This window comes from Notolepis coatsorum (assembly GCF_963971535.1).
Source record: "Notolepis coatsorum genome assembly, chromosome: 19".
In the NCBI taxonomy this organism is placed as follows: Eukaryota; Metazoa; Chordata; class Actinopteri; order Aulopiformes; family Paralepididae; genus Notolepis; species Notolepis coatsorum.
The window spans coordinates 77738443-77882621 of record NC_140183.1 but is presented as its reverse complement, the minus strand read 5'-3'; the positions used below and the strand labels follow the sequence as shown (position 1 = coordinate 77882621).

At 44.1% G+C, this 144179-nt stretch overlaps 3 protein-coding genes across 7 annotated transcripts in view; 2 read left to right on the top strand and 1 right to left on the bottom strand.

Annotated features, from left to right (window-relative positions):
- Positions 1 to 19270, top strand: part of nphs1 (NPHS1 adhesion molecule, nephrin) — a gene marked incomplete at its 3' end in the record, with an annotated part of 212975 nt that extends 193705 nt beyond the window's left edge. Inside the window, exon 24 of the mRNA XM_084336716.1 lies at positions 18261 to 19270. Within this exon, the coding sequence (XP_084192842.1) occupies positions 18261 to 19270 (1010 nt within the window). The remainder of the gene's footprint in view (positions 1 to 18260) is intronic.
- A 21334-nt stretch (positions 19271 to 40604) lies between these two features.
- On the top strand, positions 40605 to 98182 carry fxyd5 (FXYD domain containing ion transport regulator 5). Of its 2 annotated transcripts, XM_084336035.1 has the most exons (10): positions 40612 to 40744; positions 72097 to 72142; positions 74078 to 74203; positions 75723 to 75860; positions 76595 to 76648; positions 93496 to 93558; positions 93944 to 93973; positions 94063 to 94137; positions 96977 to 97022; positions 97585 to 98182. In XM_084336035.1, the coding sequence occupies exons 1-10, from the start codon at positions 40691 to 40693 to the stop codon at positions 97607 to 97609; spliced, it is 657 nt and encodes a 218-aa protein (XP_084192161.1). In that variant the 5' UTR covers positions 40612 to 40690; the 3' UTR covers positions 97610 to 98182. The 2 variants fall into 2 exon arrangements, with proteins under 2 accessions (XP_084192162.1, XP_084192161.1); XM_084336036.1 differs by lacking the exon at positions 72097 to 72142 and having other exon boundaries at positions 40605 to 40744.
- Positions 98183 to 101155: 2973 nt separating this feature from the next.
- LOC311245990 (uncharacterized protein) lies at positions 101156 to 120228 on the bottom strand. Of its 4 annotated transcripts, none has more exons than XM_084336038.1 (9): positions 119995 to 120228; positions 118327 to 118437; positions 109777 to 109831; positions 108354 to 108389; positions 107149 to 107175; positions 105105 to 105173; positions 104023 to 104091; positions 103348 to 103390; positions 101156 to 101430 (listed from the first exon to the last, which is right to left on the bottom strand). In XM_084336038.1, the coding sequence occupies exons 1-9, from the start codon at positions 120079 to 120081 to the stop codon at positions 101385 to 101387; spliced, it is 543 nt and encodes a 180-aa protein (XP_084192164.1). In that variant the 5' UTR covers positions 120082 to 120228; the 3' UTR covers positions 101156 to 101384. The 4 variants fall into 4 exon arrangements, with proteins under 4 accessions (XP_084192164.1, XP_084192163.1, XP_084192166.1 ...); XM_084336037.1 differs by having other exon boundaries at positions 105105 to 105179; positions 119995 to 120177; XM_084336040.1 differs by lacking the exon at positions 118327 to 118437 and having other exon boundaries at positions 119995 to 120218.
- Between the last annotated feature and the right edge of the window lie 23951 nt (positions 120229 to 144179).

The following is a 144179-nucleotide window of genomic DNA, read 5'->3' as shown; positions in this document are numbered from 1 at the left end:
TGCTGAAAATATACACTTTGACTGCTGTTTTGATAGGGTTAGGGCAGGGGTGTCAAACTATATTTCACAGAGGGCCACATCAGCATGGTAGCCCTCAAAGGGCCAAAGTATAAATGTAAATATAATGTAATGTAAAATAAATGCAACTACTCCTTTACATATTGTTAAATAACTGTTTCTGTATTCATTACTTCTATTCTATTACTTCAAGTTACAAATATTACATATTGTGATAGGAAAAAATTGTATTTGCTCTTTAACCCTGCTCAGAAAATGTCTACAATGCACTTCTGTGGAAATTGCCTACGTTTTTCTGCTCTATATTTCTTCGTAAAGATGCAAGGAGATACACAGGTGTTACTTCCAGTCCCCTACACATCCTGCTACGTCAAATATAATGATAAAACTGCCCGTTGCCAGGGCAACACAGGAAGCTTGTTTCCAGTTAGAAATGGCAGGTTTGCATTTTTGCCCCCCACCCCCGGTATGCGGTATCCTGTCTCTGCATTTAAACTCTTTTCAGCTACACCTTGTAAACTGAAGTGAGACTCTGTACACAGATAATACATTTAGCTTATCAGCTTCTATCCTTGATTCAAGTAAGCATTCGTTCACAGTTCCAACTGGGTAATTTTTTGCTAAAATTCCACCACAATATGCATTTGCATAGATGTAAAAATATACGTTATTTTAAGATAAATCCTTTTGATTTATCAGGTTAAGAACCCCATATTACTCCATCAATCAATGATCAAGCTATTTTTCATTTTCATTTAATTTTTATTTATTTGTACATGGAATTGTTACAGTCCAACAGTGTCTTCAGTACATATTGACTTAATATGATCCACTAAACTCCATGGCCGAAAGGAACAGGAAGAAGAAGGCTCAATATTGTACCTGCCCCTACACACATACAGTACACTGATAGACTGTTCATAGCGCAATGTTTACCAAACCAAACAAAATGTACATACTTATTTTGCAGAAATTAAAACATAAACACAATTAAATTAACATAAATAAATAAATGTTGTGTATATCAGTTAAATTACATATTTACTGAGGTTCATTCATTTATACACACAGACACACACACATGTATCTATATATTTATAGTACACTGTTCTATTATATCATGTATTATTCTATATAATTGTATTATTTTTATTTTATTATACTATAACTAAATTATACTATATTATACTAAAGTAACTAGACTATATTATATTGGTATACAGTAATATACAATATTATTTTATATACTGTTATTTTAATATATTATTATTCTATAATATATATAAATCAAATCAAATCAAATTTATTTGTAAGGCCCGACAACACACGTTAATGTCCCCATGGGCCGTACATGTCTTCTTTAAACAAGTCAAGAAGAAACATAACAATAAGTCAAGAACAGAACAAGAACACCATAAAGTCCAACAAATTTAAAATAAATGCAAATAAATGAAAGAATATATATATATATATATATATATATATATATATATATATATATATATATATATATATATATATATATATATACTACTATATTACTATACTGTAATGCTTTGCTATATTCTGTTATGATAAACTGCAATACTATACTAAATGTGCTACTCGTAGTTAAACAAATGTGATTGCATATAACAGCTAACTGCTACAGCTAAGTTGGTAGTTACTTAGCCTATTCCATTAATGTTGAATGTATTTATGAAGGTTGTTGATGGTGGTTGGCGCTGATTAGCAGACATGATTCCGTCAGTCTGCCACAGGGCAGCTGTGTTTGCTGATGCTGCTCACAACCACCAGTAGTGTATGACTGTGTGAGTGTGAATGCTTGATGGTTTCTGTGAAGCGCTTTGTGGAACAATGCTGATATACAGTTCTGTATCGTTAGTGGCTTAGCTTGGCATCACACTGCACTATCTCGCGTACGTGCACGCGTACTGAATAAACCACAAATGTACCTCTAATACCAGTATTAGTCTGACCACACCCCTCATCAGCTTACCTTCATAAGCAGGTGTGTGGTCACCTGCTCTCCTCCTTCTCGCTTTCACCACAAGGAAGAAGTGCCTCGGTAGATCCCCACACTTGACACCATGATGGAAGAAATTGGATTAGGAACAGCTTTGGGAAACAAGGATACGTTGACATCATATCTTTATTTTCTCTCTCACTATTTTCGAGAAAATACGGCGATATTGTCTTCGTACTGGAGTGTCTGGAAGATGATGATCATTCTAAAAACCCTCCACCGGTTTTCGTATTGGGAGCACGCCGCTGCATGCTTCTCAACTGCAGTTCCTTGCTGTGTTTGTTGGGGTGAAACCTGTCAGGCCACAGCTGAACTGTCGGACATGCCGCTGTTGTGAGAAGCGGTGCGTTCCAGGTTGGGTGAGTAGTGTTTGCTGGCGGGCTCCACTTGTCTGTTAGTGCTATGGGGGCTACTTGACAAAGTTTATGGAAACCGGCCCCAGACTAGGGTCCTTTGTTCAGCCACCTAGGCGACAGAAGGCCTTGGTCTGGAGACCATTATAGTTTTAACTAGTGGGCTGCGACCATTGACACTGGTGATCCCTGTGTGTTCTGGACGAGTGGATTCTCTCTGTCACCGTGTTAAGGCCCCATCTTTCATATCCAAATGAGAGTATTCCTTCACGAGGGGATATGTGCATGTAATGTGCGATAGCGGCAGATTCATGTTCAAAGTCAGCTACACAGGCCAGTTGGTACTGTGCTGACTCCGTCGGATGTGGTAATGTCACCGTTGTGAAGCGGTGTTGACATCTTGTTTTCTCTTTTCTCTTAAAAAGTGAGGAGAGGTTCAGAACGGCGGCCTGTCTGGGTGAGTGTTATGTCATTGTTTACATGTTCATAGCTTACGGTTAGCCGGTCAGCTGTTAACTGCTGCGTTAGCCTGCTGGATCGCTGCATGGCCTGCTTAAGGCCTACTATTAGCCAGTCAGCTGTTAGCTGCGGGGCTAGCATGTCGTGGTCGCTAGGTAACGTTAGCTTGCTGCTATGGCCATGGCCTGGCGCGGGGTAGCTTAGCTTCTCGCGCGCCGCCGGGAGCTCGCTTCTGATCGCGTGCGTCGTTAGATCGGCGTCTCGCGAGCAGAAGCAATAGCACCCGAACGGTTGGAGCAGCCGTTAGCTTGATGCTATTCTGTTGAACGTGCTTTGATTTTAACATGTTTTACACTCTTGACCACGACGTCATCCTTGACAGGGGATGTTCGTCGACCCTGTCCTGAGCCTGGACGGGGATTGCGTCAACAAAGAGGACTGTAGCGACTGGTTGGAGCGGCGACGCTGCCCGGATCGAACAACACAGGATGGCTGTGTTCTACGGTGTCTTGTGACTGCACTTCGCTGATCTGCGTTCCGGGTAGGAACGGGGTTGACCAGACCTCATAACACGTCTTCTGGTTTTACTTTGCTAAATGTATTGTGAATAACGGTGTTTTTCCCAAAACGTGTGTTGCTACAATGCATTTAGGATACGTTGCGGGTTATGTGTGAGCTGTTTTTGTCACTGGCAGTTAGCTTCTCCGTGCAAACGGGATGTAATGATCTGGTTGTTGTGTGAGTAACACGGCCGTGTACTCACAACTAAGGTAACTAACCTATGAAGCTATGCTTGGTGACAAGTGAGTAAAAGAATGTTCTTTCTCAGACTGTAATGACAATGAACAGTGTGTTCACACATTAACAGGTTTTCCTGTTTTAACTGGCCGTATTGAGGGTAAAATAGGAGGATTGTGTTTTCCCCCCCGGTTCCCTGGGGACTTTATCACCTCCTATCAGACATGTTGTGCATTAATTGTGTCTTTTGTGTGGTAGGGATACGATGTAACTCTTAGCTTGATTGCTGAGGTTGTGCTAAATCTGCTGGAGAAACTTATTTCCTAAAGGGAAATTGGTTTGGTTGCTGTCATGTGTGCTTAGCAAGGCCTGTGGTCGATACTAATCAAGAATGATGTATTCTCTCATTGTGAAAAAAACAGCGTTCCTCTGTTGAGTGTTTTTGCCATTTTTTGTAGGTGATGATGGGTTGTGTGTGTCATGTGACCTACAACTGGGTTGTACTGGCCACAGAAGCACATGTGTATGTTGGACCGGGGTTCTTAGAGCCCTCTCTATTCTGTGTTTTTCCTTAGTAAAAATCAGATAGCAGGTTAGCTCATGCGCTGTGTGGAGCTGTGAAACGCTTCATAGAGCTGACTATGACTGTGTCATATTCTCTTTTTGTCGTTACGTCGTATCATGGGTGTGGGGTCGTAAAGGGGTGAACTGGTAACCTTTCCTCTCCCCATTGTTCTGTCGGTCAGGGGTACACCCCCTGTCCTTCAAGGTTCCCGTCACGTGGCGGTTCGGCACGTTACGAGGGGGGGGGGGGGGGGGGGAGGGAGTTCCTGGTCCCACGGCCTGGTATATTGGGCGTGTGCACCGCAGGAATTCCCCCGCCATAGAGTACGTCACCGTGCGCGTCTCTGTTGGTAGGACTTCCGTGTGCTGTTCAGGTCCATGTGATGGATCTGTTTTCAGGGGGGGTGGTCAGGGCTCCTCCTCACCAAGCGCCTATTCAGGCCTTCTGTGAGTTCGGACTCCTTCTTCCATGTGAGGAAGCCTCCATCAGAGTACAGAGCCTTCCTCCTCAGATTGTCAAAGTGAGTGGACCCTCTAGAAGGGTCCTTTTCTATTGTATGTATATTCGATTCAATTCGTTTATTGAGTGTGTATGGGTTCAGTGCCTCTTCCCCGGAGGCCCTAAAACCAGTTTTTTTACATGGCTCAAGGTGCAATATATTCTTTTCAATCTGTACAGCTCGCGTGGGAAGTCTCTCTGGGGATCCCCGTCTCTTTCCTATGGGAGGGTGGTGGGATGTAAAAATGTGAACATTTTTTACCCCGGCTGTGTAGACTGGGATACATACTGTTGATGCTTCCTTCTTTCTATTCCAGAAGTGTTGGAGTTAGGGAGTGTCACACCCCTCTTGTCGTTCCCCTGGGCGCCTTGGGGATTCAATGACAGGTCTAAATAGCCTGTTCATTGATGGGGGTGTGTCCCGACGCACGTATAGTGCTAGCTCGCTGTAAACAGGCGATTGACTGGCACGCCTTGGTTGCTTGTGGTTGAAACAGCGTTTTTATAAAGCAACTGAGATGGGGGTTTTTCCTCTTCCGACGACCACATCCCATGACCTGGGTGGGTTGTCGACGGATTCTCGTTCATTTCTGGGGGATGATGACGGGATGGATCTGAACATATGTAGTGGGGTCTCACGCCCTTGGGGTGGGCCACCAGGCGCGGTTCGTCCGGACGTCTGGGTGGCGCCTTCTTTTCATGTTAAGATCAACACGCATATCTGCCCTTCTCCTGGAGTAGGCATATCGGCGTGGTTAGGGCACGGGACTGGTTCTGGTCACGCTGGTCCAGATCAGTTGAACCCGTTGTCCGCCGGGGATGCAGATCTGCTGTTCTGGTACCCTGAGGGACTTGGGCTTTTTTCAGGGGGAAAAATGCCAGGTCGGTCTGGGTGTCACAGGGTTAAGCGCTATGGAGACCCTGGTTGGGTATGTTTTTACTCAGCACTGTCGTCATGGCTTACAGCCATGCCATTCTGTACGCGCTCGATCTCGTCGGATCTCGGCCGCTACACAGGTTGGTCCTGGTTAGTACTTGGTTGGGAGACCGCCTGGGAATACCAAGTACGGTGTGCTTAGGGGCTGGTTCTCCATTATTTTTCGCTCCTCTCTCACGCATGGCGAAGAGGGGCCTGTGGGGGTGGTTTTTTGACCTCCTCTGGTGACCCTGTGCTTCCCGTACCGCCAGGCCCGGTCCGAAGTGATGTTTGCGACCCGTAGGCCTGGGTTAACCCTTTTTTGAAAACTGAAACACTTGTACTGCGGTATAGCCGGTGTATACCCGCAGGTGTGTTTTGGAGTTTTTTCTTGAGGGGTTATAGGAACAACCACCGCATTGGGTAACACTGAGGTGGTTGGTTCCCTGGTGTGTTGGTGCAGTGTCAACTCCCGGGTTCACCGTTTGAGGGTGCCCCTGCACGTTCATGACGTCTGCCAATCGTGTCAGCCTTCTCTGCCTCGACCCCTCTGGGTGGGGGTTTTTAAATGGAGGCTTGGTCATGCAACAACGCCAGCATACGCCCCTTCCGCCGGGGCAGCTGTGTTCAGCTGTCCCCTCTGGCGCCTGTCTCGTCCGCAGTCTCCAGGCTAGGGTTAACAGCCTGTTGCCTGGTTTTTCCCCGGTGCGCTGCCTGCTTCCGTTGGTTAACCTTTTTTGTGTGCTTACGGCCATGCTGACTGTCTGTTCTGCAGGGTTAGTGTGCCAGGCGGTGTACTGTTGGGGGGACGGGGCCCGCTCGGCTTACGGCCATACCGACCTGAACACGCCCGATCTCGTCCGATCTCGGAAGCTGAGCAGGTTCTGGCCTGGTTAGTACTTGGTGGGATACCGCCTGGGATTACCAGGTGCAGTAACTGGGGGGCCTTTGTCCGAATACGCTGGCGATGTGGGGGGCGGGGCACTACGTGCCCACCTGGTGGGGTCTTGATGCTGGCATCATGGACTTCTCCGGGCCCCCATTCCAGGGAGTCCAGTCCTTTTGGTGGGTCTGGGTCTTCCTTCGCGCTCCGCTGCTACGGCCTTGCCACGGGGTTGGGTTTGCCCTTGACCCCGTGATTCTGGGGGCAGTGACGAGGTTGTTCCTCCGTTCGTTCCCGGGTGGCATGCGGGTTGTGCGTGTGTGTAGTCGTGGGGTCAAGCCACGGTCTGCTCACCCTGTGCGTTAAGTTGCTTGAGTGCCTCTTCGCACGGTCGGGTCCGTCGCCTTCCCGTGAAGCCTCTAATAGGGGGGATACCCTCCATTAGGGGGGGTCGGGGGGGCTCGGCCCTCCCTGTTCTGATGGTTTTGGGGGGCTGTCAGCGGGGTGTATTTGTCAGCCAAGTGGCTCCGCTTGGCCTCCCTTGTGCAGTGTGATGCCAAGCTAAGCCACTAACGATACAGAACGATAGGTTATGACTATAACCAAGTTCTGTTAGTTAGGGGCGATGCTTGGCATCAGACGGCCGCTGCAGCCCTTGTCCTCACCTTGTGGTGAAAGCTTGGGAAGGAGGAGAGCAGGTGACCACACACCTGCTTATGAAGGTAAGCTGATGAGGGGTGTGGTCAGACTAATACTGGTATTAGAGGTACATTTGTGGTTTATTCAGTACGCGTGCACGTACGCGAGATAGTGCAGTGTGATGCCAAGCATCGCCCCTAACTAACAGAACTTGGTTATAGTCATAACCTATCGTTAAGAATGAGTAATTCGCTTTTGGTTTTTAAGAAAATGGTTTGTAAAGCTATTTTTGAAAACTACAAGGGTGAATAATACTGTTTTCTTTTGCTATTTTCTTTTAGAATACTGTTTTGGAGTCTTAATTTTTTTAATTTGTTTTTTTTTATCCACTTTTTCTCCCATTTTCTACATTTTCTCCCATCCCAATTTCGTATCATCCAATTCAACCCTCCCCTGTCACGAACGCTGTTTCTTGCCTCCCACAAGCCGGCTGCAATGTGGACTAAGTCATACATAGCACAAGTCCCCTCCGGTACTTGAGGTAACAGCAGTCGCATCTTTTCACCTGCGCAGCTCGATCTCTCAGTGGCGAGGAGTAACGCGTGGGAGGCTCACGCTGCCCCCGACACTTCCTGATTCTACTGCGCAGGCGCACCAACCGACCTGTAGGAGTCGCTGTCCACAACGCCCGATCCCCACCCATCAGTTTCCCACCCCCTAATACGGCCAATGTGTATTAGTATGAACGACCAGCTAAACTGAAAGCAATGTGGAGCGCTGGGCTCGAACAGGCGAGCCCAGCGTCTCCAGTATTTGTGGCGAGCGCCTTGCCCACTACGCCACGTAGCCGCCAATTTTTTTTAATTTTTGTTAATAATATAGGACAGGCATATATAAGCATTATGCTTCAGTCTGTACCTTTTCAGTCACTGTAAAATCAAATATTGTTAAATGATGGGGTATATTGTATTGTGTGAGATGATGACTGAATAAACTACTACTACTACTACTACTACTACTACTACTTTGGGTGTTTTCAAAAGGCTGAAAAACGCTGTATGAATTCAAGCCATTATTATTGATTGCTGATGTTCTTCTTATGCAGTTGACTCTGAGGAAAGAGAGAGCGCCCAGTCCAGCACAGCTGACCCTGAGGGGAGAGAGAGCGCCCAGTCCAGCACAGCTGACCCTGAGGGGAGAGAGAGCGCCCAGTCCAGCACAGCTGACCCTGAGGGGAGAGAGAGAGCCCAGTCCAGACAGACAGACAGACAGACAGACAGACAGACAGACAGACAGAGAGAGAGACAGAGAGACAGACACACAGAGAGAGAGACAGAGAGAGAGAGACACAGAGAGAGAGACACAGAGAGAGAGACACAGAGAGAAAGACACAGAGAGAGACACAGAGAGAGAGACACAGAGAGAGACACACAGAGAGAGAGACACACAGAGAGAGACACAGAGAGAGAGACACAGAGAGAGACACACAGAGAGAGGGAGAAACAGAGAGAGAGAGACACACACACAGAGAGACACATACACAGAGAGAGAGAGAGAGAGAGAGAGAGAGAGAGAGAGAGAGAGAGAGAGAGAGAGAGAGAGAGAGAGAGAGAGAGAGAGAGAGAGAGAGAGAGAGAGATAGAGAGAGAGAGAAAACAGGCTCTTGGAATGGGTGTCTGGGAGGAAGTGGGGGGTCTTTCAATGTTGATTAAACGGCAAGCAACTAATGTCATGAGTGCCAAATTAAAGGACAATAAATCCAATCTAACTGAAATTGTGTAGCACAGACCTTTCTATTAGGGATGCTCGATATTGGCTTTTTTACCGATACCGATATACCGATATTGTCCAACTCTTAATTTCCGATACCGATATCAACCGATACCGATATATGCAGGGTTTCCCGCCCCAAGAAATGGAATAATTTCAGGTAATTAACATTACATATCTCTTGTTGTGGAATTAACACAACATTATGCATACTTTTGACAATAAATAAAATCAGAATTGGTTCTTACTTGCTTGCCTGGGTAAATAAAGTTTATAGAAATGTAAATAAAATATTATTTTTTAAAAACCAATACCGATATTTTTCGATATCACATTTTAATGCCGATATCGGCCGATAATATCGGTAGGCCGATAATATCGGACATCCCTACTTTCTATGGATCAAAACCTCAATATTATTATGGTGTAGTTAATACTTCATGTATCCTTAATCCCTAGGCTAATGAGGCACTAAGATGTTAGTAAAAAAAAAAACATATGCCAATGACGGGAAGTAACGGTATATGTATGTGTGTGTCTGTGTGTGTGTGTGTGTGTGTGTGCACTGTGCATGAGTGCACATCTAGGGGCGGTGTGTAGATTTGGTCTCCCTGATGTTGACTCCTTAGCCACAGCCTTGGGTTGTTTAATACTGGACAAGTGTTTCATAACGCCCGTTGTGTGGGCCCGGTTTTGGGGCCGGTGCGTGGGCCGGTGTGTGGGCTGGTGTGTCTGAATGTCCCGGGCTGAATTTGTGTCCCAGTCCGCCACTGGCTACAACTGTGGTTGGAGGATCAAGGAAAGGAGGTGGGGCTTGAGATGGTCAATTGTGACACATGAGTTAAAGCATGTCTACATCGCATGACGTGACAATTCAGCGCCAGCAGCCATTTTGCGGTGACCCTTTCCCTGTTATTAGCATATACAATATAACTGTTTTGCAATGCTAACTTAAAAGTTTATTTATTCAACATATCCTGTGTAACATAGCTCAAATTAATGCTACCTACCATATCTCTTAGCAGGGAAGCGGGAGGCTGATGGATCCCGTGGTCAGAGGACACCCACAGAGAGGTGACTATGACCTGCCTTTTGAACTACGTGGAGAGTTAGTCTAGAGAGTAGGAAGGTCAAAGGTCAACTATTGGTTTGGATAGAAATGCATGTGATTGGTTCCAAGATTATCTGTCAGGGAGACATCAGTGTGTAAAGTCGAGTTATGCCCAATCTGGATTTTTACAATAACTAGAGGTTAGTTCAAGGGTTCAATTCTAGGTCCTGACCTCTTCACTATTTATATTAATGATATTGTGTCTTCGCTGAATGGTTGTCAAGTCTGTATGCAGATGATACTATTGTGTATTGTATTGCTGACTCTCTGTACAGTTGGCCTCAGAGAACTTACAATGTTCCTTTATTACCCTCCAGGAAGATCTGAAGAACTTAAATTGGTTCTTAATGCTAGTAAAACAAAATTGATGCTGTTTTCTAGGGCCAGAAATATTGAATATGATGGTGTACACATATATCTACCATAAGTCGTTCTAGCATTGAGAGAGTCACTGAATATAAATATCTTGGTGTGTGGCTCGATGAGAAATGTACATTTAAATTCCGTGTGGACAACCTTGCCTCCAAGTTGCGACAGAAAATTGGCTTCCTATACAGAAACAGAACCAGCTTTCTTTCATTTGATTAGTAGGAAGAGCTTAGTTGTCAAAGCAAGTTTTTTTTTATCAGTCTTGGACTATGGTGATGTAATTTATAGGCATGCTGCGGCATAAACCCTTAAATCCTTGGACTCCGTCTATCACTCTGCCGTCAGATTCTTCACTAATGATAGATACGACACTCATCACTGTGTCCTTTATGAGAAGGGTGGTTGGCCCTCTCTGACGTAGAGGCTCAACAAACACTGTTATTTGTTCATTTGTAAGGCCTGTATTGGTAAGCTACCTCCTTATACTACATCATTATTGGAATGGAATTTTGCAACCTATGGAACCCGTTTTAGTGACTGGCTGGTCCTTAAGGTCCCTCGAGGTTGCTCGGAACAGGATACATCTGTATTTCGCTATGATGCCGCTAGCGCATGGAATGACGTCCTTAAAGCTTGAGATTCTCCTCTCTGTTGCAGAGTATAAAACCTTGATCTCTAACCTTTGTCAATCAAGTTGTTTTAGTTGATTTGTTATCCTTGCTTTTTGCTTCATCTTGTTGTCTTATTGTTATGATTTTATATGTTGTTTTTTTGCTCATTTCTGTATGTACACTTGATGTGACTGTAAATGAGGGAAACCTCAGTTGCCTTTCGAGTTTAAATAAAGGTTTGAAATCAAATAAAATTATACAGAAGCACAGCAGCACTCACTCATAATGTGTCTCACTCTGAAAAAAACAGACATTCAGTGCAATTGTATAACACTTTCTTCTAGAAACTATTTCAACAGTGTCTTCCTTTAAGCTGGACACCTTGAGTGTGCCAAAATGGCGCGGCAAGGTTTTACACTTATTATGACACTTGGAGTGCTATTAAATGATGTCCTCACACTGAAAAACAATTTGCGTCACAAATTATTGGTCTTAGCAATTATCATCACCTTTTGAAAAAAAAAACTCCCCTCCCTGACATTTTATAACCTTGCTGCAATCTTTTATTTTTATATAATTTTCTTTTCTTTTCTTTTACCTACAGTATCATGGTTATTTTCTTTCAGAGTGTTCAATATACCTTAAGAAAGGGAGCAGCATACGGCGGCTGGGTGGCGCAGCGGACTAAGCGCTCGTCACCAACGCAAGAGACACTGGTATCGAATCCGGCTGTCAGATTCAGATTCAGACAACTTTATTGATCCCGTGTGGGGCAATTCATATTTGCAGCTTCACCAACAAGCAACAAAGACAAACAAACAACAAAACATCTCAACGACAGCACGGCAAAAAAAAGAGAGAAACACTCCATGTGATACACAATCCAGCAAAGTAAAAGTAAAAACAGACAACCAAGTCTAAAAACGACTTAAAATGACTACTGTCCGTGTTTAAAAGTCTGATAGCCGAGGGGACAAAAGATTTGGCGTAGCAGTTGGTCCTACTTGGTGGGACGTCATAACGGCGGCCAGAAGGCAACAGTGAAAACCGCTGAGACGGAGCATGAAGAGAACATAGGTCTCTCTGTTTTACTCCAATTATTTTGGAGCACACTTTCACTATGTACTGTAGGCAGTTCCTATCTTTAATAGACAGGCCACTGAACCAGCAGATAAAAGAAAAAGTTAGGAGGCTTTCAATAAAAGAACTATAAAAAGTGCTCAGGATCTTCGCACTAACATTAAAAGAGTTCAGCTTTCTCAGCAGGTAGATCCTCTGCTGACCTTTTTTAACAATAGACTCTGTATTTAAGTTGAACTTCAGTTTACAGTCAAACACAGTTCCCAGGTATTTGTACGATTCAACAATCTGGACGTCCTCATCGTGAATTACACTAGCTACACTGGCTTGATGATCGGGGTTGTGTCTGAAGTCAATTATCCGGCTTGGCCGGCCGTCATACTGGCTTAATTGGCAGAGTCAGCGGGAGGGAAGCCGGTGGGTGGGTCTGGGTCGTTGTAAACAGCGACTCCTACAGTTCGGTCGGGGCGCCTGCACAGCGAGGGAAGGATCTGGAGGGAGGTAGTGTGACCTTCCACACGTTACACTCTCCCAGTGAGAGTCCGCGCTGCCAGGTGAAAAGAAGTGGTGGGCTGGGTACACATGTGTCGGAGGAAGCATGTGATAGTCTCCGCCCTCCCAGACCGACGGTAGGGGGTAAAGTGCGCAACGACCAGGAAAGGGATTGGGAGGGGAGAAAAACAGAAAAAAGAAGGGGGGAAAAGATAATAAAAAAAAAGTGTGATGGAGGCATCTGTGCGCCGCACCCACACATGTTAACACTTTGACTGCCGGGAACCGTCTTTAGACGTCTTTGCTGGCCATGCTAAAGTTGCCGGAGGACGCGTTACGTCGTCCTTATATCAATATTTCAAAAATCTGCGATCGGATTCATATGTCCCCTCCGCTGGCCTGAGATCCACCAGCAGGACCCACTGAGCTCTCTGGCGGTTCAGGAGCGCCATCTGGTGGCCGATCGTCGCAATCGCCAAACAGGATGTTGCATAGAGGTTGTCCTAGACGTCCGTAGTACTTCCGGGCGCTCGCTATAGGTCATGGGACTCTGGCTCGTCACGCTACACGGTGATCGATTGGCAATAACTCGATAAACAACATGATTTGGACGTATATACCATTATACAAGCTGGAGATGGACCGGGTAAAAATATATCCCATAATGATAAGATTTCTACTCTACGATGATCGCCCAACGGCGCGCGGAGACTGGGGTGAGTTTCAGCGTGTAACGTTACCGTCTTCGATACTAACTGCTATTATCAACATTTGACCCACATTAGATGATTGGTATAACGCTGCCCACGGAATTATAAACGCCCCCTCGCCCATCCGGTCAACATCAGATGACGTGTAGTAACTTCTAGAAGTACGTCTAGTTGGAATTTTTTATATCGCGCTGATTGCCATCAAACTGTATTTCATCATCAATATAATGCATGGGGCTATATATCACGTTCTGGAGAAAGCTGCAGAAAGAGATGAAAACATACTTATACATTAGACCATACTTTACTATGAATATGTGAATGAAAAAGTTTAACGTTGCTACACAATGAGCAATACATATAGGACTTTGAATGGGCCCTAATAATGGCAATGTAGCAATAGAATTTAAAAAGTTATAGCCCTGCAAAGAAGGGGACTTTCTCCATAGACAAATAGCGCTGGCAATCTATGGTATATCATGAATTTAACCTTAGGCAGCCAAAGTGTTAATGGTTCCCTCACCCTTAGGCCATGTCCACACGTATCTGGATATTTTGCTAAACGGATATTTTCAGGCTCCGTTTAAAAAAGAAAATCCTCGTCCACATGACAGAGTTAAAAAAAAAAATCTATCCAGACACAAACACAAACGCATATAAATTGCTCCAACAAGCATGCCAGGCCAGTAGGTGGCGATACGCGATATCTGAAATACCATAGCGGTACCGAGCGGACAGGACGATTGACAGATACAATGTCAATGTTGAGATCACAATCTCCCGATTCTGAAACAAAATATGGCGAGAGTTTATCACAAACTGTTCCAAAGTTATTTAATGTTTTGCTAAACATGTCTAGTGTTGCGCCCGGCTTTAGACCAAATAGCAAATTCTAAATAGACGCCAGACAGAGAGTGTCTGCACCTGAGGCGCTCTGATGTTGCGGATAGTTGAGGATGTCGGCATTACGCGTGAGTGGTCCCAGGATGACCTAATAACATTATTAGTTGAATGGTTACTGTACAGGAATTACAGGAATCATTTGAATATATGCGAGTTACGTGAATATGTGAATATAGCTTGCCCGTGGACACAAACCTTCATACGCATTAACAGCTCCGTCTTTTAATACACACTTGTTATATCATACAGTAACGTCAAATAAGATATTGAAAGATAAAGGATGAAGTTACAAAGGGAAAAGGGCAAACGCAATTACTCCTTGACAATGCTACAGTGCACAATAAAAAGAAAAGATCCAGGCGGAATTAAATACGCCTAGGAGTATAAAGGGTTTTAAACTGACTTCAAATCGGAGCAAAACAAGCTGAATCCGCTTCGAGAAGACGCATGACATTGGGTATATACTAATTACAACAAGACATTAATTAATTTCATTGTTACTGTTCACATGTGTGGTGCCGTCTTCGCCCGTCACAGTCATAAGTAAGGATACAGTTTGAATGACATTTCAGCACCAAGGCGCTGTCCACCGAAGTTATTATACCTAATGTAGTGAGTCTTCTTGAAGCGGATTCAGCTTTTTTTGCTCCGATTTGACATCACTTTAAAACCCATTGTGCGCTGTAGAATTGTCAGAGTAAGTGCTTTTGCCCCTTTTCATTTGTAACTTCATCCTTCATCTTTCAATATCTTATTTGACGTTACTGTATGATATAAGTGTGTATTAAAAGACGGAGCTGTTAATGCGTGCATGTCTGTGTCCACTCCACGGGCAAGCTATATTCACGTAACTCATATTCAAATGATTCCTGTAATTCCTGTACAGTAACTATTCAACTAATAATGTTAAGTTATTAGGTCATCCTGGGACGCGTAATGCCAACATCCTCAACTATCCACAACATCGTGGCGGCTAGGTGGTGTAGTGGGCAAGGCGCTCGCCATCAACGCTGGAGATGCTGGGTTCGAATCCAGCTCTCGGCGTTGCTTGGCTGGTCGTTCATACTAACACAATTGGCAGTTGTTAGGGGTGGGAAAGCTGATGGGTGGGTCCTGGGCGTTGTGGACAGCGACCCCTACAGTTCGGTCGGGGCGCCTGCACAGCGAGGGTAGGATCTGGAGGGAGGTAGTGTGACCTTCTACACGTTACACTCTCCCGGTGAGAATCTGCGCTGCCAGGCTGGCTGCCGGCTGGCTGCACATGCGTTGGAGGAAAGCATGTGACAGTCTCCGGCCTCTCGGACCAACAGTAGGGGGGAGTGCACAACAACCAGGAAGGGGGTTGGGAATTGGCATAACAACTAACAGTGGGATGGGAGAAAAATCGGAAAAAAGGAGGGGGGAAAAAGATAAAAATAAATAATAATAATAATAATAATAATAATAATAATAATAATAATAATAATAATAATAATAATAATAATAATAATAATAATAATAATAATAATAATAATAATAATAATAATAATAATAATAATAATAATAATAATTATTATTATTATTATTATTATTATTATTATTATTATCCACAACATCAGAGCGCATCTTCTGTCTGGCGTCTATTAAAGGGGAACTATTTTACTATTTCTTTCACTATTTGGGCACTTTTACACAATTCCTGTGAGTCTATGGAACACCTCTGTAATATATATATATTTTTTATTCATTGTTTTGTATTTCTAATCAAGTCCTCAAAAACAGCATTTTTCTACCTCAAGATCTCGAGCTGTTTTGAGCCTGGGCTCCTAAACCACTGCGCAGCGTCGTCTTCGCCTGAACATTAACATGCAGCAGTGTCTTTATGACATCACATATCGCGCACATTTTCAAATGACTCAGTTCAGTGAGGGTGAATATTGTGAGAGGAGAATTGGAAGAATGCGCCAATATGAGAATTTTGAGACATAGATCATATTAATATAAGTTCACATAGCTAGGAAACAATGCTAAACACTCAAAAAGGCCATTTATAAGATAGTTCCCCTTTAACTAAATTTAGAATGCAATTTGGCTTTTAACTGAAGCCGGGCACAACAGACATGTTTAGCGAAACATTAAATATCTTTGGAACAGTTTGTGATAAGGACTCGCCTTATTTTGTTTCGGAATTGGGATATTGTGATCGCAACATTGCATTGTATCTCTCTGGCGGGAAATAAGCGGACAACAAATAAAACGTCACTCGCCACTTAAAGAAATCAAAAGCATGTATTTAACAACCTCAAACTTTAGAAACACGGTTTATATTAACTTAATAAATAAACAAAAACTAAAAGTCTACTTATGTCAACGAAAATGTGCAGTAGGCCTAACTAAATAACAGATACATCTGCTTTACACGCAAGCAGCGTCTGATGGCCGAATCTGTCAGACGTCACTGGAGTAGATATATACAGTACTGTTACATCCAGACATTTATGATACAAGATATACAAATATACAGTACTGCTTAATAGGCAGAGATCAATAAAAGAAAATGTATACATTCGAGGGGGAAGAAACTGTATACTTCTGTCTGCCATTTCAGCACCAGGCGCTGTCTATTGTTATTACCTTCATGCGCTTCAAGGCTATGGGCGCCTATTGCCATAGAACAACAGTTTGAGCATGCGTAGTGAGCTGTGACGTCATCGTTTATCATTCTAGACTATGCGTTTACAGTGGCTACACAGATCCACTGAACGGATATTTTGGAAAATCTTCACTTTAAAATGCGTTTTCGAAAATCTCCGTTTATGTTTCTGAAAACACCGTTTACGTGTGGATGAAAGGCCCAAAACGTGGAAGAAAATGTGCGTTTTGCAAAAGATCTGGATTCGTGTGGACATGGCCTTAGTTTGGTTTAAGTTAAATCTCCCATAGTTAGTTAATGTTTGTAATGTTTATACAGGTTTACATTCATGATGCACATACACTATTTATAATAATTTCACATAATGACACATGACACAGACTTGCGTACTGATATCATATACATTCTTTATTTAACTGACTTACATGTTTTGTTAGTGCACGCATGTACATTTGTTTGTTCAAATCTGCACTCTGCAGCCAGCCGTCCTTGCTCTGGGCAAACAGAGCAGCTGCGACTGATCGGTCCTAAATGGCCGGATGGGGGTGGTGGACCGAACCAAGTCGTGGGAGATGTCAGGGGGGGTTCCTTGTATTGTGATTTAGTTTATTATATATATTTTCCTTATTACTTAAGATTATTGGTTGTTTAGTTTGGTAGATATGTTATATGTTGTATGTTTATTGTTTATTTGATTTTTGTATGTGCATTTTTAAGATAGTAGAGTAAAATATGAATTAATCAATTAGCCTGCCTATGTTTATGTGTCTGGCCAGGATATATAGTTTGAGTTCTCGTTTGTGTGTTATCTTCCGTTCAGGTCTGTTTTTACCTTTTATTATTTGGACCACTTATGTTATGTTTGTAAATTATGTATTTTGTATGGGTAAATAAGACCCTTATTTTTTTGGCTGTATTTTCATCGGTAAATAAAACCCTTATTTTTGCCTACACCACTGTGTCCTCCTCATCTGGCTGCTTGGTCCCTTACAGGGAGAAAGCGCTGAATGTAAATGGGTCATAATAATAATAAAAGACTTGAGAAATTATTTGAGAGCTTCGGTAACCTTCTATAATCAGAGTGGGTCAGAATGTGAAGGCGTGTTTTCTCCACAACCATCGCAGTTCAGCCTTTACCTCACACTATTTATTCTCTCTCTCTCTCTCTCACGCACACTGTTTACTCAACTCACATCCTTGTCACCAGCTCATCTTCCTCCTCCCTCGCTCTCTCTCTTTTTTCCCTCGCCTTTTTATCAATGTCACCACGTATTGTACGCCATCGAAACGTCAACAACATCCTTCAATAGCCAACATCAACAATGGATATAGAGAATCACCTGCTCAACCTGTGTAAAAAAAATTAAATAAAAACACACAAACGTGCACAATGTGTATGATGGTGAATAAAGGGTCACCATTATTACAATTATATTTTATAATCTACATTTTACATCAATTTTATAATTATAAAATTCTCCCCCTAGCCTCCTCCCTAGTTCCACCTCCTACATGCGTCTCCTCGCTCCCTCTCCCTGCGGACCGCTCACGCTACCCCTCACTCCTCCATGCGCCTCCTCGCTCCCTCTCCCTGCGGACCGCTCACGCTACCCCTCACTCCTCCATGCGTCTCCTCGCTCCGTCTCCCCGCGGACCACTCACGCTACCCCTCACTCCTCCATGCGCCTCCTCGCTCCCTCTCCCTGCGGACCGCTCACGCTACCCCTCACTCCTCCATGCGTCTCCTCGCTCCGTCTCCCCGCGGACCAGTCACGCTACCCCTCACTCCTCCATGCGTCTCCTCGCTCCGTCTCCCCGCGGACTGGTCACGCTACCCCTCACTCCTCCATGCGCCTCCTCGCTCCCTCTCCCTGCGGACCGCTCACGCTACCCCTCACTCCTCCATGCGTCTCCTCGCTCCGTCTCCCCACGGACCGGTCACCCCTCACTCCTCCATGCGTCTCCTCACTCCCTCTCCCCGCGGACCGCTCACGCTACCCCTCACTCCTCCATGCGCGTCCTCACTCCCTCTCCCCGCGGACCGGTCACGCCTCACTCCTCCATGCGTCTCCTCGCTCCCTCTCCCCGCGGACCGGTCACGCTACCCCTCACTCCTCCATGCGCGTCCTCACTCCCTCTCCCCGCGGACCAGTCACGCTACCCCTCACTCCTCCATGCGCCTCCTCGCTCCCTCTCCCCGCGGACCACTCACGCTACCCCTCACTCCTCCATGCGCCTCCTCGCTCCCTCTCCCCCCGCGGACCGGTCACGCTACCCCTCACTCCTCCATGCGCCTCCTCGCTCCCTCTCCCCGCGGACCGGTCACGCTACCCCTCACTCCTCCATGCGTCTCCTCGCTCCCTCTCCCCACGGACCGCTCACGCTACCCCTCACTCCTCCATGCGCCTCCTCGCTCCCTCTCCCCACGGACCGCTCACGCTACCCCTCACTCCTGCCTTGCTTTGGCCTGCAGATACAGACAGACAGACAGACGTGAGTCAGTCAGATAGAGAGACAGCGCTTAAAGTTGTATATCACGCAACCTGCCGCTGGGGCCGAGCAGAGTCACTTGCTGAACAGAGCATATTTTTATATTCAGAGATAATTATATTGTTTACACTGTTTATATTTAATTTCCTACATTTATGTCTTTCTACTATTACCTTTCCCCCTCCCCCATGCTGAAATGTACCCAAGGGGATCAATAAAGGAATAATCTTATCTTATCTTATGTGTTGCTCTGGGCATCCAACTGAGCTGGAGAGAGATGGGGACTTATGGACAGTGGCCTCCCTCCCCCACCCTCTTTTCCATCAGATCAGACACCCATCCAGCTCCCCCTCCTCCAGCCTAGGCCCCACAGTGAGGGCTAATGTAGCGTGGTAATGTAGCGCCGAGAAGGTAGAGCCATGTCTGAGGCCAGACTCTAATCCTGTTTTCTCTCAGATTGAACCTCACCTCAAAAACATCGGAGAGAGGGGGAAAAAAACATGCAGGCGATTAGTCACAGAGAGAGAGAGAGAGAGAGAGGAGGGAGGGAGGAAGAGGGGGAGAGAGGGTGAAAGAGACAAAGAAAAAAAGGCAAGACAGCAGCTGTAACTACTATGGTAAGTCTATCCTTGTTCTTTAGTGTGCTTTTTCATTATGGTGCAAGTGAGAAGTACAAGGTAGAGCAGTTGAAGTTTGTTGCAGGAATCAGCTCCCTTGTCTACACATACTATATATCTGACTGATATACAGTAGATCTGTTTACCGTGTACATTTCCGATTACCAACACATATGTTGTTATTGACGTGCAATATCATCGCAAGAACAGCAAACAACAGGGATGCGTTCTTGTATTCCAATAATGTATATTGTGATGAGCCTTGTGGTGTTCAGGCTCGACGCGGACCAAAACAAACAATTCCAATGTCTACACAAGCACAATTTCAATAAACAGTGATATTTATTGATCAACAGTACAGATCCGATGGGCAATAGAGTAGTCAAATTACAGTCCAGGGTCTAAACACGTTCCAGGCTCTCGTACAAAAAGGGAATGTTTAATACTCAGGGTTTGTCGTCTGGTCCAGGGTCAGTTTCACAAGGGGGGTATCTCAGCCAGTCCAGGGTCCAGTAACACGAACACCTTCTCGCTCTAACCTCTCCTTGTCTCTCACAAACTCCGTATATCACACTCTCTCCACAATCTCTGCTCCTTCCTCACCTCCACTCAACCTTTCTCTGTCTCTCCTAGGGTTTTATGCTATGTGTGTGTGTCTCTGTGTGTGTGTGGGATGTGGGTGATCACGTGGTGCACAGGTGTATTCAATCAGTCTCAATCAACTCCTCCATTCTCTCCTCTGCCCGTGGCAGTAGTATCTTCCTTCCTTCACGTAGCCATGTGACGGGGGATGATATACTAGTATATATATATGTGTGTGTCTGTGCCTGTGTGTCTACCATGGGTTGGCGTGTGTCGAGACTTCCTGATACTCCAAGTTCCCTCTGCCTCATGGTATACACCAGCGGTTCTCAAACTATGGGTCGCAAACTAAAGTGGGGTCGTGGGTAGGTGACAGCTGCATTGGCAAAAAAATTAAATCTATCTATACATATAATTTTTTTAATATTCTGGCAACATATTTTGGCTAAATATGCCTCCTTTTATAAATGTGTATTGATAACATAGTGCCGTAATAAAAATGTCTAATAAATATGCATGCTCAAGTTCAACAACGTGTGCTTTTATTTTGATATTCCTTAATTCCACATTGAAATTACGCTATACATTAAGTGTGGGGTCGCCAAAATAAATTCCTAAATATAAAGGGGTCGTTTCATTGATTGATTGAAAACTTTATTAACATATTGCAGAATGGGTACAATACAGTACAGCTCAATACACACAATTGTTAAGGGGATGCAGACCAGAGAAAGACTTTCGTCTTGTTTACATCAGGGTCCCCCATTTTCAATTCATAATGACATTAATGACATACGCAACATACAGATATATATCTTGACATTTGTGACATACAGGTATACAGTACTGTGACATTTGTGACATACAAGATATGCAAATATACATTACTGTTATCCTAACAGAAAATCCTAACAGAAAATATATTCATACGAGGGGGAGGAAACTGTACATTAGGAGGGGGGTTTGTACATTTACGGGGGCCATACAGATATACATATATAACGTTATATCATGACATTTATGACAATACATGACATGATACAGGTATATAGTACTGTTACATTTGTGACATACAAGATATGCAAATATACAGTATTGTTAACCAGAGATCATAACAGATAATATATACATACGAGGGGGAGGAAACTGTACATTAGGAGAGGGTGGGTGGGTGGGAAGGGGGGTTTGGACATTTACGGGGGCCATAAAAGTCGTGGTATATAAAAGTTTGAGAACCCCTGGCTATACACAACACCACACTCCCAATAACACTACCTTAGGCATACTGCACCTTATGTGGATACTGTGATACTGTGAATAATGTATATTTCAGTGGATACTGTGATACTGTGAATAATGTATATTTCAGTAGATAGTAAATTATAACACTACCTTATGCATACTGCACCTTATGTGACACTGTGAATACTGTGAATATATTTTTCAGCTAGTTAGATAGTAAATTATATTGACCTATTTGTTTACACTGCTTGTGTTGTTTTTACTACCTGTACCCCCCCCCCCTTCCCCCATGCTGCTATGATGCCTGAATTTCCCCAAGGGGATCAATAAAGGAATATCTTATATTATCTTATATCCGAAGGATGACACACAGACGGACACACACACACACACCCTGTCTCTGCTTCCTCCTTCTCCCTCAAGCTTGATTTGTCATATCAGTCTCATGAGCACACATACAGCACGGAGAGTGAGAGGGAGGTGGGGGGAGGGGCGGCAGGATCTTTATTTACTCATTCCGAGGAGGGAAATAATAAGCCACTGGTTTTTTACATTTTAATGAGTGTTCCTTGGGCCGCTGCAGGAGTACAGCACAGTACTGTGGTTATATTTTTGGGACAAGGTTCCCCTGAGATCCCACTGTGTATTATTACTGTTCTACAATGGAATCCGCTCATCAAATCATCCCCGAACGCATAATTGCTATGGAAATATACCCATTTGAAAGACGACGTTATCGAGCGCCCTTGTTACATCGCCACTGTCGGCGTCTTTTCTGTACTACGACCGCAAAGATGTCCCGTCTCATTTTCCTCCGTGAGGCCTGATTGCCGGGAGATTCGTTTGGATGATTCGCCAGAGCCGGAGCTCAATTAGGCGTCGCCTATTCTCCATCACAGGGCTGTCAAGGCCCGTTTGTCTCATTACTGAACAATTGTTTAAGTTCCTGTCAAAGCCGACTGCCGTATTCATACCGGGAATCCCGCACACTCGCGATGCGCCGACGCTTTGCGCTGTAGGGGGGAACTGTAATCTGCTAAATTGAAGGTTTGACAGCTCAATACCGCGCATCAATGTCCATTTTTCTTCTCGCATGTCACAGGCGTTTTGATGTATTATGTACAGAGGAAGGGTCCCAGGAGAGCGGGAGCGCAGAGCCAGCTGGAGAGAGTGCGTTGCGCACAATTAAGTAAAAAAAGAGAAACAAATGAGAAGGTTTAATTAGCTCTGTAGGACTGCTTTTCACTTTCACCCTCTCTGGGATGCTTTTTATTTGACTTGTTTGAAAATAAGTCGGAATAATAATGCCTTAACGCACGTGGGTGAGTTAAGTAGGTACGGCGGGAATCTACCGGAGTTTGTTACTCCTGTCCCATGCTCTGACGATGATCAGGATGTTTCCATCTGGGTTAGCTAGGAATCAAACGGAAACAACCCCAGGTCTCGTGAAAATATAACACAAGTTTAGTGGCCAATATTTTTACACAGTTCTGCTCTCCCGTTGTCAGCAAAGAGAATGTAAATTGTCTCCAAAAACATGGATTCAAACAGACCTGACAGAATACAACAGTAGGCTGGTCCATGAAAGACAATTGTTTTGAAATGAAAACAGAATGGATTATTACTTTTTGATGAGGGCTGATTTTAATGCATGCTGAAGCTAAAAGAGCTCTTTTAAATATGGATGTTGGTTAATGGCTTTGATGGTCTGGCATGAATACCTAGGCCATGGGGAAAGAGAGCACCACAAAACAAAGGCTAATTAAACCTACAGTTCAAACTGTGCCATGGAGGACTAAGATAAGATATTCCTGGGGAAATGCGGGTGTCATAGCAGTGGGGAGGGGAGGTACAGGTATGAGCAGGGTATTAGAAGAAAGACTAATCAGAATAATATACTGAGTAAACAGTACACACAAGGTGCAGATGAGGGTCTGTACCTTATTGGTCATAATATACATTATAGTCCGTGCAGGTTTTGGTGGCCCTTGTCCTCCGACTCCCTGCGGGGGCGCTTGAGAGGCGCTGTTGTCATGCAGATTAGGCTCGCTCTTGAATTTTTCGTCGGAGGGACGAAATTTCAACAGATTCTTGAAGATAAGGACTTCCCCTTTAATCTTTCCGGAAGTCCCAAAGACGGCTGCCTGGGATTGGTCGGAAAGTCAGTGTTGACATTTGGAAGACAGCTGTGAAAATCCTGAATTCATGCCAGCAATAGAACGTGATGCGTCCATTTTGAGACGACTGATTTAATCAATTGTATGTAGCTATCGTATATACTGTACAGTATAATAGTGTTAGTTTAGTTTGTGACAGTTTCTAGTGTTTGTGAGATGTTTTTGCGTGAGATTTTGGTAATATGTTTAGCTCCAAAAGCATGTTTCTAAAGCAGCAAGGCGACCGAAATAATAGCCAGGAAACAGGGCTGCGTGCACGGTGCGCGTTCCTGTCCCCGCTCGTCTCAGAGGGTCCATTGACGGAGAGTAACAGGGCCTCTGTGTTGTCCTGCTCTGTCCCTTCCTGTAGAGGGCCTCTGTGTTGTCCTGCTCTGACCCTTCCTGTAGAGCCTCTGTGTTGTCCTGCTCTGTCCCTTCCTGTAGAGCCTCTGTGTTGTCCTGCTCTGACCCTTCCTGTAGAGCCTCTGTGTTGTCCTGCTCTGACCCTTCCTGTAGAGGGCCTCTGTGTTGTCCTGCTCTGTCCCTTCCTGTAGAGCCTCTGTGTTGTCCTGCTCTGACCCTTCCTGTAGATGGCCTCTGTGTTGTCCTGCTCTGACCCTTCCTGTAGAGCCTCTGTGTTGTCCTGCTCTGACCCTTCCTGTAGAGCCTCTGTGTTGTCCTGCTCTGTCCCTTCCTGTAGAGCCTCTGTGTTGTCCTGCTCTGTCCCTTCCTGTAGAGCCTCTGTGTTGTCCTGCTCTGTCCCTTCCTGTAGAGCCTCTGTGTTGTCCTGCTCTGTCCCTTCCTTTAGAGGGCCTCTGTGTTGTCCTGCTCTGTCCCTTCCTGTAGAGCCTCTGTGTTGTCCTGCTCTGTCCCTTCCTGTAGAGCCTCTGTGTTGTCCTGCTCTGTCCCTTCCTGTAGAGCCTCTGTGTTGTCCTGCTCTGTCCCTTCCTTTAGAAGGCCTCTGTGTTGTCCTGCTCTGTCCCTTCCTGTAGAGGGCCTCTGTGTTGTCCTGTTCTGTCCCTTCCTGTAGAGCCTCTGTGTTGTCCTGCTCTGTCCCTTCCTGTAGTGGGCCTCTGTATTGTCCGACCAGACTAGTTTGGGGTTCAAGTGTATTCCAAGGAACTTGTAGGTCTCTACCATCTCCAGTTGGGGGGCCTCTTCTTGCCTCTCCGGTAGTCCACCACCAGCTCCTTGATCTTGCTGAGGTTGAATTGGTTGCTGTCACTCCACCCTACAATGCTCTCCACCAGGGCTCTGTACTGATCCTCGTTGTTGTCTGTGATGTAGCTTGCGATGGAGGAGTTGTCCGAGAACTTCTGTAGGTGGTACACCCACTTGGGTTATAGTGTCCGTTGAAGTCAGAGGTATAGAGGGTGAACAGGAAGGGTGACAGCAGAGTTCCTTGGGGGACACGAAGCACTGATCCACTGCCCTGCATACTGCGGTCTGTTGGTGAGGTAGTCAGTGATCCAGGCCACCAGGCCATGCTCCAGCTGCATCATCATGAGCTTCTCCACTAGCCGCAAAGTCTGGATGGTGGTGCAGGCACTGGAGAAGTCAAAGAACATGATTCTCACTGCTGTCTGCTACATGCTAATGACATTTGCATGTAAGGTCTAATGGCCCAGGGGGTGTTGGAAGCTAAATTAAATAACAATGAACTGAGTTACGTTAATCTATGATCCAGTAACATTAATATTAAAAAAACCTCTGCACCCTTCTACTTTGCATTGCTCTCTGTAGTATGAAGATATGTACCGTACGGGGCACAAGGCAGATAAAATGATGGGGGTGGGGGGTGGTCTAATGGAAATTGGAACCGATGAATCAAGCCATTCTGAGTATCAGTAGGATGGATTGCAATGGAGGCCATAAGCCTCCCAGAAGCTGGCGGGGTGGGTCCGGGTCGTTGTAAACAGCGACTCCTACAGTTCGGTCGGGGCGCCTGCTAAGCGCGGATGGGACCTGAGTGGGATAGTGTGATCCTTCCACACGCTACGCCCTCTCGGAGAATATCCGCGCTGCCAGGTGAAAAGAAGCGGTTGATTGGCTGGACGTGTGTCGGAGGAAGCACGTGATAGCCTCCACTCTCCCAGATGATCTGACTGTGGGGGGTAAGTGCGCAGCGACCAGGAAGGGGATTGGGAATTGGCATAACGACTAACATTGGGATGGGAGAAAATCGGAGGAAAATGGAGGGGGAAAAAGATCAAAAAAAAAAAAAAAGTGGAGAACGTGACGGGGAACCAGCTGTTCCTGAAGCGCCCCCGACTCCCGTGGTCAAGACAGTCCTCTCTGTTCGACAGTCTGAATTGCAGTCTTTGTCCATTGTAATAGTCTGGAATGGTGCTCCTCTGTTGGGCAATGTTGTGGGGCCACAGTCATACACACTCTGGTCCTGTTGTCATGAAGCTATGCTTGGACAATTTGCAAAAATCCCATTCATCAAATGGCTTTGCCATGCTACCATTTTGCTGTATTTCAATGTGATGAATGTTTAGACATAAGGTACATATCAGATCAGATAAAATAACCATAATTAAATATAATAATAGTAATTATAACTATTATTATTATTATTATTACAGAGTACAAACAAATAGCAATAGTCCAGTCAAACTTTTCCACGTCGCTAAGGAATAAAAAATACTGGAATACTGGAAAAAGCATGACTGGACTTACTTGCACTTCAAAGCTTAAGAAGTCGCAGTCAAAGAAAAGGTTTCCGGAACAGAACCTTATATGAGGACAAATTGCTATGCAGCAGGTCCACTGAGCTTGGTTGGCCAAATATTACTTTCAGATTTACCCTCAAGAACACTTTCGTTCGAGTTGGCAATGCTGCTGGGATCACACGGTTTTGAATGCAAGTTTAACTGTGTGTCATCCACATGGCAGTGGAAGGGCCTCCTGATGATATGGAGAGGAAGCATATACCCACATGCAGGGTGTGAATTGTGTGTGTGTGTGTGTGTCTGTGTGTGTGTGTGTGTGTGTGTGTGTGTGTGTGTGTGTGTGTGTGTGTGTGTGTGTGTGTGTGTGTGTGTGTGTGTGTGTGTGTGTGTGTGTGTGTGTGTGTGTGTGTGTGTGTGTGACTGTGTGTGTGTGTGTGTGTGTGTGTGTGTGTGTGTGTGTGTGTGTGTGTGTGTGTGTGTGTGTGTGTGTGTGTGTGTGTGTGTGTGTGTGTGTGTGTGTGTGTGTGTGTGTGTGTGTGTGTGTGTGTGTGTGTGTGTGTGTGTTTGGGAGCAGTACAGTACAACGGAAAGAAGTTTGGCATCCAACCAGAGTCCAAATGTAACAGTGAAGTGCAATAGTAATATACAATGTACAGGGGTCAATATCACCATAGAGTGCCTTTCAACCCTCACAATACTCAGAAATGTTTATCTTAATTTCCCATTCCCTTTATGTCTTATCATAAATAGTAGATACTCAAGTTGTAGAAATATATATAAGCTGAGCTCCCACACATATTTTCAGATAATTATGGGCATATATTCGCAGAATAAACCATGAGATATGTCCACCCTGTCATGGACATAATACATTACTGTTAAATATGTTTTCATTGCAATATTAAGATGAAAATTACTTTTTCAGAAAGGTATGATGTCCCTTTCCTGAACAGGGTTATTTGTTTGCTTTAAATTATAAATAAATAAAAGATTTTATGTAAACCATCTGTTTTTAAAAGACACACATACAATTCGCACATATATATTTTATAATTAGGAGAAAACTGTGATATTTGGATGCAGTTTTTTATTTGCATATTATTGCCCCCCACTTAGCTATTGAACACACTAGATTATTTAAACATATCTCACAGTATGATTGAATTATTATAAAAAAATATCAAGATGACAGGGTGGACCAGTGCATGACAGGGTGGACCAGCACATGACGGGGTGGACACATAAAGCAGAACACACAAAGCATCACAAAATATGAAAATGAAACATTTATTCAACTTTGAAAATGGGTACATTCTCAATCTATTTGAAATAAATAATTTACCATAGAACATACCACACACCATAGAACATACCATAGAACATATCACATACCATAGAACATACCACACACCATAGAACATACCACATACCATAGAACATAGCACATACCATAGAACATACCACACACCATAGAACATACCATAGAACATATCACATACCATAGAACATACCACACACCATAGAACATACCATAGAACATAGCACATACCATAGAACATACCACACACCATAGAACATACCATAGAACATATCACATACCATAGAACATACCACATACCAGTGGCGGACTGGGACACAAATTCAGCCCGGGACATTCAGACACACCAGCCCACACACCGGCCCACGCACCGGCCCCGAAACCGGGCCCACACAACGGGCGTTATGAAACACTTGTCCAGTATTAAACAACCCAAGGCTGTGGCTAAGGAGTCAACATCAGGGAGACCAAATCTACACACCGCCCCTAGATGTGCACTCATGCACAGTGCACACACACACACACACAGACACACACATACATATACCGTTACTTCCCGTCATTGGCATATGTTTTTTTTTTTACTAACATCTTAGTGCCTCATTAGCCTAGGGATTAAGGATACATGAAGTATTAACTACACCATAATAATATTGAGGTTTTGATCCATAGAAAGTAGGGATGTCCGATATTATCGGCCTACCGATATTATCGGCCGATATCGGCATTAAAATGTGATATCGAAAAATATCGGTATTGGTTTTTAAAAAATAATATTTTATTTACATTTCTATAACCTTTATTTACCCAGGCAAGCAAGTAAGAACCAATTCTGATTTTATTTATTGTCAAAAGTATGCATAATGTTGTGTTAATTCCACAACAAGAGATATGTAATGTTAATTACCTGAAATTATTCCATTTCTTGGGGCGGGAAACCCTGCATATATCGGTATCGGTTGATATCGGTATCGGAAATTAAGAGTTGGACAATATCGGTATATCGGTATCGGTAAAAAAGCCAATATCGAGCATCCCTAATAGAAAGGTCTGTGCTACACAATTTCAGTTAGATTGGATTGATTGTCCTTTAATTTGGCACTCATGACATTAGTTGCTTGCTGTTTAATCAACATTGAAAGACCCCCCACTTCCTCCCAGACACCCATTCCAAGAGCCTGTTTTCTCTCTCTCTCTCTCTCTCTCTCTCTCTCTCTCTCTCTCTCTCTCTCTCTCTCTCTCTCTCTCTCTCTCTCTCTCTCTCTCTCTCTCTCTCTCTCTCTCTCTCTCTCTCTCTGTGTATGTGTCTCTCTGTGTGTGTGTCTCTCTCTCTCTGTTTCTCCCTCTCTCTGTGTGTCTCTCTCTGTGTCTCTCTCTCTGTGTCTCTCTCTGTGTGTCTCTCTCTGTGTCTCTCTCTCTGTGTCTCTCTCTGTGTCTTTCTCTCTGTGTCTCTCTCTCTCTCTCTATCTCTGTGTCTCTCTCTCTCTGTCTCTCTCTCTGTGTGTCTGTCTCTCTGTCTCTCTCTCTGTCTGTCTGTCTGTCTGTCTGGACTGGGCTCTCTCTCTCCCCTCAGGGTCAGCTGTGCTGGACTGGGCGCTCTCTCTCCCCTCAGGGTCAGCTGTGCTGGACTGGGCGCTCTCTCTCCCCTCAGGGTCAGCTGTGCTGGACTGGGCGCTCTCTCTTTCCTCAGAGTCAACTGCATAAGAAGAACATCAGCAATCAATAATAATGGCTTGAATTCATACAGCGTTTTTCAGCCTTTTGAAAACACCCAAAGTAGTAGTAGTAGTAGTAGTAGTAGTAGTAGTAGTAGTAGTAGTAGTAGTAGTAGTAGTAGTAGTTTATTCAGTCATCATCTCACACAATACAATATACCCCATCATTTAACAATATTTGATTTTACAGTGACTGAAAAGGTACAGACTGAAGCATAATGCTTATATATGCCTGTCCTATATTATTAACAAAAATTAAAAAAAAATGGCGGCTACGTGGCGTAGTGGGCAAGGCGCTCGCCACAAATACTGGAGACGCTGGGCTCGCCTGTTCGAGCCCAGCGCTCCACATTGCTTTCAGTTTAGCTGGTCGTTCATACTAATACACATTGGCCGTATTAGGGGGTGGGAAACTGATGGGTGGGGATCGGGCGTTGTGGACAGCGACTCCTACAGGTCGGTTGGTGCGCCTGCGCAGTAGAATCAGGAAGTGTCGGGGGCAGCGTGAGCCTCCCACGCGTTACTCCTCGCCACTGAGAGATCGAGCTGCGCAGGTGAAAAGATGCGACTGCTGTTACCTCAAGTACCGGAGGGGACTTGTGCTATGTATGACTTAGTCCACATTGCAGCCGGCTTGTGGGAGGCAAGAAACAGCGTTCGTGACAGGGGAGGGTTGAATTGGATGATACGAAATTGGGATGGGAGAAAATGTAGAAAATGGGAGAAAAAGTGGATAAAAAAAAACAAATTAAAAAAATTAAGACTCCAAAACAGTATTCTAAAAGAAAATAGCAAAAGAAAACAGTATTATTCACCCTTGTAGTTTTCAAAAATAGCTTTACAAACCATTTTCTTAAAAACCAAAAGCGAATTACTCATTCTTAACTGTATATCAGCATTGTTCCACAAAGCGCTTCACAGAAACCATCAAGCATTCACACTCACACAGTCATACACTACTGGTGGTTGTGAGCAGCATCAGCAAACACAGCTGCCCTGTGGCAGACTGACGGAATCATGTCTGCTAATCAGCGCCAACCACCATCAACAACCTTCATAAATACATTCAACATTAATGGAATAGGCTAACTACCAACTTAGCTGTAGCAGTTAGCTGTTATATGCAATCACATTTGTTTAACTACGAGTAGCACATTTAGTATAGTATTGCAGTTTATCATAACAGAATATAGCAAAGCATTACAGTATAGTAATATATATATATATATATATATATATATATATATATATATATATATATATATATATATATATATATATATATATATATTCTTTCATTTATTTGCATTTATTTTAAATTTGTTGGACCTTATGGTGTTCTTGTTCTGTTCTTGACTTATTGTTATGTTTCTTCTTGACTTGTTTAAAGAAGACATGTACGGCCCATGGGGACATTAACGTGTGTTGTCGGGCCTTACAAATAAATTTGATTTGATTTGATTTATATATATTATAGAATAATAATATATTAAAATAACAGTATATAAAATAATATTGTATATTACTGTATACCAATATAATATAGTCTAGTTACTTTAGTATAATATAGTATAATTTAGTTATAGTATAATAAAATAAAAATAATACAATTATATAGAATAATACATGATATAATAGAACAGTGTACTATAAATATATAGATACATGTGTGTGTGTCTGTGTGTATAAATTAATGAACCTCAGTAAATATGTAATTTAACTGATATACACAACATTTATTTATTTATGTTAATTTAATTGTGTTTATGTTTTAATTTCTGCAAAATAAGTATGTACATTTTGTTTGGTTTGGTAAACATTGCGCTATGAACAGTCTATCAGTGTACTGTATGTGTGTAGGGGCAGGTACAATATTGAGCCTTCTTCTTCCTGTTCCTTTCGGCCATGGAGTTTAGTGGATCATATTAAGTCAATATGTACTGAAGACACTGTTGGACTGTAACAATTCCATGTACAAATAAATAAAAATTAAATGAAAATGAAAAATAGCTTGATCATTGATTGATGGAGTAATATGGGGTTCTTAACCTGATAAATCAAAAGGATTTATCTTAAAATAACGTATATTTTTACATCTATGCAAATGCATATTGTGGTGGAATTTTAGCAAAAAATTACCCAGTTGGAACTGTGAACGAATGCTTACTTGAATCAAGGATAGAAGCTGATAAGCTAAATGTATTATCTGTGTACAGAGTCTCACTTCAGTTTACAAGGTGTAGCTGAAAAGAGTTTAAATGCAGAGACAGGATACCGCATACCGGGGGTGGGGGGCAAAAATGCAAACCTGCCATTTCTAACTGGAAACAAGCTTCCTGTGTTGCCCTGGCAACGGGCAGTTTTATCATTATATTTGACGTAGCAGGATGTGTAGGGGACTGGAAGTAACACCTGTGTATCTCCTTGCATCTTTACGAAGAAATATAGAGCAGAAAAACGTAGGCAATTTCCACAGAAGTGCATTGTAGACATTTTCTGAGCAGGGTTAAAGAGCAAATACAATTTTTTCCTATCACAATATGTAATATTTGTAACTTGAAGTAATAGAATAGAAGTAATGAATACAGAAACAGTTATTTAACAATATGTAAAGGAGTAGTTGCATTTATTTTACATTACATTATATTTACATTTATACTTTGGCCCTTTGAGGGCTACCATGCTGATGTGGCCCTCTGTGAAATATAGTTTGACACCCCTGCCCTAACCCTATCAAAACAGCAGTCAAAGTGTATATTTTCAGCACTGTTTGTTTACCAATGGATTTTAAAATCTTCACGCGATGTACCGGTAAACGGACGTTTTAGACGTGAGGACAGGAAGCCGCCATGAAATCACTGTAGTCGTATTAACGTATTAACTAAATCATTTGAACAAAATAAAAAGCAGCAGCACTATTGCATAACTGAGTCATGTGTGCTATGGGGGGGGGGGGGCGGCAGTATCGGATGGGTATCGCGGTATCGTGCCATCCCTGGAACTGATACAACTGTGTTGTAGTTGTTTATTGTTGGATTGTTTCATCCATGCAACTATGTTGGTGGTTATAGTCAACGGGGTAGTAGTTGACCTAGTTGTTAGCTTAAGCTAGTTAGCTGTGGTTATTTACAAACATGTAGATGAGACTAATCATATACAAATCGAGAACATGGCTAACAGTTGGGAATTCTAAGGTACATCTTATTTAAGCATGTAAAATGGCAACTAATCAATTCAATCAATTAGATTACCAATATTATATCAACATGAAAATTTGGAAGGGAACATAATAGTATTTTATTTTAGTATTTACTATTATAATATTAGTAGCCGATTAATTTGCAGCCCGTCCTAGGTTCTGATTGGCTCTCTAGGTTAGCACTTTAGCTTCTGATGCTGTGGTGGGCACTAGTCCTAACATTGCTAACTAAACTTTTAGTCAGAGAAAAAACGTCACGACGAGTCACAACTATTTACGTCCACGTGCTGTAAGGAATCAGGAATACGGAAAGCACATTGTCTTGTAATAGAATGACTGAAATCACTGCAAGAGAGCTAGGCTAGCTAGCCCTCATGAACCGGCAGACACCAACAGTAGAATATGCACTAGGCTACTGCATGCACCTGTCATGTTACTGTTGGTTCCTTCCACTTGAACTTCATCATCATTAGCAGCAGCAGCGGGTAAACATGTCTGTAATTTTAGAACATTGTTCTGCGTCTTTTACTAGCAATTTTAGTTTTTTAATTCTAGCTTTTTCAGCTCCACCCTTTCTTTTTTTGCATTCTCCATTTCTGCGCTTCTAGGCCTACTCGCGGTTGGGAGGAAACGTGAATCTCATTCACTGATGTCTCATGTCTCATTCAAGACTGGCTAACAAAAGCATGTCTTTCACTTAACACCAAGAAACAGTGTGTATGATGTTCACAAAGTCACCAGTAGAGGTCACTCACTCTAATGTGTTTCTGGGAGAGGCGGAGCTGGACATTGTACATTAATTCAAGTATCTTGGGGTCACATTGGACTCTACATTGACCTTCAAAAAGTCATGTGAAGAAAGTGACAAACACAGTCAAGTTTAACATCGAAAACTTCAGGCAGATCAGGCCCTGCCTGCCAGTTAATGCTGCAAGGATGTTTCTGCATTCAATGATTTTATCACACATCGAGTAGGCCTATTGTTTTATCAACTGGTCTCTTTTATATGTCACTACTCTTACACCAATATAATTACTCTACAAAAAAGCCATAAAAGTATTTGATAGGAAACCAATTTCATTTCATCACTGTAATGTTTTAGAAAAACATAACATGCTAAGTTTCGAGAATTTCCAAGTTTTCAAATATACTTGCTTCATGTACAAGGTTCTGCATGGACTTGCCCCTCCCCCATTGAATGAGTTCATCCAACAGAAAGCAGACACTGGCATTACCACCAGGGCCATCAGTAGAGGGGACTGTAAGGTGCCTTTTCGGTATACTACCATTGCAAAAACTGTGTTCTCTGTTAAAAGTGGTAACTACTGGAATAGCCTACCAGTTGTGATTAGAGAGTGACCTACATACTCCAATGTTCAAGACCCATCTTAAACTGCATCTTAAGGCAAACCAGAACTGTGATCATTTTTAATCTGATTTAGTTTATGCAACTTGTTTATTGTTTTATTGCCGGCCCACACACTGGCCCACACACCGGCCCACATAATGGAGGATTTGCACTTCAACTCGTACACCTACTGTGAATTGTACCTAAATTACACCTCGTCCCATTTCTCCATTCCTGCCTTGCACTATATAGTATTGTATATTAGTACACTGCACAGTATTGTATATTGTATGGTAACTACGTCTATTCTGCATCGAACATTGTACATATGTCTAAACTGAACACTGTGACCTAATTTTTTACTTCTAATTTTACTATGTTATTTTACTATGTTATTTTATTTCATACTTATCTTGTCTTGCACAGTCTCTGGAGCGCAACAGTAAGAAGCATTTTGTATAAAAGTATTCTGTACTTCTGTATGACAACTATTAAAGAAACTTGAATGGCCCACACACCGGCCCACACACTGGCCCACACACTACACCGGCCCACACACTACACCGGCCCACATTAGTGGCCCACACACTGGCCCACACACTGGCCCACACACTGGCCCACACACTGGCCCACATACTGGCCCACACACCGGCCCACACACTGGCCCACACACCGGCCCACATACTGGCCCACACACCGGCCCACACACTGGCCCACATTAGTGGCCCACACACCGACTCACACACTGGCCCACACACCGGCCCACACACTGGCCCACATTACTGACTTTGCTTGATGGAGCACTTTTCTCGATTCAGCTTCAGCCGTCTCTATGCGCTGCATCACCTCCAGGCGACTGTCATGCTCCTTTTCTGTGGCCCCATAGACGAGAATGTCTCCCATAAAGATCTCGACGCCCTCTAACCCGTCCAGGGTCTCCATCTTCCTCTGGAAGATTTCAGGCGCGCTTGTGATCCCGAATGGCAGTCGCTTGAAGTTGAACCTGCCAAACGGCGTGATGAAGGTGGTGAGCTTACAGCTGTCTGGGTGCAACGGGATTTGGAAGAATCCACTGGCGGCATCGAGTGACGTGAAGACTGTGGCCCCGCTTAGCTTTGCTGTGATCTCGTCGGTAGTGGGCAGGGTGTACTGTTCTCTTTTAACAGCCTCGTTCAGCCTCTTGAGATCCACACAGATGCGGGCTTTGCCTGTGCTCTTCAGGACCGGCACCATGGGTGCACACCAATCGGTAGGCTGTGTCACCCTCTCGATGATGTCGTTCCCCTCCATCCTCTGGAGCTCCTCCATGACCTTCTGCAGCATAGGGAGAGGTACACGTTGCGCTGTGTATACAGCGTACGGCTGGGCGCCACCTTTCATCAGTATTCTTACTGGTTCAGTTTGTAATGTCCCATGCCTGCCTGCAAATGTAAATTTTTCCCGCTGCTGCTCACCATTTCCTCCACTCTTCTCACTAGATTCATTTTCACTGATATTGGCCTGCTGAGTAGGTTGTTTACTGTAGGCCCCCGGATGACATAAGCTGTAAGTGGGTGTGTCTTACCCTTGTAGGTCACAGTGCTCTGGATCTGTCCTATGCACTGCAGCTCGCCACCTGGGCTGTCCAGTGGTATTTCCGCAGGCTCCAGCGGTCTGTTTGGCATGAGTGAGTGGTAGGTCTCCTCACGAATGATGCTCACATCCGCCCCAGTGTCGATTTTGAACTTGACCGGTGTGGAACCCATCAACACCTTGACGGCCCACTTCTTTGGTGACCCACCTGCTTTACTCACTTCCCACATGTAGTACCCATCTTCTGACCCGGAGTCCTGCTGTTGTTGCTGCACTTCTTTTTGTTCTCTGACCTTACGTACTGCTTTCCTATTCCTACACACTTTGCTCCAGTGCCCTACTTTGTCGCAGGTATTACATGTGGACTTTTTAGCTGGACAGTTCTCATCTCTACTGTGCCACGCTTTCCCACATTGTCTACCTTGTCCTCTGTCGCCCCCTTGTGGCTTACCCTGGCTGCCATTGCCTTTGTAGCGCTTGTTGTGAGTGACCTTGTGTATCGACCGGCCTCCAGCTGTCTCTCCTTGCATGCTGATCTGCGAAGCAACCTCTTCAGACTGCCTGACCGTCTCAATGGTCAGCGCGAGTGTCAAGTCCCTTGTCAGCTGCAACTTACGGGAGACTTATTCTCCGACTCGCTTCCCATAGCATATATCAGACTGCTAACCTGCACGGCACCATCTTTCTTATCCAACTTGGTAGCCGTTCTGAATCTCACAAAACGTTGCTTCCAATCGGGCCATTCTCCTGGTTTGTCGAAAGGAAAACTCGCCGTTGGGTGAAATTTTGCCATTTCTGTCTACTTTACTTCTGACACCATTTATTGTCGATTAATCGTCTGGAGGCTTTGACTTGGTGCGAGCTCTGCTAATTTATTGACAACTTCCGTATGCAGTAACCCACTGACTCATTCACGTTCAGTGTAACAATATAACTCCAGATCAATGCGCAGGCCTTAGAACTACCCACGTATATCTTATATACTTCCATATATGACAGTATGCTTAATAACATTAGAGTTAGAGCGTTAGAGAGAAAATAGTTATTTCATGTTTATTAAGGCTTTATTAATGCATAATGATGCTACACTTAATATACAACTTGACCCAACAAGGAATAAGCAATAATATAGACTAATATGACCTAGTGTGTGTGTGTGGTTGAGTCCATTATCAAAGGGATGATAAATTAACATCCATCTACAAATTACAAATTAACTATATGTCCACCCTGTCATGTGTATGTCCACCCTGTCGGGTCTAAGTGGTCGACAGGGTGGACATTTTGGGACAACGATAGGGTGGACATTTTGAGCTTCAGTTAGCATATTAGCTTACAACAAACTGTGACTAGCTAACTAGCTAGTCTGGTTGTTGAAGAGAATTTGGTATAGTTAAACTTACATATTTTGAAAATATTGTATTCTAATCACTTCCAGCATATTTTATGCTGACAGGGTGGACATGTTAAGCTTGGTCAGAGCAAGTAAGCAAACTTATAGAAAGAAAATGTGTCAATAGGAAAGTCAGCTACTCATTCACCTCAGCCATTGAATTTCCCGCCACTGAAGAGAGGAAAAAACTGTCGTTGTGATGTCACTAGAGTGGATAGCCTTTTCTTAAAGGGGCGGATTCCCCAATATGACAGGGTGGACAATCATTTAAAGGACACACACAAACTCTTATTTTTTTAGTATAAATACAAATATTAATTTTGTTAAATAAGATAATACACTTAAGTTGAGTAATATCTTATTTAACTAAATAATATTATGAAAACAAAATAATAATTTTTTTGGATTTGACAATTTTTTACACACATTGAAATTGAATGAGCAGTGCATGGGACATAGCAAAACAAAACAGCATGCATCCTCTCATACAAAACTGAAAAAAAATCTGGAAAATGTATTTAAAGAGCCAGGTAATGCTTTTTTATTAATATAAAGACTTAGCCCAATATACCAAACCCTTTCATAATAATCTTTATGTTAAATTGACATGACAAATGTATTATTTATGTACAGGACACCAAAAGGCACCCTACAGCGATATTGACCCACAGGTGATTAAACTGGGTAAAAAAAAAATTGTACTACATGGGTAATAGTGCTAATCAGATGTATGTACAGAGTTGTAGAAGTGTAAGTTTAAGTTGATTAATTAATTTATTACCCACAGACAATGCACATCAATCAACACTTTCAGTTTCCACATCAATGTAAATGTGCCAGAGTTAGCTAATGAGCTTGTCCGTAGTCCAACATGCATGTCTTCATGGTGTGGGAGGAAACCGCAGTCCCCAGAGGAAACCCACACAAACACAGGAAGAACATGCAAACTCCACACAGAAAGGCCTCCCGCCAGGGTTCGAACCCAGGTCCTTCGTGCTGTGAGGCAGCGGTGCTGACCACTGTGCCACCGTGCTGCCAAAGCAATGTGTACAGTGATACAGGTATAAAGACACTATGGTAGTAAGTCATACTGGCCAGCAGCATAACTGGTATGACTAGGTAAGGGATATGTAGTACTACAGATATAAATATAGTATCTACAGATATGTAAAAAGGATTATATGCAGATGTATGTACTGACAGATGTGGATATATATAGACTATGCGGTAAGAATAAATATGTATACGTATATACGGTATATACAGCATTATTGTACATGCTGTCATAGAGTTATATGGATATTAGGGCTGTCCCCGACTAAGGATTTGGATAGTCGACTATGATTGGACGAAATTTGCCGTTAGTCGACCAAAAAAAAAAAAAAAAAAAAAGTATAATATATATATATATATATATTTTTTTTATCATTCCATTTGGGCTGTGGGAGGTGCTTAATGTCTGAAGGAGTCGACTGAAGGCTTCTTGTCCTCTGCAAATGCATGCAATTGGTCCACTGATGGATACATCTTGATATTTGTCTAGTCTAGTGTGTAACATTAGACGGGTGAAATCCTCTTTCAGTGCCTCTGTGCCTGTTTTCTTAGGAAGTTAGCCTCTGGTTCCATTAGCGTTAGCCACGCTTCTAGGCCTCTTTTCTTTTGGAAAGAATGATAAAACAATTTAAAATTATACATTTTTGTTTTGTTTTTGTTTTTTGTATTCGACTAAGAGGTTGGCAGTCGACTACGGCTCCTTTCGACCGATAATAGGGGTCAGCCCTAATGGATATATATATATATATATATATATATATATATATATATATATATATATATATATATATATATATATATATATATATATATATATATATATATATATATATATATATATATATATATATATATATATATATGCTGTAAATATATACTATAATAGACTATCATTCATACTTGCATTGAATTAAATATATGCATTTCTCAAAACTGTCAGCAGCTACACACCTGCTCTGAGCTTTGTTGTTGCTTGCAGTTTTTTTCTCTGGCCTCTGCGCTGCGGCGGAAGATGCTGCTCTCCCTCATGACGGTAGGTGAACAGACCAGAGAAACCGATGCACCGTGAATCTCTTGGAAGAGCGAGATTCAAGTCGAAGCTAATTTCTCTCTGGCCAAGAGAGTTTTATAAACATTCTCTTCGCCAGAAGACACTAAGCAGCGAGGTCCAGCAAGACATACAATACCTCAAAAGGCCTATATGGCGCACCAAAATCATTGGGCAACAGTGGCCCAACTGTGATTTTTGTGTTGCTCATAGTGACTCAGATCTGACAGTGTGAACAAGCACAAATCACATGGAATCTAATCTTTTCAATTCAAATGTGGTCCTAAATCAGATACAGGTCAGATTTTTTTTTTTTTTTATGCTTTTTTTTTTATTTTTTTTCAGTCAGAACAGTCATGCGACACTCCAGACATTTGTAAAAAAAAAAAAAAAGAAAAAAAAAAAAAACTAATTTAAAACTAATTTAAAAGAAGAATTTACATCCATCTCCTCTATTGTTAATTTGTGAATGCGGGTCAGTTCAGGAGCGTGACCAGTTCACACTGGAATCTGATATTGGCCACATAAAAAAAAAATTATAATAATAATATGAATAGCCAAACAAAAGTAAATCAGATCTGAGCAATAAATTAGAATTGGGGAATAATGCTTGCAGTGTGAACGTAGCCTATGGATATGAAAATGTTGTCTCGGATTTACCAAATGTGTGTTGTGGCAGCGGTGAGCGGTGAGCGCCCAGTGACAACTATGAAGACATCGCTTCTATCTTCTGTTCTGCAGTGTTTCTGCTGCTTAGTTAATTGGTCTATTTGACCTACTTAGCCTACTTGAATTAGTTAATTAATCTAAATGCTTAACTTACTCACATCACAATACATTATACCATATTCTTACATACTGTAGGCTATTCAGTGTCACTTTACTGTAACGCAAAATAGACATGCTGTCCGGCTTTTTCGGTCACAAGATAAAAAGGTTTATTTATTATTAATTATTGAATGGTGAATAAATCCCAAACATTTCCAATGACCTCGGGGTCATTCAATTGCTCTATTCATATGAATATTCTACATTTCTAAATTTGTTGTGATGGTAAAATGTTGAAAGAGTGGACAGATGGACTGCGAGGGAGACAAACATTAGGAGAGAGACCTTCAAACAGACTGATACACAGGCAAAGGCCAAAACAAAGGTAAACACACACAATGGTAGAAAGACAGATGCACAAACAGGAAGACTAACACCACCACGCTGGGAGATGGTTTGCTGCAAACACAGACAAGCTGATCATACCGGAGTAAGTGGGATGGAAAGAAAGACTTCTAGAGTTCACAAGGGAAGTGAACAAGGGAAGAACAGAGGAGAAGGCTATACTGTATGTCATTAGAGAGAGAGAGAAAGAGAGGGAGAGAGAGAGGGTGGGTTGGCAAGAGATTGAAAGAGAGTTTGCACATGAGGAAGTGGTAATGGTGAGCACATGGGTGTGGTTTACTAACGGTTGCTCCATCACATCGTCTATGAGTGACACAAAGGAAAGCACCGTGTGCGATGAGGCTCTGGACACAACGTTTTAACCAAAGACAACACAGGATGGATCCTAAGGTGAGCATATTGCAATGGCTTCGAGGGGATGGACCGACATATCAGAGAATAACTGGGAGCAGGGGTTGTTTGGTTGAACTGGACTAAGATGAGATTGATGGAGGGTGACAGACAGAGAGATGAACAGACAAACAGAGAGGGCGAGCGCAAGATGTGACAAAACAGATGGATGGACGGTTTGACAGACGGATGGGTCAGGGTAGGTGGGGGGAGGGAGAGGTAAGGCTACTTGTATAGCCTCAGGGCACACAGGCCTTGTCCTGACATATGCTCTGGAGTGAAATGAAGATTGACGTGAGCTGCTAATCTGAGATGTCACAGCTCATGACGGCCACGGACATTCACCTGTCACAGTGTCCCCAGCCTCGAGGACCAGGTCAGAGACCCAGACTTGTGTCTTCTGGGGATAGATTCCTACCAAACCACCGTCTTTTAGTCCTCCATCCCCCACCCCTCATCCATCCTCCACGCACGTGGAGAACATAATGCTCAGGCGATACAGGTGTTCATGGTGTTCTTTGTGTTAACCCATTGTATTTTGTTTGACTTTAAAGATTAGATTGAAATGTATTGTCATTATACAGCACAAGTACAGTACAGCAAAAATAATTACTTAGTACAACGGAGTATAGTGCTAATCATATGTATGTACAGAGTTGTAGAAGTAATATGTACAGTGATACAGGTATAAAGACAGTATGGTAGTAAGTCATACTGGCCAGCAGCGTAACTAGTAAGAGTAGGTAAGGGATATGTACATATATAGATATAGTATCTACAGATATGTAAAAAGGATTATATACAGATATCTACTGACGGATGTGGATAGATATATATACCGGTATACAGATTTAAAGGAGAACAAAGGACATTAAAAAAATAATATATATAATAATAATATTATTTACAACGTGCCATTCACAACCTTGTGGGGAGAGAGTGCGTCATCACCAGAATCTCACCAGGAAGCTCAATGAGGAAGTAAGTTTGTTCCATTTTCTGTAAGCTAGGACCGTATAGCTCTGAGTTTGGTCATTTTCCTGTAGCAATTGATTTGGCAAGCTTACTCTCTGGAAAGTGTCGTATATATTGATGGATTTAATGAAGAAAAGAGAAAATGTTCTTTCAGGGTATTTATTATAAAAGTGAATAAGCAGAGTACAGGTTACAGACTGTGGGTACAGCTAGCTGAGTCCATGAAGTCAGAGAGCATAGTACAAGCAAGTACGAGCATAAGAGTAAAGAGAAGTGAGCTGCCGCATTGTCTGTCACTGAGTTATACTCTGTCGTGAAGGCATGACAGACAATGGGGGTTCAAAAGTTTGATTATTGAATAATGGTTTAGCTATTGAGTAAATCTGCCTTGGCAGTTTGATGGGAGACTATGTGTGGTTGGTTTCCTGCATGGTCTGGGCCTAGCAGAGGCCTCTTGAGATTGGGGAACTGGGGTGATGTTTTGAGACAATGGGAACTGAAAGTAGTTGTAAGAGGTGTGTGTGTGGGTACGGGTTAACAGAAGTGTCTGCCTTCTTAGCAATGATTTCGTGTTTTTTGCCCTTTTTTGTGTTTCTGTGTACAACGGTGGCTGTGTTGATGATTATGTCATGAAATTGGGTCCGTTTGGTTATTTTCCATAGATATACAATATGTGAAATGGTCATCATTAGAATGGCTCTAAAAAAAAGTTATACACTTTAGCTTGGGAATAGCCACAACACTGGTAAACAAACTACCCTCCCACTCAGGGCATTATGGGGTAGAACACATAGTAGCTTACTACAAAAACCTAGGGGTCCGCAAAGACGACTTCAAACTGGAAATGGTAACAACAGATGAGGTACTCAAAAAACTGAGCGCCCTCCAACCTAACAAGGCCACTGGCCATGACAACATCCCCTCCAAATTCCTCAGAGACTCAGCAGCCGCCATCACCCCAGTCATCACACACATAATAAACCTCTCCATAAAACAGGGACACGTCCCCAAGGACTTCAAAATTGCGAGAGTGACCCCTCTGCACAAAAAGGGCAGTAAATTAGACCCAGGCAACTACCACCCTGTTTCTATGCTTACCTCCATCTCGAAAGTCATGGAAAAAATAGTCTACGAACAGGTTGAAAAGTACCTAGCGGAAAAAAATATAATCTACGAATTCCAATCTGGCTTCAGAACATCCCACTCCACTGACACATGCCTTCTCTATTTGAACGACCACATCAAACAAGAGGTGGACGCGGGCAAATACTGCGGCATGGTCATGCTGGACCTACAAAAAGCCTTCGACACTGTCAATCACTCATTCTGATTGACAAGCTAAAAGCAATGGGTTTTGATAGTCTATCAGTGAGCTGGATGCAATCCTACCTGGAGGGGAGAGAACAGATGGTGGAGGTAAACGGTACCCTATCCCCCCCCCCCTCACAGTGAGCTGTAGTGTTCCACAAGGAAGCATACTAGGACCGCTACTGTTCCTAATTTATGCAAATGGCTGTCGTCAGCTTGTCACTGCAACTTGTTCTTGTTCGCAGACGACTCAGCCCTGCTGGTCTCTGACAAGAACAAGTTACAGGTTGAAAAAACCCTCAGCTCGGAACTAGGCAAAATCTGCATATGGCTCGCTGATAACAAACTATCATTACACATGGGCAAAACGGAGTCCATTCTCTTCGGTTCAAATAACAAACTCAGCAAGACCGACGGCTTCTCAGTTACAGTGGGTGACAATATTGTCACAAGGAAAGATGAAATTACCTACCTAGGTTCCATCCTAGAGGCTAATCTTTCCTGTGACAAAATGGCATCCAATGTAATAAAAAAAAGTCAACCAACGAACTCGATTCTTGTACCGGATCTCCTCTCTGGTAAACAAGAATACCCTGAAGACTCTGGCAGGAGCACTCATTCAAGGGTACTACGACTATGCTTGCACCTCATGGTACCAAAGCACCTCAAAGGCGCTAAAAACAAAATTACAAACATCTCAAAACAAACTGGTCAGACTACTGCTTGACCTTACTCCTAGAACCCACCTCACCCCTGCCCACTTTGACAACCTAGGATGGCTTAGAGTAGACAACAGAGTACAGCAACTTGCAATGGGCCTGGTCTACAAGATATACTACACGACCAAGGTACCCATGTACATGTCAAAATACTTCCCAAAGGTCAGTGAATACCACGATCACAACACCAGAGGGAGCTCCACAAATCATGTTAAACCCAGATTCGGCTCAAACAAGGGACTAAACACGTTTCGCAATTATGCCACATCAATGTGGAACGCCCTACCCAAAGCTGTAAAGGAATGTGAATCACTACCCACTTTCAAAACCACTCTCAAAGAACACCTACGGGAGACTGCAATTCGAAACTGGCCCATGTAAATGTCCTAACCCAACCCCCTCCAATGTACAGTAAATGACCAAGTATGGTTTTGTCAATATTCCAATGTACAGTGTGTACTGCCTAATATCTGTGTTGGTATAATTATATATATTTTTTATCGACTAGCCGACTAGCGTGAACGGCCTCCTTCCCTCAGAGCAAGCCCACTTGTAATCACCGGCAGGCAGCTGGACAGCAACACCGGAGCACTGTACTTGGTCCCGCCCCTCTCTGCTCCCGGCTGCTCACTGGTGAGAAAAGAGGGCTCGCTCTGTGCGGGAGGGGCTCTGTGTTGAGATTATACCCGGAAAAGGTGTACTGTATCCCCGCTGGAAATATTACCAATAACTAGTGCTTACTAACGTTACTAGCGTTTCGGCAATTTCTGACCAAATGAATCAATAATTTTTCGAACTCAGGACATGAGGTAAATCACAACAATTTGGCAGATTTGCCTTTTTTACAAGTCAGATTCAGAGGTCATGCTTACCAGTGCTGTGTAGGGTTGAGTGAGAGTAGCAATGGTGATATCTTACCAGTGCTGTGTAGGGTTGAGTGAGAGTAGCAATGGTGATATATTACCAGTGCTGTGTAGGGTTGAGTGAGAGTAGAAATGGTGATATCTTACCAGTGCTGTGTAGGGTTGAGTGAGAGTAGCAATGGTGATATAATACCAGTGCTGTGTAGGATTGAGTGAGAGTAGCAATGGTGATATCTTACCAGTGCTGTGTAGGGTTGAGTGAGAGTAGCAATGGTGATATATTACCAGTGCTGTGTAGGGTTGAGTGAGAGTAGCAATGGTGATATAATACCAGTGCTGTGTAGGGTTGAGTGAGAGTAGCAATGGTGATATATTACCAGTGCTGTGTAGGGTTGAGTGACAGTAGAAATGGTGATATATTACCAGTGCTGTGTAGGGTTGAGTGAGAGTAGAAATGGTGATATAATACCAGTGCTGTGTAGGGTTGAGTGAGAGTAGCAATGGTGATATAATACCAGTGCTGTGTAGGGTTGAGTGAGAGTAGCAATGGTGATATCGGTGTAGCAGGTAAGGTATAAAGGTAAGTATAGGTTACATTATTTTACCAATAGCAGATCAGACTCTTTTCAGCCATTGGGGTTCATAGAAAATATTTTATTGGCACCACTGCTGTACAAGACACAACAACACAATAATAATAATAATAATAATAATAATAATAATAATAATAATAATAATAATAATAATAATAATAATAATAATAATAATAATAATAATAATAATAATAATAATAATAATAATAATAATAATAATAATAATAATAATAATACATAAGACATCACAGGACAGAAACGTATTGCAATAATGACAAGATAATAGAGAAGAGATTAAATAGAGATTAAAACAGAAATTGTAATTGTATTATATTGATAGACATTACAAAAGAGATTCCTAATTACAACAATAATTGTTCACCCAAGGGCTGTCTACTATTAACAAACCTAAAACATGTTAGCCATTGTAGGTCATTCACCAGGTCAGAGCGAAATAGTAAATTATAGGCACAACTCCCAATATCAGTAACGGGTCTATTGTTCTAAGAATAACATTAGTCTAAGAGCCCAATAGCCAGCAAGGCCACTGGACTGGAGACCAGAAGCAGAGCAGCCATTGTAGTGCTGTACAAGTATTTTAAAGTGTTTTATCACTCAATAAATTCAATTAATAATAAACTAAATTAGTTGTATCACTCTATCAAGTTGCCCCATGGCATGAAATTATTCATTCATATTAATTCAAGTATTTGCATGTGAGTGAAAGGTACATGCATCGTTTCAAATATTGTATTACCACCAGTGCTGTGCTTATTTACATTTATACAACTGGTTACAAATCTAAAAGTATTTTAAACAAGTGTTTTCTCACTCAATTATCAAGTTGCCCCATGACATGAAAGGGATTCAAGTATTTCATGAATGCAAGGTACATATTGTATTGCCTCAACTGCTGTCAGACAACTATTTACTTCTCCAAGTAGTAACATAAATGACCACTCATTAGCAGATCAGACTTTTCTCTTGTAGTACTTTTACCACTGGCACTATCACTAAATACCACCTCTGCTTGTAAATGCTGTATGGTGCAACAAGCTCTGGTAAATATACAACAGGTTATGGGCCAAGATCGACGCTAAGAAGCTACACAGAGTTTTGTGTGAGATGAACAGTAATGTCGGATTTCACAATGGATGACAAGCTGTTTATTGACCGGCTGAGCGGACCAGAGAACTGGGCAACTGGAAGTTTCAGATGGAGCACTTGCTAAAAGCTAAAGGACTATGGGGTATGCTAATGGGACAGATACATTAGCTGCAGATGCTAATGCTCAAGCACGGGCTGAGTTTGATAATGGAGAGATATATACAATATACAGTAAATAAATACAAATATACTGAGGTCTACAGTAGGTGTAATATTGCACAGTGCTGTTTCAAAACTAAGAGTCCAGGAAGATGGTAACTGTCACTCTGTGCTCAGTGATGCAGTGAGGCACAGTGATGCATTGTATAGTCTGATGGCTGTTGGAATGAAGGACTTCCTGTGCCGTTCAGTGCTGCATTTGGGTAGTGTGAGCCTGGCACTGAACCTGCTCCTCCTGTCCGCCAAGTCTGTGTATAGTGGGTGGGAGGGGTTTTCCCTGATGGCCTGGAGCTTAGCAAGGCTCCTCCTCTCCGCCACCCTCGCTAGGGAGTCCAGCTCCACCCCAACCACGCTACTGGCCTTCCTGACCAGCTTATCCAGCCTGTTTGTGTCCCCTTCTCTCAGTCCGCTGCCCCAGCAGGTCACAGCATACAAGAAGGCGCCCGCCACCACCGACTCATAGAACATCCTCAACATCTTTGTACAGACATTGAAGGATCTCAGCCTTCTGAGGAAGTAGAGTTGGCTCTGGCCCTTCTTGTACAGTGCCTCTGCGTTTTGACCCGTTCAGTTTGTTGTCGATGTGCACACCGAGATATTTGTACACCTCAACCATGTCCACATCAACTCCCCTGATGGAAACGGGGGTCACAGGTGCACTCCTCCTCCTCCCCAGCTCCACAACTAGTTCCTTGGTCTTCGCCACATTTAGCTGCAGGTGGTTTTTATTGCAACATGTGACGAAGTCCACTACCAGTTCCCGGTATTCCCTCTCGTCACCGTCCTTTATACATCCCACTATCGCAGAGTCATCAGAAAACTTATGAAGGTGGCAGGACTCTGACTGATAGTTGAAGTCGTTGGTGTAGACAGTGAAGAGGAAGGGAGAGAGGACTGTCCCCTGCGGGGCCCCGGTGTTGCTGACCAGTATGTCTGACACACAGCTCCGTAGGCGCATGTACTGTGGTCTGCCCGTCAGATAGTCAACAACCCAGGACACCAGGGGGGCCTCTACCTGCATCGCATCCAACTTCTCACCCAGCAGCCCAGGCCTTATGGTATCAAAAGCACTGGAGAAGTCAAAGAACATGACTCTCACAGTGCTCCCCGGCTTGTCTAGGTGAGTGTAGGCTCGGTTCAGCAGGTAGATGACAGCATCCTCTACCCCCAGTCGGGGCTGGTAGGCGAACTGGAGTGGGGTCTAGGTGGGGTTTGGTCACCGGGCGGAGTTGCTCCAGGACTAACCTCTCCATGGTCTTCATTATGTGAGAGGTTAGAGCCACCGGCCTGTAGTCCTTGGACGTGCTGGGACGCGGGCACTTAGGGACAGGGACCACACAGGAGGTTTTCCACAGTGTCGGGACTCTCTGCAGCCTCAGTCTCATATTGAATATGAGCTGGAGCACATCACACAGCTGAGAGGCACAGGTTTTGAGTACCTTTGGGCTCACCCCATCAGGACCCGCAGCCTTGCCTGCATGTAACTTGCTCAGCTGTGTACTCACCTGGTCTGCAGAGAGCCACACTGTGGGGGTCTCAGGTGTTGGGGGGAGGAGCGGGTCTTCGAGCCGCGGGGGGCAGACAGGCTGCACCAGAGATGAGGGGGCATGGGCAGTTGGGGGGAGGGAGGGGGTTGCTCGAGTTGAAGGGCTGAGAGGTGTGGGGGTGGGCAGGGCAACTGGAGTAGTGTCGGGGGGGAGGGGGGGCAGACTGGCCGGGCCGCTGTATCAAACCTATTGTAAAACAGGTGAATGAATGAATGAAAACTTTATTTAACAGATTGCAGAATGGGTACAATACAGTACGGCTCAATACACAATTGTTAAGGGGATGCAGACCAGAGAAAGACATTTGTCTTGTTTACATCAGGGTCCCCCATTTTCAATTCATATTGACATTTATGACATACACAACATACATGACATTTATGGCATAGGGACATACAGGTATTTAGTACTGATACATTTGTGACATAAACGGTATTCAAATATACAGTACTGTTACCCATAGATCCTGACAGAGTATATACATATGATGGGGAGGGAACTGTACATTAGGAGGGGGTGGGTGGGTGGGAGAGAAATATACATACGGTGGGGAGGAGACTGTACATTTAGAGGGGGTGGGTGGGTGGGAGAGAAATATACATACGGCGGGGAGAGAATATATACATGCGGTGGGGAGGAGACTGTCTATTAGGAGGGGGTGGGGGGTTTGGACATTTACGGTGGCCAGTTTCGAATTGCAGCCTCCCGTAGGTGCTCTTTGAGAGCGGTTTTGAATGTGGGTAGGGATTCACATTCCTTTACAGCTTTGGGTAGGGCGTTCCACATTGATGTGGCATAATTGCGAAACGTGTTTAGTCCCTTGTTTGAGCCGAATCTGGGTTTAACATGATTTGTTGAGCTTCCTCTGGTGTTGTGGTCGTGCTCATTAGCCCGGTTTACGTCTCCATCTACTCCCCTTCCCCCCGCCGGTTTAATGCCGGTTATGTTTGATGTTTGACCTTGAGAGGTTATGTATCCTTTATTCCTTCCGCGCCGGCAAATTATAGTCCCCTGTGTAACTACTGTAACCAGAGTGCTACGGACTGGTTTAAATTTGCAATGGGGGCACATACATTTAGTCATTTAGGGCAGGAGCACAATGGGGGCACATACATTTATCATTTAGCTGACGCTTTTATCCAAAGCAACAAGTCATCAGGAAGGGCACAACTCTATCAGCTGAGTAACAATGTTCATCAAAGTGTTGAGTGCTACAGTGTAGGTTAGTATATTAGGACAAGTGCTGCACTTGAAGTGCATGATGACAGTAAGGTTAGTTAGTGTAACTGAGGGGTACAATTCCCTGACTGTATTGAGAGTATGGTATCATTAAACCACTACTGAGTTATGTACTTTAATTAAGTACAGTACACGGTATATATGATGAACACCCACACAATAACACGGCTTAACAAAGAAAGTCCTGTTTAGAATATTTATTAGAAGAGCAGCAATAGTAGATTACAGTATTGAGAATTAGAGTCGCGCTTGTATGGCGAAGAATATCATCAGCTCTCGTACAATCATCTTTGCCCTGGTGGTGTAAGGTAGAATACATCCCAACGGGTCATATTGTCTGGCGAGTGTTCTGTATACACTCCGTCTTGTGGTCGGTAGTGAAATCGACCTTCCCTGCTCCTTGGTCAGGGGTGTGTGTCTATAATGGAGCGAGTCTGTTTTGAAGCGCCAGACTAGTCCTAATGTCATTTCCTCTCCGCTGGGGAGAGGCTGCGCAGTACTTGAGGGTCGCTGCTGGCCCACTACCGGAGATCAAAGCCGCCTTTGATCAGGGAGGCGCGGAGCTTGAGTAGGAGGGCCTCTGCCTCTTCTGGCGCCGAGACGCTTTGCAGACAGTTGTCCACGTAGAAACTCTTTTCTACACTTTGTCGGACCTCCTCGTCAGCTGCTGGGTCCTCTGCGACATGTTTTTGCAGTGCGAACGTAGCACAGCATGGGCTGCATGTGGTTCCGAAAGGGAGGCCTTCCCATTGATAGATGGATGGTTGCTCATCCCCGATCCTCTCTCTCCATAAGAACCGCAGCAGGGGCTTGTCCTCTTCCACTAGTCGCACCTGCAGGAACATCCCTTTGATGTCGCCGCTGATGGCCACCTTGTTCTGGCGGAAACGTAGCAACACGCCTAGTAGAGAGGGGCCGAGTGTTGGGCCGGGCAAGAGCTCTTTATTCAGATTTTGTGATCCGATCTGGTAGCTGCAGTTAAACACAATACGATCCTTGCCGTTGTGGTGGACCTTGTGGTGGGGCACATACCATGATTCGGTCGTCTGATCGGCCTCTTGAATGTCAATTCTCTTTATGTGTCCCGCTGTGATTAGCTTGTCAATCTCAGCGCGGTACACAGTGGCTTGAGCGGGGTCTCTGGCTAGGCGCCGCTCGGTGTTCAGTAGATATCGCTCCGTCGCTTCTTTTGAGGCGTGGAAGGTAGGCATACCCTCTCGCCTCAGGAGTGGAGTTGCGTATCTCATCACTCCATTGACTTTGACTCTCTTTGTCCCCTGCTCGAGGAGGGCTATGGCATAAATGTCTTCCTTGGAACGAATGTGTTTCTTTTCGTTCTTAAAGGGCATTGTCTCTAGTGTCCATAGCCTCTCGACGTGCTGTAAGAGGGTGGTGTCTTCTTCTGTCACTCTGGAGTGGAGGCAGCGAGTGGCTGCTGTTCGGTTGGGAGACCTGGCGAGGGGGCCTTGTAGTGTCCATCCTAGGCGGGTCTCGACGGCTGCTGGACAGCCTCTGGGCCCAATGTGGACCCGGTCCGTCGGGACGATGAGGTGTGCGTGGTCGGATCCTATGAGCAGGGTCGGGGTGGCGCCGTCGATGAGCGGTATAGGTAGTTGACGCAGGTGCACGCATTTATCCATCAGCTTGGCGATGGGGTAGGTGTACCGCGACAGGCCTATGTCTTGGCTGGTGAAAGCGTTAGTGATCCTATACCGCCTCTCTGGCTGCCCGCTTGCTGCGATAGTGAAGGAGACGTGCTCACCCTTTATCGTCTTCAGGTCTCTTCTTATAGTACGAATCGTCATCGTTTCTTCGCTCCCCCGCAGACCCAGCTGGGCTGCAGCGGATGCGAGGAGGAGAGTCTTTTCTGACCCGTCGTCAAGGACGGCGTAAGTGTCCATGACCTTGTCCTCGTAGCTTAATGTCACTCGGACCACCTTCAAGAGCACCCGGGAGCCCCCGCTGCTGGCGGGGTCAATATACATGACGCTTACTCTGGTGCTGCTTGAGGGTGCGGGTTTCTTCCTGTTGCTGTCATGCAAGACGTCCAAGTGGGCTCCGTCACACCGACTACACCTCTTCTTCAAGCGGCACTCGGCTGCCATATGGCTGCGCGCACAGCGGTAACAGCGGCGGTTGGACTTTATCCATTGACTCACCTCGTCGGCGGTCATCTTCTTGAACGTGTCACAGTGTGACAGCCAATGTTCTTTCTCGCAGTACTGGCATACAATCTTCCACTTCTCTTTCGTCGAGGGGGTGCTGTGGTTCTTGTTACGCGGTACTGATTCGGCTTGGTGCATGACGGTCACCAGCCTGCGGTTATCGTTGGATCTCCGAGGTCCCTCTCTGGGGCATGGTCCATTCTAGCTTAGGAGAGCCGTTTGTGGAGTGTTCACCGCTGGCCATGGTTAATATCAATATTATATTTAGATATTACACTGATATTCCTCCGGCTCGAAGGACCAATTGTAACTGAGGGGTACAATTCCCTGACTGTATTGAGAGTATGGTATCATTAAACCACTACTGAGTTATGTACTTTAATTACTGGCCATACAGTACACGGTATATATGATGAACACCCACACAATAACACGGCTTAACAAAGAAAGTCCTGTTTAGAATATTTATTAGAAGAGCAGCAATAGTAGATTACAGTATTGAGAATTAGAGTCGCGCTTGTATGGCGAAGAATATGCATATATAGGTCAAGAGCGTAAATCCATGAGCATATTACGATGGGGATAATTAATACCACCTGTAGCATAAGAATTATATAAGGCACACTCGTAGGTCAGCTGGAGATACTAAGGGGGTTCCCTCCGGTTGTAAGCCAGCAGGGGAGAGGAATTGTCGGGAGCAAAAGTCTGGATCAACGAGGAATAAAGAGACTCCAGGTACAGGAGACGGTGCAATAATCCCTTGGTCCTTAGACAAAGCAACAGCTATACTCCGGTATGCATTGCAGCATGGATGAAAGCTAGCCAGCCTCTGGGTCCTAGAGGCGGGCTCGACGGGGCTCCTCACAGGGTAGATCCCACACGGTAGTGGGGTAGACGGTTCTCTGCTCCAGCAGCCACAGTACCAAAGCAATATAATCCAGCCGAAAAGGGCTCTGCATTCGTCGGTGTAGGTTATCCAGTGTACATATCCACACGGTTCTCGTCTAGGACTCCTCGGATGGCGGCACAAGGTTAGGCCGCCCAGCCTGGATGAGCACACTAGCTCGGTACGATGAAACGGTGGTAATGCTGGTCACTGTAGAACGGTAGCCGCACGATACACTATACATAATAGACTATTACTTTATAATAGAATAAGTCGAACTCGACGATACAGCGTTAAACTCTGACACTTTAGCTATCAATTCGCACGCGGTCTCAAGGCTCTATTTAGGGGCAAAAAGGGCCCACTTCACAGCACGTTGTATCGTGGTGAAGGCTTCAACTTGTTGGGTTACGTGCCCCTGGTGCCCCAGTGGTAAAATCGCCACTGATTGAGGGTAACTGCTAAATGTATCAAGCAGCTGCCTTGGTCGTAAAACCAGCCCTGCTGCCCTGCTGCACTGATACCCTGACCTCCCTTTGGTGGTGAGCTTCCAAAATCAGTGGACACTGTAAAATGAACAAACTCAGAAATGTAAGATATACCTGCCCTAGTTTAAACGCTTTTCATCTTCCAGAAAATCGTACTCTGCCTAGTATTGAATATGTATTTTAAGTTTTACTTTCACTATAATTTTGCGCTCAATTCATTTCCTCGTTGAGCTGCCTGGCGATATTACTTTGATGACGCTCTCCCCAAAAGGTTTCCGAAGTGTGTTCTCGAGTACAGTGTGGGCTTTCTCTAACATGGCGCATTATCCGCCAAAACAATATAAATGTTCATTTTAATTTGATAGCATTGTGTTGTATATGTATACATATCGATGGGAAGGGAACATAATTTCGCTTCTTTTCGCTTTCAGAATGCTTTGACACGTAGAACATCTTTCTAGGTATGATTACTGTAAAGGTTTATTGTTGCACATCCTCATACAGCAATTGTTGTTTTTAATTGATGACAGTGGTGAGCTCATATGAACAGTTTGACTGCTGGATGCGAGACAGTAGAAAGACAAGGCACACTGTGTGGAAGGATTCCATTTATAGTCTCCATGTGCAGTGCCGTCTGGGAGAAATGCGAGGCCCTGTGCAAGATTTAAACGCGAGGCCCCCCCTTAAAGGTTAAAAAAAAAATTTAATATAAATTATTATTATTATTATATTTTTTTTTAATACATTTTTATTTAAAAAAAAATTGCATACAGTCAACGTATTCTTAAATAATAGCGCTGCCTGAGGCTGGGCATACAGTCAACATATTCTTAAATAATAGCGCTGCCCGAGGCTGGGCATATGATACAGTCAACGTATTCTTAAATAATAGCGCTGCCCGAGGCTGGGCATATGATACAGTCAACGTATTCTTAAATAATAGCGCTGCCCGAGGCTTAGTGGCAATGCACCTGTACAGTCGTACACCTGGCAGTAACAGGGAAAATGCATAAAACACCCCTGTAACCTGATAAACAAGCTTAAAGGAAAACTCCAACATTTTGGGAAATTAGCTTATTTAACATCTTCCCTGGAGTTAGACAAGAAGATACATACCTTTTTTGTCTCTGTGCATGCAGTAGGCTTAGGGAACGCCTGCACCGTTAGCGTAGCTTAGCTTCATCACTGGAAGTGGGGCAGTCCTTTACCCTGAAGTTCCCTACAGTCCCCTACAGTCACGAAATACACTCCAAATACAACTCCAAAACGTTCCTGTAAACATGTTGTGACCTGTGTATTTACCACATGGAGAAATAAAAAATAATTGAATTAGACATTTACGTTTTCTAAGCAAATATACTTGAATTTTTTTTTGCCGAACCACTCCTCTCGGGGCGCAGTGATTTCACGCAACGCAGTGCTACTTTCTAACGTGATGCCAGTGTTTGTTTACATTTTCATTTCATTCAAAGGATCCGAACCGATTGAAGTTTAAGGATACCATTAGGGATGGGAATTGATAGGATTTTATCGATACGATTCCATTATCGATTCTGCTTATCGATTCGATTCTTTATCGATTCCCTTATCGATACCTGATCAATTTATAATTTAAATAAATAAATTGAAAATGCAACAGAACTACATTTAGTCATTTAGCTGACGCTTTTATCCAAAGCGACTTACAAGTTCTGTACGACAAGCCATCAGGAAGGGCACAACTCTATCAGCTGAGCAACAATGTTCATCAAAGTGTTGAGTGCTAAAGTGTAGGTTAGTTTATTAGGACAAGTGCATGACAGTACGGTTAGTTAGGGTTAGATATATTTTTTTTTATTCAGATAATGGTTGAAGAAGTGCGTCTTTAGTCGACGGCGAAAGATTGGATGGGTTTCGGCTGTCCTAACTGGGGTGGGTAGTTCATTCCACCATTGTGGGGCAAGGACTGAGAATAGGCGACTTCTCTTTGATGACCCTCCCGGAGCTCGGATAGGAGTAGGTCTGAGGCGGCCAGAAGATGCAGAGCGTAGGGGTCTAAGCTGGTTAGAATAACATGCAACTTGACATTTCTGATTGTCATTTATTGTTGAGCCCCCATGTCAGAAAAATACAAAAACTGTAAAAAATAAAACATTAACTATAGCCTACACTTAAATAAAATAATGTATTTGAGATTCTCTTAAAATGTATTTATTTTTTTATTCTTAAACTAATTTAATCTATTGAATAACAGGTTGTTATTCCTCTGACTTCTGTCTCTCACTCACACACTCTCTCTCTCACACACACACACACACACACACACACACACAGAGAGAGAGAGCTCCCCGGGCCCCTGTCCTATAAGGTATTGGCTTGTGTTGCTACACGGACACATTTGTATGTTGCACCACTGTACTTCCTGGCTTACAGTCTTGTAAACAAACATTCCGTCTCTCATTATATGTGAACTAAAGAGTACAAGGTTTACACAACAGCCCCCACCTGCTGTTTTATTGTATTTGTACCTGTACTATCCGCTGTCAGCTGTTTATCTCTCTTTGTGAGCTTGATTAAATAGCGTTAGCTCACGTTAGCTCCGCGGCTAATTTTAGCTCAGCCTGATCTAAATCAATGACTAGGTTCTAAAGCATTCAAGTAGTTTTCACTGCACATAGAAGTAGCCAAACAGCAGGAGCATTTCGGGAGCATATTACCAAAACCCAGGCAATTTCGAGCCATTAAGGAATCAAATAGAGTCTGCCATGGCTACATGCTAACGGCTAACATTATTGCGCAACTGTAGGCAGCGATAAGGGAATCGAAAGTCACGGGAGCCACACGGTTCCAGGCATCGGCCAATTAGGAACCGGTTCCCAACGGGAACCGGTTTTCGATTCCCATCCCTAGATACCATGCCTTCAAATCCTCTTACCTTGACGATTAAAAGCCTCCACAATTTAGAAAACAGTATTCCCATGGCTGGTGTTGATATGCTGCTAGCTAACGAAAACCAACAAACACAGAACCGGACACTAAAGCAGATAATGAAGCATCTACTATACTTCCGGTCGGGGGGTTTTTCAAAATAAAAGAGCGACATCTAAAGCACCGGAAATACGTTTATTTTGTACATTATCTAACGTTAACATTTTTATTTATCTTTTATTTAACCTTTATTTAACCAGGAAGTCCCATTGAGATACAAGATCTCTTTTGCAAGGGAGACCTGGCCAAGATGACAGCAATAACACCCGAAAACATCAGACAGCAATAAAATGTGCGGTACATCACACAAGAACATAATAAAAGTGCATGTACACAATACACAATACATCACACGTAAACATAAAAACACAAAACAGAACAGTCTACATAACAGTAAAAGTGTACGACAGTAAAATAGGTTGCTAGGTACTTTGAAGAAAATGTTTTTGCATAATTGGCAGAAATGTATGAAGATTATGTACTTTCCAATTTGAAGCCTATGCCAACTTCAAGGGGACATAAACAGAGCAGCATAACTGGACCACATACCACTTTAACATAAACTTTAGAGGTCAATTTGAGGACTGAATACTCCCAAGCACTGGAATATAGAAACATAATGTAGAATGCATACTTTTACTTTTGATACTTAAGTACATCCAATATCAAATACTTCTCTGCTTTTAGGTAGAGTTTTAGACTTTTACAAGCATACTACTACTACTACTACTACTACTACTACTACTACTACTACTACTACTACTACTACTACTACTACTACTACTACTACTACTACTACTACTATTACTACTACTACTACTACTACTACTACTACTACTACTACTACTACTACTACTACTACTATTACTACTGCTACTGCTACTACTATTACTACTACTACTACTACTACTACTACTACTACTACTACTACTACTACTACTACTACTACTACTACTACTACTACTACTGCTACTGCTACTGCTACTACTATTACTACTACTACTACTACTACTACTACTACTACTACTACTACTACTACTACTACTACTACTACTACTACTACTATTACTATTACTACTACCAGTGGTGCAGCGTGCAGTCGTAATATGGGAACTGGTTACACGCCACGTGCACGCGCGCTCCCGCGCACGCGCATACAGTACATGTTCCCTCAGTTGCGCACAGAACAGATGATTATTATGCATAACAATGGAGATCAAGCAGCCCCCCACCTTCTCGTAGGTTCCTATTATTATGCAAAGTCTAGGTGAGAAGTGCCGGCCGCCGGCCGGGTAGCGTGCTTTCTACAACGGCCGGGTACTTATCATTGCGCGCACTTCTGCCCTGAGTGACCTACTAATGACACGCCGTGTAACCGCGTGTGTGCACGACTGCACCCCTGACTATTACTACTACTACTATGTATCTGGGTAGTTCTACTTATTTCTGCTAGTAGATAGTAGTATCTACTAGTAGTATCCTAGTAGATAGTAGTAGAATACTAAAATATAATAGAAATCCTTTAATAGTCCTGAGGGAAATTCGGCACTACAGATCGCTCACATTGAACAACAACAGGTAGTTGACAGGTAGTCAATATGACTAAAATAAGAATAAGAATATAGTCATATAAAAAATAAGAATAAAATAGAATAAAGAATAAGATACAGTCCGGGATATACAGTACATTCTGGTATGTATATACATTCTAAAATCTTAAATATACAACTATCCAGCCAAAAATACACAGTAAAATATACAGTAATAAGTGTAAAGTGTCCAGGAAGATTTCGCCAGGCTGTAGGCCTACTGTCACCCTGTGCTCAGTGATGCAGTGAGGCACAATAATGCATTATAGAGTCTAATGGCTGTCGGAATGAAGGACTTCCTGTGCCGTTCAGTGTTTCATCTAGGGAGTAAGTAAGAAGGTTTGTTTTCTTAGTCGATGGTGGAATATTAGGCAGGATGTGTATGACTGAGTGAGGGGAAGTGACTCAGTCCAAAAATATTAAAACAAACCTTCTTACTTCCCTTTACTATTATGTACTATCTACTGTGTATTATGCTACTACCTACCATGTGAATTATGTATACTACTATGCACTCAGAGTGTCACACTGTTTTACAAACAATACCACCCTTAGCCGCCCTTCCTGCTGACTTGTTGTTCACACTTTGCAAGTCGCCTTGGATAAAAAATGTCAGCTAAATGACTAAATGTAAATGTAAGTGGCCTGACCTCAATGGGAACCACTTCCTCTGATTCATAACATAAACGGAACCCTAGTAACTGAAAAAGGAAGAAGGGATGTTTTTTGTACAGAATGTTCCAGAGTGTTCAGTCCTTGCGGTTGCAGCCCCCAAACTGTGGAACAAGTTGCCCCCCCACATTAAGCTGGCCCCAACGCTCCCAGTGTTTAAGTCCCATCTTAAAATACATTTGTTCTCCCTAGCTTTAAAACAAATGTTGTTTGCTGCTGTAATTTTGTTTGTAGTTCTGTGTACTTTGTATTGTGTTTATGTGTTCTTTTTACTATATTATGGTTTTTACGGTGAAGAACTTTGGTCAACCATGTTGTTTTTAAATGTGCTATACAAATAAAGTTGGATTGGATTGGATTGGATAATCCTATCACCACCCTATCACCGTTACCCTGATGTCTGTGTTGGGAAAAGTACTCTAAAACTGCAGTTTACTAGTTTACTAGTCTACTACTTCAAAGTTTAAAGTTTAGCCTTAAAGTTAAACTAAATATGAACTTTAAAAAACCTTTGTTTGTCATATTACTTTGAAGAAGTAGTTCAAGTACATCAAAACTAGATTGTAGAAAATAATCACAAACTGAATCTGGAACAACATACATGGAGCAACAGCTGAACTGACAACAGAGTAAAGTGTTTGATTACTTTACATCCTCCTACCAATACACTGTTAACTGAGCAATACTGTTACTCTGTCACTCGTGCCTTATTTTTATACTGTCTATAAACATTTCTAAGACTCTTTATTTTAGCATTAAACTTTTATTTTAATATTTTTTATTCTAGTTTAAGTTTTGTGATTCTGTGTGAAGGGCCGGACTAGCAAAGTATGATTTTCATTGTACAGTGTAACTGTCGGTTTAACTTTGCATATGACAAATACATATCTTGAATCTTGAATCTGAAGTATAAACAAACTATACTGCTGTGACGATTTCAATAAAACAGACCATTCTGAGTCAATGGTATGCAAAACTGTACATTGGAATATCTAACATGTATTTACCACCTTCCTCTGCACGAGGCCACAGATGGGTTTTATGTAACACAAGGACAATGAATGAATGAATGAATGAATGAATGAATGAATGAATGAATGAATGAATGAATGAATGAATGAATGAATGAATGAATGAATGAATGAATGAATGAATGAAAACTTTATTTAACAGATTGCAGAATGGGTACAATACAGTACGGCTCAATACACACAATTGTTAAGGGGATGCAGACCAGAGAAAGACTTTCGTCTTGTTTACATCAGGGTCCCCTATTTTCAATTCATCATAACATGACATACAGATAGACAGTGCTGCTACATCTATATATGACATACAGAGATATAGACAGTACTGCTACATCCAGACATTTATGACATACCAGATCTACAAATATACATTACTGTTTAAGAGTACAATGCCTGTCATATAGACCTATAGCATTGGAAACTCTGATTAAGGAGAGGAGAGGGAGAGGAGAGGAGAGGAGAGAGGAGGAGTGTTACAGTAACGTTACACAAACTGACATTCTAAAGCCAAGACACATAAAGACGGTATCTCGATCGATCTCATCTTTCGTTGAATAGTGCAGCTTCTCCATGTGACGAGTCCGACTCAAGCCGCGTGCATTAATCCCATGGAAAATGTAAACAATAGCCATGTGCATCGCGAGCCAGCTTGTTGCATCAAATTGATGTTTGGCTTTTGTCTCCCGAGTGAAGTTAGAACTACACTACTGTTACGGACACGTATTGTTCTCTAAACAATTCGGCTGGCTAACGTTAGCTCACGTTAGCGTCCAGGCTAAGCAGGCTTTCGTTTTATAAACACTACAACTTACTTTTTTCTGATACAGATGCATAAGTCCACTTCTTCATGTTGCTCAGTTGCTGGTTTATACTTCGGTCCTAATGTTGGCGCAAAGTTTAATTTAGCCTACTGTGTTGTTACAGCTGTACAGCTTACTAAACTACTAGCTTTCTCTTTCAATGCTGCCTTGCACACAGTCAAAACAGTCCAGCTGCAGTTCCGTAGGTTAGGTTTAGCTGGGGCCAATCTCAAGTTTCTCAAGTTTCTTTATTAGTTGTCATACAGAAGTACAGAATACTTTTATACAAAATGCTTCTTTCTGTTACAATGCAGCAATCTCTGATTGGATTTGAAGGTTGTCAATCATTCAACCTGCGTTCGTGGGTGGTGTGAGGCAAATCTGCACAGGCAGTGCTTAGATGACTCAAATAGCCTATTTTGATTGGATAATAGAATGAAAAGAACTGCCTGTGCAGTGAAGGTTTCACTTAGTGATTGACAGCTAGCCATGACTGACTGCAGCCCTGACCAAAGAGCTCAGAGCTGTCACTTTTGGCCATTTTTGAAGAAAAAAAAAATGTCACTGGCATTTCTTTTTACAGAGGAAAACATTTCTAATAACAATTTAAAAAAAATTATAATAATTAAAAAATATATATAATTATATATTATATATATGTAAATTAATAATAATAATTAATTATGAGTGAATTTGTGTTTCACGTGTTGTCATAGAGAAACCTCCACTGGTTGCTATTGCTGGCCAGATCTCAGGTTCTGCCTAGAGAGGTCTGGAGAAATGACTCCAGATATATTATATATAGCTATATTATATACATAGCTCAGCCGAGCGTACCACGGGTATTGCACTACCACCCCTGCAGGTCCTATACAACAAGAGGTGCAAATCCAGAGCCTGCAGAATAATGAAAGACCCTCACCACCCCAACAACAGCCTGTTCATGCTGCTGCGGTCAGGCAAACGCATGCGAACACCAGCAACTAGGACAGAGAGACTTCGGCTCAGCTTCTTCCCCCAGGCCATCAGAGCCTTGAACACTGAACTCTCCACACACAAGCACACATGAGCACACACACAACACACACACTGTACATGCTCACACACTAGCAGCCACTTTAACATGAGCACACACACACTCATGCTGCACACGCTTACACTTATGGTCACTTTACAAAAGGAAAGGTCACTTTAAGAATAGTATAGTATAACTTGAGATTGTATAATATAGCATTGTATAACAGTGTACATAAAGACCCAGTGCCTCATCCGTAGCTAACAGTGTATTGCACTACCACAGGACCTAGCATGTCCTACCATGCTCTGTAAATAACTCATGTACATATACCGATATGCCCTACTTTGTTTACTTGTTTTATTGCACAATGTCGTTCTATTGGATTCTTATTATATATTACTATTGTATTATGCACATCGTTGCGGGCAAGACCCCCCGCATTTCATTGTATACTTGTATGCCGTGACAAATAAAACTCTTGACTTGACTTGACTTGACTACATGTACAATATAATATAGCTATTGTAACTTATTATAATGTGAATTTCTCCAGACCTCTCTTGGCAGAGCCTGAAGTGTGGCCAGCAATAGCAACCCCTCCCCTATCACTACTCCAAACCACACATCAGACCAAAACAAAACATTTAAACAAAGTGCCTAGAGGTTACTGTTTGACAACATTACAGATTCTACCTTTAACACATTCGGGGCGATTCAATTTCCCCATCTAGCTATAGCACGGCCAGGTTTTCATTACATAGTTTCACTGTGCGTCACGTTGTTTGTAGAGCTAAATCTATATTTTATATTATAGCTATGGATACAATACCATGGTCATTTGACAGTAACTATCTTCCGTTCAAGATGCAAAAAAGAATAGATTTTTTCATGAATACGTTCACGCATTATTCTGTGGTGAATATGAGTATAATTTCGGAATGATCCGGGCTAATTCCTATAGGGCGCAGCGTGAATTATACTAAAACCATTGGCGTTTCATCCCTGGACACGCTATTATTTTCAAATCAAATGCATATGATAGGTATTATGTTTCATCATGAATGCATGAAAGGGGGGGGGGGGTCGTTTCTGATTAATTGATTGCCAATAACGACATTTGTTATTACCACAACACACGCCGATCAGGGGGATGGGTATGAAAACCATGCACAATCAAGCTGAAATTGACGTCAGATTGTCCTTACCTGTGGTCGGTGGTATTCCAAAAATAATATTCCAATTATTTGATCGCCATCTGGTCCATCCTATGCCCATCTGGTCCACGACATAACCCACCACAACATATGGATCGGGGGTCCCGAAAACGATTCAATGCGATCGAGTGAAGCCCTAGGTTTCCCATTACTAGAAAAGTGTAGCACTCGGTCTGGAACAGGGTTTACTGCACTCTCGATACTGCCTACTAGCAGGATCTAGCCGGTACTGCACATTTGGAGTCCCAGTATGCCTTTTAAACGGCAACATACAGGTCCCTGACATTGAATAGGATATTAAAATCGAGAAAAAAAGGGAAAACAATCCAAAAACGTATATATATGTTTGTGGCCGTTAACCGTTGGCGCCCAGTAACGTATACATGAATGGCCCCGAAAGTGTTCTACCTTTTCTATCCAAAGCAGTTAAATACTCAAAAAGAAACTACAATATGAATATACCGTAAATCCTCAAATAGAGGAGGGACCTCCGATAAAGGAGGGGCCTCTTATAAAGGGGGGGGGGGGGGGGGGGGGTGTTGATGCATTTAGACAAACACAGGCCGGGCTCTAATATAAGGTCGCAAAAAAAAGTATTTATTTTTTAATTTTTCGTGCCGTGATATAGAATGAGATAAACTCTTGCCAATGGAAATCAAGTGCTGCCTCCCGCTACACTGACTACCGTACATTAATGTTTCCCTCTGGTTAGCTTTAGCACTAGCCGCTAGCTAACATTGTCATAATATGGTAGAGCTGGATGACGTTGACTTTGTTTGCAAACGTTAATAAATGTTCGCTATCTATATGGCATTGGCAGACGAGGCTGGCGTTGTCCAGTTGACACATTACAGACCATGATGCTATGATAACGTTAGTAGCTAAAGCTACTGCATGTAAACAACTCGATTCAACTGAGAAAGTCGAGAAGGTACCACACGCTAAACCGTCCCCGGACCCCACAACCTAGTATAGACAGTTCCAACTTCAGTGTGTGAATTACGTTAATCCCACAATTACTCAACTGCACTCAATATTTAAATACCAATGCTAGTCTAAATAAATGTAGACAGACAATGTACAGTATGTATAAAAAAAATAAAAAATAATAATAATAATAATGCAATAAAAGTCTGAAAATGAAGGGATTATGTCCATGAGTGTCATTTTTAGAAATTAAGGCCTGCCTCTTATATAAGCCTCTCTCTAAAAAAGGCCTGGTGCTCTTTGCAGCTGAGGTAAATAGAAGACCTGTCCTATATTTGAGGATTTACGGTAGTTATCTTAAACCAAAAAAAAACAAATTTATTTGTAAAGCCCCGAAATCACAAGGTAATGTCCCCACGGGCTGGACAAGTCTTCTTTATCTCATTCAGCGCCGTCCATGCTTATATACGTGTTTGTCCAACAACCGTTGAACGCCAACCACGTATATATATACGTTATTTGATCGTTATTTCTTTTATTCGATATTTCTATTCATTACAGGCCCACTGACTCGCCGTTAACATGGGGAATCCTCATGCCAATGTAAAAGTGCAATACCGGCTAGACGGCGGTATCGAGCACCTTTTCTACCCTTGTATCTTTCTCTGTGAGACGGCCCCAGGTCTCGGGTTTCATTTCCCCTTGTTGGGCTTCGGTTCTGCCGGTTACATTGAAGCGCGTCAGATATCTCCGATCCATATGTTGTGGTGAATTATGCCGTCGGGCAAATGGACGTTGGATATACCGGATGGTGATATTCTTTTTGGATTACTCCCAGCCACAGGTAAGGGCGATTTGACGTCAATTTTAGCTTGATCCTGCAATGCTTTCATACTGATCGGGCTGATAACCGTTTTTAGTGTTCAATGTGAATGCCGTTACTGCCAATCAAATAATCAGAAACTACCCCCCCCCCCCCCCCCCCACCCCCCCTTTTCATGCATTCATGATGGAACATAATATAATACCTATAATGTGGACTTGATTCCGGAACAATAGCGGGTTCAGGAAGGAAACGGCAATGTCTACAATGTATACTGCCATAACTAAGCATTTCATGAATTACCCTGGACCGCTCTAAAACCATACTTATATTCACCATGGTATAACATGGGAACATATGGATGGAAAAATTATCTCTTTTTTGCATCTTGACCGGAAGAAACTCAATGTCAAATGACTATAGTATTGCATCCATGGCTATAATATAGAATATAGATTTAGCTCTACAAACAAGGTGACTAACTCCAATCGTTTACAGCTTGGCAGTAGCTACCACAGGATGAGGATAATAGCTGGCAGAGAAAGAGTTAAAGGGGACATGCATTATAAATGGCATTTTTCTGTGTTTAGCATGGTTTTATAGTAATATGGGTTAGTATCAATGGGTCTGTGTCTCTAATTACCATATTAACTCATCAGTCTAGTCTCGAGTTCACGAGATCCTCCCTCACTCAACTAAGCTGTTCTGATTTGACGGTTTTGCTGACGTTAATATAGCACTGATTTGCATAATGGTCTATGGTTGACAGCGACAGCAGAAACAGAGCGAGGCAGATAGTGTAACCCGACACTTCCTCAAACAGAGCGAAGCAGACAACGAGTGAGTGAGAGAGAGATAGAGAGGGAGAGAGAGAGAGGGAGAGAGAGAGAGAGAGAGAGAGAGAGAGAGAGAGAGAGAGAGAGAGAGAGAGAGAGAGAGAGAGAGAGAGAGAGAGAGAGAGAGAGAGAGAGATGAGCTTCTGTCGGGGAAACAAACCGTGCACGAGGAAGCAGCAGTAGCACATACTCATTTACACACAACCTAGGTCCAGCCAGCAGTAGCACATACTCATTTACACACAACCTGGGCTGGACCTCGTGCGGGGAAGCAGCAGTAGCACATGCTCATTTACACACAACCTGGACCTCGCGCGGGGAAGCAGCAGTAGCACATACTCATTTACACACAACCTGGGCTGGACCTCGTGCGGGGAAGCAGCAGTAGCACATACTCATTTACACACAACCTGGGCTGGACCTCGCGCGGGGAAGCATCAGTAGCACATACTCATTTACACACAACCTGGACCTCACGGGGAAGCAGCAGTAGCACATACTCATTTACACAGTGCTTATGGGAGGAGCCAGGCCAACACAGCCTGAAATCCAAAGTGAGAAAAATGTGGCTTTTGAGTACTTGATTAGAAATATAAAACAATGAATTTTTTTTAATAAAAGCTTACAGATGTGTTCAATACACTCACAGGAATTGTGTAAAGTTGCCCAAATAGAGCTAGGAATAGCAATGCATGTCCCCTTTAAACAAGTAAAGAAGAAACATAACAATAAATCAAGAACAAAATCCACCATAAAATCCAAATATGCAACACTCCCAGACATTCCCCAGTGAAGGTAAGGAAAAACTCACTAAAAACCTACACTAGCAATAGGGAAAAAGCACCACAGGCGATGTGCAGGAGAGAAAGGGCCGTTCAAAGGGGGATCCCCCAACTTGGATGTCAGTGATAAGTTTCAAGTTTCAAGTTTCTTTAATAGTTGTCATACTTTTTTACAAAATGCTTCTTTCTGTTACGCTCCAGAGACTGTGCTAGACAAAAGATAAGTATGAAATAAAATAGTATAGCATGTAAAAATAGAAGTAAAAAATAGAAGTCACGTACGTAGACACAGTGTTCAGTATATACATATGTACAATGTTCAATGCAGAATAGAAGTAACTGAGTTACCATACAATATACTATGCAATATACTAATATACAATATACTATATAGTGCAAAGCAGAAATGGGATGAGGTACAATTTAGGTACAATATACAGTAAGGTGTACTGAAGTATGGGTTGTAGTGCAAATCCTTTACCAATAAATATAAAGTGTGTTTAGGTGTTCTAAAGTGTGGAGAGTGGGTGCTGCAGTGTGTTGTTTGTTTAAAGTGAGTGTGCGTGTGGCTGTGTGTGTTGTGAGTGCATTTGATGGTTGTTGCATAGTGTTATTGTTCGTTGAGCAACCTGATGGCCTGGGGATAGAAGCTTCTTCTGAGTCTTTCTGTGCTTGCCATGAGACTCCGGTATCGCTTGCCTGACCGCAGCAGTTCAAAGAGGCAGTTGTTTGGGTGGCTGGAGTCCTTGATAATTCTCTTAGCCTTACCCCTGCACCGCTTGTTGTAAATAGTGTTGCTATGGATGATCGATGGGTGGAGAATAAAACAGGCCAATAGTTGGTATGTATGTACATATACGTCTAATAAAACACATATGTACATGCAATAGCAACTGAGGTACATAAGAACATTTTTGAAAGATAGAATAGAGCTAAGAACAACAACAAAAGAAAGAAAAAGCATAGGGAAACGAGCGCTAGTATGAAAATAAGATAAAGGCTAAATGTCAAGGCTCGGAGCTCAAAGTATAAGAGTCATATTCCATTTGGATGAGTAGTATTCCGCTCTGATCCATTTTAAGTATAGGGGAGATGTAGAGAATATCGCACCACCTTTGCCATCACCACGAGACAGGGTTAGAAATTAAAAAAAAAATTCAAGGGCTTTTTTTGCCCCCCTTAATTGATTTTCAGGGGCTTTTTTTTGTATTTCGGGGGCACTGAATTTTTATGATAAACGGTAGGGGTGGGACGGTTCACAAAATGGACGGTTCGGTTCGTATCACGGTTTTGGGGTCACGGTTTTCAGTTCGGTTCGATATACGTAAATTTTTATAAAAAAAAAATTAACACTCAAATCTAAACATGCTTCTCATTTATTAAAAAATAAATAAAAAAGTTTACAGTGTTACAGTGTTTACAGCCTTAAATAATGTTTGGCACACAAAGACCGAACTGACTGAAAAATATAGGCTACATTTGTAGTATTAACTTAGTGCAAACAAACAATATGCTCAGCCAGCACTAGACTTTCCTTTCTTTAATATAAACACAAAAAAACAATGTCAACCATGTTTAAATTCCCTGATTGTCAGTTCTTAATGGAAAGATTTGTGTTCTGCTTGAAATTATTATGTATCTGTCTACATTTATTTAGACTAACATTATTTAAATATTGAGTGCAACTGTGGTGGATTACGTAATTCGGTGAGTTGGAACTATCTGTATTTTATTTTTTTATTATTTTTTAAACAAACACATAAACAAACATGACAACACACGATAAGATATACAAGCATTAATTGTCAGAGCACATCCAATGAAATCACATTTTAGTTAATTGTCTTATATAAGATATACCCCTAATACCTGTTATCTAAAAACCTACACACATATGCTCCAGCTCGAACCCCCCCCTCCCGGACCCCACCTTGGGAAGTACCTCCGAGTTAGAACTATCTATGGGTTGGCGCCGGGTCCCCACGGACATTTTAGTGTCACTCACCTCCAGCTCAGGCAATGTTATTATCAGCTCCGGTAACGTTAGGAGGTGATGGCATGCAGTAGGAAAGCGGCAATAGTCCCGGTTGGAGTTAGTAAAACACAGTTGTATGTTAGCCTTCTTGGATGTTGAATAAACGCCTATCATTGTCTTTAAACACCCCGCCTCTCAGACTCCCATTTCCTCCTCTGCTAGCTAGTAGCTACGGTAACATTTCGTTGACTGTATTACCTCGCGGGCTGATTCTATAGTTAAAACGTGCGTTGTTTTGTACAAACTGCTAACGCTATGGCAAGATGTGTGTATGCCTATGTAATGTTAATGGCTATGTTTTTAAAGTCGTAATGAAGATTGATTTAGATTGTGCTTGCCATTTGTACACAAACTGACTAGCACCTGGCTCAGCTGCAGTGCTGCTGCAGCCAGTGCTCACCTCCGCCAAATGATTTTTTTTTATTTGCGCGTCATCTGAACCGTACGATACACAGACGCGCCATTACCGGATAAATATATATATATATAATTAGTAAACTGTCGGGGGCATTTTGTGCCCCCCTTAACTGATTTTCGAGGGCATTTTGTCCATTTTCAAGGGCATTATGCCCCAAGCCCCCGTTAATTTCGAACCCTGCCACGAGACATCCGCCACCTTGGCCATCACCACGAGACATCCACTCACAGAGAGAGACAGGGGTTAGAGAGTAGGGATGCACCGATCCGATATTGGTATCGGCCGCCGATATCAGTAAAATAGCTGGATCGGGTATCGGTAAAAATATATATATATATCGGATATTCTTTTTAATTTTTTTTTAATAATAAATAAAATAAGAAATAACCATTCAGTACATTTATATCTATGTGTTAATTTGTTACATTTAGTTTCACTAGGTTAGGAAAGTAATGTTTTAAGTCAAGCCTGATGTTGCCTTGCACAAAAGAATGATCCTGCAGTCTCTTCCACACAGTGACAGTGAGGCATACAGTTTATTAATTGAATGAATGAAGTTTATTTTCTGTCTTTGTTTACAACAAATCAAAAACACACTTGTGATCCTTTACAATTCTTAAAAACAAAATATATTTAAATCATTTTTTTTTAAAGTCGATTTTTTGTTGACTTTTTTGGAAGAAAACTGTTTTACAATGGGTATCGGATCGGTATTGGCCGATACCCAAACCCAGGTATCGTATCGGGACTGAAAAAGTCGGATCGGTGCATCCCTATTAGAGAGTTCCCGTGTTTGTAGTGGGCGGACATAGGAGCAATAGATACATGTAGTAAGCATATATGTGAATAGAATAGAAGTACTTAGCCCAGCAATGAAGTAGAACAGGCATGGTTTAGACGTTGTAAGTCGGACAGAAGACAGTATGAATCTGATCCATGACCTCAGGGGTGCTCATAACCAATATGGCGTAGAACAGTCACTGCAACCTTGGCCATCACCATGAGACATCCAAACTACACACAAACACTGCAAAATGTAGTTAGACTAGTAATCGACTGCTCCCCAACACGGCCTGTTGTCTGTCTGTCATCTGTGGCTATTAGTCAGGACTACTATGTCAGGACTATTATACCTACTCTTACTAGTTATGCTGCTGGCCAGTATGACTTACGATCATATATGTATAATATCACTATAGTGTCTGTATACCTGTATCACTGTACATATTAATACTACAACACTGTAGCACTATACTCAGTAGTACTCATTTATATATTTTATACCCAGTTTAATCACCTGTATTACAGTGGAGGCTGCTGACCAAATTCTTAGGTGAAGCACAAATTATTATATTATATTATATATTAAATTATATTTTTAAAACATCCCCCACTGTGTGTCAGTGGTCAGTGGACACAGATGAAAACATATTAACATTAGGTGACAGCGCACCTGACCAGATGAAATCATATTAGGCGACAGCGCACCTGACCAGATGAAATCATATTAGGTGACAGCCCACCTGACCAGATCAAAACATATTAAGTGACAGCGCACCTGATCAGATCAAAACATTTTAGGTGACAGCGCACCTGATCAGATCAAAACATTTTAGGTGACAGCGCACCTGACCAGATCAAAACATATTAGGTGAAGGTGACAAGGAAGCCACAGACTCATACCCCCCCGACACTCAACTAACCGCCTCGGACAGTCCTTCATACCAGTGGCCATCAGGCTCCACAACAGTGGGCAGCAACTGCTGCTAGACATCGACCTGGGACTTATAGGAACCCAAGGAGGACAACTTACACTACCTTAGGCATACTGCACCTTATGTGGATACTGTGATACTGTGAATAATGAATAATGTATATTTCAGTTAGTTAGATAGTAAATTATAACATTACCTTATGCATACTGCACCTTATGTGACACTGTGAAAATATATTTCAGTTAGTTAGATAGTAAATTATATTGACCTATTTGTTTACACTGCTTGTGTTGTTTTCACTACCTGTACCCCCCCCCCCCCCCCCTTCCCCCATGCTGCTATGATGCCTGAATTTCCCCAAGGGGATCAATAAAGGAATATCTTATCTTATCTTAAAAGGAAAGATGAAATTCCCTACCTGGGTTCCATCCTATAGAGGCAAATCATTCCTGTGACAAAATGGGATCCAATGTAATAAAACTAAGTCAACAAACAAACTAGATTCCTGTACCGGATCTCCTCTCTGGTAAACAAGAATACCTTGAAGACTCTAACAGGAGCACTCATTCAAGGGTACTACGACTATGCTTGCACCTCATGGTACCAAAGCACCTCAAAGGCACTAAAAACAAGATTACAAACATCACAAAACAAACTGGTCAGACTACTGCTTGACCTTACTCCTAAAACCCACCTCACCCCTGCCCACTTTGACAACCAAGGATGGCTTAGAGTAGACGACAGAGTACAGCAACTTGCAATGGGCCTGGTCTTCAAGATACACTACACCACTAAGATACCCATGTGCATGTCGGAATACTTCCCAAAGGTCAGTGAATACCACGACCACAACACCAGAGGGAGTTCCACAAATCATGTTCAACCCAGATAAAATAATTTAAAAAGTAAAAAAAAAAAAAAAAAAAAAAAAAATGTTTTAATAAAAAAAAAAAAGTCATAACTTAGAAATGAGATTGCATAGGTCTATGAATCGATATCGCGATTCTGTTTTGATTAATTGCCCAGCCCTACAGTGTGTACAGTAAGTTAGCTTGGTGATTATCATTGTGATGTAGGCTAAGCTGGCTAGCTACTGTTAGCATACAAGCTTTTACAAACACTAGCCTACTTACTTTTTCATCCACAACGTTTTTTCTGATCCAGATGCATAAGTCCACTTCTTCATGTTGCTCAGTTGCTGGTTTATACTTCGGTCCTAATGTTGGCGCAAAGTTTAATTTAGCCTGACTTTACTTGTTATAGCTGTACAGCTTACTTCTACTAAACAACAACTAAACTACTTCCTTGCTCTTTCAAACAGTCAAAATGGGTCCATCTGCAGGGTCGGAGGTTAGGTTTAGCTCTGGCCAATCTCAAGTTTCTCAAGTTTCTTTATTAGTTGTCATACAGAAGTACAGAATACTTTTATACAAAATGCTTATTTCTGTTACATTTTGTATAAAAGTATTCTGTACTTCTGTATGACAACTAATAAAGAAACTTGAGAAACTTGAGATTGGCCAGAGCTAAACCTAACCTGCAGATGGACCCGTTTTGACTTTGCAATGCAGCAATCTCTGATTGGATTTGCAAGGCTGCCAATCATATTCAACCTCCATGTATTGGATGGCAAGGGCTGTCAATCATTCAATCCTCCATTCAATGGCAAGAGTTTAACTGCACAGACCGTGCTTAGACGAAGTTAATAGCCTATTTCGATTGGCTGTTATTTATTATTTATATAACATTGGGTCACACCTGTGAAGTTTTCTTCACGAATAATTACTGCAGTCATTACTGCAGTGCAGGCCTGCTCAGAGCTGTCAATTTTGGCCATTTTTTTAAAAGAAAAAATTCACTGGCATTTTTTTACAGAGGAAAACTGTTCTAATAAAAAAATATAAAATAATAATAATTAAAAAAATATTTTTTTTATATATATATAAATAAAATAAATGTATATATATATGTAAATTAATAATAATTATGAATTATGAGTGAATTTGTGTTTCACGTGTTGTCATAGAGAAACCTCCACTGCTGTATTACTATTGCGCCTTACTGTTACATTTTCACTCTGGTTGGATGCCAAACTTCTTTTCGTTGTACTGTACTTGTGCTGCATAATGCCAATAAATTTGAATCTAATCCAATCTAATCTAATCTAATACATCGTCAGAAACAGAGTGGGGGAGCTAGCGGCTGCGTTTATGTGATCTGTATCCATTACAGAGACACCTTCTCTGCTTCTAAAGGAGCTTTGGCTTATCTTGCACATTTCCGTTGAAGCAGTAGAGGTCGGCCTAATCTCGCATTAATTACGGGTTCTTTCTGCCGCAACCACGTGCCGGTGCGATGGGGAGAGTCTGTTTTATTCTTTCTGCCTCCCACTTCATCACAACGCCGGGTTGTCTTTCAGATTCATTTGGCTCCGGTGACGATCATTATGCTCCTCGTATTAAAAGGTGAGTGGACGAAATCCCATTCCCCCCCCCCCCCCCGCAATCAAACATCTACAACTCTCGCTCGTACCACAAATCAAACATGCCAGAAATAATCCTGAGAGTCAACTGTAAATCATGGGTTCCCCTTCAGTAAAAAAAAATCTTTGAGTCAGCTTCTATGGGTTGATTTATTTAGTGGTATATCACGGTATTAGCTTGTGGGAAACTAGAGGGTCTGTAGTGCTTCATCATTAATTGGAAGGCGTTGAGGGAGAAAGCACAACGGGCCCCACTGTCCGCGCGGCCCCACGGATTACAATCCAGCGCTGTGCGCTCACCAGAGGTTTTTCCCGAGAGTCGCTCCTTTGTGTCTCTGCCGCTCTGCCCCACTCACAAGACTATTATTATGACATATTCTCCACACAACTGCTGACCCACCCCCCGCCCCTTCCCAGACACACTGTGAACTCTGACCTCTGCCAGGGATACATCACAGCTTTGTTAGGGAAAGTCACTCACTGGGATAAACAAAGACACTTTTTGTTCTTACTGTACTGTACTGTCTGCCTAACGCCCCGGTGTGAGGTTGAATTCAGCTGCCGTTGTCCCGTGTGGTCCTGCGTGGTCCCGCGTGCTCCCAATGGGTGGAGTGTGTGGAGTATACCACTTAAGCACTGCCAGGGTGAGGGGTTCAATTCCCACTGGGGCCAACCATACTGAAAGATGTATTCACTTATTCCAATATAAAAGGCGTGACAGTGGCTCGGGAGGAACAGCGGTCGTCTGGTAATCATAAGGTTAGATTCCGGCTCCTCCCGGCAGCGTGTAAAAGTGTCAAACTTAACCCCCTAACTGCTCCCGATGAGCAGGTTGGCACCTTGCATGGTTGCCTCCACCGTGAATGTGAGGCATACGTTGTAAATCGCTTTGGATAAAAGCGCTACATTTGCAGTCCATTTAAATCGCTAGTACTAGTATAGTATTAGAAAAGCAATGCAGCCAGCCATTAATTTATTTTGTTAATTTTTCAGTATTGAAGTTTAAAGGGGACATATTTTAGTCCTTTTGAACAAGTTAATATAGGTCTTTGAGGTCCGCTAAACATGTCTTATGTTTCCTTGCTGAAAACACTTCTAGCAGCCTCTATAGGGAGGTGTAGTGGTTACGTCATTGCTGTTTTCGGCGGGTCCACCTCGCAAAATTGCAACGTATTTCCCCATTGCCCATTTCTAAATCGTCTCGTTTAAAACAAATAAAGCATGAACATTTGCATGGTGTACCTTTCTGTGCGTATTCATCCACAATCTATAGCTCAACATGAAAATATTCGCAATTAATAGTAAAAGAAAATCACTGAATTTTATTTCAACCAAAAATGTTAGTGATAGAAGGGAACTCATTTTGTGCAAAAATGGAAAGCTTTTCAATGTTCATGAGGCAGAATTGTTACAATAGCCAATAATCCATTTTCCCAATGATAAATCCCTATACGGGTGGACCTCGCAGGCGGTCCAAAGTGACGTCAGACTACACCTCCCTATACCCCTCTGTTTCAGTCCTGTTCTCAACAGGCTGGTTCTGTGCCTGTAACCATCTAGCAATGGTGCACAAGCCTGTAACATTGAACGAAATTCAGATCTAACTTTAACTAAACATTGCAGATCAAATACTGACTGAAGATGCAGCAATAGCATAGCAGTTTTACTGTTCAAAATGTTTTCAGAAACCTCTGCGATTGTTGCTGCAATTCTGAAAAGCTTTTGAAAAAATAGCCTTTGAAAAGAGGGAGGGTTCTTGTCACAGCTGAACTGCAGAAAAGGCACATACTGTATTTAAAACAAAATTTCAGCGTTGGGACAACCCTTCATTCTGTAAAGAAACTAAAACAAATGCAAAACACAGGGAAAAAGCCATTTTCACAATAGGTCCCCTTTATAATGTGTCCTTTCCTCACAGGGTCCAGTGGTCAGAATGCCCCATCAACACCCACAAGTCAAGCAGTGATGATGTTGATGACCAGGAGCATGGTCTCACAAGCATCCACAGCAGCTGGTACTCCTGCTCCTGCTACTCCTGACACCGGTACCGGCCTCACATGACAACATAGATAGACAGATCAGGCTTTGAGATGAGGATTTAAGTAATAGAAAACTATAGTAGTAGTAGTAGTAGTAGTAGTAGTAGTAGTAGTAGTAGTAGTAGTAGTAGTAGTAGTAGTAGTAGTAGTAGTAGTAGTAGTAGTAGTAGTAGTAGTAGTAGTAGTAGAAGCAGGCAGTGTTCTCTTTGATCTACTACTCAATTGTTGGGGAACACCCTGTAGGCTATACACCTATAATGAAAATGCAAGACCTTTAAAAAAAAGTTTTTTATTTATTATTATAATTTTTTTCATCTATCTATTTTTTATTTGATATGCACGTGGTAGGGATGGGACTTTCTAGCAAAAGTGCTATTCGAAAATTCGTGTTTCATAATATCGAATATTCTAATATTCGCCCCCCCCCCCCCCCCCCCCAAAAATGATATTAAAAAAAATTATATACATTTTCTTTTTTTGTATCTGCTGACCGACAATAAATCAAAATGACACCATTCACCATCGTAGCCTATAATAACAGCATTGCATTGGCCTATCAACCGGCTTTAATAAACAAACAGAAACAGTAGCATGTGCATCTTTTTGATAAATTAGGCTATGAAAATTAGGCTGCCTCTAAATATAAAAAGGAATTAAATAAGAATGTTTGAAAAAAAAGCATTTTATGAAAAGAAAAGAAAAAAAGAATTATATATATATATTTTTTTTTACAAAACGAATATTCGATTGTAAAAAAATGAAATCAATCTTAATAACAGAAACGACTATTCGAATTTTCGAATATTCGGTCCCATCCCTAGTATGTGGGGACAAGTAGGGAGGGATGGATATTGGATGTATACTATGGATGGATGGATAGGTACAGTATACTAGTCCAGGATCAGTAACATCTATACTGGTACTCACTTTTGTTTATGTATGCACACTGTTTTTGAATGAATGTTTTTGTTCTGTTCTTGACTTATTGTTATGTTTTCTTCTTGACTTGTTTAAAGAAGACCTGTACGGCCCATGGGGACATTAACGTGTGTTGTCGGGCCCTATAAATACATTTGATTTGATTTGATTTGTGATGGGTAAAAAAAAAAAAAAAATGTGTCAAGATTTTAAATATACATATGTATATGTACATTTGTGTGTGTGTGTGTATGTATGTATGTATGTATGTATGTATGTATGTATGTATGTATGTATGTATGTATGTATGTATGTATGTATGTATGTATGTATGTATGTATGTATGTATGTATGTATGTATGTATGTATGTATGTATGTATGTATGTATGTATGTATGTATGTATGTATGTATGTACATATGTATGTGTGTATGTGTGTATGTGTATGCATACATGTATGTGTGGATATGTGTATATGTATACATGTATATGTGTGTGTATGTGTGTACATATACTACACCTAAATGTAGTGTGACTTCATTGACACAATAAAGTATTAAAGAAAAATAACTTTTGGCTTCGCTAATTGCTACCTTTGTGTAACAGAGACCAGGATGGGTAGCAGATCCACCAGGGGGATTGATTCACTGGGGGGCTTTTTGCCTCCTAAAGCCACTGCAGGCCAGACCACCGGCAACAGCAGCACGGTGAAGGTCAACACCAACACCACTGTGGCTTCTCCAGGTACATTCTGGCCTCCCTTTGGTAAAGACGGGGAAATCAGAGCGCATATTTGACCCTATAGAGTACATACACTACCAGCGTGGTTCGCATTTGGGTCCAAAGCTTCAAATGTACTTTTACAAAGTCAAATATGGACAGTGTGACCAAGCATAATTGCCTTACATTTCTAAAATGTCCTGCATTTTATACAATTTCCTTGAATCTGTGGAACATGATTGTGAAGAAACGTTAAACCTTTTTTCCCTCCCAGCACCTCTTTCCCATGTATTCTGTTTTTATTAATTATTCCCTTCCCTGCCTGGGAACAACCTGTACAAACAAAACAAAAGAAAATTACTTTCACAAACTGGGCAGTAGATTAAGTAGGCAGTGTTCCCTGGCGGAAAAAAAACAGGTAATCGATTAACTACAGCTAATTAATTGTGTGTGTCCTTGGTACAGTATAAGTTCACGCCAACACGCCAACATTTTGCTAAATTAGATAGATACCAGTCCTATATTCTTGTCTCTCTCTCTCTCTTCTTGTCTCTCTCTGGAGAAGACGTTAAGCTAATTTCCCCAAATGTTGGCGTGTTCCTTTAAAGGGGAAGACTTCTGAACAGCTTGTTCCGGCTTGTTAATCTGAAGACAACCCTGGCCAAACAGAAAAAGGAGTGTGTCGTTCTTTCTCAGCACCAACAGATTTGTACTCTTCCCTACTAAAGATAACACTTGCTTTTTGTGCTTCCTCTTAGGTACCAGTGTCACCATGCGGCCGCCGCAGCGACCGACGCTCTCTGCCCCTACAGGTACAAAGCCTCGACCTTCTTGTTCATATCTGTGTGAATATCCTCTCGGTGGAGGACTTGATTTCCGATCGTAGACAGATAGCGAACGAACAGTATCACTTCTCCCTCATACTAATTAGAACGGTTTAGGCTCTCACATCAAGGATGCAGAAAGCTTAAAAAGTTATTATCAGGTAATTAGAAAATGTTAACCTCCCTGTCCTTCTTGAGATATACAGAGGCGCTTTTCTCCTAGATTTCACAGCACCAAAGATAGAGACAGCTTTTTTGGTTAGAGAGGCTGAATTTCATTGAAATATTCAGAAATTAAATTAAAAAAGGAGTTAAACACTGAAGGAATGCACCTGAAATGTAATGAGTAATGAGTGTTTACATTCCTAAAGATAAGCGTCAATATGCCCCAGGAACAAAATATGTCCCAATTTCACTGTTGCATTATGAAACTGGGCATTATAAATATATTACAACAATACTGTGTTTACTCTGATGATCTCTTAGGGGTAGGCTTCTAAAGCTGTGGCAACAGCCACAGATCGTCCAGTCGGAACAAAGGAATCATGCGGTCCATGTCCAGAACAGGCTTTTAGTGAAGACCAGTAAACATTTACATTGCTCTTTGTTGTCCAGGTGTGGTTATATAAACAACATACAATAAGCATAATTAATATACTGATGATCCAATGTGAATAGAACCGTAATATAACAGGAATGCTGAATATAGCCAAGAATAAGAATATTTTCTTAATAAAGTTTGGACAATAAATCTGTCAACCAGCATTATGTTGATCTCTTTTGTGCAAATAAACTACCAAATTGGAGACATACTATGTGATAAATAACTGCAGAATATGCCCAAGAACAAGCTAGGTCAAAGAATGATATAATCAACATTCTTACGTGAAGTAACATGTGCCATGCCAGGTTAGCTAAAGATCTGTCTGGCTAAGGGGCTAACAAACAAAAGCTTCAGTAGGCAACTTTGGAGAAATGTGCAAGAGTGAGTTTACCTGCCCAGTAGAAACAGAGCAAGCTCTGCTCACTTTTCAAGTCCAGCAGCTTTAAGCTGATTCTTTCTTGTTTATTATCAAAAATATTTCACCAGCCGATTGGCAGGTGTTTTTGCACACTGTGTGTAGCCTACTTTTTGACGAGGAAGGGACAGCTCCCTGCATCAATAACCACTCCGATGTTTTGGCCTGCCAAGTTGTGTTCCTGGGGTTGCATCATGGAAACTAAGACCCCCATCACGTTCCTCATCAAAAAGTATGGGCAATGTGCAAAAACCACCTGCCGATCAGAGGTGGGGACATTTTTTATTTGATTTTTTTTTAAACTCAGCTTAAAAACCCTTCACGTCACTGCTGATGGCCACAGTATGTTCTCTGAACCGAAGCATGACTCTTGAGTATGTTTGGACCAGGAGAGTAGGTGTTCCTTGAGACTTGTATCATTGAACTACTTGTAGGAGCAGTTGGAAATTACTGTGTTTGTCATTATGCTGTGCTAGGTGATGTGGAATGTACCAGGTGCTCTGACTGTCTCTGACCTCCTCTGGTATTAGTTTGGTGATGTGGCCTGAATCTACCAACTTGCGCAACTTGACCTCACAGTTGTACACTGTCGCCGACTCTGCATCTTTGAGTTAATAAGTGTCTCTTTCTTCCTCTTAGAGTGGGATAATATGGCTTCACTATGGCCTGCAGAAGGGGAGGATTATTTGTCCACAAAAGGGGGGTGACGTGTCAAGGGTGTCCACTCTCTCCTTTACTCTACGCGTTCGTCGCAGAACCGCTAGCCATATGGCTCCGCAATGAGGACAGATTTGAGGGGATTGAGAGGTTTGGTCTAGTTCATAAACTCTCATTATACGCCGATGACCTGCTACTTTATGTCTCCAATCCAACATCATCCATCCCTGTGATCCTAGACATTCTAGAGCAACATAGGAAGCTCTCTGGGTACAAATTTAACCTCCAGAAAAGTGAGTATTTACCTGTTAACTAGGGATGCTCGATATTGGCTTTTTTACCGATACCGATATACCGATATTGTCCAACTCTTAATTTCCGATACCGATATCAACCGATACCGATATATGCAGGGTTCCCCCCCCCCCCCCCAAAAAACTGAATAATTTCAGGTAATTAACATTACATATCTCTTGTTGTGGAATTAACACATTATGCATACTTTTGACAATAAATAAAATCAGAATTTGTTCTTACTTGCTTGCCTGGTTAAATAAAGGTTATAGAAATGTAAAAAAAATAAATAATAATTGAAAACCAATACCGATATTTTCCGATATCACATTTTAATGCCGATATCGGCCGATAATATCGGTAGGTCAATAATATTGGACATCCCTACTGTTAACACATCTGCGGAACGGCTACCTCAGTCTCTTTTCCCCTTTAAAAGGACCATGGAAGGATTCACATACCTAGGGATTTTCATGGCCAAATCGCCCACGGAGCTCTTCGCAAAGAATTGTCGTCCTCTACTTGATCGCTTTAAATCTGATCTAACTAGATGGTCCTCCCTCCCCCTCTCGCTTATGGGAAGAGTTAACCTGATAAAAATGGTGGTACTGCCCCAATTTTTATATGCTTTTCAGCATATACCAATATTCATTAACAAAGCTTTTTTCTCCACTATTGACCAACTTATAAACTCATTCCTGTGGGGTAACAAAAGAGCACGTATTAAGAGGACAGTCATGCAACTTCCCAAGTCAGAGGGAGGTCTGGCATTGCCCAATCTTCGCTATTACTACTGGGCATGTAATATTAACAAACTCCTTTATTGGAGGACTAGAGGGGAGGAAGAAGACCAACCTCAATGGGCTCAGATGGAAATTTCCTCCTCAAAGCACTCACTCTGGTCTGTGATAACATCCCAATTGCCCATCTCAATCCCAATTAACACTTTGGTTGCCAAAAACAAAGATTCTCGTTTCTGTGCCCCAACGGTTCAGTGCCATAAACGAAGATTCTCGTTTCTGGGTCGTTTTTCCTTTTTTTTCGATTTTAATACCCTATTCATTCTCATGGTGCTGTGTGTTGGCTGAAAAATGCATAGTGGGAATCCGAAGGTACAGTACCGGCCGCATCCTACCAGGCGGCGGTATCGAGCTACATTAGGCACAATGGCGGCCGCTAGGCTCGCCCCGGTACAAGCTCTGGTTCTGTCTCTGTCTCTTCTGTCTGTTATTTGTTCGTAATTCGTCCTGTCTACTCACCTATTCCCGTGAGGAGTTACTCTCCCTACGAGTAAATATACATGGATCAAGATTATCAGATCTTCAACATCTGGTTGTTCCTGAGAAACTACTCTCCACCTGGACACCGGAGTCTTCCAACAAACTACCCGGAACTAGCAGAAGTCGAGCCGGTGTGTTTGCCAGGTTCAGAAGATGGCCCTTTTGGCCCCCACTGCCTGGAATCCTTCTAGCTAACGTCCAGTCCCTCCCGAACAAGATGGACGAACTCCTTCTTCTCCTAACACAGAAGAGGGAATACAAGGAATGCTTCACGGATACCTGGCTTAACATCAACATACCAGACTCAGCTGTCACCCCACTGGGCTACACTATCCACCGCAGTGACAGGTATGGGAAAGCAGGCGGTGGAGTATGCTTCATGATTAACCATCGCTGGTGTACTAACTCCACTCTAGTGCATAAATCATGCTCCACCGACCTCGAATTCATCACAATAACGAGTTCTCATCCATAGTGCTTACCGGTGTTTACATACAGCCATGAGCTAATGCCAACAACGCTATCAGCGAGCTAGCTCACCATATCTCCAACACCGAAAGATCGCACCCAGACTCAACCATACTGGACCACTACTACAGCACCATATCAGCTGCTTAACGTGCTTTCCCGAGAGCTCCGCTGGGCAAATCCGACCGTGCGATGTTGCTCCTCATCCCAACATACCCGCAAAAACTGATAACTGTCAAATCCAAAAAAACAACACGCTAAATCTGGTCCCCAAAGGCAGTCGACACTCCGAAAGGCTGTCTGGAGTGCACTCTTTGGGACTCTCTCAAGTCCACGTGCGACTCACTGGATGCATACACAACAACCGTGACGTCATACATCCGGTTTTGTGTGGAGATGTGCATCAAACAAGGTGACCATTTACATGGGGTTAATGGGTGGCATGAGGCGCCAATGAGGAGTAAGAGGTGTGGCACTGGAAGTGTTAAGCAAGTGGCTCGGAACCAAATCGTAACTGACACTTTGAAGATCTGGAATCAGTTTAGGAAACAATTTGGTCTACACACTCCTTCAGTGCTAACTCCAATCTCTCACAATGCACCTATTCCTACCGTCCTGCTCCGATCCTGTATTCAGAATCTGGGCAAACAAAGGTTTGTTAACTATTAATGATCTCTACGTTGGAGGTGTGTTCTCCTCATTTGCAGAATTATCAAAAAGATTTGGTCTTCCAAACTCCCACCTGTTCCGCTTCTTTCAGATCAGGCATTTTGTTCAGAATCAATTCCCACAATTTCCTGGCCATCCTCCAGACTCAAGGAGCGATTCCCTCCTATTGCTTAGCACTGGGCGAAGAGGGCTCGTATCAATTATATATGACAAAATATTTTGGATAGACCCAACTTGTTTAGACTCCCTAAAAGCCAACTGGGATCGGGATCGGGACCTGGGCATTACCATCACAGATGAGCAGTGGGATCATATTAGACCTTGTACATACCTCCTCTATATGTGCAAGACACAGCCTGCTACAGTGTAGGATCTTGCATAGGGTCCACTACACCAACGCGAGGTTAGCAAAGATATACCCGGTAGAACGGATGCATGCAATAGATGTAAACAATCACCAGCGGATTATATGCACATGTTCTGGACGTGCCCCAAACTCACAGAGTTCTGGACTGCAATATTTGATACACTGGGTAAGGTCCTAAGTACTACATTAGACCCCGACCCGCTCACTGCCCTTTTCGGAATTCCGAATACCCCTACAATCACATCGAAGGCTGCAAAGCAAGTTATGGCATTCACCACTCTCCTCGCTAGGAGGCTCATTCTCTTCAAATGGATACACCCATCTTCACCCACTCACAATAGATGGATTCATGAGATACTGCACTGCATTAGACTTGAACAAATCAGATTCTCTCTAAAGGGCTCCCTAAAAGCATTCCATGCGACCTGGCAACCATTTTTGCAAAACATCGATACCCTGACTATCAATGAAGAAAATGAGAAAGAATAGAGCTTTACACCTTTAACTAAACTTTCCTATTTTTTATTACTATTTTATTCCTATTGTTGTATTGTTTATTGTTCCCCCCCCCCCCCCCACCCCCCCACCCTCCCACATCCCTGTTTTGGTATGTATGTGTGTGAATGAGATCCCGGGGAGGGAGGTGGGTAACTGGGGGAGGGAGGGAGGAACAGGGGACATAATTGCAGAAGATCGAAATGTTCAAGCATTAACAGGAAGGATACTATAAGAAGGGGCAAGGATAAAATGTGAAGTGATATCATTATTGTTTTTCTTTCCCAGCCACATCTATGCCAAATAATATTTCGATCTATTTATTTATTTATGTATATTGCAAATGTGTTTGTTGTCAACCTCCGTGGGTGGGATGGGGTGGGAATGAGGGAGGCGAAGGGGGAATGAAGGAAACAAAGGAAAAATATGGAAAATGTATAACATGTGCAACTGAAATTTAAGTTTAACTCAATGTTTTCCTGCAATAAAGAAAGTAAAAAGAAAAAAGGGGGGTGACGTGCTGTTGAACCTCCTCAATCCCTGATTGTTTTCTCGCAAAGGGTTTGTATGGTCTCTGCATCCTTCTTTGACCTTGTGACTAGTTTCTCGCTCCTGTATGGGAGTGTATCCAACTGCCACAATCTCTCCACATGATAGGAAAGGTCCTCTTGCCACACAGAGGTTAATAAACACTGTTCTGGTTTGAGCTGCTGAGCCAGGCATCCTGAAGAGTCCATCTGAGGTGAGTCTGGACCACTGTTGGCCCACCTGGGAGGCCCAAGCGCCTAGGCTATTTGGCAGTGACCAAATGTGGGTAATTTAGAGCCAATGAGCAAGAGATGCTGGACCCTATTTACCTCCCTTGAGGTGTTTGTCTTGCATTTGCAACAGCCTGACAGGGTATGTGTGCTCTGCAAGGCCCAGTTATTTGGCGGTGAAAGCCTTTGCGATGGTATGGCCTGGCTGAGAGACAGGTGCCACTGTGAATAAAACTGCCGCTCCATGGAGAACCGTGATATCTTGGCAAATAAATTGTTCTTCCAGTTGTCCTTGAAGGCCCAGTTGCTGTGCAGCCTCATGCAACAGTATTGGTTGCTCAGAGCCGTCATCCAATATCGGATCAAATAAGGATGACTCGACTTGCAGTAACACTTTGCTGCTGGTGGCAGGTATTCTCAGATGGAGCTTTGAGGCTTGGACTCATGCTGGAATTTAACTTGTGAAGTACCTTCAGGTGTCTCTTATCACATTATTTGCATCCGATACAATACTGTATTACAGAAAGGATTATTTTTTTTAGGTTTCTTCTTTCAAGTTTTGGGACCTGGTTGAGTTAGAACAGTAGCTTTGGTCTGATCTCCTCCATGGAGAATGGTGGCAGACCTCCGAGGAGGTTTTGGCTCTTTACATTGCTCCCTTGGTATCCATAGGTGTTCTCTGCCTGGTTCGCTGGTGAATCTAGACTCATCCGCTTGTACTGTCTCTAAGCTCATATTCAAGCCACGTGGCTAAGTCTGGAATAGGTATGTGGATGGAGTTCACTAACCTACGAAAACACACCCTGAGGTCATGAGGGAGGTTACCTAGAAGGCGGTGATGTGAGATCCACACCATAGTTGTGACCACCTACAGTAGTTGTCCCTTGCTGGTCCAGCATGCCAACTAAGAAAAACTAAGAATTCCTGAATCCCTTTATGTCCCCACTCTTGATAATGGGGCCATTCATCAACTCAGCCACTCTCTGGAGTTCCAGCTGGTGTGGTTTCTCATACAATTCTGTTAGAGACCTTGTGATGTCAGTGTAGGGGTATCAGCTGTTGACATACAGTATGAGTCTGCGATTAGTAGATCATTCTCTAGTTTGAGATGGTCGACTAATAATTGATACTTTGTACTGTAGCATTTGAAACGCTTTGTAGCATTGTCAGGTTGTACAGCTTTGCAGCATTTGTAGCGCTTTGTAGCATTGTCAGGTTGTACAGCTTTGTAGCATTTGTAGCGCTTTGTAGCATTGTCAGGTTGTACAGCTTTGTAGCATTTGTAGTGCTTTGTAGCATTGTCAGGTTGTACAGCTTTGTAGCATTTGTAGCATTGTCAGGTTGTACCACTTTGTATCATTTGTAGCGCTTTGTAGCATTGTCAGGTTGTACAGCTTTGCAGCATTTGTAACGCTTTGTAGCATTGTCAGGTTGTACAGCTTTGCAACATTTGTAGCGCTTTGTAGCATTGTCAGGTTGTACAACTTTGTAGCATTTGTAGCGCTTTGTAGCATTGTCAGGTTGTACAGCTTTGTAGCATTGTCAGGTTGTACAGCTTTGTAGCATTTGTAGAGCTTTGTAGCATTATCAGGTTGTACAGCTTTGTAGTATTTGTAGCGCTTTGTAGCATTGTCAGGTTGTACAGCTTTGCAGCATTTGTAGTGCTTTGTAGCAGTCAGGTTGTACAGCTTTGCAGCATTTGTAGCGCTTTGTAGCAAAAAAAAAAAAAAAAAAAAATCTAACCCTAACTAACCACTGTCATGCACTTGTCCTAATAAACTAACCTACACTGTAGCACTCAACACTTTGATGAACATTGTTACTCAGCTGATAGAGTTGTGCTCTTCCTGATGGCTTGTCGTACAGAACTTGTAAGTCGCTTTGGATAAAAGCGTCAGCTAAATGACTAAATGTAAATGTAAATGTAAATGTAGCATTGTCAGGTTGTACAACTTTGTAGCATTTGTTGGACTTTGTAGCATTGTCAGGTTGTACAACTTTGTAGCATTTGTTGGACTTTGTAGCATTCTTACCTTAGTCTGATGTATAACTGTGTCCTGTATTGGATGCCACTGGTCACGGACTATGATGAAACAAGTCACCTGGAGGAACATACCTAGGGGTCTCAAACTCAATTTACCTGGGGGCTGCTGGAGGTAGAGTCTGGGTGAGGCTGGGCCGCATCAAATATTCCACAAAAAAAGGGTTTCAAGCATTAAAAAAAAAGGTACAACTGATCCAATCTTCTCAATCCTTAGCAATAACATTTCAGAACATGAACAGTTCTTCAGAACATGAACAGTTCTTCAGAACATGAATGGTTCTTCAGAACATATGCTTCTCAGTGGTGTCAGTGGACTCATCCACGACCACAGCTATGGAAATGCACAGTGCATTTTTTTTTATTCTATCACAAAGCTGTTTAATCAAATCACCAGCCAGTATTTCAGTTATTCTGGTTGCTGTGCGATCTGAGGGGGCTTTGCTTTTGTTTGCCTTCAAACATGGTCTCCATCACTCAGTCATACATTATTTTCAAATTGCCACCCTTCACAAGAGCTACCGTTTCTTGGCATATAGTCACATTGGTTTGGTGCTGGGACTCAGGATGAATGCATATTTTTCAGTCCATTCACCTTTGAATTGCAGTCGACTTTTCTTTTACTGACCATCTTTGAAAATGGCTAGAAACTAGGCTAGTAGCTACATTTATCTCACGGAGATAAAACTGGGAGCGAGTTTACTGTAGATGCGCTGTCAACTGACTCGGACTGAAAGAGAGAGACGACTTGTGTTGTGAAGGGCCAGATTAAAGTTGAGAATCTACATATATTGTTTTATATACATTGTATATTATTTATATATACACGTTATATCCCTTTACCTGCGTGTAAATCATAGTAATATTCACTTTCCCTATGAATAATGCCCCCTGACGGCGGCGCCAGGCAGTCTCGCACTCAGACAGGTGCAAGGGGCGAGTTTGGGGAAAGTCAGGACATGCCCTTGGCAGTGTATTGATTCCGGGCAAGTGGTTAGGTTTGGAACTAGAAAGCCACTTAAGTATATATGCTGGCGCAGGTGCGCACAGCAGCAGTTCGTCTAATCAAGCAGTGTGACAAGTTCGGTAACAGTGAAATGAGCAGCAGTGCGTCTAACAGAGCGTTGAGAGCCATGTGCGAATAGAATAGTAAAGTGTCAGAGCTTAATGCAGTAACGTCAAGTTCGACCTAATTTAATGTGAAGTAAATAGTCGTTCATTTATTGTATGTGCACAGGAGCACCAGCGTCGGCGATTGCAGAACCATTACTGGTTGGATTATATTGATTTGGAACGTGTTACCCTGAGAAGAGCCTCGTTGATTTCCACTATCGTTTGGGATTCAACCTCGTGAGGATTACCACTCGGGCTGGCCTCGTGGACAGAGGCTGGCTAGCTGTCATCAGTGCTATCGAGCATTTGGATTACAATTATTGCTTTGCTGCTGATCGTTGGATTTACAAGGACCGACTCCTGTACGTGGAGTCTCTTTATTCTTCATTGAATCAGACTGAGTATCCGAACATTCCTCTACCCTCCAGGCCTTACACCCCGGAGGGAACCCATTGTCTCCAGGCGGTACCAGTGTTGCCTTCTATAGTTGCTATTATACGACAGGTGGTGTCAACTTAGACCCATCGTAGGATTCCTGCTATTCTTAGTGACTCATGCTATTGACTGACTTTACGCATATTCTTCGCCATACAAGCGCAACCCTAATTCTCATTCTGTAACCTAATGTTGCATAATAATAAAATACCCTCAAATACTATTTCTTTGTCAATGCCGTGTTCTTGTGGGTGTTCACCATCTATATTTGATGTACTGTCTGGCCAGTAATTAAAGTACATAACTAGCAGTGGTTTAATCTATCACAATCTTTAATACAGTCAGGGTTTTGTAACCCCTCAGTTACAATTGGTCCTTCGAGCCGGAGGGTATCAGTGTAATATTTAATATAATATTAATATTGACATGGCCAGCGGTGAACACTCTCCAAACGGCTCCCCCAAGCTAGAACGCCCGCAGCGCAAACGTCAGCCACCTCCTTACCTGGAGGACTTCGCTTTCGTTTTACCCCCTAGCTTATCTAAAAAGACGTTAAATACGGATAAAAGGGATAGTTTAAGCATGCCCAATCCTATCGACTTGTCGGCCCTTCCAGTAGAGACCCCAGTGGGTTCAAACGAAACTGACTTAGCTCACGGGGGGGACCAAGCAGGACATGACGTGACTATACCTCAAGACAGCGCCACCGGGACAGACCCCGGAGCGCCCCAGGATAAAGAAAGCGCCCCAGGGATAGACCCCGGCGCACAACCAACCCAAGAGCGCGTACCCGAGACAGACCTCGGTGCGCAACCAAGAGAAGAGTACCGCGCTCAAGAGATAGACCTCGGAGCGCGCCAAGAGAACAGGTCTCCACCAAGCCCTGTCTGCGCCCGATCACCTCCGTCAGTGTCATCCCCCAGCGAGGCGGACCAGAGACTGGCGCAAGCCTTGATCGCCACGCTGACAGCTTCAACCGAAAGAGACCGACTCCAGGGTGAGCGCAACCGTCTCCAAGCACAGCCGCTTAGTGAGCGCGAACACTCTGCAGCGGAACGAGAGCGCCTCCACGCGCAACTCCAAGCACAAGCCCTTAGTGAGCGCGAACACTCTGCAGTGGAACGAGAATGCATCCGACTAGAAGAGAGTCGCCTCCAGGCTGACGCAGCGATGACCATCAGACTGGAAGAGAGGCGCCTCCAGGCTGAAGAAACCATTCAGCGAGACCGTACCAATGCACAGCGCGACGCCGCCAATGCACAGCGCGAGGCGGAACGAGACCGCGCCAATGCACAGCGCGACGCCGCCAATGCACAGCGCGAAGCGGAGCGGGACCGCCTGCAGGCGCAGATGATAGAACAATTGATCCAGAGGGCTACCCCCCACTCCTCCACGCGGAGCTCCCGGAGATCATCACGACACGGGTCGAGGGCACCTTCCCCTCCCCGACACATCTACACGGGACCCAGCCAGCAGGAAGAACCTGTTCACGTCGCCGAGCCCCCTCCTCAACCGGCCTATACGGGACCCAGCCAACAGGAAGCACCTGTCTACGTCGCCGAGCCCCCTCCTCGACCGGTCTATACGGGACCCAGCCAACGGGAAGATCCCGCCTACGTCGCCGAGAGACTAACTAGAAGACTCCAAGACCTAGCGGAGGAAGAGGAGGGATATCAAGCCCACCAGCACGAACCTACTTTGGACCAGGAGGCCCAGTACAGCCCCGACCTCAGCCCCGAGTCACTGCGCTACAAACCCCCGACCCAACACAGGGTTGAGTTTAATACACAGTCGGCACCGAGGAGCAGCACCTGGGGGCCCGGCCTCTGGTACCCACCCAGCACTAACCCACGACCCCACGTACGGGGAGACTCGCCCAGGAGGCCTCTCCCCCTACGCTCATCGGTGTCCCAGCCATCCATGGCGTCTTACCTTGGCACACCGACGTTCCCAGACTTTACGCGCGAGGACAGAGCACAGTACACAGAATTACGCATGTGTTTAGAGACTATAATGTCCGATGTCCACGACGAGTCGTACAAATATGCCATCCTCCTCAAGCATCTCAAGGTGCCCAGAGCGCATAACATAGCGCTGGCATATTCCAACTCAAGCACCCCATACTCCGCTGCTCTGGTGGCCCTCGACGCGCGCTATGGACGCATATGGGATTACGTGATCCAAGAAATACGAGATATCGACCGCCTCCCCCCAGCCAAAGACAATAGAGCACTGGATGACCTCTCTATCAAGGTACAATCCCTCGTGGGGATGCTGGGGTCCCAAAAGGAGAAGGGGAGATATGAACTGTATGCAAATTCTAACGTGGAGCGAATACTGGAGAAGCTCCCTCCAGCCCGTCAAGAGCGTTTTCGGCGGCAGAAAGACCACCGTGACCCCAACGGCCCAGAACCATCCCTCCTAGACCTAGCTGATTTCCTCGCCAGGGAGGTCAGCAGTCTACGACTGGACACATTCGTGTGGAGTGACTCTAGCCCTAGAGATGGACCGCAGAGGTTCAATGACAACCGCCGGTCCGTGACAGTTATGCACCAAGCCGAGCCTGAGCCACGGCAGACGAGCCACAACACCCACGTCAATGAGAAGTGGAAGGCTGTCTGTCAGTACTGCGAAAATGAACACTGGCTGTCTCAATGTGACACCTTCAAGAAGTTGACGGCTGACAAAGTGAGTCAGTGGATCAAAGCGAACCGCCGCTGCTTCCGCTGCGCGCGCGGCCACATGGCAGCCGAGTGCCGCCTGAAGAAAAGATGCGGCAAGTGTGACGGCGCCCATCTAGAAGTCCTGCACGAGAGCAACCAGCGTTCGCCAGGAAACCAAAGTAGGCCCGTCACGGTGATGTACCATGCCGAGGCGGTGTCACCACAGACCAGTCCTGAACCCCCCCCCCTGGTGTCCTGACTGTTGCAGCAGACACTGGGAGTCACGGTGCTACTCGTACTACGACGAGTCGGCGTCACCACAGACAGGTCACAACCCCCCGGCCAAAGAGGTATGGAAGATCGCCTGTACGTACTGCCGCAGAGGACACTGGCTGGACCAGTGCGACGTGTTCCCGAAACTGACCATCGCCGAAATGGAGCATTGGATTGCGTCGGACCCCCCAGAAGCCGGTCACCGCCGATTCCTGTGCGAGGATAACATGCGAAGAATAGCCCGACGAGGCAACCGACCAACAGGAGTGCTCCACATAGACCCCAAGCATAGCGGGAGCCCCCGAGTGCTCATCAAAGTGGTCAGAGTGCTCCTGAGCTACGAGGACAAGGTCATGGACACTTACGCCGTCCTAGATGATGGGTCTGAAAAGACTCTCCTCCTCGCTTCCGCCGCAGCCCAGTTGGGCCTGCGGGGTACCAAAGAAACAATGACAATCCGTACTATTCAGCGAGACCTGAAAACCATAAAGGGCAAGAACGTCTCATTCACAATAGCAGCGGCCGGGCAGCCCGAGAAGCGGTACAGCATCACTAAGGAATTTACAGGCCATGACATAGGTCTGTCAAGCTACAACTACCCCATCCCACAGCTGATGGCGAAGTACGCGCACCTACGCAGACTACCTATACCGCTTATCGACGGCGCCACACCGACCCTGCTCATAGGCTCCGACCACGCGGACCTCATTGTCCCAATCGAGGCGGCCCACATCGGACCCAAAGGATGCCCAGTCGCGGTCAAGACCCGCCTGGGCTGGACGCTCCAAGGCCCTCTCTCCGGGCCTTCCAGCCAACCCACGTCTACACGCTGCCTGTACACAAAGGTGAGCGACACAGGCCACTCTCTCGTACAGCCCGTTGAGAGGCTATTGACATTAGACGAGAGGCCTGTGAGAGAACAGTGTGTGAGAGAACAGTCTCAGGCCCGCTTCCTCCTAAGCGACCTACCATCCCGTCCAGCCCGTCAGAAGTGGGTAAAGGACAGGGACAACCTGAAGGTGGACACAGTCGTTATGATCATGGACCAGTCACTACCCCGAGCTGCGTGGCCGGCCGGCCGCGTCAGCAAAGTGATTACTGGTGCCGACGGGAAGGTCAGAGCGGCAGAAGTTATTGTCCAAGGGCGGACCTACACCCGACCCGTGGCGAGGCTGATAGAGTTGCCAGAGCTCCCTGACTCCCCTGATGACGACCATGACCCACTGACTTTGTAGATTGACCCACTCCTCACAACAGACATTGAGCAGTTGACTGGACTATTAATCTGTCTCCCTTAACTAATTAGGTGCGGACTAATTAGGAGGCGGCTGTTGTGAAGGGCCAGATTAAAGTTGAGAATCTACATATATTGTTTTATATACATTGTATATTATTTATATATACACGTTATATCCCTTTACCTGCGTGTAAATCATAGTAATATTCACTTTCCCTATGAATAATGCCCCCTGACGGCGGCGCCAGGCAGTCTCGCACTCAGACAGGTGCAAGGGGCGAGTTTGGGGCAAGTCAGGACATGCCCTTGGCAGTGTATTGATTCCGGGCAAGTGGTTAGGTTTGGAACTAGAAAGCCACTTAAGTATATATGCTGGCGCAGGTGCGCACAGCAGCAGTTCGTCTAATCAAGCAGTGTGACAAGTTCGGTAACAGTGAAATGAGCAGCAGTGCGTCTAACAGAGCGTTGAGAGCCATGTGCGAATAGAATAGTAAAGTGTCAGAGCTTAATGCAGTAACGTCAAGTTCGACCTAATTTAATGTGAAGTAAATAGTCGTTCATTTATTGTATGTGCACAGGAGCACCAGCGTCGGCGATTGCAGAACCATTACTGGTTGGATTATATTGATTTGGAACGTGTTACCCTGAGAAGAGCCTCATTGATTTCCACTATCGTTTGGGATTCAACCTCGTGAGGATTACCACTCGGACTGGCCTCGTGGACAGAGGCTGGCTAGCTGTCATCAGTGCTATCGAGCATTTGGATTACAATTATTGCTTTGCTGCTGATCGTTGGATTTACAAGGACCGACTCCTGTACGTGGAGTCTCTTTATTCTTCATTGAATCAGACTGAGTATCCGAACATTCCTCTACCCTCCAGGCCTTACACCCCGGAGGGAACCCATTGTCTCCAGGCGGTACCAGCGTTGCCTTCTATAGTTGCTATTATACGACAGGTGGTGTCAACTTAGACCCATCGTAGGATTCCTGCTATTCTTAGTGACTCATGCTATTGACTGACTTTACGCATATTCTTCGCCATACAAGCGCGACCCTAATTCTCATTCTGTAACCTAATGTTGCATAATAATAAAATTACCCTCAAATACTATTTCTTTGTCAATGCCGTGTTCTTGTGGGTGTTCACCATCTATATTTGATGTACTGTCTGGCCAGTAATTAAAGTACATAACTAGCAGTGGTTTAATCTATCACAATCTTTAATACAGTCAGGGTTTTGTAACCCCTCAGTTACAACTTGCATTCCGTGAAGACCCGCCCTACTCCCCTACTCTGCATCTGATTCGCAGACTGTGGGTGAGGGGGGGAACGCTGACGGGATGCTGAATGTGATTGGACCAGACCCGTACACAGACTCAGACACAGACAGTGTGGCAGAGCAGCCAGCCGCTTATGCAGAGCACTGCTCGCAGTCAGAGGAGATAGCGAGGATGCATTTGCCTTCCACTTTACTTGATATCACTCCGGAATCACGTTTCAACCAAGTCACTAACATAACGTTGCTGTCATGAGCCTGCGCTATGGTAGCCTACAAGTGATAAAATAAATAAAACTTCCAACTCTCGCGCAACGTCTCGGCAAACAGTAGCATGCAGGCCGCATTAACACTACACTTTGATGTCAAGTAGGGGGCCGCAAAATATCATCCCTCGGGCCACAATTGGCCCGCGGGCCGCGAGTTTGAGACCCGTGAATATTTTCCCTAACGGGGTTGCACTTCCGCGTTCGGTTTGCGCGATCTGATTGGCCACTGACGTTTCTGGTCATGTGACATGTGCGCCAATCGTGTGACGCCTGTTTCTGCGCCTATTTCCAACTTGAACAGCCTGCAAACTACCTAACGCCTAGTTTATCACTGGTTAAGCTTAGGCGACTCTTTCGAAGTTGGTTAAGGTTAGAGTTTGGAATCAGGGCTGGTGTTCTATTGCCCTGCTCTAAGACAAAATCTAACCTTAACCAACTTCGAAAGAGTCCCTAAGCTTAACCGGTGATAGAAACAGGCGTCACACGATTGGCGCACATGTCACATGACCAGAAACATCAGTGGCCAATCAGATTGTGCAAACCGAACGCGGAAGTGCAACCCCGTTATGGAAAATATTCACGCCTACAGGGAGCCCTCTCTAGTTGTGACAGGCAGTGCCCCTATGGGTTCTAGTGACAGTGGTGACTTGTCCTGAATGGCTGCTGTTTGTGAAACTAGGGGAGAAGGCTCTCAGGTTAGATAATCTGGGTTAGATTCAGCCTGTTGTTGCATTCTGGACATAGTGATGCTCTAGTAGCTGCCCACTCCAGTTCAAAGGACCACTTTTGTACGATACTGTGTTTACTCTTAGGGTATAGGCTTCTAAAGCGATGGCAACCACCACATATTATTCAGTCAGAACAAAGGAATCATACGGTTCATGTCCAGAACAGGCTTTTAGTGCAGCCCAGTAAACATTTCCATTGATTTTTGTTGACTGGGTGTGGTTCAAGCTAGGTCAATGAATTCTATCATAATCATTGTGTGAAGTAACACGTCAGGTTAGCTAATGCACTGAGAGAGAGAGAGGCTACTGCTAATGCGATAACAATGTGTTCCACATTAACTTTACAAATATTAAATAATTTGCATATCAATCTTACATGACACACTCAAGCAAAGATGTGTACCGATACTTACGGTTTGTTGTACGCACACAATACAAAGAGAAAACTAGAATATTCCACACTTTAGTGGGAATATTCTAACCGAGCAACTGTTCACAGCGATAGTCCAGCTACTAATGACAGCTAGACATACCGACTCCGGTAAAGTCTGACAAAAGCCTCCGATTGGTTATGTGTTCGATCAGACCTCTTGAGGAGTCAGGAAAATTCACATGATCACTTAGGCTAAAGTTTGTCAAGTAGGTCCAGGAGGTGGCACTGTAAGACTAGTTTGGCTGACTAGTTTGAATAAAATTTCGAACAAATGTTAAATGATAATAAAGGGAAGCAAGGGGAGGAAAAAAGATCAAATATCTGAGAAATTTATGTTTTTACTGTCTATCTCTTTCAGCAACAACCACGACTAAAATAACTGACTCCAGCACCAAGAGGACCAACAGCTCGGTTGCCTGGGGTAATTGAGAATTTCCTACGCCTCATAATGCCACAGGCTCTGTGGTTTCACTGTTATCTTGTGGCAGACTTGACAGTATCACAATCCCCCATCTCTCAAACAAAGCCCATGGAGGAATGGTAAAATAGAGCAACTCGCCCGCTCTCTTGCCAACAGATTAATGCTTGATTGTTCCTCATGCAAGAGATAAGATATTTGTGTCCCTATGCTATGCTGTGCTGGTTTGTGGCAGGGAAGGTTTTGATATGCCATCAACGGCACGTCAGCTGGGAGAGACGTCTGTCATGCCGTCGCGGTTCCCTTACGACCCTCTGATCTACAATATCTCTCCCTCTGGGAACAAGGTTATTGTCGTTAATCCTGTACTTTTCTTCTCCTGTCATAGATCCAGAATGGGACGCACCATTCCAGTATGGTAATAAAATCTTCATGTTTTCCAACAAAACACTGAGATACAATGAGGTGCATTACTGTAGCGTCTGACATGTCCATCCGTGTGTCCAGATTACCAAACCACCCGGTACATTGGGCTGTCCATCGCTGCGGTGCTCTTCGTCCTGGGAATCATGGTCGTGGGCTGTGAGTGTGATCCTTAAACCATCATCTCTTTCAAGATTCAAGAAATGTATTTGTCATGTCACAGTTAAACAGACAAGTTACACCGTACAATTAAACACACAGAATCACAAAAATATCTAGACTTACAACTAGAATTTAAATATTAAGAAAATGTAACCTCTTAACCTGCGCCCTCAAAAGTGTAAATTTTTAGTTTTTTAGGACTGCATACTCTTTTTGAAAACCAATATACTATACTTTATACTTATAGCACATGCATGAGCCTGGTCTCTTTTGAACGATGACATTCTGAAGTTTAGGATACAATAAAGATAATTAACTTTTAGAGCTAATGAAATAGTATAACATAGATCTGAACTTGAGTTGTAGAAAAACGTGTTACTCACGTATTTCTGTAGTAGTTGCAATATCAGATGTAGTATATACAAAGAAAAAACACGCTGGATCCATAGCCTGAAGTCTTTTGTAGTACATGTCCAAATTTCATAAAGATCCGTTCAGAAATGAGTGATTAGAAGTGGTTTTGGTCAAAAGTGAGAGAGCTCAGAAAACGATTTTCTCAGACTTCAATGCATTCAACGGAGAATTCTCTTCCTCAAGATTCAAAAGGTTTATTTGTCACATACATACCAGGGCATACAGTGAAATGCGGGTGGCCATGCCCGCTTTGATTGTGCAATAATACTAAATAATAAAATAGACATAATAAACAGGTAATAAAATGTACATAAAATAGGCATGATAAAATAGACATGTTAAAGTCCTGAGATAATGCAATACAATGTTAGCTACGAATTAAGGCACTGGGTCCTATGTACACTACTATACAATATACAGTTTTTACTCTATATCCTTATGCTATACTTGCTATTTCTAAACTATACTATACAAGAACCACATCAGTTCTTTCCTTAAAGTGACCTTTATTTTCCTCGTTCATTTAAAGTGTCCTTTCCATTTAGTTTAGATTGACCGTTTGTGTGTGAGCGAATGCAGAATGTGTGTTGTGTGTGTATGTGTGTGCTCATGTGTACTTGTGTGTGGAGAGTTCAGTGTTCAATGGTCTGATGGCCTGGGGGAAGAAGCTGAGCCTTAGTCTCTCTGTTCTTGCTGCATGTGTGCGAGGCACTTGCTTGACCGCAGCAGCTTGAACAGGCTGTTGTTGGGGTGGTGGGGGTCTTTCATTATTCTGCAGGCTCTGGATTTGCACCTCCTGTTATATAAGTCCTGCAGGGGTGGTAGTGCAATACCTGTAGTACGCTCTGCTGAGCGCACCACTCTCTGTAGGGCCTTCCTGTCCTGGGCCGTGCTGTTTCCAAACCAGGCAGTGATGTTTCCAGTCAGAATGCTCTCTACAGCCCTGGAATAGAAGGAGTGGAGTATCTTCCCAGATACTCTGAACTTCCTTAATTGTCTCAGGTGATAGAGGCGCTGTTTCGCCTTTTTTACCACAGAGTCTATGTGTGTTGTCCATGTCAGGTCCTCTGTGATGTGGACTCCCAGGTACTTAAAACTGCTCACCCTGTCCACGATAGCCCCATTTATCCACAGTGTGTCCCCTGCTGTGTTCTCCTTGGTTTTACCAATGTTCAGGAGTAGGCTGTTATCCCGGCACCAGCGTGCCAGTACAACCTCCCCGGTAGGCCTTCTCGTCGTTGTTAGAGATCAGCCCCACCACCACTGTGTCGTCAGCAAACTTCACTATGGAGTTGGAGCTGAACCTGGCCACACAGTCATGTGTGTATAGTGAATACAGCAGGGGGCTGAGAACACAGCCCTGGGGGGACCCGATGCGCAGGGTGATTGAGTTGGAGGTATGACCCCCCACCCTGACCGCCTGGGGCCTGTCACTCAGAAAGTCCAGGATCCAGGTGATCAGGGCGGATCTCAGACCCAGATCGATCAGCTTGTCAACCAGTCTGGTGGGGACTATGGTGTTGAAAGCTGAACTATAGTCAATGAACAGCAATCTCACATAGCCCCCCTTCTGACTGTCAAGGTGAGAAAGGGTGTTGTGCAGTACCTGGGAGACCGCATCGTCAGTGGACCTGTTTGTCCTGTATGTAAACTGCAATGGGTCCATGGTACTAGGGAGGGAGGCACAGATGTAATCCTTGACCAGCCTCTCAAAGCATTTCATGACCACAGAGGTGAGTGCCACCGGTCTGTAGTCATTTAGGCCTGCTGGGGAGGAGTTTTTTGGTACAGGGATTATAGTGGACACCTTGAAGCAGGCAGGGACCAGTTTGGCTTGTGACTTTTCACCTAGATCCCTGAATCGCTAATTCCCACTTGGGGTAACATTGGAAAGCCACACTCATTCGTTACAACCCTGTCCAATAATTTTCGAGATCGCCAAATTATTGACAGAGGTAGAGGCTTGGACGTCGAGAGTGGTATTTAAAAAAAAATAGAAAGTCAGCCGTGTGCTTCGGCGCACACCGAACATATCGGCATGTAACTCGAGAACCGCTAAACGGATTTTGTCGCCTGAAAGGGCAATCGACAGGAAACAATTAGGGCTTTAATTCTATCCATATATTGTATTAGAAAATGTGGGCCGTTGCATGGTAAGGGGTTTTAATGCTTCAAAAAGATAAATAAAGTGTAAAAATAAGGCACGAGTGACAAGAGTAACAGTATTGCACATTCAGTTCACAGTGTATTGCAGGTGATGGTAGTGGAGGTGACAGTGAAGTCACAGCAGAGTGCCTGTGTTGCATTCATAGTTCGATCAGTCAGTGATGTTGGGGGCTGGAAGATGTTAGAATCTGAGCCCTAACACCCTAACAATACATAACCACACCATCCTTTCATTCTGTTTCATCGCACCCTTTAGGTGGCAGAGTATGTCGACGGCCTAGGTGTCACAGGAGATCAAAGAAGTAAGTAGAACGAAAGTGATGACAGGCTAATGTAACCTTCTTCAAGAACACAATCGAATTAACGTTTATATTTAGTTCCTACTTTACAAATAGACAGAAGACTTCAAACGTGACAACGTTATGCTATTACTAGTGCCACACTAAACCGGCTGACAATGGGGTGTTTTATAAAGTAACGTATACACCGTCAGTTAGACATTAACCCTTTCACTAGCACAGCGTGCTAGTGAAAGCTTTAAACCTTTTGTAGTGTGGTGGCGAAAGCTTTAAACCTTTTGTAGTGCGGTAGTGAAAAGGCTAAGTGAATGGATGTTTTCGTAGTACACTGAATAGCTCTGTAAATAATAATGCCACTCCTGAATGAACTCACAATAGGCGGATATGTTGATCAATGGTTCATGAAAGCCAGGCTTAAGGCATGCGTTAGGCAATACTGTAAAGCAAAGTACTCATTTGTTAATAATTTCCCTTATTGTTTGGTTGGTGTGGTTTGCCTTGTTGACGTTTGATTGATTGGTGTTTAATTTAATATTGTGTGTGTGTGTGTGTGTCTACTCCCCAGGACATACCAAGTGGACAGACATTAAGCAGAGGACATATACCGACTACCGAGTATCTACAAAACATTGTGTGCATCAGGGGAGAAGAGGAGAACAGACTATCTGTGTGTGCGTGTGTGTGTGTGTGTGCGTGCGCGCGTGCATGTGTGTCTCTTGCGTGAGTGTGCCTTCCCATGTACTCGGAATAGAAACAGTGAAGTGGAAAAATACAGAACAAACATGAAATATGAATCATGCTGACAAGAGAGAGCACGACATTATCAACGGGTTAATCTTTGTTAAATGTTATTTCCATTAGGCAAAACTGAACTGAAAAGCAAATTGATCATGCAGGCTCCAACAGATGACTCATATTTTAATCACACTGCCGGACAGAGACGGAGCACGCTCTACATACAGTGTGTTTATGAAAACCTGCTAATCGATAACCCAGCTACGGGCAGTCGGAGTCTCACAGGAAGCCATTATTAAAGGCTATAAAAACAACCCTAAAATCTGATACATATAATAATCTCAACAAATATCACCATGTTTCACATCAGGGTGTAAAAATAAAGCCCAAGTGACTTGTCTGAGAGTTACTGTGTGCTCTTTTGCTCTTTAGATCCAATGCTAAAATGTGATGTTTGGTATGGAGTGTCTAAGGCCCTTATTGGCTCTTTGTCAGTAAAGCGTTAGATTATATTAGATCCAGGGTTTTGTCCGTATTGGCGTCGATATGATGCAGACGACAGAGGGAGAAACAGACAGTGGATGTTTATAACACATTTAATGTCAAAATCAGCATAATGCAGACAGAGTTCAGCATAGCTACCTTGAATAATAGTATTTCCAGTCCTAACCGTTATCACAACAGAATCAACAGAGGAACGCGAGAGCTTGAAGTGCTGTGCAAAGGGAATTAATCCATAACATATATATATATATATATACAGTATATATACCTGCTGTAAATCCTTTTTTGAGATATGTGGTCTTGTATTATTCAAACACTTATTATTTGTACACTTGTATGTTATTATAGACAAATGAAACCTATTGTGAATGCCCTTGTCAAATAATATCAGATACAAGGCTAATGATTGACAACAAGTATCGATGAATGTGTTAATTAAAATACAAGTCTAAAATACAGCTTTGATGTTGATATACAGTAAGACAAATAAAAACACAAATATTATACATAAAGACATCTGTAAAATAATAATTTTTTTTATACAGATTACAATAGAAGTGTGCATACAATAGGAGGCGTCATCCCTGAAACTCATCGAGCATATAAAAGATAAGCAAATATTTTTTTTATTATTATCAAAAGCCAGAATGCATAGTCCAGTCAGCTGAGCACATAGAATGAAATAACATTCTAAAAGCGATTTTGGAACAGAAAACAACTTGTATTATACGAGTCAAGTCAGGGATTGTCCGTCGTCCAGTAATGCTCTAGTTTTGACGTGAAAAGAATCAGACTACAAAAAGGCCCTGAGAATCTCTTTTTTTTTCTCCCCTGCAACTTAGAAATCCTCATAAGCCCTCTTCCCAATACTTTATTTCTTCCATTTCTTAGAAAATGCATACATTTTCCACCCGTAAGGTAGGGCGTGATGAGATAGGAATGGAGGACAATAGCTTTTGTTGTGTTTACAAGTGCAGCGTCACAGAGAAAGAGGTTTTACAGGAGAATAATGGAATGGAGATATGAGAGAGAGAGGGGGAGAGCAGGCTCAAAGTATATCTGTTTGGATTTCTGCACATTGGTTCTAGGCTGATTCCACATGTCTGTTTGCTTTGTTCATTTTGAAAAACAAAACAAAACAAAAAAAGACTGCATTCCAAACTGCAATGTGGGTTATTTGTGCAATAGAGAGAAAAAAACGTTCTTTGAATGTGACAGTGGTCGGACTACAAAGACTAAGAAAGTGAAATGTTTTGTACTGCATTTGTCAAATTATACTCGTTTTGAAATGCTGACAGAGCTAGGGAGGGCTTACTGGGCCGTGCTATGCTTATGGGAAAATCCCACATACACACATATACAGCGCTCAAATGCAAACACTCACACACGCACGAGCACGCACACGAACAAACACACACACACACACACAACAATGTGAACAGCAATAACACCTGCTGATTCATTCCATAATTAAAACAAATGGGGATGCATCATCTTCAATACAGCACTATAAGAAAGATTTAAGCCAACGGTTTGCACACCTGGAGACGGAGGCATTTATAATCAAACAGGTGCTTCTGCCCCCCCCGACTGGAGCCGAGCCAAGTCAGGCCGAGCCAAGCCAAGCCCCACCTCACGCGCTGACGTCAGAGCGGTAAGGTTGAGTGGAGGAGGACGACAGTGTAGACACTGTTTTGACAAGAGCCGGCGGTTTTCAACACCACCGCGATCCCGTTCCCCCGGACAAGCTGTCGACTCCGCGGTAAAAGTGCCCGTTGCGAAGCGCCAAATAGAAAAGTAAAAAAAAGAAAAGAAAAACACTGTCATGCCAAACGGAATCGCCTCGACGGTCGACCTTACCTCACGTAACTCTGACCCGTGCCGAGGCGACGTCCCTTTCTCCGTGATAAGGGGGGGGGGGGGGGGGGGGCGACAACGACGAATAAGCCCAGGGGTGCCTTCGGACCTAAAGCTTTTGTTCACGGGGCACGATTGATTTCCATTTAAATAGAAAGAGAGGGGGGAAGCGTACTCAGTATGAATGAAACATGGGCCATCGTGGGTATTTCCCCAATCATCCCTCCACAGTTGATTTGATTCTCGAGATTTCTACAGACCCCCCTGTCCCAGTCCCAGTCTCCCCCACCCCCTCCCATCCGAGCATATAAAGCATTAATCTACCTCTCCCCAGTCACCAGAGAGCTATTTACAATCCATGGGGTTGTGGACGTTAAAGTGAAAGCTTTCAAACGAAAAAGAGAATGAGAAAAAGAAAACATCATCATTCATGGCGGTCGATTAATTCACTGCCTCACAGGAGGGTGTTCGGACTGGCTTTTTCCACTCCTTCCTTCCTAGCGAGGCCGAGGAGAGAGAGTGTGTGTGTGTGTGTGGGGGGGGGGGGGGGGGTGGACGACGACAAGCGTTATCTTTCTACCGCGTTGCCTCTTGTCACTCCTAATGGGCCCGGGGAACAGGAGATGTCAAGACAAGTGAATAGGAGGAATGAGGTGAGAGGTAGGGCTGGGCTTTTAGTATGGATTAGTGCGGGTTGGTCTCGTTCAAACATGACCGCAGCACTCCCGACAAGTCCGTTCCAAGTGTCGAAGTCAAACGCGGAAATATACTGTAGTTTTACAGAAAGAAACTCGTAGGAATAATCGCTTACTTCAAGTGGTAAAAAAAATAAAAGGAGTGCTGACTGTGCCTGAATGATTGCCTATTCAACAAAGGAGGTTTTATCACTTTAAGCCGTATTCACTGGCTTTCGATTCCTGCCGTTTTCACTGGCTTTGATTTGGATTCCTTAAATAGAATCCAATTAGAAGGTTTGAACGTGTTCCAAATGTCCCAGGCTGCACTACGATCATATATCCAATAGTCTAAAGATATCAGGGAAAGAGACAAAAGGTACACAACATTGAATTCCCCCCCTCTTTTATCTTTTTTTTTTTTTAAAGCAAACAAACACATTGCACAGTCGTCCTCGGGTGACAGTGGAGAGGAAAGGAACGTGGGAACAGTACTGTGTGAGGGGTGGTCTCGCCCTCCCTGGGGTCAAAGGGCAGGATGCGACAGAGCTCAAGTGCATCGGTCCCCTCTCTTGCTGGCGTCCTCCTTGTGGGGCTAGACTGCCCCTTTCTGGTTCTGCTCTTGAGGTGCAGAGTACATCCTGAGAGAGAGAGAGCGACAGATGGAGAAGAGAAAGAAGATATTTCAGCATATATATATTTCAGCAGTATGTGTGTGTATACAAAGGGGCGTAGGTTTGTTATTTGGGGGGGGGGGGGGGGGGGGGGCTTTAAGCGGGGGTCTGGGGGTCCTCCCCCGGGTGTACTTTTATGAGAGGCACTGGTCCTGTAGGGGGTGTCTGAAATTGTTGTTTAATATATAGTCACAGGTAAGAAGGATATATAAATGTTTTGACTGCCCTATATTTTACCTCTTTTGGGGAGGGGGTCCTCTTTCATATTAGCTATATGTTTTGAGGGGGACAAATTTAACTCTTCTCAATATTGAGGGGACATGTCCCCTGTAACCCCCCCCCCCCCAATCTGCGCCTGTGTGTGTATATATATATATTATATATGCATGTATAAATAAATAAATATTTATTTACTTATTATTTCTTAAGTCCGCTAACGGAGAGATACAGGAAACGTCCCTGCGTGTCGGAATCGAGGGAAACGCGCGTCCATCTCGCACCGCAGGAACGCTGACAGGTACACAGTGACCCCATCCCCAGGTGGGACTCATAAACCTGGCAAGGCGCTGTTGATCCAACAAGCTGGGGGTTGCTGTGCGATTAAGCCTCTTTTCAGCGGAGCGATCAGTCAGCACCAAACACAGCCGGAGCTGACTGCAGCCCCCGGGGGGGGGGGGGGGGGGGGGGCAGACGGTAATCCTGCAGAGGAATTTAACCCCTTACAGGTTGACTTCAGGGGCCGTCTGTTCCACAACACCAGCTCTCTCCTGCCCCTCCGCTCGGAGATCTCCGAGAAGACCGACGTGAACTCCCTAACCCCCTCTAACCTCTCGGTCTGGCAGTTCACGTAGCACCGCGCGCCGGGACAAAGGAAACTGATTACGACGCAGAAAGCCAACCCACAGAGCTAACCCTGATTACACAAGCAATGGGGTGGGAGGCAGAGAGAGAGAGAGAGACTTGCACACAGAGAAACAGACAAACAGTGTGTGTCTCTCTGTCCAACTGGTTCAGGCTGTTCTGTTTTGATCTCTGGTTGTTGTAAGGTTGTAGTCGTGCTGAGGTTTTTCAGGGTTGGTTTTTACTAGAGCACAGATCTGGAGTCAGGCCTCACATCTAGGGGCAGTTGAGGAACAGGTCAGGTCCTGTCCCATAGAGTCATACAGGCCTGTTGTCTCTCTGTCTCTCCCTCCCTCCCTCCCTCCCTCCCTCCCTCCCTCTCTCTCTCTAGGCTATTGTTTGCTGAGATGGAGAAGGGTGGAGAGGGAGGGGATTGGTGGCAGGGCTGCAGGGCCTCAAGCTTGTGACGGTAATAGCGGTACGAGTCCAGACAGGCTCGAAGGGGTGGGTGCTGCTCATCATGACTGGGTTTTGCCACCTGAGCGTTTGTCTGGGGTTTTCTTAAAAAAAAATTGGCTGGTGAGTTGCCGTGAAGTGGAGCAAATTGGAAAGGCTGCAGGGGGACTGTTACCCACCAGACTGGTTCCGTCGCTCTCAGGCGAGCCTGACTCGACGGTAAGTGGAACATGCATATCTCCGAGAGAGACACCGATATGTACAGGTGCTGCTGGAGAGACACCGGGAACGTGTTCCTTCTCTAGGAAAGTGAAAACTCGACACAAAACCAAACACGGCTATTACAGCCCGCGTACTGTATTACAGGCCATGTCCCTCAAAGCCCTCACATAACCCAGTCTAATCTCTGTAAACAATCTCTGTGGAGGAAAATCACAGACTTTGAAAATGGGAATCGGGAAGACGGGACTGTTGACGCGGGATTTGAGCATGGCTACGACGCGTGCACAGGAGTATCGCACGTAGCGTTTTGGCGAGTAAGACAAATCTTGACAAATAGAAGTGAGGAGCGAAGAAACATGTCCTCACCCTGGCTGTCGATTCTGCATGCGGCGCCTCACCAACACTGCAGCTGCAAAATAAAATGGAAGAAGGTTTCAGATTTGCTTAGGTATTAAAAAGGTGCTGTAAGTGGTATTCTTTTGTTTGTTAAAATAAGTCGTCTACATGTTATCACTGATATAGTTATTGTCTAGTCAGTAACATGGGTCTCCCAGTCCCTCCTGCTCTGCAATAAAGAGAAAATATATTTTCTGGTACCCCGTTTTATCCAATCAGGAGAGAGAACTCCACACTGCAAAAATAATAACAGGAAGATAAGACGATAGTTTTCCTACTAGTTCTTACTAGTTTTAAGCAAATGTGTAAAATAATCAGTGCAGTAAGCACATTTGGCACGTGAGATTTCTTGAGATAAGATAATATCTAGGGCTCTCTCTCCTGATTGGATAAAGTGGGAAGGGATACCAGCAAATGTATTTTCTGTTTACTGCAGAGTGCAGGGACTGGGAGACCCATGTTAATGACCAGACACTCTAATCAATGATGGCTGTTGGAATGTAGAGCTACTTAACACTTATTTTAACGAGAAAATACCACTTACAGCACCTTTAACAGCGGTGCATTCATTCATTGTGAGAGTTTGACAAGCAACCTTTCACAGCGAGCTATAAAGAGTGTCATCTCTAGATTTACAATTCTTACCAACTATCGCTGCGACTGATAGAGCGACCACACTCACAGCTGCAATGATCACAATGAGAGTGAGTTGATCTATAAAAAAAAAAGTGTCAGGTTAGCCAGATTTTAAATGAATGATAAAACAATAAAGAAATACAGTAGATTTACTCTGACAATAAGTTACTTATAGTAAATGACTGGGTTACATTGCGTCATACTCGTAATAGGCTGTATAGTCTATATATTATGTCATATAGTTTGTATACGATTCAAGTGCAAGTATTTTTAAGTACAATCTGTACATACTAATTGTATGTTCCTGCACTGATGGCCACGTCAAATCCCAGTGTAATTACAGTACATACTTGTGTGTCTATATACCTTTGTGAATAAATGTGATTCTGATGACACATACAATACAATACACATGCGTATACCCATATAACCTACCATGAAACATGTGCATCATATATATGGTGAATGGTAAATGGACTGCATTTATATAGCGCATTTATATAGGGCTTTTATCCAAAGCACTTTACAACTTGTGCCTCACATTCACCTGTTCACTCACACATTCACACAATGACGGCAGAGGCGACCATGCAAGGTGCCAACCTGCTCATCGGGAGCAGTTAGGGGTTAAGTGTCTTGCTCAAGGACACTTCGACATGCTGCCAGGAGGAGTGGGAATTTAACCGGGGACCTTCCAATTACCAAACGACTGTTCTACATTCTGGCGCCCCCGGTGGACAACCCTGAGCCACTGTCCCTGAGCCACCCCCAATATCAGGTGGTTGAGCCAGCCACTGGTGTTCCTACCTAACTGTTGAACAGTAATCCAGAACTATTTTATTGCACTGTAAAAAAAAACTGTGATTTTATATGTCTGCACTTTATGTGCTCATTTCATGTCTATTATATTCTACTACTTATTGCACTGCACTATTACACTATTTGACTCAGTTTATTCTATCTTACTCTTTCTATTATTGTCTATTTTTAAAACTGAATCAAACCATAAACAAGGTGGGATGTTGGGATGTTAGGGCATGTTGGGATGCTATACAAATAAAGTTGTATTATTATTATTATTATTATATTACCTGGAGATTCCTCCACAGCTGTCGTTTTGTCAACAGAACCAGGTTCTGGTTCTGCCCGGTTTGGAATCACTGCGCCTGACAGGGACAGCGTAAAAATACAACAAATGATAATATTATTAATATGTGTACATTTTCTGCCCACATAAATGCCTGTCCAAAGTTGTAGCCACACCACAGAACGGTCTCGCCGGGTCCACTTCGACATTGCCTTTTCAAAATAGTAAGAGGGTAATGGAAAAGTAAAAGTACTCTATTACTTCTACTACTTCTATTACTTCGACTGAACCCACGAAGCAGATCATTATTCACAAAGTGCTTCTGTCACACAGAGAAAATCCCCCCATCTCGAGGAGGTTACTTTGCCTTTTATAAAAAATAAAATAAAAACTCGCTTACAGAAAACGAGGACTTCTAAATATCCGCCAATAGGGTGCGAAAACTTTATTTGTTCCTATCAAACTGACCTTGTTTTAAGAAATGCCTTGAAACAAGCGGTAATTGTAAAATGAGGGCAGGTCGCTCAGAGTATGTTTGGAGAAAACCCTTAAAATTGCCCGCAGGGGAAGCCTGGGTGTTACCGAGGAGGAGGAGGAGGAGGAGGAGGAGGAGGAGGAGGAGGAGGAGGAGGAGGAGGAGGAGGAGGAGGACGCGATTGCTCCAACAGCTGACGAGGTGCGGCCCCGTCGACAACAGATCAGTAATTCTATCACTGGCCCATCACAGACATAATGAGGAGTGAAGGAGGAGAGGTGCCATGAGAGAATAAGAATGCCAATGTCAATTAGCCAACGGGCTGGATGTCGGCGTGTTCATCGGGGCCTTGCGGCAGAATCCGCAGTGCCACCAGGGAGCTAATTGATTCCACTCTGGGTGTAATGACCAGGTGGAGGGAAAGCAACAACCCCCCCCCCCCCCCCCCCCCCCCCCCCGCGCGAGAGGGCTAAAACACCCTCAACAGTCTAACTGACCGTGATTACAGAGGTCAGAACCCCACATGCTCCTCTCCTCTCCCGAAGACAGTCGTAACCGGGGCTCCTTGGAGCAGCACTGGGGCAAAATGTTAATCCTACGGCCGCGGCCTCTCGATCACGCAAAGGGAATTCAACTGCTGGACTGATTGATTGATTGATTGAAAAGTTTATTAACAGATTGCAGAATGGGTACAGTACAGTACAGCTCAATACATACAATTGTTAAGGGGATGCAGACCAGAGAAAGACTTTCGTCTTGTTTACATCAGGGTCCCCCATTTTCAATTCATCATAACATATATGACATACATGACATACAGATAGACAGTACTGCTACATCTATACATTTATGACATATCAGATTTGCAAATACAGTACTGTTTGTGATACAAAAGTGTCCAGAAAAGGAGTGTATATACATTTGGCGTAGAAACTGTACATTGGAGGAGGTTGGATGTGTGGGGTGGGGTTGGGTGGGTTGGGTGAGGGCTGTACATTGGAGGTGGGGGGGGGGGGGTTGGGTAGGGGACACACACACATTTTACACTGTACATTGGAATATTGACAAAGCCTTACTTGGTCATTTACTGTACAACTAGGTTAGGACATTTGTAGGGGCCAGTTTCGAATTGCAGTCTCACGTAAGGTGTTCTTTGAGAGTGGTTTTTAAAGTGGGTAGTGATTCACATTCCTTTACAGCTTTGGGTAGGGCGTTCCACATTGATGTGGCATAATTGCGAAACGTGTTTAGTCACTTGTTTGAGCCGAATCTGGGTTTTACATGATTTGTGGAGCTCCCTCTGGTGTTGTGATCGTGGTATTCACTGACCTTTGGGAAGTATTTTGACATGTACATGGGTACCTTGGTCGCGTAGTGTATCTTGTAGACCAGGCCCATTGCAAGTTGCTGTACTCGGTCGTCTACTCTAAGCCATCCTAGGTTGTCAAAGTGGGCAGGGGTGAGGTGGGTTCTAGGAGTCAGGTCAAGCAGTAGCCTGACTAGCTTGTTTTGAGATGTTTGTAATTTGTTTTTTAGTGCCTTTGAGGTGCTTTGGTACCATGAGGTGACTCACCTCGGACTAGATCCTCGTCATCGGTATCTGTGGAATACGGAGGAGAAGAATGGTAAATGGATTTATATATAGAGCATTTATATAGGGCTTTTATCCAAAGCGCTTTACAATGTGTGCCTCACATTCATTCAGCCATTCGCTCGCACATTCACACACCCGACGGCGGATGCGACCGTGCGAGGTGCCGACCTGCTCATCGGGAGCAGTTAGGGGTTAAACTGTTAAGCTGCAGCCCTATTTTCTGAAAATCTGCCTAAAAGTACATGCCCAAGTAAATGGAAGATTGCTCCACTTCTACAAAGTCAATTAGCATGTTCTTGGTATCTAGGAACATCTATGGACCTCAGGGAATGTATTCCCAGTGTCCGAAATATTGTGTCTTTGTGTGTATTGTGTTTTTGATGGTGAATAACACCATGCTAACATTGAGTTTGGAGGGATTTCGAATTAATAAGGCGTATAAATGACCTTATTATGACCAGGTCATACATCTATGGATAGGGCCAAATCTCCTCTTTCCAATGGCAGTGTTAAATCTGGATTTAGAAATGTCCTCGCGTGACTACTCACCTTTTTCCGATGCAATGCACAGAGAATTCACATTATTCAGAGAAACTCTTATTTTCGGACAATTTTAAAATCATTGGTAAACAAACGTAGTGCTGAAAATAGACACTTTGACTGTTGTTTTGATAGGGTTAGGGTCTTTACTCTTGGCTACAAAAGAAACACAACATTAATTAATACGGTTTGAATTGATCGATTTATGACGAACAGCAGGGGGGACCCTAGAGCTTAACAGGTTAAGTGTCTTGCTCAACGACACTACCGACACGCTGCCCTGGAGCAGCCAGAATCTAACCAGGAACCTTCCGATTATCAGACGACCTCTCTCTCTCCCTCTCTCTCTCCCTCTCTCACACACACACACACACACACACACACACACACACACACACACACACACACACACACACACACACACACACACACACACACACACACACACACACACACACACACACACACACACACACACACACACACACACACACACACACACACACACACACACACACACACACACACACACACACACACACACACTCACAGTCACAATGACTACTGACTTGACATAATACTGTACACAAAACTATTTTTGCTTTTATTTATTCATTGTTCAGATAAATATGCATATAACATACCATCACCAGCTGATCCCTCACTCTCCTCCGAAGAAGCTGTATCAGGGTGGGGAGGAAGATAAGATAAGATATTCCTTTAATGATCGTCTTGGGGAAATTCAGGCATCATACAGGAGCAGCATGGGGGGGGGGGGGGTACAGGTATGTGAATGGTAATAGTAGGAAGACATGAATATAGGCAATACAATTAGATCTGAATATAAAAGAATATGAGACGGGAAAAAAAACTGTAACGATTATAATTAACTTTGAATATAAGAATAGGAGAAAGTAAACTGTAATCAAAGGTTCAGATGAGGGTCTGTACGCCCTATTAGTTATATGTTACAATAAATATGGGCAACAAATAATTAGAATCTGAATATGAGTAAAGTAAACAGTATACACAGGTGGAGTATACACAAGGTACCCTAACTGGCATGATATACTGTACGTCATACGTTATACGTTGTAGTCCGTGCAGGTTGATGGTAAGAATCAGACACACTTAGTGATCAGACAATCCTAGTAGTTCTCGAGTTCTGCCGCCGTTAGCCTAATGGTACACCTGCTTAAGGTGCTTCGTTGTGACTGAGGCACGTTTAGTCTAGGTTTTAGATGACCAATTACTTCACCCCATTCATATCCACATTCCTGGATTTTCCCCAAGGCATAAAAGAAAATATAGTTAGGTTCCTGTTGGTTGTCAGTTAAGGCCATGGGTAGGTAGGGAATTTATTTTATTTTATTTTATTTTTTCCCACGGCGACTATGGATAGGGAATTTCTATATTTAATAAAAATTTTCACAACAATATGGATGCATGTACTCTGCCAGCATGTTTAATATCCATAATACTAAAGGTTTGACTAAGATTTTTATGAAACTTTATTGTAAAAAGTTATTTTTTTATATTTTTATTTTATTTTTTTAAATTTTTTGCTCATAAAATAAATTGGGTCGCACCTAAATCGGCAGGGTCGGTCGGCAACCGGAACCAAACCATTATTTTTTTTAGGCCCAAGGGGATAAATAAAGGAGTACCTTCTTTCCTACATCTATATCCTGTCCAAATTATGCATACAGAGCCATTTATATAAAATAATTGAATATGATTGTATTTCCATGTAACACATTTATGCAAAGCGCAGTCGTGTGAATATCATTGCTAACTTTTAACTAGACAGTATTTTATTTTATGTATAAACAACTCTTTTTCCCTATCGCCATATAGTTAATTCAAAGCCCGGCGAGCGAAGAATATCAGGTTTCTATTTGACTTGAAGGACTGAACCGGTATATCTATTGTATTGTGCCGCCACCGTACGGTAGAGATGCAGCACACGTATGTAGGCGAAATGCACATATGCGGGGCTCGGAGACGCGATGGGCTTGATTAGATTAGATCAGCTGCCGAGACGTGTGGAGGTGAGCACACTCTTACCCATAGCGGCTGGCAGGAGCAGACACAGGAACAGCAATCGCATCATCTTCAAATGCTGCCGGGGGGAGAAGGAAAGTTAAAGATATCCGCTATTAATATATTCAGTCATTGACGTGTGTGAAATCCTGGGTGTTGTCGGTAAAGTGAGATGGAGTGGGAAAGAAATAAACCGCAATCTCACGGCTCTCTGGGCCTCGTCTGATTGTGTGTTTTTCGTCCCGTAGCCGAGTGTCAGAATGACATCCATCTTGTCCAAGGGTTCTTAAAAGGTGCTGTAAGTGGTATTTTGTTGTTAGAATAAGTGGTTTACGTCTTAAAATAATAGCTCTACATTCTGACAGCAGTCACTGATACAGAGTGGTCAGGAACATGGGTCTCCCATCCACTCCGCTCTGCAGTAAACACAAACTAAATTTGTCTGGTATCCTATTCCCAATTTATCCATTCAGGAGAGAGAACTCCACACTACAAAAATGGTCTGACAAATAAGAAATAAATATAATCTATCATCAAATAATCTCCCAGTGCAATAAGCAAATCTGACATGGCAAGATTTCTTGAAATAAGTGGGAAAAAATATCAATCTAGGGTTCTCTCTCCTGATTGGATGAAGTGGGAGAATTGGATACCAGAAGATGTATTTTGTGTTTACGGCAGAGTGGAGGGACTGGGAGACCCATGTTACTGACCAGACACTCTATATCAATGATGGCTGTCGGCATGTAGAGCTATTTAACACTTATTTTAACAAGAAAATACCACTTACAGCACCTTTAAACATTTCCAGCCTGTGAACCCATGGGAAGTTGGCTTCCCACGGAGTCACCCATACTCGCCAGAGACCTCACGATACGATACTATCACGATACGCTGAGTATTGCGAATTTCTAAAAAAAATTTAATCAAATTTTATTTATTACCTTTTTTCAACTGCAAAGTAAAACTCTGTGAACATGTTTTATCTAATAAAATAAAGTTCAGTCTGTTCATCTCACTTCAATAATTTGTATTGCAGAACATGGTATTGTCTCAAGCAGACAGAGATGTACACTGTAATCTGTGTTGCATGTACCTGACAAACTGAACTGTTTGTATTACAGTCATATTCCAACTTAACTGAATGCACATGTATGTGTGTGTGTGTGTGTGTGTGTGTGTGTGTGTGTGTGTGTGTGTGTGTGTGTGGGTGTGTGTGTGGACTACTGTACTATTACAGGTATTGAAATTAACAATGCAACTTCCTTATACAAAAAAAACAAAACAATTTTTTTTATGAATAAATAAATATCGATACTTGGCGTCCCTGTATCGATACAGTATCGCCACACAAAGTATCGCGATACTACTACGTATCGATTTTTCCCCCACCCCTAACCCATACTGATAAATATATGCAGTCATTCCAATGCAAAGTGCTTGGTGTAGTACTAGCACTAGAACTGGGTAAATTAGTTTTACTGTAAGAGCCTGTTTGTCGTTTATTGTTCATTCTGATCCCCAATAGTCTTCCTGGGGTCCACATGAAATCATTAAAAGCAAAACATTCAGTAAACATCCATCTATCATTGTACCCTAACCCCTACCCTCCTAAAATATAAAACAAAAATTACTATAATGATAATAACAATAGATAATCCACATCCAAGCTTCTTGGCCCACTCAACCCTGAAAAGACAGTATGTTAAATCGGTCATGCCATTGTGTTACTGTATATCATTATATCGGTAAGCGAATTGATTGTTTTGGAATGAGAGCCATGCAGACTAAAACCAAGTTCAATTTCATGGAATAAGCATGCAACTGGCAGATCCCAAGTGCCACCATCTTTTTCTTGACCCTCCAATCACAATCAATGGTTTTCTCAGTCAAACATAGCTTTCTTTTCAAGCTTTTTCTTGATTCTCCAATTACAACCATCGCTGGGATCAGTCAATTTAATCAGTCAATTTAACGGTTGAGTCAAAAAACAGAACAATGAGGGTGATCGCGCTCTAAAAGGATGATAAAACCCAATAGCCGAACGTGACAACCATGTAGACATTACATCCATTAAAACCCACGAGTCTAGTGATGCACGATATATCGGCCGCCGATATAATATCGGCCGATATGGAAATTTTTTTACACATCGGTATCGGTCCGATATCAAGATAGGGCCGATATTAAAAAAAAATTATCTTTTCTTTTTCTTTTTACATGTTTTGGCCTTAAATAGTTTCAAAATATCTGTCATTTCTGAAAATAAGTTACAAAAGAAAAATAAATGCGTTTTGGAAAATAGCTCTTTATTTGATTATCATAAAAAAGTGTTTTCTATACAGAGATATCGACATCGGTAAATATCGGTATCGGCCAGAACAGCAATATTAATATCGGTTATCGGTATCGGCCACAATTTTCACATCGGTGCATCACTACACGAGTCTATGCGGTTCTTATTCCAAACAATATAGCTAATATTTTACTGATATGACCTTTAAAGTATAGTAATGAAATAACTCTCATCATGTGGGGGAGGGGGACCCTCCAGAGACGAGGCCCATTTTGGATTGTGACAGCATAAGAAACCCTGATCTAGACTATGGAAAATGACAAACTGTAGGAGGGCCCAACTACTGCCAACCAGTACTTGCTCATTTTCAACTGACATAAAGTCTGAATGTAAATCTAGAATGTAATCTGAGGCCGGTGGGGGTTGGGGGGGGGGGGGGGGGGGGGTGGAAGCAGTTTGTTCATGATAACCTCATTTCCCACAGTGCTCAGCAGAAACCTCAGCTCCTTCTCTGGGCATTCCGTCACAGTCAGCTGGCATTAAGTGCCTATTCAACATTTCCCCCCTGTATGCTGTGGCTGTGTACAGTGTGTAGACCAAGAAAGCAATGCCATAACCAGCCATTTGTATGATTACAATGTTTAATGTTATTAATTCATTATCTGATATAATGTCAGGCTTGTGATTATGTTTCTGGGTGTAGAGAATGTTCAACCCTTTATAGTAACTTGAAACAAACACTGAAGCTTCCATCAGCTTCACTGTCAGATGGAGTGTTGAGAAACCTGGCTACTTCCTCGTGACACGGGGACCTCTGCTGTACGCCGCCACACAGATGTAGAACGCAGCTGTCGTAAGCCGGCCAAACAAAGCTCAGAGAGCCAGCTGGACCAACACAGTACAATTGGCGGTATTTTTAAACGGGGAAGCTTGGGAATGACCCCTCGTCCAGTGGATGTCCCTGCCAGGCGGATGACGACTCGGTGGTCAGATATAGCCCGTGAGCCTGGCACTGGACCAGCGGCCTAGTAGTCAGCGCTGGTACGCTAGATACACTGGGAGAATTGACGTGGGTACCAAACGTTGCGGGTGCCAGCCCTGCTTCATTGTGAGCCATACCCATTGTGTCCTTGCTTCCTCTCTAGCTAATGACCACTCTGGTGAGCAATGGGGAAGGAACGGAGGTGACCTGCATTGTTTAGGGAAAGACCATCCGCCAGTTCCCCTCTCCTCCCCCGTGATTCCCCACCCCGACTGTACACTCGATGCGAGGAGATGCGGAAGGCGAGCTCCATACTTGGTAAGAGGAAGTAAGAGCGGGACGGAGGGGAGTCAGGTAGTGGAGGCTGACGAGGAAGCGACTCCTCCGACTAAGCGCATTGGCTTGGCGGCGGGGGGGGGGGGGATTTAATGCCTGAGAAAGGCCTGACGTTGGGGAGTCTGGGCCTCTGATCTCATTTGAAAATGTCGCATTGGTACCCGATGTCTTCGCACCGCCGCAGTGAACAGGCGCCCCCGTCCCGTGAGGCCAGTGGCATGAACCGGGCCAACCCCCACAGCGAGACTGTCCGCCTGGTGAATTAGCAAGAGAGCGTGTCACGGAAGGAGAAATATGTTGGTTAAAGGTGTTAATCAGACGACTGAGGACTGATTTGAGAGGGGGAGTGTAGATGTAGACCGCTCTGGCTCTCGTGAATAGCTGCAGTAAATCTCCGAAACCCAAACAACCTAAGCAGCCGCAAATAAAATCCCCCTCTGTATCCAATTTGCTTTTCAGAGTCACTTTGGGTGAAATAATAAGCCGATCCAATTTGGAAATATTTATCAACGCAGTCCACCGCCTGTGAATCAAGATGGCCCCCGAAGCTTGTGTTATTTCTCAGAATTGGGTAATATATTCTTGTACGCTGGAACGACCAATTGAATTCGCCCGCCCTTCGCTCCGCGGTCTTGAATACCACACCCGATTTGCGCCCCATGATAACCGGCGGCTTGCTAATAAAACGGGAGGAGACCCCTGCGGTCTTCAAGCCACAGCTGCGAAGATCATGGGCCGTCGTAAATCCAAGAATCTAAGAATCCTAAATCAGCTGTGCAGTGCCGCGAAGATGATGGATACCGCGCCGCCACTGCAATTTAAACTGCCCTTGTCTTTCTACCATTTGTTTGGCCCAATGTGTTTTACCACTGATAGGATTAACCCTGAACAACAGCATACCTGTCTGGCTAAGCCAGGCCCGCACAATATCTAAATCTTGTTTACAGGGCTTAATTTTGAACGATGAACACTACCCTCCCCCCTCCTTCCCCCCGGACCACTATCACCTCTATCAACGAAAAAGATCCATGTCATGCACACACACACACAAACACACACGCACACACACACACGCACACACACAAAAGACACGCTACATGTACGAACACAGTACTGTGCATGTGCACAGAGCCTATCTGTTTCTCCTCTGCTCACACACATTGTAGATAGCACTCCCACCACTCACACAGCTGACGTGACTTTGACGTGAGCGATAACAACCGCAGATGTGAATAGATAACAGAATTACTGTAGGATGGAGAGCGCACAGGAGAAAACAAGAGAGAGAGGAAGAAGAGAGAGAGAGAGAGAGAGAGAGAAAGGAAGAAAGAAAACAGAGCTACTTGATCAGAAGAGACAGAATGTAGCAGAGAAAAACTTTTATGATTATCGTAAAGATGCAAAGCCAGAGAGAGAAAGAGAGAGAGAGAGAGAGAGTGAGAGAGAGAGAGAGAGAGACTCAGATAATTTGTTATTCATTACCATTCAATTTAAAAAAAAAAATAATAATAAAACGTGGTAGCTAGCTTCCTATGGTTCAGTGAAGACAAAAAATATTCTTATTGAAATGTTTACTCAACTCTTCTATCTCTGTACAGGAACTGCTTATCTAGCTGAGTCTGATGCAAATATGTTTTCCTCCTACATCTGTAAAAGAACAAATATTCCACCATAAACCAAAGCAACAAGGTGGCAGAGCTTAACACATTAACTGCCACGGAGTTTGATCATCTAATACCATTCTCTGCCAGCACTGTAAGTCTATGGAGATGTTCACCTTCTTTGCAGGGCTATAACTTTTTTAATTGTATTGCTAAATTGACATTACTATGGCCCATTCAACATCGATTATCTATCGTGCAGGATGTAGGAACGTTTTACTTTTTCATTCACACATTCATACGAAAATACCGTCTAGAATATAAATATGTTTTTATCGTTTTCTGCAGTAATTCCTAGAACGTGAGATATAGGCATAAATGCATATATACATTATCAAATGGCGTTTGTTGCCGATCCACGCTATATTAAAAATGTCAACTGTACATGGTCCTAAACGTTATGACTGATCATGCGCGGGTGAACGGAGGGGGGGGGGGGGGGGGGTCGTTTATAATTCCGTGATCGTCGTTGAATGCTTTATGTGGTATGGGTGATATATAGATCAGAGCAGTTTGCATGGATAATAATAAACACTCACGCTGAAAGTCACGGCAGCCTCCTCTTACCGTTGGGCGATGAGACTGGAGCAAAAAGATCCCAGTTATTTGATGGGGATCGAGTCGATCCATTTCCGGTTTGTATAATACTAATACACGCCCAAATCATGTCGATTATTGAGTTATGGCAGCGATCCATATGCACGTGTGTGGCTAGAGTCCCGCGACGATATGCGAGTGGCCGGACGTATTTAGGAGACACACCGATATCCAACCGGCCATTTCCGGTTTGGCAACTCGCCGATCATCCACCAGGGGGCAGTATTGAAGCGTTGCAGAGTTGTGCCGAGTCCCACTGCATCAGACAAGGCTCCGTGAGTGAAATATGAATACCAATGGCGAAAATATGAAATATGATCACAATAACGTTGTACGCCGTGGATTGGCAGAATTCGCATGAACTTGAAACACGTCGTACAACGTGATTGGCGGGGAAAGTGTTAAAGGAACGCGCCAACATTATGGGAAATGCACTTATCATAGAAGATAGATACCAATTTCCTCTCCGTACGTTCAGTAGAAAGCTATACGGCTGCAAGCTAGCCTAGCTTAGCACAAAACGAATGGAAACGGATGCGGGTCAGCTAGCCTAGGTTAAAACTCTGGGAGAGGTGTTTTTGGCCAACAGCTAGGCTAGCTGGTCCGTATTCATACATTTGTGCTAAGCTAGGCTAGCTTGCAGCCGGACAGCTTTCTACTGAATGAAGTGAATAGTCGACAAAGTCCTATGACTATTAGTCAACTGAGAATGTCTTTAGTTGGGACTTGGGGACAGACCTACTAAACAACTCAAAATACCTAAATCGTACACACGAGCAACCCAGCACCAATTAACAATGACTCAACGAGACTGACAACTGCGGCTGTTCACTCTCGATGCAAACTGTCATTTCAGAAGGTGACGAGTGACGACACTTGAATGAGTGAATGAGAGTGAGACAATGCGAAGGCAATATAGACCACATCCTCCTCTCAGTCTCTCTCCACACAGAGCTTCACTATGACAAACATCTAGATAAACATCTAGACTTACCGTCATGCATTCATGACAATGTGCACCTGTACACACCAGAAACAGATCCATCTGAAGGAGAAAATGCTGAGATAATTTATGTCGTTAACGCCACTTCCACCCAGGCAATGTGGCCAAAAGTAGCCTACTTGGGTCTACAGTTGGGGTATTTTTTTTTTTTTCATATCAATGATATCTTCTTAGGTCACATGTTGAATAATTCATAGTTCATAATGGATTACATGGTAACGGAAGTGTGACACAGCATCAAAATGAAACTGTAATTTTCTGTTTGTAATTTCCAAATATCCCGGAAATCATTTCGTGAGAGATTTGGCTTGGCATTTGCTGTTCATAAATCACATGTTTTATGAGTTAGTTAGACCACAAAATCCTGTATGATGATACACAAATCGATAACACCATAACAAAGGTAGACGATAAATAAATGTCAATATTGCCCATAGGCAAAGTCTATAGCATACACGGACAGTTGAGATAGCGAGAGACATCAGAAACAACAGTATTGTAACAATATAGGACCTGCTGGCTAGCTTTCATCATATCTTGAAGAAATAAATACAGGCAACAAAATATTAAAAGGCCTCTGCATTGACTGGGTGCAAAGAGTTCAACATAATTCGATGCATTAGATGTGCATGTGAGGCCTCTTCTACTCTCTGGAAGGAGGGGGCGTGCATAGTTAAGTATAGCAGAGCTAAAGGTCAGAACACAACTTTGGTGTTTGATGCAAGAATAATATTCAGGTTGGGCTGCGCATCTGTGTGACACACACACACACACACACACGAAATGTAAATCTATTACTTATAACATAACCGTTTCCCCTGTGGTCAATTAAGTACTTTATTTATGTTTTCTTACGAGGCCGCGTTGCAGATTGGAGTGAGTTGAGAGTTCTAGCCATAATGACAAGTCAGACAACCCTGAATTTCTAAATCACACAGCAGTGTCCCACTTTTAAGTGTAGAAGAAGAGCACAATATAGCCATAAACCTGCTTCCCCATGACAGCAGTCTCCACATTTGAATGGCAAATCAAACTCACTGTTACTTATTGTTGACTCATTGTCAAGACAGGACCACATTTGCTTGATCCCAAATCACCAGAGTTACACACTACATGACACAGTTATCTGGTTTGTTACAACGTGATTATGGTCACAATCAATGACGTTCTGAACTTCTTTTAAAATGTCTAGTCTGAACAACAGAGAAGGGAAGCTTAAGTAAAGTCATGGAACTGGAACACCTTAGCATATTGAGGAGACATTATTTATAATAAAAAATATATATAATAATAATAATAATAATAATAATAATAATAATAATAATAATAATAATAATAATAACAATAATAATAATAATAATAATAATAATAATAATAATAATAATAATAAAGTTTAGATGAACTAATAACTAACTAACTAACTAACTAACTAACTAACTAACTAACTAACTAACTAACTAACTAACTATGAAATAACCATCTTTTGTTTAATAGTAAGTCCCATATAGAATATAGGGAAACGTCTTTAATGATCAGTAATTTATCAATACACAAGAGAATCACAAGCACATATCCTACAATAAAAAGCCAGACCCAGTTCAGTGATCCAAAACTCTGAATTTAACACCCCGAATGAATGAATGAATGAATGGGTGTCTATTTCTCCCTCTCTCCCCCCAAATAATAAGCACTCACTCACCACTGCGCCGAGGCACAAGTACAGTAGTACTGTAGGCTCAAGGAGGTGAACCAAAGCGATGCACGCGTGTCGATGACAGGAAGCTATCTGCCAGATTCGGCAGAACTTGTTCTGAGGGGGATTCACAGCCAAGTCGTTACTCGCTTAGAAAACTAACACAACAATGAGGACGTCATCGCCCCTTCTCATTTTTTTTTAAGTCAAGCTGAAGCTACCCACACGGGGGAAACACCCGATTTCACCTATGATGATGATGTACAGTAGAAATACGAAGAGGTTGAGTGTACACGTAAAAATGAAAGTGGAACGTCGCACTTTTCTGACGCATCAACAAATAAAGACACCACATGCAGGCACACGCACGTAGGCCTATACTGCGAATAAGAATGTATTCCGGTAAGACATGTTTTATTATATGAATGTTATAATAACACATTTATAATATATAATTCATAATAATAGCGGCAGCCTAGCTTGTAGGCTACTAGTCTGATCAGCTGTCAGGTCTCTCTCCTACCGGTTGAATGACATATAATTACTTACAGGTGCGCTGACAGAATAGGACACAACAAGCACATTATTTTGTGTCTTTATGCTGCTTGCTTGTTTTCCCCCTCAGTATTTACCAGTCTCTCGCTTTGATCCACTATTATATATTTTAAATGTTTGACATATACCCCCCCCCCCCCCAGGCGCAATAGTATAAGCTTTAAAAGTAAAAAAAAAAAAAAAAAAGTGAAGTTGTTATTCTGTTCATTTGATCACCGTTTTCCTGTTTCCTGTAATGCACTTTGTTTTGCTGCTGGAGGCATCCCTCTCTTAGGAATGAGTAAACATGGCATAAAAATGGTTTGACTTACAGAATTTATTCCCTTTGACAGTACTGTATTGTACCCATTCTGCAATCTGTTAATAAAGTTTTCAATCAATCAATTATTGACGAGATAAGTTTGAACTGCCACTCAGTGCATTAATCCCCAATGAGGCATACGCATACGAGCAACAATCTTCCATTGGTTAGCCCTCCCTCACTCACCCTTAAGCCTCTCAAGTCTCAACAGTTATGCTGTCTACACTGGGAGGCCTTTATTTGTCTAGTTTTGAGTTATGATTGGGGTGTGGTGGCGTGTCTCAGCTCTTGGGACATTACAAAGATGTTGACCTAAATAGTCATAAGACAATAGATGGTCTTAACTTGTCAGTAGTTGGTGGCTTGTGAAAGCCCTGTTGACCCTTGTCTTTTTTCTTTTATTATTATCAAAAACACTAAGAAATCTCACTTCGCTCTTATTAGTGAAAACTGCAACATTGAGCTTTGACTATAACTTACAGTGTACTTAGAACTTACAGTTGTGCATCAGTGGACGCTCATGTTCTGTGGTTAACCTAGATTGCATATAGTTGAATCTTCCATAACGGAAACAAAACAATAGACTCTACAGAAGATTGTTCATTGTTCTTCAATTAAAATGCCCATTTGCTACATATACTTTTATAATACAAGCGTGTTGATGTTGGCTCCAAGGTGCTCCTAAGTGCCACAAATACGCATGTAACATATATATGTGCACATAGATAATTAATTCCTGCCTGTAAATGAGACTAGTGCAGGCGTGTCATTCTCATGTTATATTTAAATGTACTCTATAGGCTGAAAGGAAAACTTACATTTAGTTGTTGACCTGTGAGGCTGTACAGAATACAGGATAGACCACAGATATGTCGTTGCTCCCCCGCTGCTGTCGCTGTTATCATGGACACTTCCTGAGTGTGACTGACTGAGCACGTCAACGCAGGTGTGCTCCAGAGCAGGAACTGTGAATTCTTTGGCTGCTGAGTTTGTTGAAATATGACACCACCAATCTTATCTCTGTTACAGAGCTAGGCTTACTTACTGCTCATGGTGAGAAACCTTATAACTCTGCACAGTGGATCAATGTAGCCACGAGTTCGTCTTCAGGTGCCTTTTATACTCTTCTAAAATATTCATCTCTGGTCAGAGTAGTCGATGTTTAGCTTCATCTTTCGAGTATGGGTCAGAGTTGTGATCTCCATTTTACTGTGGGAACATTCATTCATTCAGTCTTTATTTATTCCTGAGGCATCATTGGGAGTGAACCCATTTGCAATGATGCAGAGAAAAATACAGAAGTGCTGCACAATACAACGTACAAAAGTAATGTAAATACAATACTAATAAAAATACAACACAAGGTGCACAATTTACACAAATGGAAATGGTACTGCAAACAGTACTACACAGATATAACAATACAAATACAACAGAAAAATACAATATAAAATGAAATACAAAATAAAAACACAGTCAAAATAGAAGCACGGATGTACGGCTCAACCTGAATGAAAAACAAGTGAGAAGAGGTGAGTCTTTAACAAAGACTTGAAACCCGCTAGGGTTGGGGCAGATCTAATATGTAAAGGTACACTGTTCCACAGCCTGGGGGCAGCTACTTTCAAAGGCTTGGTCACCTTTAGATTTGAGCGTAGATTTTGGAACATCCAGAAGCAACTGATTTGACGACCTCAGTGCTCTAGTTGGCTTGTGGACATGGAGGAGTTCAACTAGGCACTGAGGGGCCAGACCATTTAAAATATTAAAAACAAACATCAGGATCTTAATATTCTGAAACTGCAGGGAGGCCAGAACCGGTGTACTATGGTCACTCTTTCTTGTGCCGGTCAAAAGGCGAGCAGCAGCATTCTGCACTACTGTAGCTGTAGGCGTCGTAGAGAGAGCTGGTCTAGGCCCACATACAAAGAGTTACAGCAGTCAAGCCTAGATGTAATGAAGGCATGCATGACCCTCTCCAAATATTTTAAAGAGAGATAGAGCTTTATTTTGGCAAGGAGCCTTAACTGAAAGAAGGCACATTTGACTACAGACCAATTTGTTTATCAAATGTAAAACCACTATCAAAAGTGACACCAAGGCTTTTAATATAAGAAGGTTTTTTGAAAGCAAGGGAACCCAGAGCACAAACAGTCATTCAAACATTCCGGATGTCCAAACACAATAACCTCTGTCTTATTGTCATTTAGATTGAGGACATTTAGATCCATCCAAATCTTTATGTCATTAAGGCAAGCTAGCAGAGGTTGCAAGGAGTCGTTACACTTTAATTTAAAAGGAAGGTACATTTGGACATCATCAGCAAAACTGTGAAAAGAAATGTTATGCTTTCGAAAAATTGAACCCAGGGACAGCAGGAAATTATAAAAGGCCCCCAAATGGAGCCTTGAGGGACCCCACAGGTAAGAGGGGCCACATTGGAGGACAATTCCCCCAAATGTACAGAAAAACTCCTGTCAATCAGGTACAACTGGAGCAACAAGAGGGCAGCACCTTTGATCTAGGTATGATATACAGTAAGCGTCATATCGATGGCCCAAAGAACAAAACCTCCTTAAAAAAGTGGGGGAAAAGTTGGAAAACCCACTGCCCTTGGGGAAAAATCCCATCTGCACTTTGCGAGGCACAAATACCTGGCTGGTATTGTTAACACATAATATAGTAATATATAGTCCAAAAACTTTTATTGTATTGGGTTTCCTTAAAAAATAGCATTCTGCAAGAAAACAATACTTTCTCAAAAATCTTATTTTTCTTTTTAGGTTTTGTTCTTTGGCCATCAATATGATCTACTGTGTCAAAGGCAGCGATCAAATCTAGAGTCATCAGGATAACGGCACACCCAGAGTCACAGACAACACAGCACACAGTAAGTATAAAATAAAAACAGTCAACAATAAAACAATTAAAAACAACAGCAGACTGGGCTGAAATGGTTCCATGTGTCGGGGGCACAGAAGCTAAAAGCAGATTGACCAAGTTCAGTGGAAACGTGTGTAAGTCAAAAGTGTAAGTCAATCATTTGCGAGTATGATAAGTCATTAAGTGATGGGGAAGATCTCCAACAATAGCTTTATATAGAAATGGATGCCAGTGCAAATCACATCTCTCTGCCAGAGAGGACCACCCAACCTTACTATAACTGATAATAAATCTGAGGATTCAGTGATATACAGAATCCAAGGGATTTAAGAATGGAAGCATGTCTATAAATCACATCTCCATAATCCAAGACAGATAGAAAAACTGCTTCAATGACCCTCTAATCATTGGGAAGCTGGTTCTGTTCCTGTACAAGAAGCCTATATGGTTGAAGATTTTCTATATGGTATTTAAATGTACATTTTCGCATCAAGCTAGATGCCAAGATATTTGTATTCTGTAACTCTCGATGTCAGGCAAATTATTGTAAACAATATCTCTAGCTAGTGAACGTGATGAATTTAGTTTTATTTCCATTTGGCACAAGTTGCATCTTGCTTGAATGAGAATTGCAGGTTCTCAATGGCTAGTTGTACAGAGTAACTTATTATTATTTTCTTTTAAACCAGGAACAACCATTTTACTGAGTAATAACATTCTTCAATAGGAATATCCTGGGCCAGTCTACCTCCTCCTCATGTCCCTCTGCCATTCTCTGTAGAAATTACCGGCACTCGCTCCCCCCATCTCCTCAGTGTGAGGTCAATATTGATATGTCAATATATTGATGCGAGAGGTCAGGGGACCCCTTTGAAAATGGCCATGGCAGTTTTTCCCTCTACAAAATGTTGCCTAACTTGCCATAACGTTATTTACCCCCCTTCCGTACAAGCTCGTGTGACATGGCACCAATGGATACCTTAGGTTGTCTAGTTTCATATGATACCAGTGTTTTCACTGCATTTTAAAATGGAGCCCGCTACAGCCTCCAAAAGTCAGTTCAGCACGCTACAATTTACGGAGAACAGTGACTGAGGCAAAGGTGCGGAACAGGGATAAGGTGGAGCTTCAGTTTGAACAGGCTGATTCCAGGGGTATGTGGCAGGGCCTCAGAACGATGACAGACTACAAAGCCCCCCCCCCCCCCCCCATGCTGAACACTGATGTCTCCTTGGCAAATGAGCTAAATACCTTCTATGCACGGGTTGAGGCTGTAAATTCTAACAACAGCCTACAGGCTACTGCAATGGAGAGTAGAGCCACTGCTGATGGAGACTCGGGGGCAAATTCACAAAGAATGGATTGTGCGGCACTAATAGCACCCTTAACTGTGCGCGATTTGCGAGCGGTATCTGCTCCGTCTTTACGAGCCATTCACTAAGGATATTGCGCGGATGAGATACTAGCTCAAACACGCCCATAGGTGTGCAATTTGCTCCTGATTTGCTCCAGCACAGTTGGCTCGCGGAGCAGTTTGCATCTGATGGTGCTGTTGGCCGATATCAGGAAGGGGAATAAATAAACCCAAATGAGGCATAGACATAACGTAAGGTTATGTATATAACCTTGTTATATGAGTACTGGCTGAGCGTCCCGCTCTTAAGCCTATTGAGATATACCTCATCTCATGTACCTACTGTACTCCACTAACGAAAAACAAATACGCCCACATCTGCCGGGTCCCGCCCCTATGGAGGCATAGCCTATAAGACACTAGGCATGGTCACCAAACACTCTTCCTCGCCAAAAAAACCCGTTTCCAGGAAAAGATTCCTCAAAAAGGGGACTCAGGGCCGTTAAGAGTGGGACGCTCAGCCAGTACTCATATAACTAGGTTATATACATAACCTTACGTTATATTATCGTACTTGGCCATCGCGTCCCGCTCTTTTTTTTTTGATAAATTTTTTTTGATTATTATTCACATGAAACAAGATAACACATTAACCACAATCACAATACATAGAACTTCACAAGAAAATAACAAAAACAATAATAATACAGACTAACAATTTATACAGACAAAGAGAAAAGAAAACAGAGTTCAACCTTCTAAATTTTAATTCCAAGGGGTACTATCTAATAAATGGTCTTTCCCAGTGTTCAGCCCCGATTCCCGGCCGTGTGACCCTATATTAATAAAACGTACATCTCCAATCCACCACAAGGACCATTTTTTGAGAACACGACCCGAACACAGAGCAATGAACCTTCATGAAAAAACAAAAACCTGTAGAGACTCACAGAGACCGTGTAAAAGTGGCCAAACAGTGAAGAAATAGTTAAATAGCTGCCCCCCCATAATATCCCCAGCTAAACTCAAGATGACAAGACAAAAGACAAGACAGACAAAACATTTCCTCCTCCCCCTCCCAAGAGACCGCCGGACTCACCCGAACACGCACCTCAACCCCGCTCAGCCGCACACGGCGGTCCTGACCTTTTCGGCTGCTGCAAACCACAGGTCAATACCTGCCTGTCCCACCCCAATCACCCGCGCCGTGGATATCTCCAGATAAATCACATCCAATAGTGTTAGGGACCAGTTAATCACTGTAAGCTTCTCAGGCTCCTTCCATCTCATTGCTATTAGCTTCTTCGCTGCTGTGACACCCGCTAGGACAACCCTTTTTAGTTGAACGGACGCAGGTAGTGTTGTTATATCGTTCAAGAGTAGCGTAACAGCTGTGAATGGGATAGTTAAGCCACACAGATCTGAAAGTTTGTCCGTTATTGACCTCCAGAAGCGGGCCACTGGTGGGCAATCCCAATACATATGCATATAAGTGCCAGTGGTCTTTTGAGAGCACAAAGTGCACCGAGAGTCGGTTATCAGTCCCATAGCAAATAGCTTCCTAGGTGTAAGATAGGTCCTATGAATATAATTAAAATTAATTTGCTGGTGATTGGGGTTGCGGGAAGACAATGCCACATTTGCCCAAACATCATCCCAGTCAAACTCGGGGTCCAACTCCGGGATATCCACACGCCAGATTGTATCCAATGATAGATTTTTATACGTGGATTGAATTAAGAGCGTATAAAAGTCTGAGACAAACCCTCTGGAGGTCGCCAGAGAAGAGGCTTGGCCAGATGGCTGTGACGCCACACTGCTGTTTGGTACAAGGCTCTCCACACAGGAAGGCATCTTCTGTTGGGGGTAGATTTGCAGCTGATGAATCTGTGGTAGATGCTAGTGTGTACCTCAGCTCATCCGGGTTGGTGCAAGGACGTCCATTCTCCATTTTCTTTTGGCCATACAGGAGGAGGGCATACTGTGTTCTCTGAATATATTCTCTGTGGCCCTGTATTGGTTGTGTAGTTGCTGACAAAGCTACATAGACCAGCCTTGTTCCCACTGATGCTCAGGTATTTCCTGTAGTTAGGATTGTCCTGTGATAATGTGTTGGTCTGCTGGTTTGGTTTGGTTTCCAGACGACTGCTCTACCTCCCGAGCCACTGTCGCCCACTGTCGCACATCTGTTCTTTCCTTAAAGTGACTTTTATACTCTTCATTCCTTTAAAGTGATTTTTCAATTTTGTTTAAAGTGACATTTTCTTTAAAGTGATTGTTTAAAGCGGTTGCAGCATGTGTGTGTGTGTGTGTGTGTGTGTGTGTGTGTGTGTGTGTGTGTGTGTGTGTGTGTGTGTGTGTGTGTGTGTGTGTGTGTGTGTGTGTGTGTGTGTGTGTGTGTGTGTGTGTGTGTTATGTGTACTTGTGAGTGGAGAGTTCAGTGTTCTGATGGCCTGGGGGAAGAAGATTAGTCTGAGTCTCTCTGTGCTCGTAGCGTGTGTACATAGGCGCTTGCCTGACCGCAGCAGCTTGAACAGGCTGTTGTTGGGGTGGTGGGGGTCTTTCATTATTCTGCAGGCTCTGGATTTGCACCTCCTGTTATATAAGTCCTGCAGGGGTGGTAGTGCAATACCCATAGTACGCTCTGCTGAGCGCACCACTCTCTGGAGGGCCTTCCTGTCCTGTGCTGTTTCCAAACCAGGCAGTGATGTTTCCAGTCAGAATGTTCTCTACAGCCCCAGAATAGAAGGAGTGGAGTATCTTCCCTGATACTCTGAACTTCCTTAACTGTCTCAGGTGATAGAGGCGCTGTTTTCGCCTTTTTCACCACAGAATCTGTGTGTGTTGACCATGTCAGGTCCTCTGTGATGTGGACTCCCAGGTACTTGAAACTGCTCACCCTGTCCATGATAGCCCCATTTATCCGCAGTGGTGTGTGTGTCACCTGCTGTATTCTCCTCAAATCCACGATCAGCTCTTTGGTTTTACCAATGTTCAGGACTGTTATCCCGGCACCAGCGTGCCAGTTCATCAACCTCCTCCCGATAGGCCTTCTCGTCATTGTTAGAGATCAGCCCCACCACCGTGTCGTCCGCAAACTTCACTATGGAGTTGGAGCTGAACCTCGCCACACAGTCATGTGTGTACAGTGAATACAGTAGGGGGCTCAGAATGCAGTAGATTGAAATAAAGGTGTTCTATTTCAATTTCAACCTGATTCAATTGGATCTTTGTTTCCATATGAAGTATCATAAAATGTCATGTAATATATCATAAATATATTAACATTATAGACCAGAATATTACCTCAAGTGACTTTACTTTGCAGTAACATTGAATTTGTCAACATGCTTCTCACCACTGATAATGGGCTTTGGACTGAAGACTTCATTATGTCAATGTTTCATTTTATTTAATTTAGGACACCTCATACATTTACTGATGTAACTCCCTGACCATGCATGCTATATTTACACATGTGGTATTGCTGGATTCAGCACAACCACACCTTTCCGAGAAAGAGTTCCCTCTGCTGAAGCCTGTTCAGCTTGACGATGATGGGCCTCGGTTCCTTGTTCAGTCCAGGAGTGGACCTGCCCGCTCTGTAGGCCGACTCACAGACAGGAGGGGAGGGGAGGACGTCATTCCCCAGTATTTTTTGCAGCAATTCCGGCATGGTCTCAGAGAGACGGCCTTCCCCGTTGCCCTCCGGTACTCCAACAATCCTGATGTTGTAGCGTCTCTCCCGGGACTGTATTTCCACAATTACCGACTGTAGTTTGGTAACTTCAGCCTGCCTAGCCAGCAGGGAGGACTCTAGATCCACCATCTTCTCGCCCTGTAATGATACCTCCGTCGTTAGCGCAGCTAGTTCGATAGCATTAGCCGAGGAGACAGCGTGCAGCGACTCCATCTTGTCTATCAGCGGGACGACCGCCAACCTTATTTCTTCTGATATCTCTCGATGAAGGTTATCACAAAAATCCACCAGCACTTTCTTTTGTGCTTCAGCGAAGCGTGTCTCAGATTCTGCATGGAGCTTGGTCATGACCAAGAGCACAGCTTCGCTTATCTCACCGACACCGGGCGATGGTGCGGCCAGGCCCGGTGGTGGTTTGCCGGCTGGGGCTCTCATGGATCTGGTCTCCACCACCGACATTGCAGAAAGTCGAAAAAAGTCGATGACAGTATTTGAAACACGACGACTCAACAAGCAGACAAAAAACAAATAAAAATAAAATAAGGACTAATGGGGAGAAACGTATATTCTGCACGGTAGAAGGGAGCTCACGTGAAACACGTCTACTCCATGATCGCTCAGCTCCGCCCCCTCCGCGTCCCGCTCTTAAGCCTATCGAGATATGGGGTTAGAGCGGACGCGAGGCCCGACAAATGCACCCCCTGACGACCTGTAAGCCCACATCAAGGGGTTGGGGAGTCCCGTCACCCCATCCTTCCTAATGAAGGGGGGGCGCAGTCAACTCCACCCGAGTGCGAGCAAGAGGGAACTAGAATCCCTTGAACACATAGCACAGGCGGAACCACGTGTGAACTAACACACTGTGGCCCATACCCACACACTCCTGCTACCCTACCAAAGGACGGGAAGCAGGAAAGGCCACAGACCCCAGAACCGCCTGGGAGACAGAACCCCCGGTCATGTCCATGAGGTAAAACCTTACAAAGGGGCCCGGGGAGGACCATGAAGCTGCAGCACAGATGTCCACATACGCCATCTGCTCGCGTAAAGCACGACAGTGGAGGGAGCATGCGCATTCCGGATGGTATCAACCACAGAAGGGTCCATCCTCTCCACACTACCAGTAGCTGGATCAGGACCGGGAACCACACAGCTGCGCCCCGGTCCGGCGCCATCAGGATCAAGAACCTGCGCCCCTCAACGTACCCGTCCCAACAACTGACCTAACAGATGTATGGGGAAGAATCCCAGGCGGTACGGCATCGGTCCCAGACCTGCCTGGCTATGTCCGGACGTAATCCCCACCCGCCAGGATGAGGACCGCCCCGCGACAGTACACCTGTACCCACATTCACCCTGCCGGGGATGTGGGGAGCCCTCAGGGCGCGCAGATGGAGGACGCCCATAGCCAGCCGCCCGCCGCCTGGTGCAGACGGGGGGAGCGTACTCCTCCCTGTCTGTCGATATACGACACTGACGTCGTATTGTCCGTCCTGATCAACACCGTTTGAGGACCAGAAGGACCGCTTTCAATACCAACACATTGAACGTAGCGCAGACCGGGCAGCATGGTTTGCCAGCTGCCCCCTACTGCGTTGGCCCGACGCGTCACCAGCGAGGGAGGCGTCGGTGAAAAACATGACGTGAGACAGCGCCGTAACCGTCCTAGGACGGAACCTCCCGAGCGTGTCGACAACACGCTCTGAGAGGGATGCCCATAGCACTCCAACCGTTGACTGGGAAGAGGAGTACTCTACTTCCAGTCTACAGAAAACCCCAGGCTGGTAGGAACCTGCCTGGTACGAGACCCGACGATCCACCTTGACCGCGAAGGACCAGAACGTCGTCAGGGCAGAATACACTTCGTAACCCCTGACGACGTAGAGGCTCCAGTGCGGCCTCCACGCACTTGGTGAAGATGCGGGGAGCTAGAGAAAACCGAACGGCAGCCTCTGGTACTCATACGCTAACCCTGCAAAGGAAGCGCAGGTAAGCCCTAGGATGGAAGATCGGAGATGCGAATACGCATCCTACAGGTCTATGGAGGAGAACCAGACCCCCACCTGACAGTGTTCAACAGGTAGGAGACGATCCAAAAAATGCTGAACCTTCCCATGGGACAGGTCCAGCATGGGTCTGACACCCCCCCCCTCCCGATTTCTCAGGCACCAGAGAACACCGGGAGGAGAACGCCACAACGATGGCTTGCTTCGTCCACAGAGATTGGATCTCGTTGACCAGAGCTGTCACTGCTGGTGACCCTGACAATAGGGTCTGTACCAAACCTGACAATAGGGTCTGTACTGGGCTCTGTTAAGGAAGGACAGGACACTCTCACTGAGAAACATTGCTTTATACTGAAAACTAGGGTAAGCCATTTTAAGTCTATTAGTGAATCTTAAAAGTGAGGAACCAGCTGACTTGATTAAAGGGGCGTGTTTAAAACGGCCATTTTGTTTAGTTAAGTGCCCCCATTAAGGGACTGTTTCCTGTTTACTAGTAGCATCTGATTTGCTGAGTGAGCCATTAAGAGCCTGCCCTGTTTAAAAGCAGAGGTCCACACTGTGTTGAAGTCACTCTGTACTGGGCTCTGTTAAGGAAGGACAGGACACTCTCACTGAGAAACATTGCTTTATACTGAAAACTAGGGTAAGCCATTTTAAGTCTATTAGTGAATCTTAAAAGTGAGGAACCAGCTGACTTGATTAAAGGGGCGTGTTTAAAACGGCCATTTTGTTTAGTTAAGTGCCCCCATTAAGGGACTGTTTCCTGTTTACTAGTAGCATCTGATTTGCTGAGTGAGCCATTAAGAGCCTGCCCTGTTTAAAAGCAGAGGTCCACACTGTGTTGAAGTCACTCTGTACTGGGCTCTGTTAAGGAAGGACAGGACACTCTCACTGAGAAACATTGCTTTATACTGAAAACTAGGGTAAGCCATTTTAAGTCTATTAGTGAATCTTAAAAGTGAGGAACCAGCTGACTTGATTAAAGGGGCGTGTTTAAAACGGCCATTTTGTTTAGTTAAGTGCCCCCATTAAGGGACTGTTTCCTGTTTACTAGTAGCATCTGATTTGCTGAGTGAGCCATTAAGAGCCTGCCCTGTTTAAAAGCAGAGGTCCACACTGTGTTGAAGTCACTCTGTACTGGGCTCTGTTAAGGAAGGACAGGACACTCTCACTGAGAAACATTGCTTTATACTGAAAACTAGGGTAAGCCATTTTAAGTCTATTAGTGAATCTTAAAAGTGAGGAACCAGCTGACTTGATTAAAGGGGCGTGTTTAAAACGGCCATTTTGTTTAGTTAAGTGCCCCCATTAAGGGACTGTTTCCTGTTTACTAGTAGCATCTGATTTGCTGAGTGAGCCATTAAGAGCCTGCCCTGTTTAAAAGCAGAGGTCCACACTGTGTTGAAGTCACTCTGTACTGGGCTCTGTTAAGGAAGGACAGGACACTCTCACTGAGAAACATTGCTTTATACTGAAAACTAGGGTAAGCCATTTTAAGTCTATTAGTGAATCTTAAAAGTGAGGAACCAGCTGACTTGATTAAAGGGGCGTGTTTAAAACGGCCATTTTGTTTTGTTAAGTGCCCCCATTAAGGGCCAGGTGTTAAGACAGCACTAATTAGTGATAGTGATTTAAAGGCTTGCTGGTGTAGCGTCAGCGAAGCGTCGAGAAACGAAGAGGGACAAAGAGGAGGAGTTATCCTGGAGTTCACCGCCGAGTGATCCACCGATCCACCCAGTGCTAAGTACACCATAATCCTATATTTCCCTCCCACACTGCTATTTCTCTACTTCCTCCCTGCCACTCTCGACAATACAATGTGTCTCATACCTATATCCACAATCTGCTCCTCCAGAACTGACTCTACCCATCCACGCCAGTTTGCTAGTAACCCGGCTAATCTCTCCTACCCTCCTACAGCCACTAATACACCTGTCACAGTACGGGGAGGCTTATGGAATTGTCAATCAGCAGTCAAGAAAGCTGACTTCATTACTGCCTACGCCCATAGTCTAAATCTGCAGCTCCTGGCTCTAACTGAGACCTGGATAACCCCCAATAACTCATCAACACCTGCAGCATTATCTACAAACTATAACTTCACTCACACACCTCGACCTTCCAGACGGGGTGGAGGCACTGCCCTCATGACATCTCCTTCATGGGCTACAAACGTAACACCACTCCCAGAACTGTCACTCTCCTCTCTCGAATATCATGCAGTATCTGTCTCTAATCCCTTCAATCTCACCATTGTTACACTCTACCGCCCTCCAGGTCCGCTCGATCACTTCACAGATGAGCTGGACATGCTTCTTAGCTCCTTACCGGAAGATGGTACCCCTCTCCTTCTACTGGGCGACTTCAACCTGCCTGACTCATCTCAGTCAGTCATAGTAGTCTCCCTCCTACAATCGTTTGACCTGACTCCCACTCCCATGCCTCCCACCCACAAAGCAGGCAACTCCTTGGATCTCATATTTTCCCGTAACTCCAGCATCATTAACACCACGGTAACTCCCCTACATGTATCTGACCATTCCTTCATATCCTTCTCACTAACTCTCATGCTTAACCGAAAGGTCTTCACCCCAACTCAAACAGTCTCACTCAGACGCAACCTGCCCTCCCTATCCCCCTCCACCCTCTCCTCTGACATACTATCCGCTCTACCTTTGAGTGACACCTTCTCTGCTCTCTCCACAGAGATGGCAACCTCCACCCTCCTTTCAGCCCTTGCAACCTCCTTCGACAAGCTCTGTCCCCTCGTTGAGAAACCTGCCCGCCGTTCCCCACCCAGTCCATGGCTGACAGATCCAGTGAGAGAACAAAGACAGGTCCTGAGAGCAGCTGAAAGGAAGTATAGAAAGTCACGCCTCACTGCTGACATCGACACATATCACAACCTCTTGTTAACATTCTCCAAAACCATCACTAATGCCAAAGCTTCTTTCTTCCACCATAGGATCGAGGCCTCTGCCAAGAATCTTCGCAAACTGCATGCTACCATGTCCTCCCTCCTCACTCCCCCCCCACCCCCCCCTCCCTCATCTTTCTCTGCCGAAGACTTTGCGATCTTCTTTGAGGAAAAAGTGGAGAACATCCGCAGCTCCTTCTCCCAACCCCCACCCATTCCAAATGCTGAATCGAGAACCTCATCCTTCACTCTGTCATCTTTCTCTCCCATTACAGAAGCAGAGACCCTGACACTGGTAACGTCAAACCGTCCGACTACTTGCCAGCTGGACCAGCTACCCTCCCCACTCCTCCAGACCATAGCACCAGACATCCTCCCATTCCTAACTGCAACCATCAACTCCTCACTCAACTCGGGGGTGGTCCCCACCTCCCTAAAACAAGCCAGAGTCACGCCGCTCATAAAAAAACCAACCCTGAACCCTACTGTCATAGGCAACTACCGTCCTGTCTCTCTTCTCTCCTTCCTTTCTAAAACACTTGAACGTGCTGTATCCAACCAACTTACTACTTATCTCTTACAGAATGACCTCCTAGACCCTAATCAGTCAGGCTTCAGGACTGGTCACTCCACAGAGACAGCCCTCATTGCGGTCACAGAGGCACTTCACTTAGCAAAAGCGAAAGGCCTCTCCTCTGTCCTGATTCTCCTAGATCTATCTGCAGCCTTCGACACAGTCAACCACCAGATCCTCCTTGCGGCCCTCGCAGGAATGGGAGTGGCTGGCTCTGCGCTGACATGGCTGTCATCATACCTCAATGACCGCTCCTACCAAGTGTCATGGAGAGGGACCCTGTCGGCCACCCGCCCCCTGCGGACGGGTGTCCCCCAGGGCTCGGTTTTAGGACCCCTTCTCTTCTCCCTCTACACTAAATCACTGGGTAACATTATCACGTCTCATGGCTTCTCCTACCATTGTTATGCCGACGATACTCAACTCTTCCTCTCCTTCCCTCCCTCAGATATCCACGTCTCTGTGCGGATCTCGGCCTGTCTGTCCGACATCTCAGCCTGGATGACGTCCAACCACCTCAAACTGAACCTAAGCAAAACAGAATTGCTCCACCTGCCGGCCAAATCCTCCCCCCTAACCGACCTTTCAATCACAGTCGAGAATGCAGCTGTGACTGCGTCCCCGACCGCCAAGAACCTTGGTGTTGTCCTCGACGACCAGTTGAACTTCTCTGCTCACATCGCAGCGACGACCAGAACCTGCCGATTCCTCCTGAGCAACGTCAGAAGGATACGCCCCTTCCTGACAAAAGAAGCCACCCAACTCCTCGTCCAATCAACAGTCATCTCCCGCCTCGACTACTGCAATGCACTGCTCGCTGGCCTCCCGGCCACTGCCACTAAGCCTCTTCAACTCATTCAGAACGCAGCGGCCCGCCTGATCTCAAACCTACCGAAGTCGGCCCATGTCACCCCACTTCTTAGGGACCTGCACTGGCTCCCCATTGCTGCACGAATCCGCTTCAAGGCCCTCGACCTAGCATACCATGCGGCAAAGGGAACCGCTCCCGCCTACCTCCGGTCAATGGTCTCTACTACACACCCTCAAGACCCCTACGCTCTGCATCTTCTGGCCGCCTCAGACCTACTCCTATCCAAGCTCCGGGAGGGTCATCAAAGAGAAGTCGCCTATTCTCAGTCCTTGCCCCACAATGGTGGAATGAACTACCCACCCCAGTTAGGACAGCCGAATCACGTCCAATCTTTCGCCGTCGACTAAAGACGCACTTCTTCAACCATTATCTGAATTAAAAAAAAAAAAAAAAAAAAAAAAAAAATCTAACCCTAACTAACCGTACTGTCATGCACTTGTCCTAATAAACTAACCTACACTGTAGCACTCAACACTTTGATGAACATTGTTGCTCAGCTGATAGAGTTGTGCCCTTCCTGATGGCTTGTCGTACAGAACTTGTAAGTCGCTTTGGATAAAAGCGTCAGCTAAATGACTAAATGTAAATGTAAATGTAAAATGTAAACCCGAAAATGGGTGGGGTTGTGTAAACAGCGTTCTCTCTATCCACCTCGACATATGGTACTGCCGTAGTCATATGTGATGACACTCCCAACGCACCCGCCGCCATGTGGCGCAGGTCCGCCAGGAACTGTAGATAGTCGGCCCGGTCCCACCCGCTGTGCGTAGCCAACCCTGGACCCTTGCGAGCAGAGCGTTCCGTGGAGTCGGGTCGGAACCTGACACTAGCCACGAGGCAATCGCACCCAAGGGGGGACCCCGACAGAAAGGGCCGGTTTGATACGGGGGAAGCTGGCATCAATCTAGGTGACAAAAGCCCCCCCACTGAACACCCCTCCAGAACATGCTGAGGAGTTGTTTTGCAGCCGGACATGCAAGGCGTGAGGACCCCATGGGTTCCACACACCGTAGCCCTGCAGTGATATTACTACCACCCAAATCACGCGCGCCTGCGAAACCACTGCCAATCTTTCAGGAGTGGGAGGCACCAACATGATACCTGGCCTGGCGAAGGCGAGGTCGGGGAAGCCCGCACTGTGTGCCTCAAAAGGTTTTGAGCCCCCCTGCTGACAACACTTATAGTTGACAGACGTAACACCAGGCTCAACCAACACAGGTTATGGTGTGGGAGCCGCTTGACAGCACAACATTCTCACGGACAGACCCAGGCTCAGCCATCAACTGGGTGTCAGCCCCTGTCCCCATGAGAAGCGAAAAGTGGGGCCGCCCGCGCTTCAACGAAGGCACGCGGCCCGCAGCCAAAGGAAACAATCAGAGCCCCCTTTTTCTGCTGGTGTTGGGGGAGGGAGTGATCAAAGAGCGGGCTGCTCGCGGCAGGACGTCGACGGCTTGTTGTTCAAGCCGAGCCCATCCAACATGGCCGATCCCTTGGCCGCCAAGGCTGTCGGCCTTGTGGACACCTGTCGATTCAACGCCCAGGATACCTCCGGCGGGGGAAAACATGGCCGCCTGTCGAGGGCCTCGTCATCGCCGCTGACGAGGCCGTGCTCTCTCTTCTTCTGGCTGCGCGGTGTGAGGCGCTCCAGCAGAAGACCAAAATCCCCTGCGGAGAGGGGAACCCTGAGCGGTTATAGCTTGCGGCTAGGTCAAAGCTAATAACGTCAACAACCTCGCGCGATGTGTCGACGTCGGCTGGCCCTCAAGGCCCCGCCACCAGACACCATTTTTTTATAGAAAAAACAGCAATTCGAACACAGTTACTAATCGCTGCCAATTCCATACCGTGGCGGTACAGGCTTTAGCAGCCCACCAGCCACTCGCCAGGCCGACCCACCTCATGGCATCGGCCGGGCGGGGCACTGTTTCAATATGTCAAAAGCAAAGGACTGATGTTAACACGGAGCACCATTGGTGGTTGCAAACAGCAACCTCCACTGTGGGGTGCACCATGAAGGGGTTAAATGAATAAAAGAACTAACACCACAAAATACTGTAGAATGAGCAAGCCCATGTACACAACGTTAAGGGGAGGCGGACCAGAGAGAACCAGTCCCGCATTCATTCATAATATTCACAACAGCACACCAGCCCTAGCTTAGCCCATTTACCCAAAAAGGTAAACAAAGCCCCCCCCGCACTACTCCCCCAATAGACACCGATTGACCGTCAGCATGAATGGTTGAGAGGAGAGAAAGCTGTAGCATAGACAGACATTCTCGTAGCGGAGAGACAGACCAAAACAGTAGCCCACTACACTACTATAGCATAGCGTCTTCAACGCTACTATGGAGAGAAAACAGTCAGCTGAGCCACAACACGGGCCGCCGCTAAGTCCCATCCTGCAGTAGTATAGCTCTACTGCCACCCGCCGAGCCTCAAGCATCGGCTTCCGGGTGGAAACACCGTTCAAAACCCCGCCGGGGCACAGGTTTAACGCTACCTGGCTAGGCAACCTAGTCACGGCACACCCTGTTGTCAACCCATTTACCCGTAAAAAGGGTAAAAATAGGACTCAGCAAAACCCCCACATTAGCTACCGACTGACCTTCATTGATGAACCGGGCAAGAGGAGGGAAAAGCGGCAAAATCCCACGACGGAGACATTAGAACAGCGTAGCAGTAGTGTTAGCATTAGCATTAGTATGTAGCGTTAGCATTAGTTGTTTTAGCAGCACGCTTCCAGGATCGTTTGGAACCCGTCTACTGCAGTGAACCGTTCACCAAACCATCCCGCCCCTGGCGCCGACACACAACATGGTTGTGTAACAAAACAAACCACATTACTAACACTAACACCAATGCCTGATGACACAGGGCCTACCTGTGTACAAGTCGGCTCGATAGCCAACCTTGCACGCTGCTCCTGGATCTGCTGTCACCAGACGAGGAAACATCAGAATAGGCCCGACGTGTCGTTGAAACACGAAGATTCCAGGGGTAAGCAAACCTCCGGTAACTTTCAACATTATGCAATTTCTCTAATCTTTTCATAACCACTAGTTACATAAGGCGCACTGCGACCGTTATGATGGAAACGAAATAGAGGAAGAGTGTTTGATGACCATGCCTAGTGTCTTATAGGCTACGCCTCCATAGGGGCGGGACCCGGCAGGTGTGGGCGTATTTGTTTTTCGTTAGTGGAGTAGAGTAGGTACATGAGATGAGGTATATCTTGATAGGCTTAAGAGCGGGACGCGATGGCCAAGTACGATAATATAACAGTATTTTTCACCATTTGTAGTCAGTTTATTTGGTATTGTATTTCGTTTATTTCGTAATGTATAGTTTGCCTAATTTGTATTTTCATGACACATTGCATCCCTTGTTTTTGTCACTATCTTTCGTCATTGCATCTGTCTGTCATGTCCTATTCCTATCAAATGTTTTACTTATAATTGAACTATATTCTATTGTGCTCAATTTAATTTAGTTTATATCCTGTTTAATTGTATTCAACCTCTTTATTTACTGTTGTCCAGCCCTGGCCTATATTTGATTTCATAATTATATTATATTCTATTGTGCTATATTTACTTTAGTTTATATCCCATTTAATTTAATTCAAACTCTTTATTTACAGTTATCCAGCCCTGGCCTATATTTTATTTCATAATTATATTATATTCTATTGTGCTATATTTACTTTAGTTTATATCCCATTTAATTTTATTCAACCGCTTTATTTACAGTTGTCCAGCCCTGGCTTATATTTTATTTCATAGTTATATTATATTCTATTGTGCTTAACTTAGTTAATATTTCATTTAATTTTACTCCACCTCTTTATTGTATTATTGTTAGGTTATGGCTATAACCAAGTTCTGTTAACACTAGTGGACGCTCAGCGTCTCATTGCATATATCTCGCTTCAGCATATATACACTGTATAAATTTCAAAATGTACCTTTAAATGCCAGCATTCATCTGGCCACACCCCCATCCGCTTACCTACATAAGCAGGGGTGGTGCCACACACTCATCTCCTTCCCAACAAATTTCACCACAATGAAAAATCAAGGGACGCAGCGGCGTCTAGACGCTGAGCGTCCACTAGTGTTAACAGAACTTGGTTATAGCCATAACCTAACGTTCTGTATCACACTAGCTCCCGCTCAGCGTCTCATTGCATAATAGGAGCTGAGCGGGAGCTAGAAGCTCGACAAATGTACCCCGCTGAGGCCCCCCACAACCATCAGATCAGGGAGGACCAAGCCCCCCCGACCCCCCCTAATGGAGGGCACCCCCCCTATTGGGGGCTTCACGGGAGGGCGACGGACCCGACCGTGCGAAGAGGCACTCAAGCAACTCAACGCACAGGGTGAGCAGACCGTGGCTTGACCCCACGACTACACACACGCACAACCCGCATGCCACCCGGGAACGAACAGAGGGAACAACCTCGTTACTGCCCCCAGAATCACAGGGTCAAGGGCAAACCCAACCCTGTGGCAAGGCCGTAGCAGCGGAGCGCGAAGGAAGACCCAGACCCACCAAAGGGACTGGACCCCCTGGAACGGGGGCCCGGAGAAGTCCATGATGCCAGCATCAAGACCCCACCAGGTGGGCACTTAGTGACCCCGTCCCCCACATCGCCAGCGTATGCGGACAAAGGCCCCTCAGCCGAGCGGGCCCTGTCCCCCCAATAGTACACCGCCTGGCACACTGACCCTGCAGAACAGGCAGTCAGCATGGCCGTAAGCACACAAAAAAGGTTAACCAACGGAAGCAGGCAGCGCACCGGGGAAAAACCAGGCAACAGGCTGTTAACCCTAGCCTGGAGACTGCGGACGAGACAGGCGCCAGAGGGGACAGCTGAACACAGCCGCACCGGCGGAAGGGGCGGAAGCTGGCGTTGTTGCATGACCAAGCCTCCATTTAAAAAAAACCCACCCAGAGGGGTTGAGGCAGAGAAGGCTGACACGATTGGCAGACGTCATGAACGTGCAGGGGCACCCTCAACCGGTGAACCCGGGAGTTGACACTGCTCCAACACACCAGGGAATCAACCACCTTGGTGTTACCCAATGCGGTGGTTGTTCCTATAACCCCTCAAGAAAAAAAACTCCAAAACACACCTGCGGGTATACACCGGCTATACCGCAGTACAAGTGTTTCAGTTTTTCAAAAAAGGGTTAACCCAGGCCTACGGGTCGACGAAACATTACTTCGGACCGGGCCCGGCGATACGGGAAGCACAGGGTCACCAGAGGAGGTCAAAGACCACCCCAACAGGCCCCTCTTCGCCATGCGTGAGAGAGGAGCGAAAAAGAATGGAGAACCAGCCCCAAGCACACCGTACTTGGCATTCCCAGGCGGTCTCCCAACCAAGTACTGACCAGGACCAACCTGTGTAGCGGCCGAGATCTGATGAGATCGAGCGTGTACAGGTTGGCATGGCCGTAAGCCATTACGATAGTGCTGAGTAAAAAATGTACCCAACCAGGGTCTCCATAGTGCTTAACCCTGTGACACCCGGACTGACCTGGCATTTTTCCCCCTGAAAAAAGCCCAAGTCCCTCAGGGTACCAGAACAGCAGATCTGCATCCCCGGCGGACAACGGGTTCAACTGATCCGGACCAGCGTGACCAGAACCAGTCCCGTGCCCTAACCACGCCGACATGCCTACTCCAGGAGAAGGGGCAGATATGCGTGTTGATCTTAAACATGAAAAGAAGGCGCCACCCAGACGTTTGGGCGAACCGCGCCCGGTGGCCCACCCCCAGGGCGTGAGACCCCTCTACATATGTTCAGATCCATTCCGTCATCATCCCCCAGATATGAACGAGAATCCGTCGATAACCAAAAACCAGGTCGTCGGATTTGGTAGTCGGAAGAGGAAAAACCTCCATCCCAGTTGCTTTATAAAAACGCCGTTTTAACCTCAAGCAACCAAGGCGTGCTGTTTACAGAACACCGAGCTAGCACTATACGTGCGTCGGGACACACCCACATCAATGAACAGGCTATTTAGACCTGTCATTGAATCCCCAAGGCGCCCAGGGGAACGACAAGAGGGGTGTGATACTTCCTAACTCCAACTCTTTTTAATAGAAAAGAAGGAAGCACCAACAGTATGTATCCCAGTCTACACAGCCGGGGGTAAGAATTGTTCACATTTTTACATCCCACCACCCTCCCATAGGAAGGAGACGGGAATCCCCAGAGAGACTTCCCACGCGAGCTGTACAGATTGAAAAGAATATATTGCACCTTGAGCCATGTAAAAAATTGGTTTTAGGGCTCTCCGGGGAGGAGGCACTGAACCCATACACACTCAATAAACAAATTGAATCGAATACATACACAATAGAGTAGGACTCCTTCTTGAGGGTCCACTCACCTTGACAATCTGAGGAGGAGGCTCTGTACTCTGAAGGAGGCTCCCTCACATGGAAGGAGAGTCCCAACTCACAGAAGGCCCGAGGAGCTTGGTGAGGAGGAGCCCTGACCACCCCCCGAAACAGATCCATCACATGGACCTGAACAGCACACGGAAGTCCTACCAACAGAGACGTGCACGGTGACGTACTCTATGGCGGGGGAATTTCTGCGGTGCACACGCCCAATATTCCAGGCCGTGGGACCAGGAAACTCCCCCCCCCCCCCCCCCCTCACCCTGTAACATGCCGAACCGCAACGTGACAGGAACCTTGAAGGACAGGTGGGTTTACCCCTGACCAACAGAAAAAAGGGGGAGGAAAGGTTACCAGTTCCCCCCACTTTACGACCCCACACCCATGATACGATGTAATGACAAAAAGAGAGTATGACACAGTCATAGTCAGCTCCATGAAGCGTCTGACAGCTTCACACAGCGCATGAGCTAACCTGCTATCTGATTTTTACTAAGGAAAAAACACAGAATAGAGAGGGCTCTCCAAGAGCCCCGGTACCAAACTTACACATGTGCTTCTGTGGCCAGTCCAACCCAGTTGTAGGTCACATGACACACACAACCCATCATCACCTACAAAAAATGGCAAAAACACTCTACAGAGGAACGCCGTTTTTCATAATGAGAGAATACATAATTCTCGATTAGTATCGGCCACAGGCCTTGCTAAGCACACACGAAAGCGACCAAACAATCTTTTCTTTTAGGAAAATAAAGTTTCTCCAGCAGTTGTAGCACAACCTCAGCAATCAAGCTAAGGGTTACATCGCATCCCTACCACACAGTGACACAATGTAGTGCAACAACATGTCTGAGAGGAGGATGAAGAAGTCCCCAGGGAACCGGGGGGAAACACAATCCTCCTACTTTACCCTTAATACGGCCAGTTAAAACAGGAAAACCTGTTAATATGTGAACACACTGTTCATTGTCATTACAGGCTGAGAAAATAATCATTCTTTACTCATTTGTCACTAAGCATAGCTTTATAGGTTAGTTAACCCCCTTAGTTGTGAGTACACGGTACATATAAACACACATGTTTCTCAACACAACAAACCAGATCATTTTCACATCTGTAACAACAACCCGATTTGCATGGAGAAGCTAAATACCAGTGACAAGACAATTCACACATAACTCGCGTCGTATCCTAAATGTAGTGCAGCAACACTCGTTTTGGAAAACATCGTTATTTACAAAACATTTAGAAGGGAAAGCCAGAAGAAGTGTACAAGGTCTGGCCAAACCTTGCCTACCCGGAGCGTAGATCAAGCGAAGTGCAGTCTCAAGGCACCGAAGTAAACACATCCGTTCTGTGTTGTCGACCCGGCCAGCGTCGCCGCTCCAACCCGTCGCTACGGTCCCCTTTGTTGACGCAGTCCTTGCCGTCCTGGCTCAGGGCAGGGTCGACGAACATCCTCTGTCAAAGATGACGTCGTAGTCAAGAGTGTTTAAAACATGTTATAATCAAAGCACGTTCAACAGTGTAGCATTAAGCTAACGGCCGTTCTAACCGTCGGGCGCTACCGCCCCTGCCCGCGAGACGCCGAGCGAACGGCGCACGCGACCAGAGGGGAGCTTCGAATCCCCCCCCGCCTCTCCCCGTGAGGGAGAGGGGAGTTGGGAACCGCGGCGGCGCGCGAGGGGCCGGAGCCACCCCGCGCTGGGCCTCGGCCGATAGCAGCAAGCTAACGTTTCCTAGCCTAACCTAGGTAGGCCACCTAGTGATCACAGCAGGCTAGCGCCGCAGCTAACAGCTGACTGGCTAACAGTAGGCCACCACTAGCACGTAAGCTAAGCAGCGATAGCAGCAAGCTAACGTTTCCTAGCCTAACCTAGGTAGGCCACCTAGTGATCACAGCAGGCCAGCGCCGCAGCTAACAGCTGACTGGCTAACAGTAGGCCACCACTAGCACGTAAGCTAAGCAGCTATCACCTGAACTTGTACACAATGATATAACACTCACCCAGACAGGCCGCCGTTCTGAAACCCTCCTCACTTTTTAAGAGAAAAGAGAAGCAAGATGTTAACACAGTTTTACAACAGTGATTTTACCAACACCCGACGGAGCCAGCACAATACCCAACTGGCCTGTGTAGCTGACTTGAACACAGATCTTCCGCTAATGAACATCTATGCCCATATCTCCTCGTGAGGGAATACTCTCATTTGGATATGAAAGATGGGGCCTAACACGGTGACAGAGAGACATCCACTCGTCCAGAAAACACAGGGATCACCAGTGTTAATGGTCGTGGCCCACTAGTTAAACTATAATGGGCTGCCTAAGAGGTTGAACAAAAGACCTTAATCTGGGGCCGGTGTTCGTAAACATTGTCAGTTAGCCCCCATAGCACTAACCAGTGGCGGCCGCTGGGTACTTCGCCACTAGGGGCGCTATAACATTTTGCAAATGTTTGGTAAAAAAAGCCCAACACAAACACGCACAGCTCTCTCTCTCTCTCTCTCTCGCTCTCTCTCTCTCGCTCTCTCTCTCTCTCTCAGATGATGTCAGATCCATTCAATAATAAACACATTTGTAAAGCTCGTTATTTTAAACAAGTTACCATTCATTGTCTGAGTGGTTATGTCCCACATGCGGCAAAATTAGAGATAGAGAGAGAGAGCGAGAGCGAGAGAGAGAGAGAGAGCATTTTAGTAAAGTTACATTTTCAACAAGATTGCTGCTATTTAAACACTTCATGGAAACGGGGTAACGTTAACCTTATGTCGACTGTAGTATTGTATGACCTCGACATAACGTTTAAACGTTAACGTTACTCCGTTTCCATGAAGTAATTATAAAAGTGGCCAGCTAAGATAACGGAGCTAACAGCTAGCAGTAGCTGTAACGTTACAACGTTATGCGGCATCAGTAGACAACGTATCATGTATTAAACTAGAGTTAAGATCGCTAATCTACCTTGTTGTTGGCTTGTTGATAAAGTATATCCACTCCATGGCATTGTCCATCCAGCCTGTGTTGATGTCCATCAATTGTCCGCATCCATATAGCTTGTTGTTAGCCAACAAGCTGTGTGAGTGAAGAGCTGTGTCTTTGTCCATTTCCGCCTCGAACAGCCTGCAAACTACCTGGCGTTCTATCGCCATGCTCTAAGACAAACTCTAACCTTAACCAACTTTGAAAGAGTGCCTAAGCTTAACAGTCTAAAGAACTTGCAGTCACGGTACGCTCGTCTAAGACAAACAGCTGCCTGCATCATTCTCACAACAACACAACTTCTATCTCCACCGACCAACCTAGAAATAATAACCTAGAAATTGGATTCGGCCAATCAGAGATCGTCTCTGTGAAATTCGGCTACGGAAAAAAATACTGGCGTCGGCCAATCAGAGAGCGTCTCCGCGAAATGCGGCTACAGATATTCTTGACGCTACTGGCTAGACCGCTTCAAATCGCGCTCGGATTCCAACATAATAGTCATATTTCAACGCACAACGCGTTATGCACTGATTGGCTGTGACGGATACAGCGATCAAACTGTGACGCGCACTCAGAGCGCTATCGCGTATAGCCCGGGCCGAGAAATAAGAAAAAAAAAAAAAAAAAAAAAAAAACGTGATGTCACTTCCTGCTTTGGAAAACGAGTGTTTTTTAATTGCGATAATAACGTTATATTGTGCATTGGAAACACAAACATACTTAAAATGAGTAAATATTATTAATTTTAAACATGTTTATATTATTTATAGGGCTATAAAACTAAAAACTAAAAACTTATTTTTCTTGTTCTGTCATATAACCAGGGTAGGAGCTGAGGGGGGGCGGCGCCCGAGCGCCCCTAGTGGTAGAGCCGCCACTGGCACTAACAGACAAGTGGAGCCGCAAGCAAAACAGTACTCACCAACCTGAAGCCCACCGCTTCTCACAACAGCAGCGCGTCCTACAGTTCAGCTGTGTCCTGAAAGGTTTCACCCCAACCAACACAGCAAGGAACTGCAGTTGAGAGGCATGCAGCGGCGTGCTCCCAATACGAAAACCGGTGGAGGATTTTAGAATGATCACCATCTTCCAGACACTCCAGTGATGAAGACAATATCGCCGTATTTTCTCGAAAATAGTGAGAGAGAAAATAAAGATATGATGTCAACGTATCTCCTTGTTCTTCCTTTCCTCGTAAACATTGCTCTTCCAGCCAATATTTTTCTCCACGTCAAGTGGGCATATGAGCAACACGTTGCTTGTGATGAAATTTGAGAAGGAGATGAGTGTGTG

Coding starts and splice junctions, on each gene's coding strand:
- LOC311245990 (XM_084336037.1), bottom strand. CDS start 120,081: ATGATAACAGCGACAGCAGCGGGGGAGCAACGACATATCTGTGGTCTA. Junction 109,832..118,326: donor ACTTGTGCCTCGGCGCAGTG/GTGAGTGAGTGC, acceptor TCCCCCCGGCAG/CATTTGAAGATGATGCGATT. Junction 104,092..105,104: donor AGCTGTGGAGGAATCTCCAG/GTAATATAATAA, acceptor TTTTTTTTATAG/ATCAACTCACTCTCATTGTG.
- fxyd5 (XM_084336035.1), top strand. CDS start 40,691: ATGAGGCTCTGGACACAACGTTTTAACCAAAGACAACACAGGATGGAT. Junction 40,745..72,096: donor AACACAGGATGGATCCTAAG/GTGAGCATATTG, acceptor GTTGTCTTTCAG/ATTCATTTGGCTCCGGTGAC. Junction 97,023..97,584: donor TGTCACAGGAGATCAAAGAA/GTAAGTAGAACG, acceptor TCTACTCCCCAG/GACATACCAAGTGGACAGAC.